The sequence below is a fragment of the Drosophila biarmipes genome, unplaced genomic scaffold, assembly GCF_025231255.1.
Source record: "Drosophila biarmipes strain raj3 unplaced genomic scaffold, RU_DBia_V1.1 ptg000007l, whole genome shotgun sequence".
NCBI classification, from domain to species: Eukaryota; Metazoa; Arthropoda; class Insecta; order Diptera; family Drosophilidae; genus Drosophila; species Drosophila biarmipes.
This window is the reverse complement of record NW_026114528.1, coordinates 2,074,744-2,218,922: the sequence shown is the minus strand read 5'-3', so window position 1 is coordinate 2,218,922 and position 144,179 is coordinate 2,074,744.

The window sequence follows — 144,179 nt, the reverse complement described above, 5'->3', positions numbered from 1 at the left end:
CATATTGCTTTCTTTCATCAGTAACGATTACAGTTTTTTCTATAAGTTCAAGTTGTATATAGATTCGTAATATCTGCCATGGCTTTACATTTAGTTCCTCGCAATCCAAAAAATCTGGTATTGAATTAAGAGGATCCGAAAGTTATTGCTGGGTGGGGAGGGCGATGCGTTGTAGGCGGGATCTGCTGGAAACCCAAGTGCAGCCTCTTGTGACACGGTTAGGGTTCACAGAGAGTTTTTCATTGTAGGACGCCAGTAGGACTGGTTGGCGGAAGCTTTAGAGCTCTGCTTAGTGTCTTTAGTCTTTAACGTTGTTCAGATGACGGCAATCTGATGGTTTGCCAGGCACGTTGCAGGCGTTTCTTTTCTAGGACAAGCCGTTCAATGTTCAGATTAGTTTTAAGGAAGATGGTTTGCATTTCTCTTAGTTGTGTTGTTGAGATCGTGGCTGTTACATACTTTTTATATTATAACCAGTTGGTTCAGTCCGACTTCAGCCTGTGAGGTGATTTATAAGTTTTGGGCATTAAAGAAGAGTCATTAGCATAGACGAACAAAATATCCGAAACCGCTTTGGCGCTTATTATATTGAGTGGAATGTTCTTTGTCACCGCAAAGTCTATTATGTCTAGAACTGCCAGGAAAAACATAGTCTACTTGTTGCGCGGTTTTATGATTGCTTTATATAATTGCCTTCCTTTGGGAGTCACAGTGCGTCTACTTGGCATTATAGTTCCTTGCAGCTATATAGCGATCTACTTGTAAGTTATAAGAAGGCATTAATTGTCCTTCAGAAATTGTTAAGCGAGGCGGACAGCAGAAAGCGTCTTTGGAAAGGTTTTCTTTACCTGACTGTGTTTTAATAGATGTTGACTGCAAGTAATTAGTTGCAAACCTTTAATAAAAGTGGTACTTAATGCGTTCCTTGATGAAGATACCGGGCTTTACCATTTGGATGATCTCTGCGATAGAAAACGTTCCACGTTGTTATTTGTAGATTTGTTATCTATTATTTGGTCACTCTTTAGTTGTTATGTGTATTAGTTTTTTTCTAGCGTCCTCCAGTTATTTGGATACAGCTCGGATATTTTCACAGGAAAAAGGAAACAGAGGATGCCATCAAGATTCGTCGTCCAATTTTCTGTTAGAGTCGGGTATAGAGATAGAGATATGCACTCTAGCCCTTCGAATGTGGTAGTGGACAGCGGAACGAGTATGACGATCGCAAGTCGTTCAAATGGTGCACCTAGGACGCGAGTAGGTCATCTTCCAGCATTGTATTCGGTACAGCACGCACAGCAAATGTCTACGTAAGCAGTTTGTCCGACGCAAAAGTAACAGTGCTTGAGCTTGGTGAGTGTCTTCTTAATTCTGAAACGACTGTCAGTGATAGTTTTGTATAGGTAATACCTCACCTTCGTCCGCTATTTTACCATGATGTATTGCTGGAGACGATTAATCCAGGGAGCGAGTTGTCCTTCGTGTTATCGAAAGCAGCATCAAACGTTGGTAAATTCGCTATAGCGAGGGGGTATCGGGGAACGGTTGGTATTGTGAGCTTGACTTTAAGCATTTTAAAGGCTTCGTGAGCCGATGAGGACCGTGTGAAGCACGTTTAGTTTCAGTTCGTACATAGAGCGAGCAACCGATTGTAATAAAAATCGGCAGGATTTTGTGGTAAAAAGAAGAGAGACGCAAAAAGGATAGTACTTCTTTCTCCGCTTCAGTCCTAGGCTTTGAAATCTATCAAAGTGTTGTTGCACGTCGTCTAGGTGGTCTTGCCCTGTACGAGAGTGCACAATGATGCAGGCATCAAGGCAGTCTCGGCTGCTCCTGTCAGTTGTAAGTCCGCTTCCTTTGATAGTTGGTAATGCTGTTGTACATAACCTTGTTGTTAACCAAACACTTCTTTACCCGGAGCGCGTACTGATTGTGATGTCGCATAGCGGCCGTCAGGGAAATGCATGAGCTGAGACTGGCTTAGTTAAAGCTGCGATTGTTATCACTAACCGAGTCGGTCGTGTCATGTTCGTCTGCATTTCCGTCAGTATGAACGCTGATATCTCGGAAACTATAAAAACAAGCCTGTTGGGGCTTTAATGATTTTATTGTGTAGCTCAGGTTTATTTAAGAAGTCTAGCATCAAAAATATAAATGAAGTTTCTGGTCAGAAGGTTAATCCGTGAGATCCCACAAAATTAAAAAAAGCAAAAATAATTTAGCCTTCCATTTTAAAGAAGAAAATGTTGCTAGATTTGTCGGAAAGTGTGTAACAGGTAGAAGGAAGTGTTTCCGACCTTATTAAGTATATATGTTCTTGAACCAGTCATGACCGTTCCTATGAACGCAGAGGTCTCGGAATCTATAAGAGAAGATTTTTTGGGACTTGTCATACAGATTATTTATCTTACGGAAAAAGCGCCTAAGACGAAAAATATTTTACATGCAATTTTCCTTTAACTGTTAATGTATGCTACTTGCAGTTTCTTGACAACCATATTGCCGTTCCTATATTGCAAGTTGCCAAAATTCTGACTCCATAAATTCGCAAAGTCGGCAGATTTCACTAAAATGTTTAAAAAATAATGTATAAAATCTAAAAAAAAATGCAGTTGATCATAAGGCCTGAGACCCCGCCAGAACATTCCACAAATTTATCAACTTTTATCGTATTTGTCTACGAGCTTGACTCATCGCCCAGCTTACCAGCAGTTGGCTGCAATGTTCCACGAAATGGGCAGATCAATGCCTGGCGCGAGTGCAGAAATGTTATTCGACGATGCACGCACCATGTCACGCTTCTCAAAGAAATTTGCAACATACAACAGATTCAATATATATAGACGTTGATGCACTTCGAACAGTACAGTGGCCCAACGACACCAAGCACGTGCTTGTTGTGTGGAGCCTTTTATCAATTTGGGCAAAAAATGCGACTTCGCGAGGAAGATACATAAAACAAATAGAGACGGGACACAAATGAAAATAAAAGGCACAACTAAGAATGAGTTAAAATATAAGTTTTTAATACCGGGATAGAAGTTAAAATGCAAATTAAATGATAAGTTTATTATAGTTATTACATAGAACGTAAAAGGGATCGTGCAGACAAAAATTTGATGTACATCGTGGCAAATTAAGAGGATAATAATTTCGTGTTAGTCTAACAGGAACATTGAATGTTAGGCGGTTTAAAAGATCTGCAGAATCAATGTCACCTCTTATAAGATTTTGTATAAAAATAGTACCAAGCATTGTTCTACGATTTACAAGTGTCGGTAAATTAAGAAATTGTAATCTACTCTGGTAGGAAGGTAGCCTTACGTTTTGATCCCAGTTCAAATTACGCAGGGCAATTAAAAGACATTTTTTGTACCGACTTAATACGTTCGATGTGCACTTGATATTGTAGACTACAAACCGACGAACAATATTCCAAAATAGGACGGACAAGGGAGGTAAATAATAATTTGGTCGTATAAGTAAACACACACAAAAGTAAACACAGCGGTTCACAAGCGACGCTAAACCTAAAAAATTAAAAATGTCCGCAAAAATTCTAAATTGCCCTAGGGTTTAAACTTGCCACCAAGAGTTAAAAAGCCCGAAACAATTTTACTATGTTTGCCTTTACAACTCTAAAAAGAGGCAGGTTCCATGAGTAACTCTAGTCACACAATTTCCGATAAACAAGCCCTGATTACTAAAGCATATCGATTAACGGCCTTTCCGTTGTGGACCTGGGCCGTGTGAGGATAGTTCTCTCCTGAACATATTTTCATTAGTGATAAAACTCAAACTCAGTGATCTTTCCTCGGCCTTTGCTAAGGGTTTTTGTTACCATTAGTTTGCTATTCATAAAAGAAAGTAAGATTAACTTCGTGAAAAACCCTGGTTTTTATAAAATATTGGTGGTCTCCTTCACGTGGTCACGGCCCAATCAATAAGTCGGCGAAATTTTTGCCCAGATCAGCGTCAGCATTTTCATCAGCTTTTCATACGCTCGTAGGATATCGTCTTTTAAAATATTTGCTCCGCCTGATGTTTTTAATGTTTTATGAAGTTATGGCTAATATCGTCTTTAATACTTATAGGACCGGTGTCCTGATATCCGTTACCTCTAGCCTAACATCTGAAAAAAATTCTCATTCATATTCCCAATGAAATTGAATTTCTAAGTGTGAAAGTTTCTTTGCAATCTTTATCTGTTTTTGTTCTATGTTCTTATACTCAACCTGGCTCTGACCTAATAATTTATGAGCACCATCTGTCTGCAATAAAATCTGTTTTATCCCTTCTTTCTAACAGAGACCTTTTGATTGTTTTAGGTGACTTGATATTTCTTGGTCTCCTCCTACTGACTCATTTGTCCGTTTGCCGTTATCCGCCCATGATTTTGTGGATGGCCTTTTAGAATTATCGTTACAGCAAGTAAGCTTTATGAAAAATTCCTTAAGAAGACAATTAGATCTTGTGTTTGTTTCAGACCCGTCTGAAATCACAGTATGTAGAATTGACGCTCTTGTTGTACCTGAAGACCGATATCGCCCAACTGTGGAACTGACAATTTGCCTCCCCTGCTCCGATACCCTCTCTCCTTTATTTTATCCAACTAAAATGAGATGTTGTTGACTAACATTAATTTAACGATATGATTTCTCATTATAATTGGACAGACTTGTACACTTGTACAGACATTGAACGTGCCACTGAACTATTCTATACAGTCTCAAATACGTTTACCTGAAATACCTGAAATCTAACATTTATAAAAAGTATAAAAAAATCGGTAGGCTAGCCGATTTTTCGAAATATTTGGTGGCTCGAATTTGAATAAATTTGAATTTTCAAACGATCCGAAACAGTTTTATAACTTTTTTAATGCCAAGCGTAAGTCATCGGCATTGCCTTCATCGGGATGTCTAAACTCAATGGAGGCTTCGACGGATTCTGAAATTGCTGATTTATTTGTAGATTTTCTCCAAACTACTTATAGTTCGACAGCTTGGTCAAAGTTTAGCTACCCTAACCCCTTAAATAGGGCAAATCGTATTTTTTCTCCTGTAATCACCGAAAGCTCTCTCTTAAGAGATTTAGCAACAACAACGCCAACTTATTCACCCGGTCCAGGTGAACTTCCTGGATGTGTTTTCTGTGTCAACCATTTTTAAACCGATTCTTAAACATCTTAATTTGTCTATTTTATCATCGGTTTTTGATTGTCGGTCATTCCTAAACAATTTGAACGTATTAACACTTTTTATTTGCAACATTTTTTGTACTTGAATTTGTATCCTTATCTCATTGAGTATTTTCATAATAGCTCTTTTGGCTTCTACCGAATGGGTAGTATGGGTAGTATGGACGGTATGGACGCACAATTTTCACATTTGTCGGCTAAGCATTTTTTTAAATAAATCTTCGCGAAGTTGCATATTCACTTCAGGTCTGTGAGCAAACAATTTTTAAATCGCTAAACTAATGGTTCTTTTGTTTCTGCTTAAATCATAACATCATCCTCATATTGCTTTCTTTCATCAGTAACGATTACAGTTTTTTCTATAAGTTCAAGTTGTATATAGATTCGTAATATCTGCCATGGCTTTACATTTAGTTTTCTTCGCAATCCAAAAAATCTGGTATTGAATTAAGAGGATCCGAAAGTTATTGCTGGGTGGGGAGGGCGATGCGTTGTAGGCGGGATCTGCTGGAAACCCAAGTGCAGCCTCTTGTGACACGGTTAGGGTTCACAGAGAGTTTTTCATTGTAGGACGCCAGTAGGACTGGTTGGCGGAAGCTTTAGAGCTCTGCTTAGTGTCTTTAGTCTTTAACGTTGTTCAGATGACGGCAATCTGATGGTTTGCCAGGCACGTTGCAGGCGTTTCTTTTCTAGGACAAGCCGTTCAATGTGCAGATTAGTTTTAAGGAAGATGGTTTGCATTTCTCTTAGTTGTGTTGTTGAGATCGTGGCTGTTACATACTTTTTATATTATAACCAGTTGGTTCAGTCCGACTTCAGCCTGTGAGGTGATTTATAAGTTTTGGGCATTAAAGAAGAGTCATTAGCATAGACGAACAAAATATCCGAAACCGCTTTGGCGCTTATTATATTGAGTGGAATGTTCTTTGTCACCGCAAAGTCTATTATGTCTAGAACTGCCAGGGAAAACATAGTCTACTTGTTGCGCGGTTTTATGATTGCTTTATATAATTGCCTTCCTTTGGGAGTCACAGTGCGTCTACTTGGCATTATAGTTCCTTGCAGCTATATAGCGATCTACTTGTAAGTTATAAGAAGGCATTAATTGTCCTTCAGAAATTGTTAAGCGAGGCGGACAGCAGAAAGCGTCTTTGGAAAGGTTTTCTTTACCTGACTGTGTTTTAATAGATGTTGACTGCAAGTAATTAGTTGCAAACCTTTAATAAAAGTGGTACTTAATGCGTTCCTTGATGAAGATACCGGGCTTTACCATTTGGATGATCTCTGCGATAGAAAACGTTCCACGTTGTTATTTGTAGATTTGTTATCTATTATTTGGTCACTCTTTAGTTGTTATGTGTATTAGTTTTTTTCTAGCGTCCTCCAGTTATTTGGATACAGCTCGGATATTTTCACAGGAAAAAGGAAACAGAGGATGCCATCAAGATTCGTCGTCCAATTTTCTGTTAGAGTCGGGTATAGAGATAGAGATATGCACTCTAGCCCTTCGAATGTGGTAGTGGACAGCGGAACGAGTATGACGATCGCAAGTCGTTCAAATGGTGCACCTAGGACGCGAGTAGGTCATCTTCCAGCATTGTATTCGGTACAGCACGCACAGCAAATGTCTACGTAAGCAGTTTGTCCGACGCAAAAGTAACAGTGCTTGAGCTTGGTGAGTGTCTTCTTAATTCTGAAACGACTGTCAGTGATAGTTTTGTATAGGTAATACCTCACCTTCGTCCGCTATTTTACCATGATGTATTGCTGGAGACGATTAATCCAGGGAGCGAGTTGTCCTTCGTGTTATCGAAAGCAGCATCAAACGTTGGTAAATTCGCTATAGCGAGGGGGTATCGGGGAACGGTTGGTATTGTGAGCTTGACTTTAAGCATTTTAAAGGCTTCGTGAGCCGATGAGGACCGTGTGAAGCACGTTTAGTTTCAGTTCGTACATAGAGCGAGCAACCGATTGTAATAAAAATCGGCAGGATTTTGTGGTAAAAAGAAGAGAGACGCAAAAAGGATAGTACTTCTTTCTCCGCTTCAGTCCTAGGCTTTGAAATCTATCAAAGTGTTGTTGCACGTCGTCTAGGTGGTCTTGCCCTGTACGAGAGTGCACAATGATGCAGGCATCAAGGCAGTCTCGGCTGCTCCTGTCAGTTGTAAGTCCGCTTCCTTTGATAGTTGGTAATGCTGTTGTACATAACCTTGTTGTTAACCAAACACTTCTTTACCCGGAGCGCGTACTGATTGTGATGTCGCATAGCGGCCGTCAGGGAAATGCATGAGCTGAGACTGGCTTAGTTAAAGCTGCGATTGTTATCACTAACCGAGTCGGTCGTGTCATGTTCGTCTGCATTTCCGTCAGTATGAACGCTGATATCTCGGAAACTATAAAAACAAGCCTGTTGGGGCTTTAATGATTTTATTGTGTAGCTCAGGTTTATTTAAGAAGTCTAGCATCAAAAATATAAATGAAATTTCTGGTCAGAAGGTTAATCCGTGAGATCCCACAAAATTAAAAAAAGCAAAAATAATTTAGACTTCCATTTTAAAGAAGAAAATGTTGCTAGATTTGTCGGAAAGTGTGAAACAGGTAGAAGGAAGTGTTTCCGACCTTATTAAGTATATATGTTCTTGAACCAGTCATGACCGTTCCTATGAACGCAGAGGTCTCGGAATCTATAAGAGAAGATTTTTTGGGACTTGTCATACAGATTATTTATCTTACGGAAAAAGCGCCTAAGACGAAAAATATTTTACATGCAATTTTCCTTTAACTGTTAATGTATGCTACTTGCAGTTTCTTGACAACCATATTGCCGTTCCTATATTGCAAGTTGCCAAAATTCTGACTCCATAAATTCGCAAAGTCGGCAGATTTCACTAAAATGTTTAAAAAATAATGTATAAAATCTAAAAAAAAATGCAGTTGATCATAAGGCCTGAGACCCCGCCAGAACATTCCACAAATTTATCAACTTTTATCGTATTTGTCTACGAGCTTGACTCATCGCCCAGCTTACCAGCAGTTGGCTGCAATGTTCCACGAAATGGGCAGATCAATGCCTGGCGCGAGTGCAGAAATGTTATTCGACGATGCACGCACCATGTCACGCTTCTCAAAGAAATTTGCAACATACAACAGATTCAATATATATAGACGTTGATGCACTTCGAACAGTACAGTGGCCCAACGACACCAAGCACGTGCTTGTTGTGTGGAGCCTTTTATCAATTTGGGCAAAAAATGCGACTTCGCGAGGAAGATACATAAAACAAATAGAGACGGGACACAAATGAAAATAAAAGGCACAACTAAGAATGAGTTAAAATATAAGTTTTTAATACCGGGATAGAAGTTAAAATGCAAATTAAATGATAAGTTTATTATAGTTATTACATAGAACGTAAAAGGGATCGTGCAGACAAAAATTTGATGTACATCGTGGCAAATTAAGAGGATAATAATTTCGTGTTAGTCTAACAGGAACATTGAATGTTAGGCGGTTTAAAAGATCTGCAGAATCAATGTCACCTCTTATAAGATTTTGTATAAAAATAGTACCAAGCATTGTTCTACGATTTACAAGTGTCGGTAAATTAAGAAATTGTAATCTACTCTGGTAGGAAGGTAGCCTTACGTTTTGATCCCAGTTCAAATTACGCAGGGCAATTAAAAGACATTTTTTGTACCGACTTAATACGTTCGATGTGCACTTGATATTGTAGACTACAAACCGACGAACAATATTCCAAAATAGGACGGACAAGGGAGGTAAATAATAATTTGGTCGTATAAGTAAACACACACAAAAGTAAACACAGCGGTTCACAAGCGACGCTAAACCTAAAAAATTAAAAATGTCCGCAAAAATTCAAAATTGCCCTAGGGTTTAAACTTGACACCAAGAGTTAAAAAGCCCGAAACAATTTTACTATGTTTGCCTTTACAACTCTAAAAAGAGGCATTCGATAAAGTTCCATGAGTAACTCTAGTCACACAATTTCCGATAAACAAGCCCTGATTACTAAGGCATATCGATTAACGGCCTTTCCGTTGTGGACCTGGGCCGTGTAAGGATACTTCTCTCCTGAACATATTTTCATTAGTGATAAAACTCAAACTCAGTGATCTTTCCTCGGCCTTTGCTAAGGGTTTTTGTTACCATTAGTTTGCTATTCATAAAAGAAAGTAAGATTAACTTCGTGAAAAACCCTGGTTTTTATAAAATATTGGTGGTCTCCTTCACGTGGTCACGGCCCAATCAATAAGTCGGGGAAATTTTTGCCCAGATCAGCGTCAGCATTTTCATCAGCTTTTCAACAGACACCCAATTGCGTCAATTTACAAACCTAATAAAAAAAATTCATATAAAGCAGTTCAAATGCAATGCAGCAAAGCAATATTGAAAAGCGCCACCTACCCGCTATTTTAGTATATGGTTTGTGGGCGGAAGACAGATTTAAGAGCTTAAGCCGTTTGTGGGCGGTACACATTCATTTAGGTCAATCGATAAGTTTTGACAAATATATTTATTTAAAATTTTTTTTCTATTATAAAAATTGTAGGCGCAATAGATTTTTGCGGATTGTGAGCTAAGCAGTCCGCCGAAACAAAATTGCGATGCGCAGGGAATCTGCATGCCAAGTCCGAGTACTCTAGCTCTTACAGTTTCCGCGATCTCAGCGTTCATAAGGACATGCCTAGATCGACTCGGCTGATCCTGATGAAGAATATATATACTTTCCGACGAATCTAGTATACCCTTTTAACGGGTATATAAACTATTTAACTAATTTAATAAGCTTATCAGCTATATTAATTTAAGTAATTTAAATTAAATTTCTATTCGTTAAATATTTTAACTATAAAATTAAAATAAAAAGTTAAAGTAAACTATCCAAAGCCTAGTGTAAAACCATTGTGCTATAAGTAAATCTCGTCATGCAAGCAAATGTTGTAGTCCCTGGAAATGCTTTCCTCAGTTTTTATCAACCAAAAATCACAGCTAATAATACATCATATTGAAAGCATTTTCAACATTGCATATATTTGGTAAGTGATCGGCTTGTCGTTATGATATATTATGTTATATTATTTTACTGTATACCTTTATTTCAATGACCTTGATATAAAGCAACATCAGTGATATCGGATTATTCTTTTTAATTGTACATCGAATTTACTGTTCTAAATTAATATTACAATTCTAATTTTTTACATTGATTTAAGTATAAAATATGAATTAAGTGTAAACTTTATATTATACCCGAATTTGTAACTTTAACGATTACTTTGGTAAGCATTAATTTTCTTATATACAACTTTCTATAAACATGCATTGTTAAATTTTTTCATGGAAGCCTGTAAAGGAAGATGATTAGTAGTTAGGCGTGTGTCGAAGACATCACCAATCTGTGTCGGACTATGAGGTTTCGATAATTATGGTAGGCTGGGCAATGTCAACGGCAAATAACGTCATTGCTGCTGACACCGATACACATACATCAGCTGCTGCCATTTCATCTAGACAGCTCCCTTATAGTCAAGCATCATCTCCCTCTTTACCTTTATTTTAGTTCAGTCTCCCAACAATCATCCTAAAAGTCAGTTCGTACACGAATTTAAATAGGAATGTGTCTACATAAGCGAACAAGAAGCACTGTAGCACCCACTTCCTTTGCCGACGAAACAAGAGCCGGAACCAACGCGTTGCCCACTTGAAGCTACAACCACCTATTTTCGTTGTTGTGATATGCTACACCCAATATAAACCATGATATTGCTTTCAGAAGAAACGAAAGAAATTTTTCTACAGGCTAGTGTTTCACAAACTTTAAAGGTACGCTTTTGCTGAATAAAAGTATCCTGTCTGGACGGCTTCAGCCCACAAAAATGCATCAAGATTTGCCTAAATAAGCTAACTTAAAGCTATTCCAGTTCTATGATAGTGCGGTTAGTGCCTTCAGCGATACCGTTCTGCTGAGGTTTTTAAGATACTCTCGATTGAGGATTAATTCCGCCAAAAAGAACTAATTTCATTACTGACGTACTCCTCGACATTATCGCTCTTCAGACACACCCACAAAGAGCATCATGATTTCAACAAGCGTGTTATAATGTATGTCTTAGTGCGTATAAATGATAGTCTTTCCTTCTCGGCATTCCACTTTGTTCTTGAACAGCTGAAACTTCTCCAGAACCTCACTTTTCGCCCGCATAAGAATAATATGTATTTTTCTGGAATGAAAAATGTTAGGGGACTAAATAGGAAGCTACGCGGGCTTTATGCTAACCAGAGATATCCGACTCTGATGTTCTGTCTAATAACTTTATTACTTATAAGACTGGTCGCCACTCGAAAGAAATTGAATTTCTAAATATAAAAGTTTCGTTTCAATCTTTATCTGTTTTTCTCACATGTTCTTATATTCCACCTGGCTCTGACCTAGTAATTTATGAGCACCATCTGTCTGCAATAAAATATGTTTTTCTCCCTGATATTTCTTGGTCTCCTCCTACTGACTCATTTGTCCGTATGCCGTTATCCGCCCATGATTTTGTGGATGGCCTTTTAGAATTATCGTTACAGCAACTAAGCTTTATAAAAAATTCTTTAAGAAGACAATTAGATCTTGTGTTTGTTTCAGACCCGTCTGAAATCACAGTATGTAGAATTGACGCTCTTGTTGTACCTGAAGACCGATATCGCCCAACTATGGAACTGACAATTTGCCTCCCCTGCTCCGATACCCTCTCTCCTTTAATTTCTCCAACTAAAATGAGATGTTGTTGACTATAATGAACTTAACGATATGATTTCTCATTATAATTGGACAGACTTGTACACTTGTACAGACATTGAACGTGCCACTAAACTATTCTATACAGTCTCAAATACGTTTTTTAATGAATGCGTACCTGATGGGTTTCTTTTAAACCTAAACAGGCCTCCTTGGTTTACCAAAGCGGTTCAAAGACTTAAAAACCTTAAATCTAACACTTATAAAAAGTATAAAAAATCGGGTAGACTTTCGAAATATGTGGTGGCTTGAACAGATTTTAATGCTCTCAACAGTCATTGCTATTCTATGTATCTAAGTCGATGTAAATTTCAGTTTTCAAACGATCCGAAACAGTTTTACAACTTTGTTAATGCCAAGCGTAAGACATCGGCATTGCCTTCATCGGTACATCTAAACTCAATGGAGGCCTCGACGGATTCTGAAATTGCTGATTTATTTGCAGAGTTTTTCCAAACTACTAACAGTTCGACAGCTTGGTCAAAGTCTAACTACCCTAACCCTCTCTCTCGTGTAACAGATTTAGCAACAACAACGCCAATTTATTCTCACGGTCCAGATGGACTTCCTGGATGTGTGCTTAAGTTTTATGCGTCACCCATTTGTAAACCGATTCTTAAACTTTTTAATTTGTCATCATCAGTTTTTCCTTCTATCTGGAAGGACTCTTTTTATTATTCCACTCCATAAAAAAGGTGCGAAGGCAGATGCCCAAAATTATAGAGGTATTTCTAAATTGTCGGCAATTCCTAAAGCATTTGAACGTATTATCACTTCTCATTTAAAGCACTTATGTTCCTCGCTCATATCACCGTGTCAGCATGGTTTTGTTAAGCGAGGATCGACCACCACCAACCTTCTTGAATTGTCATCTATTGTAATAAATGGGTTTAAGAAAAAAATGCAGATTGACATTGTATATACAGATTTTAGTAAGGCCTTTGACTCCGATAACCACTCACTTCTTTTATTTAAATTAGATCAGCTTGGGTTTCTTGGTAATATGTTATCTTGGATTTCATGTTACTTGAATGGTAGTACTCAGAGGGTTGTATTGAAGAATGCTGTTTTAAAATTGATCTACGTGACAACTGGAGGCCTCAGGGTAGACATTGGGTTCCTTTGCTGTTTACTTTGTTTATTAACGATCTTCACTCAATCATAACACATTCTCGTGTGCGCTGATGATGTTAAGCTTTGTTTATCATTTAATGATATAGCGTCGGGATTTAACTTACAGTCGGATATTGATTGTTTTCCTGAATGGTGTGAGTACAACCTTTTAAATTTGAACTGCCTTAAATGCAACGTTTTGACTTTTTATAGGGGAACTCCAACGTTTATCAGTTACTTTCTTAAAAATACGCCACTTGACCGTATGCATTCAGTTCTCGATTTAGGTGTTCTTCTAAATTTGACTGCCACATTATGTCCACTGTTAACAAAGCCATGAGTGTTCTTGGGTTTATAAAGCGTTGGTCAAAAGAATTTGATGACCCTTACACGACCAAATTATTATTTACCATATTGCTTAGTTTACCTACACTTGTTAATAGTAGAACAATGCTTGTACTATTTTTATACAAAATCTTTTAAGAGGTGACATTGATTCTGCAAATCTTTTAAACCGCCTAACATTCAATGTTCCTGTTAGACTAACACGAAATTATTATCCTCTAAATTTGCCACGATGTACATCAAATTTTTGTCTGCACGAGCCCTTTCGCGTTCCATTTAATAAATAAAATAAACTTTATCATTTAAAAACTTTATCATTTAATTTGCATTTTAACATCTATCCCGGTATTAAAAACTAATATTTTAACTAATTTGCTTAATTCTTAGTTGTGCCTTTTATTTTCATTTGTGTCCTGTCTCTATTTGTTTTATGTATCTTCCTCGCGAAGTCGCATTTTTTGCTCAAATTGATAAAAGGGCCCCGCGCGTAACAAGCACGTGCTTGGTGCATCAACGTCCATATATAAAATGAGATAGATATACTGTTATCTCTTTCTTATCGCACTCTTAAATATTGCAATGGTTGTCGATAAATATTTTTCCAACAATATTTTTTTATATCTCCGCGTACAAAAATTGTATTGTATGTATTTGTATAGGTACCATAATTGTACTGTATTTATTTAGGAGTGTTAGTATTTCTTCTAATACTGTATATGGTTTATCTACCGCTGACCAATCCAATCCTTTTATATTTGTATGTTTAGGTTTTATTGACTAATGGTATCATTATCACCTTCCTTTATGCTAAATGGAGGCATACATGATGGAAGTTCAGTATTACTGTTCCAGACGGTATAAATTCTAGATCTTTAATAAAAATTTGTTTATTATTTCCAAAGAAATATTAAAAATCAACTATAACCGCTTGAGTTTTGATCTACAGTGCTCATTGATAGAGATTTTTTTCACAATTAAATGCTCGATTGAAAATCGTTCTCCTTTATATAGCGGTCCGATACATGCAAATAAGTTTAAAAAAAAGGGTTCAAGCGTCAAGACAATAGAAATTCAAAATCCCAAAACACCAGGATCATGAATTTATTTTTGATTCAACTATTATGTAGTCCATAATTTTAAATTGAAATGTGATCTGTCAACGTCCAGGAAATTCTTACCAATGCTTTGGATGCAGCAAAATAAAAAAACTTCGTGGGATTTGATAAAGATCAGTGGATGCAACTCCTGACATACAAGGAGTATATTCAATTGAATCTGGATCAGTACAACTTTTTGATGTCCGATACAATTATTGATCCTGCCCATAACACCAAATAATTCGATCTTTCGAAATATTTAAAAGATCACGCTTCTCAGTAATTCGATTTTCTAAAAAGGTTTTTTCCGATCCTGATGGTCCGCAAATTAGCATTAAAAAGGGTGCATAAATTGCGTAAACATTTTTTATATATCATTAAAATTTTTTTAATTTAATTATTATAAATTTTAAAATATTTTATAAAACTATTTTCTCATTTAACGTTTCTTAAATTACACTAGTTTTGTTTTATTTTCTCCTGAGCGATTTCTTGGCACAGTTCTTCTCGAAATGAGTATCAGATCCCGATAATTACAACTTGTATCCTTTTCTAATTCGATTTTTATTAAATTGATTTCAAAATTTTTAAAAATATAATAAGTTAACTCCCAATATTATAAGATAATGTTTAAAAAAGCCGTCAATATATAATTTGTTTCATATTAATAATTTATTTCGAAATCCATAACTAATTAAAAAAGGTTATTTTTATGCTTAAAAAGTTATATGTCAAAAAACATCAAATTAATCAATATTATTTTTCCAAAAATTTTCCAATCGTTCTTATGACAGCTATATGATTTAGTCGTCCGATTTTAATAAAATTAAATTCAAAACCAATTAAAAAATGTTATTTCCAAGCGTAGGATGTAATATAATAGTACACACCAACAAAATATTTTGTGTTCATTTTTTCCCCGATAGTTCCTATGGGAGCTCTAAGATATAGTCGTCCTATCCGGAGTTTTAGACCGATAGTCTTACAACTGAGAGACTAGTTTGCGTAGAAACGGACGGACAGACGGAAATGGCTAGATCGACTCTTCTAGTGACGCTGATCAATAATATATACTTAATGGGGTCGGAAACGTATCCTTCACTGCGTTGCAAACTTCTGATTGAAATCTTTATACCCTCTGCAAGGGTATAAAAAACTCTTAAAGGAATGCATAGTAGGAAACCACTGGATTCATCCATTAATTATTTTGACTGAATTTTAAACATATGTTTTACCATTACTGTATTTTTCATAATTTCTGTTTTCTAGGAATACAAATCACTTTAACAAATTATTTAATGAACACCGAAGTGGACGTTTTTTCTTATGTATTCTACAATTGGGTAGTTGTGATAAACTTTTTCCGATATCAATATCGATAATGTTTGTTGATAAATACTTAGTTAAAAATGTTTTTTAATTTCACCACGAACAATCACTGTACGATACATATTAAGTGGTGTTAGTATTTTTTCAAGACTTGTATACGAAATATCTCCAGCTGACCAATCCAATCCGTTTATTTTCTGCTGATTTAGGTGTTGCTGCTTAAGAGCCGCATTATTCAATTCTTTTATGTTAAATGGTGGCTTAAAATGAAAGAAATTTGGTATCACCGTTCCAGCAGGCATGAATGCTAGCTCCTTAACAAAAATTTGATTATTGTTTCCAAATACATATGAAAATCTACTATAATGCTATAATGGAATTACGATCAAGAGTGTTCATGATTGGTAAAGATTTTTAAGTCAACTGAGCGTATGCTTGCGAGGGCTTTCCTAAAAAAACAAAATTCTCGAAAGAAACAACATGAAGTCATTTTCGTATTCGAATATTATGTAGTTAAAGTTGTATTAAAAGTTAAATGATCTGGATGCGGTATAAAAAAAAATTTTATTGGATTTGACAAAGACGAATGGATGCAACTGCTTACATATAGGGAATTTATTTAGTTGAAGCTGGATCAGTATGACTTCTTGATGCCTGATACAATTATTGATCATCAGTGTATGCTTTCCATAAAATGTAATTTTAAATTAAGAAAATCAGATAAGCAATACGTTTTTGTAATTAATCAGTATTTTAACAAAACTCGATTCTGAGTCCTGGAGATCATTACTACGATTAGCCATTTTTTTCACGACGTTTTTATGTTGGAATTCTATAATGCGAAAGCAAGTAATATACCTCTACAATAATCCTATTATTCCTAAGTGTGCATCTTTACAACGATTTGATATTCAATTATCTGATCTAGAGAATTCTTATGATAAATATGTGCAAATAGATTTAACACGATTATGTTTTGAAATTTCAATAAAGATGCGTACAGAAATAAAAAGAGATGTACAATCATATAAGCAAACACTACTACCTATGCCATCATAGTCATCAAATAAAAAGTATCACTAATAATTCATCACCCTGATATGATTAAAGAACAACAAGTTGTTGATGAAACTCGAAAAATCTTTGTTCGCCGAAAGTTCGTTCAGAAAGGCATAAATCACACATGTCAAACTCATTTAGTCGAAATGATACCTTTTAGGAAACAAAATAAGGATTTTATATATTTATTGAACGTTATTGATTCGTTCTCAAAGTATGCCTACGCTGGATGCAGCAGAAGCAATGAAAGCTGTTTTTAAAAAGAGTAAAAGTAAACCCAAGAATATTCAGTTAGATCAAGGAAAATAATTTTTTAATTACACTTTTAAGACATTAATCACCAAATTTCATATTAATCATACGCATCTAAAGGCTTTTATATGTGAACGCTTTAATCGAACATTAAAAAATCACATGTCGAAAATGTGTCATGTCAATACAATAATTCATATCGCCGAACAATTAAAATGAAACCTATATAAGTCTGCTCTAAAAATGAAGTTTATTCTAAAAGCAGTATATAATATATTAAAAATATTTTCAAAACATAAATTTTCAGTAGGTGATTTCGTTCGAATAAGTAAATACAAAGGAGTGTTCAAGAAGAGATATGAACCAAATTGGACTATAGAAGTTTTAAAAATTTTAAAAGTTAAGTCAACCTACGCGGTAACTTAAATTGAAGATTATATGAGTACCCCTTTTAAAGGGTCATTTTATTAAGACCAGCTTCAAAAAGTAAAAGATAAAAATGCTTTCCTAGTAGAGAAAATATTTAAGAGACAAAATAACCAAGTGATTGTAAAATGGAGCGGTTCTGATTCCCGCCACAACTCATGGATTTCTGTAAATGACCTGATAAGGTAATAAAACCTAAAACTAAAAATTGAATTGTTGCTTAATGTTATAATACAAATATTTCTTACTACTATGTTGGGTTACTGCTTAATATATTTTTAATATGATAATGACCATGAGCTAATGTATTACAATTACATGGTAAAATATATCTTCTATCGTCCTTATACTTAAGACTAATTTTATTCATAATTTCTGTATAAGGAATGTGGGATCTACTAGGAATTACTCGCTGAGCTCCATAAAATGTTTTTTTTTTATATTTTATAAATTCGATATAATTTTCATGATTCAGTTTCTTAATAACTGATTTCTTAACTCCTTTTATTTTTTTATACAATCGTTTTCATTTCCTTCCTTATCAACTAAATAAGAGTATGCCCTAGCTTTAAGTCACGCAAAGGATTTTATAACCCTATCGGCATGCTCATCCTTCATTTTTTCTGGCTCTCTATTATTAGCCTAAACAATTAAATTGGTTTTCCAGCCTATAATTTGAGGTATCGAAGCGCTCTGGATTGTTTTTAATTGTTTGATAAAAATCTTCTTCTGAAGATAAAATAAATGAATCTGTATCCATATATATAATTTTCGAAGAAGGACTTTTGAGCAATAAAACATTTTAATTCATACATTAACCATTTTGATCATTTTAAAACAGCAACCCCAATGTATTTTGGTTTATCATACATAATTTGTGATGGTGTTGACTCAATTGCCGCTAGACCAGACCCGAATATTTCAACGCTATGGAAATCATGTCTAGCTATGCGTTGTCTAAAACCTGGAGAATTCTGTCTTGACTTATAGAGTTTTACTAAAACTATATTTCCACGCTTAGCTTTATTTTCCATTGTTTTTCCATATACTGCATTATTCATTAATAAAAAAAAAAAATTTCAAACTCGTTTCCTGCTAATTTTTTGCTGATTAGTATTTAAGTCAATATAAGGTTTTAACCAGCATGATTGTTTAAAGGATAAAACTCTATGTATTTTTTTTACAACTAAACCATGTTCGACACATGACTGAAGCTGTTTTAAATGAATCATGTGTTCGCTTTTATTTGTTAAATCCGCGATCAATTTTTCCTGTTTCCGCCAGGACGAACTTTATTTTCCGGAAAGAAAGGCATGTAGTTATGTGAATCATACCGATCAGAAGGATATTCTAAATCTACTTCTAATATGTATCCCACATTTCGATCAATAGAAATACTTTTATAATCAATTGAATCTTCTTGATTCCTATTTAAAAATTTAAACCCGGAAAAGGGTAATGGCTGACTCATAGCCCATCCATATAAATTATTTGCGTCAATATAACTAAAAAAGTTATTTGGGGACATGTACATGTCTCCATCGCTAATTAATTCTAAATTTACATTGGTATACTTGAGCATAGCATCCCAAGATATTGAAAGTGCTGTTACATAGTTAATAGGGTCTAACTTATAAATTCTCCGACAAATTTCTCTAAAATTTTCAAAGACATCAGTCAAAAATTAAAACGTCACTTTCTAAATAAAGTTTTAAATAATCTCTAACAGTGTTACAATTAAAAGTTTCCCAAACCTTTTAAGCAAAATTGTAATCCTCGGTAATACAATTTTCTTCACTGAGAGAATTATAAAACTTATCAATGTCAGGAAGCTGGATGTCATAAAATTTTTTAGAACCATCAAATAGTCGTATGGAAAGACAGCCTTTCTACGCATTTGCATAAATTTTTCTCCCTGAAATTTCGTGCTTAGAACATTAAAATTTTTGTCCTCAGTGTAACTTGAAAGTTTTTCTAAACTGGAATTTAAAAACTTAATTAAAAATAAAATGAAATTCTTTATTACAATTTATAGAGATTAAGTCGCATTCTAATTCAGTAATAAATAAATGTAAATCATATTTCGATAAATTATGAACAGGACAGGAGGGAGCACTTCATTTATATTTTAGCTTACAATTTTTATGAATAGGCCCCACATAGTATCCAGTAAATTGGTCGAAGTGTTTTTCCAGGTCGTTATCATGTATTTCTTTCTTATAGGCGCAGCAATTATCCTTCTGTACATCGTAATGCAATCAGCGCTTATAATATTAAAAAAATGTATTAGTATTAAATATTATGTATTAAATATATGTTTTTTTTTTATATTTTTTTGAACATACCAGTACAAATTGTTAAAGCCGGATTATATTTATGCGCAATGTAAAATGATAATGAACATGCAGAATGCTTTTGTACTTTTGTAGTCGACGAAGTATTTGCTGCGCTTAGGTTGTAACGAACTGTTTTCTTTGGTTTCTGCTCGCTACGGTATTTGTGCGGCTAGCTCAGTAGATTGTGTGTGTTCGTCCCACCAAATTTATATAAACGTGACCGCCCAGTAGTTCAGTGAAAAAGCACAGAATTCTCGGGTTCGAAGTGGGTTTATTGCGGGTATAACTGCAGTCGGCTTTATAATTTACTTGTCTCGCTGTCTCCGACGGGGATTGTTGGGTTGTCTTGTCGCTCCTCGAAGATCCTTGACCGCTGATTGCTCCTGACGTGGCTGGCTCGGTGACTGCTCGGCCACGATTCAGACTCGCTATGGGGTCAGCCGTGCGGGCTTAGGGAAGCGTCACCGTTCTCAGACTAGGGTGAACAGACTGACCAGCTCTCCAGGATTACTCCTCTCGATACCCGACCTCCTGTCCCTTGCTCTGTCCCGGATGGTCCCACGGGCTTCTGCTCAGATCGTGCGGACAGTCAAGGCGGAACGCCAGGAAGCTGCCTCGCTTTTCACTTCGCTTCTGTGCCTCGTGTAAACGAATGTTCCACCCTAGCCTCACCCTTCCGCGTACTGTCCGTGCCGTTCCTGCGGGCTCGATCCTCCTTGCGTGGCCGTTGCGGTGTGGTGTCCTCCTTGCTGGTAGCGATGTCCTGCGAACTGCTCCTGACAGGTGGCTGTAGGTCTTGACTTCTGTGCTGGGTTCGAGGGCATACGCCGATCCGGGACTTCTCTCCCTTCTGGCTCGCTACTCTAGGGGTTCTGTTGCGCCGTTCCGGGACTTCTCTCCCTTCTGGCTCGCTACTCTAGGGGTTCCGTTGCGCCGCTCCGGGACTTCTCTCCCTTCTGGCTCGCTACTCTAGGGGTTCTGTTACGCCGCTCCGGGACTTCTCTCCCTTCTGGCTTGCTACTCTCGATTTCAAATCTAAATCTAGTAGACCCTCCAGGCGTAACGCCAGGACTTCGTCGGCAGGACAGAACAGAACTTAGCCGTGTGGTGCCTCCTTAGACCTCAGCCACCTGTGTCTCAGTTCGGAGATTCCTAGTAATCCCAATCCCGAACATCTCGACGTGACGATCTTGCTCCTCGTAGGCTCCCACGGCGCTGCTTCCGACGACTCGCCCTGGTGTGGCTCCCTCGTAGCTTGCTTGTTTGGATTTCGTTCGACTCCTTGCTCTCGACTGACTGCTCGCTCTTGACTGACTGATCTCGACTGAATGCTCTCGACTGAATGATTGATCCCGCTGCCAGCGCCCTGCGGGTTTATATAGGGCCTCTGGGAAACGTTATTTCCCTTTTGCACATGGCCCGCCAAAAGTCTCCACATCGGGTCCAAAGTCCATGGTTCCTGTTTGACCCTCTTGTCCCTGACGCAGTGCTTCCCGCCGCCGTCCAGCCTGATGCTGCCGTCTCGCTGATCCCGGAGACGCATGCGACATGTTTGTGTGCCGCACCGCTGCTGAGATGTGGCACCTTCTTTCCAAAGTCCAAAGTCCGGCGGCGTCCCGCTACTCCTTTTTGCACACGGCACTCTCGCTCCGCCCGCCAAGTCTCCGCTCTCTCCTTCTCCATTGTTGGTCTCCAAACTCTCTTGGTCTCCGAACCCTCTTGCTCTCCAAACTTTCTCGCTCTCCAAACTCTTGTCTCCAACCTCTCTTCCTCTCCAAACTCTCTCGATCTCCAAACTCTTGTCTCCAAACTCTCTTCCTCTCCAAACTCTCACGTTCTCCGTCCTCGATCTCCAAACTCTCTCGTTCTCCGTCCTCGATCTCCGCCGCGCCGCCACTACGCGAATTCGCCGCGTACCTGGTGAGCGGCCGGCCATCTGCTGCTGGGATTTGTGGGGAGTTATTCAACTCCTCACAAGGTATGTACTGTAATTTCCAAGATCAGCCTCAATGTCAGCATATATCACCACTGGAAGGGATCATTTTTTGTGAAAGCCCTTAAACGATGTTGTGGTACTTGGCTCTGGGTAGAAGGAGGCAATTTTTCCGCACTCAAGATTATTGTGGATGGTGTTACTTACGGTGAAAAATTGTAAGCAGTTATCACAAAAATATCCACCCGCCTTCGATTTGGAATGTTGCGAGTAACATTATCTTTTTACTCTCGTAATGTAGGTGTAGTGTAGACTTCTTGGCTTATATGTATTGTGGATTCCAAATATATTTATAAAATTAGAACGAATAGATTTTGTTTTAAAGGTTGGCCCGATAATTTTTTCACCATCTGCATCAATTTCATAAATGTGAATGCTAAAGTCTGCATTATTTTTTTCAAATTGAATTATTTCTTTATTTGTGATTGGAAACTATCAATCTTATTCCATCATACACATTATCAATATTTATTTGGTATGTGAAGAGCTTTGTCATTTTTTCTCTCGAAAATTTTTTTTTGCTGTGTTGTTGCAAAGGTAGCACTCGCATGGCTTTTATTAGCTATATATGCTAGCACGCACCACTTGAAACAAAATACATCCGTATTTTGTACATTTATAAGTGCATTCCGTGCTCCTTTTTTTAGGGGCCTGGATGTATCCGCTAGCAGGAATGTTTTCTAGATTTAATATCATAATTTCAAAATATGTAAAATTTCTAATTGCTCAACCAGAATCTTTGTCTTGGAACTCACTGCTCGATATAATTAATCTATATTTTACCGTATTTAACTCATTGTCAGTTTCATTAACTCATTTCAGTTTGGTTTACCGATTTGTAAAATGTTTTTTTGTTTCAATTGTATTTCCTTAATCTGTTTGTTTAATATAGGTACCATAAACTCTCAGGCTGAATTTGATGACACTATATTCAGTCATGCAATGCTTTAAAACTTCTTTTATATTTATTTTGCAAAGCTATTAATAAAATAAATGCAGTTTTGGGTCCTTTACAATTTACAAGTCACATCTTAATGTGGATTAAGCCATTTAAACCTTGAAAGCATTTGGAGCCTTTGGGCACTTTGCATAATGAGCTTCAAACTCACTTATCTCCACATTTCTAGTGCACAAATCACAATCAATTGATGACTCAATTTTTCGGGTTTAGTTTTAGTTTTTTTTTTTAGTTAGTTGGTATAGGTATGGTATATAAATATATAATATATGGAATAAATGTTAATAAATTTAACAGAAATGAAAGTAATCGTTTAAACACAACATCAATTGTTATGAGCAATAACTGGCACCGAAATGGATCGATAATTTAATTAGAATGCAGGCATTTAAATAACTGATCCTGAGCAATTTGAGGGGTGTCATTTTTATAGTCTAGAATGTTCACTTAAGAGGTTGTCATTTACAAGGAGTGCATACAGGCATGCTGTACTCCTAGAACCATTCCGATTGATTCTCGAATATAGAAATCAGAACAAGACCGCAGTCGAATGCTTATTCGGGGGAAAAGGAAGACAAGGATTGCTAACAAATTAACGAGGTGTGAACGTGATGTAGAAAGGTTCAGTATGTAGGTAAATATCGATGGTGTATCGGCTATGGGATAGGTTACGCTTACGAAAGGTAATTTTTGTGTAAGCACGATACAAAATTATTGTCATTTTGGTTCGGGCAAACTTTTACGCAACCATTAGAATTTTCTCAAGCCTTAAGCAGAGAGTAGCTATAATAAGCGGGAGCAGAGGTTTTTTCGACGGTTTTGTTTAAAATCATAATCAAATTGTTTGATTTCCAAGGGAATCCTATCATTTTATTGCATTTCAAAATATTGTGCCCCTCGCTATCTTCTGAGAATGTCCATGAGAAGTATCGAGAAGTGTCACCCCCTACCCTCGAGTCCTTGTGTGTGTGTCTGCTTGTGCGTTAGGTTTAAAATTCAAAATTTTTAATTTTTTTTCAAATTTCGTAATTTTAATTTTAGAATCGTGAGAACTATACTTACTATTGCAAAGGGCTTGTAAAATCCTTTCCAATGACACCAAACTGTTTTGTTTTTTTTAGTAACGGTCAAAATATATTTGGGTCATCGACGGTCGCCGGCATTTTTCACCGGTTTTTGGGTAGTAGTGAAGACTTGGGTAATATTTTATATAATCATTAGCATTTTTCCGTTTACCGTGCAGTTTTATTTTCCACAGTTCAAGAGCTAACAGAAACTTTGTTTGTACCACTTTTCCAGAAACTAGATAATTTGCCGTTAGTTTTGTACACTCACAACTTGTGAAGTACTGAAGCTACACGCTTGTGCTATATGTTCTAATTTCAAAAAACGACACATTTTTGTAAAATTACCCGTGTAATAGTTATTAATCAACGGACGGACAGACGGACATGGCTAGATCAATTCAGCTAGTCATCCTGATCAAGACTTAATATACCTTATGGGGTCGGAAACTCTTCCTTCTGCCTGTTACATATTTTCTGACGAATCTAGTATTCCCTATTAGTCTTCAAGTAACGGGTATAAAAATGGCCACACTTACCAGTTCACCGCAACATTGCCTGAGCAATGACCCTTTTTTTATGTGTATCCAAACTCTATGTGAAGATGCTGGAAAATGAAGAAGCTGTTAAACCCTTAATGAAAGAAACTATGATTTTACCGTTTTTGGAGAAACTAGCTAGTTTGTCGAGAAAAAAGCTTTAACAAGAAAGGAACTTAGCTTCGGCAAGCCGAAGTTTGTATACCCTTGCAGTTATAAGAAAAACCATGTCAAATTTTTAGGGATTGTTGCTGACTTCAGTGATATTAAAAAAAAAATGATTTCATCTGATTTTAGACCTTTTTTTTGACATCTATATGTTAGAGTAGTCCGATATTTATTACATTGAATTCGAAATTCCAAAAAATTTTAAAAATGTTATATCCAAGCTTAGTAAGTTATATGTGAAAAAGCACGAAAGATATAATTTCTTTTTCATATTTTCTGACTAATTTTCCGATCGTTTCAATGGCAGCTGTATGGTGTAGTCGTCCGATTTTGATAAAATTTAATTGAAAATTCAGAACTAATTAAAAAATGTTATTTCTAAACGTGGAAATAGGCCGATTATTCCAATGGGAGCTATAAGATATAGTTGTCCGATCCGGCTGGTTTGATAAAATTTAATTGAAAATTCAGAACTAATTAAAAAATGTTATTTTTAAACGTGGAAATAGGCCGATTATTCCAATGGGAGCTATAAGATATAGTTGTCCGATCCGGCTGGTTCCGACTTAAATACTACCTGCAATAGAAAGAAGTCTTTTGGCAAAGTTTCACACCGATAATTTTAAAGCTGAGAGACTAGTTTGCGTAGAAACTGACGGACAGACGGACATGGCTAACTCGCCTCGTCTAGTGATGATGATGAAGAATATATCTACTTTATGGGATCAGAAACGCCTCCTTCACTGCTTTGCAAAGCCGTGTCGAAGTTATTAATCTATAAAAATGGCCACGTTTACCAGTTCAGAGCATCTTACATTGCATTGACTTTTGTTTTCACATATTCAAACCCTATTTGAAGGTCCTGGAAATTAAAGATGTTGTTAAACAGCTTAATGGAAGAAACTAGTTAGTTTTGCGAGAAAACAGCTACATTTTGTACACCCGTAACTTCTAAACTACTTAAGCTTAAGGCTTGTCCTGTATGTCACTAGAAAGGAATTTCAAAGCCAATGTACGCCTTAATAGTATATAAATCCAGGACAATATTTCTGGACACAAAGTGAAAGGGGGAGGCAATTAATTATGCTAATTAGGGTAATAAATTAGATCAAGGTGAGAAGTGGGTAGGTAATTAAAATTGATGATTGCGTGACGAGTGATCGTTAATTGATTTAGAAAATGGTTCACGCGATGAAGGGTGGAAAACCGATATGCTAATTTGGTGTGATCAGAGTGGCAACAGGTTGTTGATAGCAAGCGACCCATTTACTGGATTAGTGATCATTAAATTTGCATGAGGACTAGTAAATGTCACGGACTGTTTATGTCACGCGCTGTTTATGTCACGCACTGTTTACGTCACGGGCTGTTTGCACGTTCACACGTTGTCAATTAGGTCGGCTAATAAGCATAACCAAGAACATCATTGAAAAAAGGAAATTTGTTTTCACCATTGTTTTGGAAATTTTTTTATCTGAAAAGAAACAACTGAAAACAAACACCCACCCCAATAAGAAAAGAACCCATCCCTAAAAAAAAACAAAGTCTATAAATAATAAATTTAGGTAATGTTTATTTAAAATTTTTTAACAGACTTCTTTATTAATTAAATATGATGACATTAGTTTTATTGCTTCATGTCGATCGTCTCGATACTTTTTGTTTAGAAAAATCATGCTTACGCATCTTGCCGGAATCCATTATTATAAAGCATCATATATCGTTGGGTTTAGATCGTTTTCCCCTTTGTCCATAAACATATTCTTTGTATCAATAAAGTATTTTAAATCTTTTTTTTTTTCAATTATTGATTCGGCTTAGTATTCCACTTTGTCTGTTATGCATTGTAAATGCTCAATGGTGAACAGCCATTTCTACATCTGTTATTTCAAATTCCTTTTCTCCTTCCAGAAATGATTAGCTTAGTATATTTTCTTGTTTGTTTAAAATGGTTTATTCTATAGCTACAACAAATTGTATGATGGTTTTTAGTGAGCCAGAGAGGTTCTGGCACAGTACCATAATCGATAAATTTACTGATTTTAATGTGTTTGGAAGTCATAAAAATGTCACGATCATTTCCATAAAAAGTATACTTGATTGCCCCCATCGCCCCCAATTCCCCATGTGACAATATTGATCATGTATCCTCTTCCTCATTATGAGCAATTAATAATCATGTGAGAAAGGTGCACGTGAAAAAGTATCCGAAGGTCGTTATTACGTACCCTTTTGCCTCGTTATCCCAGGTGTTGCTATGCACTTGAGAAAGGTCGCACACCCAAAGTATCCAAAGGTTGTTATCTCACAGCAACATAACCGATCATGTTTGGTAATAATGTTTTCTATGATGGCAGGAAACGTTTAGAAATCAAAAGACCCCCAATAAAATAAATCTCACAAGTTAAGGATTCTCAGATGTGGAAAATATTATCAAACTCATATTTTCGTTTCCGCCCCAGAACGTTTTCCTGGTAAATTGTCAAAGTTTCTCTCCTTTCATTAAAAGGGGTCATAAAGATATCAGTGAGAGCCAAAGACCCCAACAAGTGCCTTTGTCTATTACCTGACCGCAATAAAAGGGACATATGCCCAAGTCTGAGGGTCATGCTCATTGAGAAAATCACTAGGCCACAATAAAAGGGACACGCGCCAATGTCCACATGCTTGCAAAACTCCGAGGGGCACGCTTATGGGCAAGATCCCTGACAACATATCTCTGACAAGTTCCCAAAAGGATACAACGAACAGGTATTCCTGTAATTTAAACTCGAAATAAAAAGTCTGAAGTTTATTTTGTATACAGGGTTGCCTATATTCGACGGACCCATGTTTTTTTTTTTTTAAATCAAAGAAAAAAATAAAAATTTGGCGGTTGGCAATCTTAATCATTTAATTTGTTCCAAGTAGATTTGTTTACATCAATTTTTGAATATGATATCTTTCAAATGGCCGCCTCTGGCGTTGATGGCGTATTGTGCCCTTTTTGCAGCATTTTCCATCGTTTTCGCCAACATTTCGGCCGGAATAGCGGCTATTTCTTCACGAATGTAGTCCTTGAGCTCTTCTAGGGTCCTTGGCTTGTTAACGTAAACCTTTGACTTCAAATATCCCCACAAGAAGAAGTCAGGCGGCGTCAAATCGGGCGAACGCGGTGGCCAGTCCAAATCACCACTTTTCGACATCAAACGGCCCGGAAACAGTTTCTTTAGAAAATCGATTGTTATGCGACTTGTGTGCGGTGGAGAGCCGTCTTGTTGAAAGCAGAACTGCCTCATACGCTTTCGACGAATAATTGGCATCACAAAATTGGTCATCATGTCGCGATAACGCTCCTGGTTGATGGTAACAGCATGTCCATTTTCATTTTGGAAGAAAAACGGCCCAATGACCGTTTTCGAACTAACGCCGCACCAAACTGTGACTTTTTCGTCGTGAAGAGGCACTTCTTGAATCTTCTCAGGATTTTCAGTGGCGTAAATACGGCAATTTTGCTTATTTTGGAAGAAAAACGGCCCAATGACCGTTTTCGAACTAACGCCGCACCAAACTGTGACTTTTTCGTCGTGAAGAGGCACTTCTTGAATCTTCTCAGGATTTTCAGTGGCGTAAATACGGCAATTTTGCTTATTTCAATGTGAAATGGGCTTCATCGGACATGATAATTTTGTTCCAAAATTGATCGTCATCTTCGGCCATTTCGATGACTCTTTGGGCCCATTCCAATCGAAGAGGCTTGTCCGTAAGCAACAATCTTTGCGTCAATTGAATTTTGTACGGGAACAAATGCAAATCAACGCGAATAATCCGTTGTAAAGTGGACCGAGCCATGCCCAACTGCTGAGAACGGCGTTTTTGGGATGTTCTTGGGGACATCTCAACACTGGCTTGTAGGGCAGCGATATTCTCGTCCGATCGCCTTGGTCGACTTTTATTTGGCCTCTTCGGATTAGAAAGAGCCTCACCAGTCGTAAATTTTTCGTATAAACGCTTAATGGTGTTCTTAGAAGGCGCACTTTTCACATTTTTTAATTTTTTAAAAGCACGTTGAGTTTTCACAATTGACTTGTTCTGTTGAATGTAAATTTTAATTATTTCAGAGCGCTCGCGTGGCGTGTATTGTTCCATGGTAAAAATCTGCTTGGACTGACGCTTAAAACGCGGTATGTCATTAAGCGATCTGGCATCTCTGTCAAAAGTTATGGCGTCGTCAGATGGGTCCGTCGAATATGGGCAACCCTGTACTAATACATTTCTTCAAATATTTTGGTATTGCGAATAGATTTGTTATTTGTTATTTTTCATTCTTTTTTCCAGATTGTATTATATTTTCATAATATTCCGTGCCTCGTTTTTGTAATCCGAAATTCGATGGCATACACAAGTATCGACTCCCTCGATGGCTGGATCATTGCTCCACGAACAGGTGTCTATATGATTTCCATGAATATATGTTTTCATATTATCTCCATTACATTCAAAGAGTTTCGATTGCATAAACTGAATTCGTTCAGAAAGTTATTCATCTTAAGTGACTGCATAATATTTGTCTAACTCAACAACCTCATCTTGCCCTTCAAATTATTCTTACACAACTTTTAAAAAAAAATTTTAAATAGGCATTCGTCTTCTTCTTTTACCTCAAGCTGTGCATACTTCAACAAATTAAAATATTTGATTTTTCCCAAATTCGGAATGATTTTCTCCAAACTGTTCCCTATTGGCTTCCGAAGTATGTGTGTGTATGAAAAAACAGATTCTTCCTTTCCCACCTTCAAACAAAGTATGTGCAACCTCCTCTAACCAGCCTTTTATTTTGTTCTATTATTTTGTGTTCTCTTTATCTCGTTGATCGATTGATAGTGTCACAAAACTTAAAAAAAAAATGTTAAATAGGCCTTCGTCTTCTTCTTTTACCTCAAAGTGTGCATACTTCAACAAATTAAAATCTTTGATTTTTCCCAAATTCGGAATGATTTTCTCCAAACTGCCGCCTACACTAGCATCAAATATTTTGCAACTACTATATTGTTTTCAAATTTACAAAATCTCAATCGAACCTTCTCTTTTATTTTATGTTTCTCTGTTTCCTTCATCGATTTGAGGGTGTCCTATTGGTTACACTTGTGTCAAACATTTTTCAAAATCACTACTTCTTATCTCTTCTAACCAATGAATAGTCTATAAATACAAAATCTTAAATATGCCCCTCTAATTTTTAATATTATCGTACACGCCCACTTCAAACACCATAAATGATCGAGAGCAATAGTTAGTATTCCAAAAATAAAATAATTTTTTGAGTGAAGCTGGACTGTCGTTGCTACCGCATCTCAGTAACAGATTGATATGAAAAACTTTTAAAGTAAAATTTCGATCATGAATAAAGATTCTGATTTATAATGTATCTTTCATGAACATACTATGGAAACAATTTCAAAAACTCAAGAATTTTAAGAGAGAGTTAGTGGATGGTCTCTTATAAAATTAATACGCTCATCATTATACACCGATGGCTAGTTCATCTTTCTTACCACTACCTTGTTTCCTTTTAACGAAAAAGGCAATAGTCAACGAATGTAAGGAAAATTATCAATATTGTTTTAAATAGGCCTAGATTTCTGCCTTACAAATTATAAGAAATCCACAAAGATGTTCGGCGTATAATATTGACATATCGCTGGAAATAATTCGATTAGGAGATGAAATAAAATTAGATTTCACAGGGTTGATATCCCCCCTTAAAATAAAATGTTTAAAACATTTTCTAAAAGAAAGAATACTCAAATGAGCTTTAACGTTTTCGAATACAATGAAGATACAAAGAAAATAATTCGACCAGTTTTTCTATCGGAAGTGGACAAAAATCTTCACGTCAATATATTGTTTTTGGATGACGGCAGAAATGGACATTATATTTACATTAAAAATATTTCAAGGTGAATTCCCTTTATCATTTTTTTATCTATTTTAAACAAATAAATAATTTATTCATATTTCGTTTCAAAGACTTGTTTTGCAATGAAAATGCACTGAAACACAGGACGCTATGCAGTAGGAAGGACTCGAAGATGCCGTAGCCTCAGAATATTACTCTGGAATTTACCCAAGTTCAGCATCAGCTTCAAGTTCCATTCGTTGTCTACGCGGATTTTGAATGAATTTTGGAACCAAAGAGTCTTGAAGTGAACCCCAAATTATTTAATATTAATGAACATATTTCAATATAATAGGTATATTATATAAAGTGTACTTTTGATTCTAGACTAGATAAATTTGTTTTAGAAACGGGAATAAATTTAGGAACTAGTTTTGTTAATTCATTAATAAACAAGAAATTTCAAAAATGCCCAAAGCTTTAATTTTTTTCATATTATTTTCCCACCAATTTTCCGATCGTTCCTATAACAGCAATAGTCGCCAGATTTTGATAAAATTAAATTCGAAATTCAGAACTGAGTTAAAAATATTATTTCCAAGCTTAATAGAGTATATGTTAAAAAACAGAAAGGATAAATTTTTTTTTATTGTCCTACTAAATTTCCGATTGTTTCTATGGCAGCTATTTGATATAGTCGTCCGATTTTGATAAAATTTAATTCGGAATTTAGAACTAATTAAAAATTTTATTTCCAAGCTTCGAAGGTTATATGTCAAAAAGCAACAAAGCTATAATTTGTTTCATGTTATTTTCCCACCAATTTTCCGATAATTTTTATGACAGCTATATAATATAGTCGTCTGATTTGTTATTGTTATTCAAAATTCAAAACTAATTAAAAAGTATTATTTCCAAGTTTAGAAAATTATATGTTAAAAAGCAACGAAGATCAAATTTTTTCATAATTTCCGACTAATTTTCCGATTGTTTCTATGGCAGCTATATAATATAGTCGTATGATTTTAATAAAATTTAATTCGAATTTTTTAACTAATTAAAAAATTTTATTTCCAAGCGCAGGAGGTCCTATATAAAAAAATATCGAAGATATAATAAATTCTAATATTATTTTAACACTAATTAGCGATCGTTCCTATAGCAGCTATATGATATAGTCGTCCGATTTTTATAAAATTTAATTCGAAATTCAGAAGTAATTATGAAATATTTTTTCCAAACTTAGAAAGTTATGTAAAAAAAAACACCAAAGATATAATTTTTTTAAATATTTTTTCGATAGTTCCTATGGGAGCTATAAGATATATTTTTCCGATCCGGCTGTTGGGTGAACAATTTCATCCCGATAGCTTTTAAGCTGAGAGACTAGTTTGCGTAGAAACGGACAGACGGACGGACAGACGGACGGACAGACGGACGGACAGACGGACATGGCTAGATCGACTCGTCTAGTGACGCTGATCAAGAATATATATACTTTATGGGGCCGGAAACGCCTCCTTTACTGCGTTGCAAACTTCTGACAGACATCATTATACCATCTGCAAGGGTATAAAAATCCGACAGAATTGAGTAAGGAATACTTACATAAAACAGTTCCTATTAGAATGAATTTTAATGACCAAAAGTTATTTGATAATTCGTTAAATTGTTATATTTGCCAGAAAAATGTAGGGACTGATAGGGTTAGAGATCACTGTCATTTCACAGGTAGGCTTAGGGGTGCTGCTCACTCTAAATGTAATTTGGATTATGAAATAAACAAATTCATACCAGTTTTTTTTTTTATAACTTTTCGAAATACGACTGTTATTTATTTATTCTAGAATTAAGAAAGATTCCCGATGAAACTTCCGTAATACCAATTAATAGGGAAAACTATATTTCTGTTTCGAAAAAAATAACAGGTTTTGGTGAAAATAGTTTTGAAATTCGTTTTCTCGGTACATACAGGTTCATGTCCTCGAGATTTTATGCCCTAGCATCTAATTAAATTGACGATCAAATGAATACTGTGAAGTCATTTTTCAGTAATGACAAAGAATTTCGACAAATGCGTAAGAAGGGTATATTTCCCTATGAATAGTTAGATTCCGTTTATAGACTCGAAGAAACTTTCCTTCCCCCAAGGAAAGCATTCTGTAGTAATTTAACAGAAAGGGAATGCTCTTAGGAAGATTATGATCATTCTATTAAAGTTTGATCACATTTCCTATGTTCAACTCTAAAACACTATTTACATTTATGAAAATTTCCTAAAAATTCTTATGCAAATTTATTTACTTGACCCAGCTCAGTATTTTACGACACCAGGTCTTTCTTGGGAGGCAATGTTAAAATCCACAAATATTCAACTTAAATTCCTGGCAGATATAAATATGTATAGACTTATTCAAAAAAGCATTCGAGGTGGTTAAGTTGTCATAGATACACAAAAGCAAATAATAAATATTTGCCAGATTATGATTCCTCGAAGGAGTCTTCATTTCTAATGTATGCGAATAACTTGTATGGTTGGAGAATGTCACAACCTTTACCATAAAAAGGCTTTAAATGGATATCTACCACTATCACCACATTTGCAACAATGTATACAGAATGGGTTAGTACTGAACAAAGAAGAATTATATTGATCTAAATACTTTATTTAGACAAAATGCAAAAAATAAATTGAAAAAGATTTTTTTAAGTTGAAGTATAATTCTTTTTCCGGAAAAACAATGGAGGACCCCGAGCGCAGAGTCGATATTAAGCTTTATAGTACATGGATAGCAACAAGACTGGAGCACATTGTGCAAAAACTTTAATTTCAAAATCCAATTTTCATAGTGCAACTTATATTAATGAAAATTTCTATGCAATTCAAATAAAAAGATTTACTGAGGATTTTTATAATGATATTCGTAATGATCTTGAAGCAAAATTTGATACATCGGACTAATCATACCAAAGAATTAATCTGTATAACTTCAAGCTTGAGCTTAACGGTAAGCTTATAATTTGTAGGTCTATGCTTAAAGGCTTATTTTTATAGAATAGATCAAGTTGAATCTTCACACAATAAAGCAAAGAGAGTGAGTTCACGAAATCCTACAATTGAACACTATAAAAACGTTTTATTAACTAGCACCCCACTTTATGGCAATAGAACAATATTTTGACCAAAAGCATACAAAATAACTACAGTTAAAGTAATTAAAAAGTTCTTTGTGGCAAAGATATAAAAATAAAACGTATTTTTAAAGAAGCACAATTTTTAGAGTTAAGTAATGAAAATCATGGTACGACATCAGTAAAATATCAGAGACTAATTAAAAAAGATATTTTAGAATTCTTTTGCTTAGTTTTGATAATACATAACAATTATGTTAACGGTGGAGAATCATAAGATAACCTTAAGTTGCAAAAATAACACTTTGAAAGAGAACTTTTTATAAATTAGTTGAATTGGAGATGTTTTATTATGATCGAGACTTTGGAAAATATTTGTAAAAAATATTTTTAGTTTGTAAGAAGAATGTTTATTATTTTGATTTTTTATTAAAGTAAAAAAATATTCTTATTAAACTAAGTATAAGATAAGCTGAATGTATATCAATTAATTAAACAATTTGTTATACTACAAAATGTCTTTCTTCTTTTTATTTACCCAGCTCGTCATTGAAAATCCTTTTCGTATTACAATTTTTTCAGCTCGGTATGTGTGGGTGAATGTTTTTTTGAGTTACTCTTTATAGAATCCTCCCTGAACCGGACTACCATCTAAATCTTCAAGTAAGTATGTTTTTGGGTATGTATTGTTCACTTTTCTCATTTTAAAGATTTTAAAGATTTTTAAATTAATTGCATATACACCTATATTTCACTTATATTCTCCATTAAAACTAAATTCTCGCCACATTAGTTTTTTAAGAGTTCTATTAAAACGTTCAACTATATATGCCTTTAGAGTACTGAAGGTTGAATAATGATTTATCTTATAACTTTTCATTAATAATTTAAATTTTGAATTAAAGAATTCAGTACCATCATTAGTTTGCACGTTTTTAGTGTTCCATGACCCGATTTAAATATTCTTTCCATGGCTTGAGAAACATCGTTAGCACTTTTTGACTTTAATGCCTCATCCCAACCAAATTTCAAAAATGTGTCTATAGCATTCAACAAGTATCTGTACCCATCATTATATTTTGAATAGGCTCCCATTTCAACCAAATCAGCTTGCCACAGATCATTTATACTCCTTGTAGTATCTCGCCTTCGTTGAAAGTTTTTTCGAGGTGGTACATTTGCATTTCATTTATAATTCAAATCATATTCTACTAATAGGCTGAAAAGCGACACCTTCTAACTCAATTGTGGTTTTGTTATATATTTAAAAATGTAATCCCCAATGCTTTTCATATTTTCTAGAATTTTGTCAACAATTTGGTCAGCGCTGTCTGCCCTTTAATACAATTTAATTTTATTTTCTAAGCTTGAAATTTTCGTCAGTCAACGATTAATATTTTGAGTTATTATTATTCTTTAATCTTCTCCCAACTTTCTGTTCTTCACATCAGTATTTATTTCATTGCTAGATCATCGTTATCTAAAGGTTTTGTTCCATTTTCGATACGTTTATTTTGAGCATTTAGGTTACCGTCCTCACCGATGAATAATCCCTCAGTGGACTTAACACGTTTTTCAAATTTTCTGATCTTTCCTTATCAATAGAAAAATGTCCAAACTTGTCGACAGATACGATGTTTATAATTGTAAATTAATTGTATGATGTTTATAAATGTAATTCATTAAAATATAATCCCTATGGAAAAAAGTTCATTATTGTGACTAGTGTTACCCGCTGCTTTTGATGCCACCAAAATTTCCAATCGTTCCTCTAACACATTAACATCATTCCAGTATACATAATTAGGATTTGACTTCTGAAGGGTCATGTAACCGAAACCTCTTTTTGAGCGAAGTGGAGTAGACGTTGTAGGATTGAAAGTATTGTCTATCAACTTCCCAATAATATGGCTATACTTGTATGCTTGTGTAGCCTTGATTCGTTTATTAGGATTAAAGCCTACTTTATGTATATTCCTTTCTAATATAATTTTTTTTATACATCCTTAAATCTTGATCATCATAGTTTTAGGGTTTACTAAGAAAAATTAGAGAGTACAGACCAGGAGTCAGATCACAACTCATTCCAGAATCAAATTTTATTTTATTTTTCATTTTAAGTTCTTTATTCCCCAATGTTAATGTATTGTTTGCATTTTTTTAGGTCCATAACCTTTGTCCAACACATTTCCTCTTGTCAAATTACTGATATTAAAATCATAATGATGCCTAGTATTTTTATCTTCTATCTCTGCGTCCAGACACATATCGACCTCTTCTGTATATATTGGTGAAGGTGTCGCTCCTTCTTCTTCACTCTTTTCCGTCTCCTTTTTCTCTTTTTCTACATCGCTCTCTACATTCGTCTTTGATAAGAATTTGTTATAGGAATTACTTTGATCGAAAGACCTTTGTGAATTTAATTTCGATTAGAATGGAGGTCTTTCTCATTGGTTATAAAGTATAAATCGTCCAATCATCGTCCATAATCATCATCATATTTTGTTGCTTTATTCAATTTGTTTAATTTACTTTTATACTGTCTTTTACATTAGATGCCTTTTGTTTTTTATTTTTGGTGATGGGCTTAAAAGTTTTCTCCAATTGTAAATTCGTCTGATTTCTGACTTGTTTGAGATGATCGAATTTTCGCTTCAATGTGAACCTAGCTTTGGTTAACTGAGACAAAATATTCATAGGGAAATAATTTACATTTCGCGAAATTCATGTTATCCCTCCTCAGTTACTAAATAATTACTGTTTAGGGAAAACTATGTGGGATGCGGTACTGGAGAGACAAGGACCACCAGAAGCGTTCTCACCTACTGATCTAATATCTTTCCATTTCTGTACTCGATATTACTAAATTGTAGTCGATACCCAGTTGCAACGTGAGTGAAAAGTGGCAACGCACCGCCGTACTGACTCGCTGCCAGAATCTCGCAAAGGACAGTTCTATAGTACACTTGTATTTTGCAAAACCTAAGTTTACAAGTCGAATGTAAATAAAGCATATCATCATACTATTTAAGTCGGCGTTATCTTTTCTAAAAAGAGGACCCTGCAATTTTTGGGGGCTCAACCGAGATATAGCCTACCATTCGTGGAGTGCGTAAGCAGAGAGCAAATCGGCTAGATATCTTCAAATTGTCATAAGCAATTTGGCTGGAATGTGACAAAGAAATCTGGGGCAGGAAGCAGACAAAGTTGGTGGCTTTTGCAAAGGCAAGAACTTGGAGAACTAGTGGACGAAGTGCTGGAAGGAGTAGGAGGCATCGGATCGTGGCTGGAGACATAGGAGAAGCAGCAGACACGGGCTGGAAGCAGTGGAGATATAGCGATCAAGGCATTGGATCTGGTGTGGTTATCGGAGCGTGCGTGCAGGATTGTGCAAGCTGAAGGCTGGTGCACAGATCTTGGCTAAATAACGATGTTGAGTCGGAAACGGAGGATTATGGTGAGTATGGTCGATCAATAACGTCCGAAGAAACCACTGTAAATCGGCCAAACGCAGCAGGTTGGCATCTAGGACTAGGAAATGAAAGGCAGGGTAGATTATGGTTCACATTGAAAGAAGGCCGAAGGCAGTGTTTCGCAGTTTTCTGGATCGAGTTCCCCAGATATAAGCCAATGGATAGGAGAGTTGGAAGATTGTGCAGCTACAGTTGAGTGGAACCCTTTACAGTTGTTTGTGTATGCAAAACAGTTGCTTAGTGGAGCAGCAAAGATGTTTGTGCGTAGCCAGAGGAATATCAAAGACTGGGCAAGCTTGAAATCGGTTTTGGTGGAGGAGTTCGGAATCATCAGCATAAGGGTGAATCCTTACACGAGTTCCTTTATGCACTTATGGAAATTGCAAAGCCCATTTGTTTGGAGGAAAAAAGTTTGATCGAGTATTTCGTTGAGGGTATCCCAGATGCTGGATCAAATAAGGCAATGCTTTACCAGGCCAGAAATCTCAAGGATCTTAAGTTACAAATCGACGCGAATCAAAAATCACGTGGATCATCCAAACCAGTAAACAAGTATGGTTCGCAGGGTAGCAAGGCTGTGCACGACACAAAACAAGATGCGGTAGCTGGATCAGTTAGGAAATGTTTTCGGTGCGGAGATTCGTCGCACATGAAGAAAGACTGTCCCGTGAAGGAGAAATGTTTCAAATGGGATCAGCCAGGGCGATAAAGTCGTTTCACAACCATCGCGCGAGTCCTTTTCTTCGAGCTTGGAGTTGGAGTTGGAGTAGGCAGTCTGATGGGTCGTCAGAGAGTTTTGACAGGTATCGGTGAAAGTCAGGTGCTAACATTCGGAAGCTTCATTACAAACGTCGTGATCGATGGAATCGACATGTCGGTCGAGTTTCATGTCATACCAGATGACGATATGAAGTTTGACGCAATCTTAGGCACAACAATCTTAAACAGCGTTGACATGATGGTAACCAAGACTGGCACTATATTTTCGCCAACAGTTCGAAACGTTCGGCAAAGACAAACGACAGGATCAGAAGATAACCAGGCAGGGCAAAGTACTTGTATGCAGCTAATTAGTGAATTCGAAAGTTTGTGCATGATCAGCATGAAAGACTCTAAGACAGTCTCGGCAGTAGATTTGGAGCATTTGAGTCAGGAAGTAGCTTCTCAAGTGGAGTCATTGATCGATAATTACAAGCCAGAAAGAAATCTCACTTCCCCAGTCGAGATGAAGATCTTGTTGACAGACGAGTTGCCTGTTTTCCAACATCCGAGACAATTAGCTTATTGCGATAACAAAATTGTCGATGACCAGGTTCAAGAATGGCTAGAAGAAGGGATAATCAAGCCTAGTACATCCGAGTTCGCTTCGCCAGTGGTGTTTGTAGATAAAAGAACGGGAAGAAGCGCTTGTGTTGCGATTATAGAAAATTAAATGAAAAGATTGTCCGAGATAACTTCCCAACAGCTCAAATGGACTGTGTGATCGAAAAGCTACAGGGTGGACAAGTTTTTACAACTCTAGATTTGACTAATGGCTTCTTTCACGTGCCTGTTTCGCCAGAATCCCAAAAGTACACATCGTGTTGAAGCGCAAAGTTAACTTCTTAGGCTATGTCGTTGAAAACGGTACCATCAAGCCAGGTAATAAGAAAACTCAAGCAGTTGCTGATTTTCCGATTCCGCGCGACAAGAAAGGAGTCCAAAGATTTCTAGATTTAACGTCGTATTTCCGTAGGTTTGTGGAGGGATACGTAATTGCCAAGCCGCTTTCCGACATTTTACGCAAGGAGGTGAGGTCCGAGTTTCAAGACCAGCAATTAGCAGCATTTAAAAAGCTAAAAGAAGCGTTGATCAGTGGACCAGTTCTGAAGCTCTATAATCACTCGCTTGACACAGAATTTCATACCGATGCATCCAAGTTCGGATTTGGAGCCGTTTTGCTTCAACGAGATAACTTGTGGCATCCAGTTTTCTACATGAGCCGTAAAACCAAGTCATGTGAGGAAAAGTATCATTCCTATGAACTGAAAGTACTTGCAGTTATTGGAGCCTTGGTAAAGTGGCGGGTGTACGTTTTAGGGAAGAAGTTTAAAATTATTACAGATTGTAATGCTTTTGCCATGACCATGAAGAAGAAGGAGATTCCGCTCAGAGTGTCTAGATGGGCGATGTACCTACAAGATTTCGACTACGAAATAGAACACAGGTCAGGTGCTAAGGTGAGACATGTCGATGCGTTGAGTAGGGTGTCATGTTATACGTTGACTGACAGTTTGTTTCATCGTTTGCGGGAAGCACAGCTTTTGGATGATTGGACGAAGGTGCTCAAAAGTGTCGTTGAGACCAAAGGCTATGAAGACTTCTACGTAGTGAACGAAGTTCTGTTCAAGGATCCTAACAAAGAGTTGCTAGTAGTTCCTTCACTCACGGAAACTAAAATCATCCAGAACAGTCACAGGCAAGGACATTTCTCATCCAAGAAAACTCAGGATTTGATTGAGAAGTCGTACTATATTCCGAAGCTTAAAGATAAAGTAGCGCGAGTGGTCGATAGCTGCGTAGAGTGCATCCTTGTGAATGCGAAGGCTGGTAGGCAAGAAGGGTTCCTTACACCAATAGACAAAGTAGACAAGCCGCTTGTCACATACCATGTAGATCATGTTAGTCCGATGGAGTTAACCAAAAAACGATATAATCACATTTTCGTGATTGTAGACGCTTTTTCCAAGTACGTATGGTTGTATCCTACACGAAGTACAGGGGTTGAAGAAGTAGTGACTTGCTTGGAGCTCCAGGGTGTTTGCTTTGGAAATCCGTGTAGGATAGTGTCAGATCGTGGAGCTGCATTCACATCCCACCTGTTCAAGGAGTACTGCGATAGGGAGAAGATCCAACATTTGTTGATAGAAACAGGCGTACCAAGGGGAAACGGACAAGTAGAACGCATGCATAAAATAGTTGTTCCGATGCTCTCAAAACTAAGCCTTGAAAGCCCAGGGTGCTGCTATAAGCATGTAGGCAAGGTACAGCAGATCATAAACAACACTGAGCCAAGGAGTACGAAAGTTTCAACATTCAAACTGCTAACAGGATTAGATATGCGTATCTCAGGAGATGTCCTGCGCAGGTCATTGATACAGGATTGTTTGATTGCAGAATTAGATGAGGAACGCGGCAAACTGAGGATGGAAGCAAGGGAGAACATTAAGAGTATCCAAGCTGAAAACAAGAAAGCTTCTGATGCAAAAAGAAAGGTAGAAAAGAAGTTTCAGTTAAACGATTTGGTGGCTATTAAACGCACCCAGTATGGTACTGGTTTGAAATTGAAAGGAAAGTACCTAGGGCCGTATAAAGTAGTCAAAGTAGGAAACTATGGAAGATACGAAGTTGAAAGGGTAGGAGAAGGTGATGGGCCGTATAAGACATCAACCGTCGCAGAGTACATGAAGGCATTCGGGACGAATCCTGCGTCAGGAGGGCCGATTGTGGGATGCGGTACTGGAGAGACAAGGACCACTAGAAGCGGTCTCACCTACTGATCTAATATCTTTTCCTTTCTGTACTCGATATTACTAAGTTGTATTCGATACCCAGTTGCAGCGTGTGTGAAAAGTGGCAATGCACCGCCGTACTGACTCGCTGCCAGAATCTCGCAAAGGACAGTTCTATAGCACACTTGTATTTTGCAAAACCTAAGTTAACAAGTCGAATGTGAATAAAGCATATCATCATACTATTTAAGTCGGCGTTATCTTCTCTAAAAAGAGGACCCTGCAATTTTTGGGGGCTCAACCGAGATATAGCCTACCATTCGTGGAGTGCGTAAGCAGAGAGCAAATCGGCTAGATATCTTTAAATTGTCATAAGCAATTTGGCTGGAATGTGACAAAGAAAGCTGGGGCAGGAAGCAGACACAGTTGGTGGCTTTTGCAAAGGCAAGAACTTGGAGAACTAGTGGACGAAGTGCTGGAAGGATTAGGAGGCAGCGGATCGTGGCTGGAGACATAGGAGAAGCAGCAGACACGGGCTGGAAGCAGTGGAGATACAGCGATCAAGGCATTGGATCTGGTGTGGTTATCGGAGCGTGCGTGCAGGATTGTGCAAGCTGAAGGCTGGTGCACAGATCTTGGCTAAATAACGATGTTCAGTCGGAAACAGAGGATAATGGTGAGTATGGTCGATCAATAACGTCCGAAGAAACCACTGTAAATCGGCCAAACGCAGCAGGTTGGCATCTAGGACTAGGAAATGAAAGGCAGGGTAGATTATGGTTCACATTGAAAGATGCAGAAGGCAGTGTTTCGCAGTTTTCTGGATCGAGTTCCCCAGATATAAGCCAATGGATAGGAGAGTTGGAAGATTGTGCAGCTACAGTTGAGTGGAACCCTTTACAGTTGTTTGTGTATGCAAAACAGTTGCTTAGTGGAGCAGCAAAGATGTTTGTGCGTAGCCAGAGGAATATCAAAGACTGGGCAAGCTTGAAATCGGTTTTGGTGGAGGAGTTCGGAATCATCAGCATAAGGGTGAATCCTTACACGAGTTCCTTTATGCACTTAAATTGCAAAGCCCATTTGTTTGGAGGAAAAAAGTTTGATCGAGTATTTCGTTGAGGGTATCCCAGATGCTGGATCAAATAAGGCAATGCTTTACCAGGCCAGAAATCTCAAGGATCTTAAGTTACAAATCGACGCGAATCAAAAATCACGTGGATCATCCAAACCAGTAAACAAGTATGGTTCGCAGGGTAGCAAGGCTGTGCACGACACAAAACAAGATTCGGTAGCTGGATCAGTTAGGAAATGCTTTCGGTGCGGAGATTCGTCGCACATGAAGAAAGACTGTCCCGTGAAGGAGAAATGTTTCAAATGTGATCAGCCAGGACGATAAAGTCGTTTCACAACCATCGCGCGAGTCCTTTTCTTAGAGCTTGGAGTTGGAGTTGGAGTAGGCAGTCTGATGGGTCGTCAGAGAGTTTTGACAGGTATCGGTGAAAGTCAGGTGCTAACATTCGGAAGCTTCATTACAAACGTCGTGATCGATGGAATCGACATGTCGGTCGAGTTTCATGTCATACCAGATGACGATATGAAGTTTGACGCAATCTTAGGCACAACAATCTTAAACAGCGTTGACATGATGGTAACCAAGACTGGCACTATATTTTCGCCAACAGTTCGAAACGTTCGGCAAAGACAAACGACAGGATCAGAAGATAACCAGGCAGGGCAAAGTACTTGTATGCAGCTAATTAGTGAATTCGAAAGTTTGTGCATGATCAGCATGAAAGACTCTAAGACAGTCTCGGCAGTAGATTTGGAGCATTTGAGTCAGGAAGTAGCTTCTCAAGTGGAGTCATTGATCGATAATTACAAGCCAGAAAGAAATCTCACTTCCCCAGTCGAGATGAAGATCTTGTTGACAGACGAGTTGCCTGTTTTCCAACATCCGAGACAATTAGCTTATTGCGATAACAAAATTGTCGATGACCAGGTTCAAGAATGGCTAGAAGAAGGGATAATCAAGCCTAGTACATCCGAGTTTGCTTCGCCAGTGGTGCTTGTAGATAAAAAGAACGGGAAGAAGCGCTTGTGTTGCGATTATAGAAAATTAAATGTGATCGAAAAGCTACAGGGTGGACAAGTTTTTACAACTCTAGATTTGATTAATGGCTTCTTTCACGTGCCTGTTTCGCCAGAATCCCAAAAGTACACATCGTGTTGAAGCGCAAAGTTAACTTCTTAGGCTATGTCGTTGAAAACGGTACCATTAAGCCAGGTAATAAGAAAACTCAAGCAGTTGCTGATTTTCCGATTCCGCGCGACAAGAAAGGAGTCCAAAGATTTCTAAATTTAACGTCGTATTTCCGTAGGTTTGTGGAGGGATACGTAATTGCCAAGCCGCTTTCCGACATTTTACGCAAGGAGGTGAGGTCCGAGTTTCAAGACCAGCAATTAGCAGCATTTAAAAAGCTAAAAGAAGCGTTGATCAGTGGACCAGTTCTGAAGCTCTATAATCATTCGCTTGACACAGAATTTCATACCGATGCATCCAAGTTCGGATTTGGAGCCGTTTTGCTTCAACGAGATCCCTGTGATAACTTGTGGCATCCAGTTTTCTACATGAGCCGTAAAACCAAGTCATGTGAGGAAAAGTATCATTCCTATGAACTGAAAGTACTTGCAGTTATTGGAGCCTTGGTAAAGTGGCGGGTGTACGTTTTAGGGAAGAAGTTTAAAATTATTACAGATTGTAATGCTTTTGCCATGACCATGAAGAAGAAGGTGATTCCGCTCAGAGTGTCTAGATGGGCGATGTACCTACAAGATTTCGACTACGAAATAGAACACAGGTCAGGTGCTAAGGTGAGACATGTCGATGCGTTGAGTAGGGTGTCATGTTATACGTTGACTGACAGTTTGTTTCATCGTTTGCGGGAAGCACAGCTTTTGGATGATTGGACGAAGGTGCTCAAAAGTGTCGTTGAGACCAAAGGCTATGAAGACTTCTACGTAGTGAACGAAGTTCTGTTCAAGGATCCTAACAAAGAGTTGCTAGTAGTTCCTTCACTCACGGAAACTAAAATCATCCAGAACAGTCACAGGCAAGGACATTTCTCATCCAAGAAAACTCAGGATTTGATTGAGAAGTCGTACTATATTCCGAAGCTTAAAGATAAAGTAGCGCGAGTGGTCGATAGCTGCGTAGAGTGCATCCTTGTGAATGCGAAGGCTGGTAGGCAAGAAGGGTTCCTTACACCAATAGACAAAGGAGACAAGCCGCTTGTCACATACCATGTAGATCATGTTAGTCCGATGGAGTTAACCAAAAAACGATATAATCACATTTTCGTGATTGTAGACGCCTTTTCCAAGTACGTATGGTTGTATACTACACGAAGTACAGGGGTTGAAGAAGTAGTGACTTGCTTGGAGCGCCAGGGTGTTTGCTTTGGAAATCCGTGTAGGATAGAACGCATGCATAAAATAGTTGTTCCGATGCTCTCAAAACTAAGCCTTGAAAGCCCAGGGTGCTGCTATAAGCATGTAGGCAAGGTACAGCAGATCATAAACAACACTGAGCCAAGGAGTACGAAAGTTTCAACATTCAAACTGCTAACAGGATTAGATATGCGTATCTCAGGAGATGTCCTGCTCAGGTCATTGATACAGGATTGTTTGATTACAGAATTAGATGAGGAACGCGGCAAACTGAGGATGGAAGCAAGGGAGAACATTTAGAGTATCCAAGCTGAAAACAAGAAAGCTTCTGATGCAAAAAGAAAGGTAGAAAAGAAGTTTCAGTTAAACGATTTGGTGGCTATTAAACGCACCCAGTATGGTACTGGTTTGAAATTGAAAGGAAAGTACCTAGGGCCGTATAAAGTAGTCAAAGTAGGAAACTATGGAAGATACGAAGTTGAAAGGGTAGGAGAAGGTGATGGGCCGTATAAGACATCAACCGTCGCAGAGTACATGAAGGCATTCGGGACGAATCCTGCGTCAGGAGGGCCGATTGTGGGATGCGGTACTGGAGAGACAAGGACCACTAGAAGCGGTCTCACCTACTGATCTAATATCTTTTCCTTTCTGTACTCGATATTACTAAGTTGTATTCGATACCCAGTTGCAGCGTGTGTGAAAAGTGGCAACGCACCGCCGTACTGACTCGCTGCCAGAATCTCGCAAAGGACAGTTCTATAGCACACTTGTATTTTGTAAAACCTAAGTTAACAAGTCGAATTTGAATAAAGCATATCATCATACTATTTAAGTCAGCGTAATCTTTTCTAAAAAGAGGACCCTGCAACTATTATGTGTAATATTTATGTACCATTTCCCAATAAAAGAAATTCGATATATATTATTATTATATTTAAAAAAAGTGCACTTATTGTTTTATTCCTAAAATCTCAAATTTTTAGAAAAATTTTAAATTTTCCATCAACCATCTGATTGATGATATCATCCTGCAGAGGGTTGTACCTTTCCGGCATCTAAATGATGCGTTCCTCGAACTAGAAAGTTTGTTGTTTTGCGCTCCGCCTTGAGGATCGGGAATCTTACATTTTCAGGCATCCTTGCCTTCGATACCAGCGTCTTTTTATTAAATTGATTGAATTCTTTGATTACAATATTCATCTGGTTTTCCAGGTTCATGTTGGTGATTGAGTTTTTTTTTACGTGGTATGGTTGTGACCCGTTGGTACCTTGATGGCTTAGTACTGTTTCTGTACTGTAGCTGTACTGTTTAGTTGGTTACTAACTGTTACCAGATGTTCTAGTATACAAGGTGAGTTCCAAAGTAAACAGGACTTTTTTAATCTAGCTCCATCTAGTGGCACCATCTATATGTCACTGGTGCATAAGAATCTGCTATCGTTTATCGAATTCCAGTAAAAATGACATTTCATCTATTGGAAGTGAGGTTATTGCATTTTAAGTGTCAGCATGTTTTTGACATCGGTTCAAAAAAGAGGTTCGAACAAAGAGCCAACAATAAATGCGCCGTCTCATCGATCGACGCCTGTGTCCGACTATTTGACCAAAAATCATTTGAATAAAGTAAATTGATTTTGCCAAAAAAAACTATTTGTTCTGTCTTTTTTTTAAAAGTCCTGTTTACTTTGGAATAAACCCTGTATTGTTAAGACTGATCAAAGTTCCTGTTCGATGTGAAGTAAAAACTTAGACCGCGAATTTCAACGAGTGCGGTCCACTTTTTATACCATATAAAGCTAAACCAATTAAATATACCTGTTATGACTCCACATCTTCTACGAAAGAATGTAGAAAAGCGAGGCAGTTGTACGTTTTAAAGTCTTAGACTCTATCGTAATTGTATTAATATGTATACCCCAAGTATTTCACAACGACTCTAGGTGGCTGTAGATTTCCAAAGGTATCATAATAATGTATGTTATTTTTATTTGTATTATTTGCAACCCAATGTGTACCACTTGATTGTGATTTATGTTGGTTTACTATACCACAATCCTGACTCTTTGGATTTTCTGGGAGTAGATCTCACATAATTGCACCTCTAAAATGAAGGATATGTTTCTTAGAAAAACATATAATGTGCATATTTGATAGTGGTCTATTGGGTAGCAGAGAAATTAGTTTTTTCGCTTCTTGCTTCTTGCTTTCCCCTTACTTAAGGGCTTGAGAAAAAACCCGGAACCCTTTCTATAGGGTTTGAGATATAATCCTTCTCCTACAGCAACAGCTTTAAATTTCCTGCTGTGACGTTTCTTCTTCTCCATATCTTCTTTAGCCATTCTTGCATTATTGTCTTTGCAATTGATGCACTACCACTTGCTTAACAATCAGGAGCGCTGAGGGCCGTCAAGATCAGCTCGATTGGTAGAAAACCTCCAATTTTGGGTAGCATTTAAAATTTTTCTTAGAACCCATTTATTGATGAATTGATTTACGTGCAACCTTAACTCCACTCATAGTATCTACTGATTTTTCTTTTTTGAAGCCTTAGTTGCAGCAATAGTAACAGTCGAAAGGTTTGCATTCTTAATTGTATTCTTCTTTATCTTTTCCGTTTTATTTAAGAATTTCTCTCGTCCTATCGAAATTTTTCCTATCGTTTGCCAGTTAACTATTATTTCACAGCAATATGGGCGCGCGTTGTATTTCGTATCTCCGGAAACGGGAATTGGAAGGGATTCTGAAGGAGTTTTCCTTGGAAGCAACCGGAACAGTTGAGGAAATGAGGAGCCGGCTGGCTGCTTTATTCGTATTACAATTTTTTCAGCTAGGTATGTATGGGGGAATGTTTTTTGAGTTACTCTTTATAGAATCCTCCCTGAATCGGACTACCATCTAGATCTTCAATTAAGTATGTTTTTGGGTACGTATTGTTCACTTTTCTCATTTTAAAGATTTTAGTTGTATAGTTTTCACAAAAACATGTTTATATTTACTAATACGAACGTGGTGCCCCTAACGGAATTTACTTAGAAGAAATATTTTCAGGTGATTATAGGACGTTTGTAATGTTTGTTTTTCATTGGAAGAATTGACATTGACATGGACTCATTTTGATTGTTCTATGCACTTTATTATAATATTTTTAAATTAATTGCATATACACTTATATTTCACTTATATTCTCCATTAAAACTAAATTCTCGCCACATTAGTTCTTTAAGAGTTCTATTAAAATGTTCAACTATATATGCCTTTAGAGTTCTGAAGGTTGAATAATGATTATCCTAACTTTTCATTAAAAATTTAAATTAAAGAATTCTGTACCATCATTAGTTTGCACGTTTTTAGTGTTCCATGACCCGATTTAAATATTCTTTCCATGGCTTGAGAAACATCGTTAGCACTTTTTGACTTTAATGCCTCATCCCAACCAAATTTCAAAAATGTGTCTATAACAGTCAACAAGTATCTGTACCCATCATTATATTTTGAAAAGGCTCCCATTTCAACCAAATCAGCTTGCCACAGATCATTTATACTCCTTGTAGTATCTCGCCTTCGTTGAAAGTTTTTTCGAGGTGGTACATTTGCATTTCATTTATAATTCAAATCATATTCTACTAATAGGCTGAAAAGCGACACCTTCTAACTCAATTGTGGTTTTGTTATATATTTAAAAATGTAATCCCCAATGCTTTTCATATTTTCTAGAATTTTGTCAACAATTTGGTCAGCGCTGTCTGCCCTTTAATACAATTTAATTTTATTTTCTAAGCTTGAAATTTTCGTCAGTCAACGATTAATATTTTGAGTTATTATTATTCTTTAATCTTCTCCCAACTTTCTGTTCTTCACATCAGTATTTATTTCATTGCTAGATCATCGTTATCTAAAGGTTTTGTTCCATTTTCGATACGTTTATTTTGAGCATTTAGGTTACCGTCCTCACCGATGAATAATCCCTCAGTGGACTTAACACGTTTTTCAAATTTTCTGATCTTTCCTTATCAATAGAAAAATGTCCAAACTTGTCGACAGATACGATGTTTATAATTGTAAATTAATTATATGATGCTTATAAATGTAATTCATTAAAATATAATCCCTTTTTCACGTAACTCCTCTTATATGGAAAAAAGTTCATTATTGTGACTAGTGTTACCCGCTGCTTTTGATGCCACCAAAATTTCCAATCGTTCCTCTAACACATTAACATCATTCCAGTATACATAATTAGGATTTGACTTCTGAAGGGTCATGTAACCGAAACCTCTTTTTGAGCGAAGTGGAGTAGACGTTGTAGGATTGAAAGTATTGTCTATCAACTTCCCAATAATATGGCTATACTTGTATGCTTGTGTAGCCTTGATTCGTTTATTAGGATTAAAGCCTACTTTATGTATATTCCTTTCTAATATAATTTTTTTTATACATCCTTAAATCTTGATCATCATAGTTTTAGGGTTTACTAAGAAAAATTAGAGAGTACAGACCAGGAGTCAGATCACAACTCATTCCAGAATCAAATTTTATTTTATTTTTCATTTTAAGTTCTTTATTCCCCAATGTTAATGTATTGTTTCCATTTTTTTAGGTCCATAACCTTTGTCCAACACATTTCCTCTTGTCAAATTACTGATATTAAAATCATAATTATGCCTAGTATTTTTATCTTCTATCTCTGCGTCCAGACACATATCGACCTCTTCTGTATATATTGGTGAAGGTGTCGCTCCTTCTTCTTCACTCTTTTCCGTCTCCTTTTTCTTTTTTTCTACATCGCTCTCTACATTCGTCTTTGATAAGAATTTGTTATAGGAATTACTTTGATCGAAAGACTTTTGTGAATTTAATTTCGATTAGAATGGAGGTCTTTCTCATTGGTTATAAAGTATAAATCGTCCAATCATCGTCCAATCATCGTCCATAATCATCATCATATTTTGTTGCTTTATTCAATTTGTTTAATTTACTTTTATACTGTCTTTTACATTAGATGCCTTTTGTTTTTTATTTTCGGTAATGAGCTTAAAAGTTTTCTCCAGTTGTAAATTCGTCTGATTTCTGACTTGTTTGAGATGATCGAATTTTCGCTTCAATGTGAACCTAGCTTTGGTTAACTGAGACAAAATATTCATAGGGAAATAATTTACATTTCGCGAAATTCATGTTATCCCTCCTCAGTTACTAAATAATTACTGTTTAGGGAAAACTATGTGGGATGCGGTACTGGAGAGACAAGGACCACCAGAAGCGTTCTCACCTACTGATCTAATATCTTTCCATTTCTGTACTCGATATTACTAAATTGTAGTCGATACCCAGTTGCAACGTGAGTGAAAAGTGGCAACGCACCGCCGTACTGACTCGCTGCCAGAATCTCGCAAAGGACAGTTCTATAGTACACTTGTATTTTGCAAAACCTAAGTTTACAAGTCGAATGTAAATAAAGCATATCATCATACTATTTAAGTCGGCGTTATCTTTTCTAAAAAGAGGACCCTGCAATTTTTGGGGGCTCAACCGAGATATAGCCTACCATTCGTGGAGTGCGTAAGCAGAGAGCAAATCGGCTAGATATCTTCAAATTGTCATAAGCAATTTGGCTGGAATGTGACAAAGAAAGCTGGGGCAGGAAGCAGACACAGTTGGTGGCTTTTGCAAAGGCAAGAACTTGGAGAACTAGTGGACGAAGTGCTGGAAGGATTAGGAGGCAGCGGATCGTGGCTGGAGACATAGGAGAAGCAGCAGACACGGGCTGGAAGCAGTGGAGATACAGCGATCAAGGCATTGGATCTGGTGTGGTTATCGGAGCGTGCGTGCAGGATTGTGCAAGCTGAAGGCTGGTGCACAGATCTTGGCTAAATAACGATGTTGAGTCGGAAACGGAGGATAATGGTGAGCATGGTCGATCAATAACGTCCGAAGAAACCACTGTAAATCGGCCAAACGCAGCAGGTTGGCATCTAGGACTAGGAAATGAAAGGCAGGGTAGATTATGGTTCACATTGAAAGATGCAGAAGGCAGTGTTTCGCAGTTTTCTGGATCGAGTTCCCCAGATATAAGCCAATGGATAGGAGAGTTGGAAGATTGTGCAGCTACAGTTGAGTTTACAGTTGTTTGTGTATGCAAAACAGTTGCTTAGTGGAGCAGCAAAGATGTTTGTGCGTAGCCAGAGGAATATCAAAGACTGGGCAAGCTTGAAATCGGTTTTGGTGGAGGAGTTCGGAATCATCAGCATAAGGGTGAATCCTTACACGAGTTCCTTTATGCACTTATGGAAATTGCAAAGCCCATTTGTTTGGAGGAAAAAAGTTTGATCGAGTATTTCGTTGAGGGTATCCCAGATGCTGGATCAAATAAGGCAATGCTTTACCAGGCCAGAAATCTCAAGGATCTTAAGTTACAAATCGACGCGAATCAAAAATCACGTGGATCATCCAAACCAGTAAACAAGTATGGTTCGCAGGGTAGCAAGGCTGTGCACGACACAAAACAAGATGCGGTAGCTGGATCAGTTAGGAAATGTTTTCGGTGCGGAGATTCGTCGCACATGAAGAAAGACTGTCCCGTGAAGGAGAAATGTTTCAAATGGGATCAGCCAGGGCGATAAAGTCGTTTCACAACCATCGCGCGAGTCCTTTTCTTCGAGCTTGGAGTTGGAGTTGGAGTAGGCAGTCTGATGGGTCGTCAGAGAGTTTTGACAGGTATCGGTGAAAGTCAGGTGCTAACATTCGGAAGCTTCATTACAAACGTCGTGATCGATGGAATCGACATGTCGGTCGAGTTTCATGTCATATTAGATGACGATATGAAGTTTGACGCAATCTTAGGCACAACAATCTTAAACAGCGTTGACATGATGGTAACCAAGACTGGCACTATATTTTCGCCAACAGTTCGAAACGTTCGGCAAAGACAAACGACAGGATCAGAAGATAACCAGGCAGGGCAAAGTACTTGTATGCAGCTAATTAGTGAATTCGAAAGTTTGTGCATGATCAGCATGAAAGACTCTAAGACAGTCTCGGCAGTAGATTTGGAGCATTTGAGTCAGGAAGTAGCTTCTCAAGTGGAGTCATTGATCGATAATTACAAGCCAGAAAGAAATCTCACTTCCCCAGTCGAGATGAAGATCTTGTTGACAGACGAGTTGCCTGTTTTCTAACATCCGAGACAATTAGCTTATTGCGATCACAAAATTGTCGATGACCAGGTTCAAGAATGGCTAGAAGAAGGGATAATCAAGCCTAGTACATCCGAGTTTGCTTCGCCAGTGGTGCTTGTAGATAAGAAGAACGGGAAGAAGCGCTTGTGTTGCGATTATAGAAAATTAAATGAAAAGATTGTCCGAGATAACTTCCCAACAGCTCAAATGGACTGTGTGATCGAAAAGCTACAGGGTGGACAAGTTTTTACAACTCTAGATTTGACTAATGGCTTCTTTCACGTGCCTGTTTCGCCAGAATCCCAAAAGTACACATCGTGTTGAAGCGCAAAGTTAACTTCTTAGGCTATGTCGTTGAAAACGGTACCATCAAGCCAGGTAATAAGAAAACTCAAGCAGTTGCTGATTTTCCGATTCCGCGCGACAAGAAAGGAGTCCAAAGATTTCTAGATTTAACGTCGTATTTCCGTAGGTTTGTGGAGGGATACGTAATTGCCAAGCCGCTTTCCGACATTTTACGCAAGGAGGTGAGGTCCGAGTTTCAAGACCAGCAATTAGCAGCATTTAAAAAGCTAAAAGAAGCGTTGATCAGTGGACCAGTTCTGAAGCTCTATAATCATTCGCTTGACACAGAATTTCATACCGATGCATCCAAGTTCGGATTTGGAGCCGTTTTGCTTCAACGAGATCCCTGTGATAACTTGTGGCATCCAGTTTTCTACATGAGCCGTAAAACCAAGTCATGTGAGGAAAAGTATCATTCCTATGAACTGAAAGTACTTGCAGTTATTGGAGCCTTGGTAAAGTGGCGGGTGTACGTTTTAGGGAAGAAGTTTAAAATTATTACAGATTGTAATGCTTTTGCCATGACCATGAAGAAGAAGGAGATTCCGCTCAGAGTGTCTAGATGGGCGATGTACCTACAAGATTTCGACTACGAAATAGAACACAGGTCAGGTGCTAAGGTGAGACATGTCGATGCGTTGAGTAGGGTGTCATGTTATACGTTGACTGACAGTTTGTTTCATCGTTTGCGGGAAGCACAGCTTTTGGATGATTGGACGAAGGTGCTCAAAAGTGTCGTTGAGACCAAAGGCTATGAAGACTTCTACGTAGTGAACGAAGTTCTGTTCAAGGATCCTAACAAAGAGTTGCTAGTAGTTCCTTCACTCACGGAAACTAAAATCATCCAGAACAGTCACAGGCAAGGACATTTCTCATCCAAGAAAACTCAGGATTTGATTGAGAAGTCGTATTATGTTCCGAAGCTTAAAGATAAAGTAGCGCGAGTGGTCGATAGCTGCGTAGAGTGCATCCTTGTGAATGCGAAGGCTGGTAGGCAAGAAGGGTTCCTTACACCAATAGACAAAGGAGACAAGCCGCTTGTCACATACCATGTAGATCATGTTAGTCCGATGGAGTTAACCAAAAAACGATATAATCACATTTTCGTGATTGTAGACGCCTTTTCCAAGTACGTATGGTTGTATCCTACACGAAGTACAGGGGTTGAAGAAGTAGTGACTTGCTTGGAGCCCCAGGCTGTTTGCTTTGGAAATCCGTGTAGGATAGTGTCAGATCGTGGAGCTGCATTCACATCCCACCTGTTCAAGGAGTACTGCGATAGGTAGAAGATCCAACATTTGTTGATAGCAACAGGCGTACCAAGGGGAAACGGACAAGTAGAACGCATGCATAAAATAGTTGTTCCGATGCTCTCAAAACTAAGCCTTGAAAGCCCAGGGTGCTGCTATAAGCATGTAGGCAAGGTACAGCAGATCATAAACAACACTGAGCCAAGGAGTACGAAAGTTTCAACATTCAAACTGCTAACAGGATTAGATATGCGTATCTCAGGAGATGTCCTGCGCAGGTCATTGATACAGGATTGTTTGATTGCAGAATTAGATGAGGAACGCGGCAAACTGAGGATGGAAGCAAGGGAGAACATTAAGAGTATCCAAGCTGAAAACAAGAAAGCTTCTGATGCAAAAAGAAAGGTAGAAAAGAAGTTTCAGTTAAACGATTTGGTGGCTATTAAACGCACCCAGTATGGTACTGGTTTGAAATTGAAAGGAAAGTACCTAGGGCCGTATAAAGCAGTCAAAGTAGGAAACTATGGAAGATACGAAGTTGAAAGGGTAGGAGAAGGTGATGGGCCGTATAAGACATCAACCGTCGCAGAGTACATGAAGGCATTCGGGACGAATCCTGCGTCAGGAGGGCCGATTGTGGGATGCGGTACTGGAGAGACAAGGACCACTAGAAGCGGTCTCACCTACTGATCTAATATCTTTTCCTTTCTGTACTCGATATTACTAAGTTGTATTCGATACCCAGTTGCAACGTGTGTGAAAAGTGGCAACGCACCGCCGTACTGACTCGCTGCCAGAATCTCGCAAAGGACAGTTCTATAGCACACTTGTATTTTGCAAAACCTAAGTTAACAATTTGAATGTGAATAAAGCATATCATCATACTATTTAAGTCGGCGTTATCTTTTCTAAAAAGAGGACCCTGCAATTTTTGGGGGCTCAACCGAGATATAGCCTACCATTCGTGGAGTGCGTAAGCAGAGAGCAAATCGGCTAGATATCTTCAAATTGTCATAAGCAATTTGGCTGGAATGTGACAAAGAAAGCTGGGGCAGGAAGCAGACACAGTTGGTGGCTTTTGCAAAGGCAAGAACTTGGAGAACTAGTGGACGAAGTGCTGGAAGGATTAGGAGGCAGCGGATCGTGGCTGGAGACATAGGAGAAGCAGCAGACACGGGCTGGAAGCAGTGGAGATACAGCGATCAAGGCATTGGATCTGGTGTGGTTATCGGAGCGTGCGTGCAGGATTGTGCAAGCTGAAGGCTGGTGCACAGATCTTGGCTAAATAACGATGTTGAGTCGGAAACGGAGGATAATGGTGAATATGGTCGATCAATAACGTCCGAAGAAACCACTGTAAATCGGCCAAACGCAGCAGGTTGGCATCTAGGACTAGGAAATGAAAGGCAGGGTAGATTATGGTTCACATTGAAAGAAGGCAGAAGGCAGTGTTTCGCAGTTTTCTGGATCGAGTTCCCCAGATATAAGCCAATGGATAGGAGAGTTGGAAGATTGTGCAGCTACAGTTGAGTGGAACCCTTTACAGTTGTTTGTGTATGCAAAACAGTTGCTTAGTGGAGCAGCAAAGATGTTTGTGCGTAGCCAGAGGAATATCAAAGACTGGGCAAGCTTGAAATCGGTTTTGGTGGAGGAGTTCGTAATCAAGTTATCCTCAGCAGAAGTTCATCGCAGGTTGGGAAAACCTTACACGAGTTCCTTTATGCACTTATGGAAATTGCAAAGCCCATTTGTTTGGAGGAAAAAAGTTTGATCGAGTATTTCGTTGAGGGTATCCCAGATGCTAGATCAAATAAGGCAATGCTTTACCAGGCCAGAAATCTCAAGGATCTTAAGTTACAAATCGACGCGAATCAAAAATCACGTGGATCATCCAAACCAGTAAACAAGTATGGTTCGCAGGGTAGCAAGGCTGTGCACGACACAAAACAAGATGCGGTAGCTGAATCAGTTAGGAAATGCTTTCGGTGCGGAGATTCGTCGCACATGAAGAAAGACTGTCCCGTGAAGGAGAAATGTTTCAAATGTGATCAGCCAGGACGATAAAGTCGTTTCACAACCATCGCGCGAGTCCTTTTCTTCGAGCTTGGAGTTGGAGTTGGAGTAGGCAGTCTGATGGGTCGTCAGAGAGTTTTGACAGGTATCGGTGAAAGTCAGGTGCTAACATTCGGAAGCTTCATTACAAACGTCGTGATCGATGGAATCGACATGTCGGTCGAGTTTCATGTCATACCAGATGACGATATGAAGTTTGACGCAATCTTAGGCACAACAATCTTAAACAGCGTTGACATGATGGTAACTAAGACTGGCACTATATTTTCGCCAACAGTTCGAAACGTTCGGCAAAGACCAACGACAGGATCAGAAGATAACCAGGCAGGGCAAAGTACTTGTATGCAGCTAATTAGTGAATTCGAAAGTTTGTGCATGATCAGCATGAAAGACTCTAAGACAGTCTCGGCAGTAGATTTGGAGCATTTGAGTCAGGAAGTAGCTTCTCAAGTGGAGTCATTGATCGATAATTACAAGCCAGAAAGAAATCTCACTTCCCCAGTCGAGATGAAGATCTTGTTGACAGACGAGTTGCCTGTTTTCTAACATCCGAGACAATTAGCTTATTGCGATCACAAAATTGTCGATGACCAGGTTCAAGAATGGCTAGAAGAAGGGATAATCAAGCCTAGTACATCCGAGTTTGCTTCGCCAGTGGTGCTTGTAGATAAGAAGAACGGGAAGAAGCGCTTGTGTTGCGATTATAGAAAATTAAATGAAAAGATTGTCCGAGATAACTTCCCACCAGCTCAAATAGACTGTGTGATCGAAAAGCTACAGGGTGGACAAGTTTTTACAACTCTAGATTTGACTAATGGCTTCTTTCACGTGCCTGTTTCGCCAGAATCCCAAAAGTACACATCGTGTTGAAGCGCAAAGTTAACTTCTTAGGCTATGTCGTTGAAAACGGTACCATTAAGCCAGGTAATAAGAAAACTCAAGCAGTTGCTGATTTTCCGATTCCGCGCGACAAGAAAGGAGTCCAAAGATTTCTAGATTTAACGTCGTATTTCCGTAGGTTTGTGGAGGGATACGTAATTGCCAAGCCGCTTTCCGACATTTTACGCAAGGAGGTGAGGTCCGAGTTTCAAGACCAGCAATTAGCAGCATTTAAAAAGCTAAAAGAAGCGTTGATCAGTGGACCAGTTCTGAAGCTCTATAATCATTCGCTTGACACAGAATTTCATACCGATGCATCCAAGTTCGGATTTGGAGCCGTTTTGCTTCAACGAGATCCCTGTGATAACTTGTGGCATCCAGTTTTCTACATGAGCCGTAAAACCAAGTCATGTGAGGAAAAGTATCATTCCTATGAACTGAAAGTACTTGCAGTTATTGGAGCCTTGGTAAAGTGGCGGGTGTACGTTTTAGGGAAGAAGTTTAAAATTATTACAGATTGTAATGCTTTTGCCATGACCATGAAGAAGAAGGAGATTCCGCTCAGAGTGTCTAGATGGGCGATGTACCTACAAGATTTCGACTACGAAATAGAACACAGGTCAGGTGCTAAGGTGAGACATGTCGATGCGTTGAGTAGGGTGTCATGTTATACGTTGACTGACAGTTTGTTTCATCGTTTGCGGGAAGCACAGCTTTTGGATGATTGGACGAAGGTGCTCAAAAGTGTCGTTGAGACCAAAGGCTATGAAGACTTCTACGTAGTGAACGAAGTTCTGTTCAAGGATCCTAACAAAGAGTTGCTAGTAGTTCCTTCACTCACGGAAACTAAAATCATCCAGAACAGTCACAGGCAAGGACATTTCTCATCCAAGAAAACTCAGGATTTGATTGAGAAGTCGTATTATGTTCCGAAGCTTAAAGATAAAGTAGCGCGAGTGGTCGATAGCTGCGTAGAGTGCATCCTTGTGAATGCGAAGGCTGGTAGGCAAGAAGGGTTCCTTACACCAATAGACAAAGGAGACAAGCCGCTTGTCACATACCATGTAGATCATGTTAGTCCGATGGAGTTAACCAAAAAACGATATAATCACATTTTCGTGATTGTAGACGCCTTTTCCAAGTACGTATGGTTGTATCCTACACGAAGTACAGGGGTTGAAGAAGTAGTGACTTGCTTGGAGCCCCAGGCTGTTTGCTTTGGAAATCCGTGTAGGATAGTGTCAGATCGTGGAGCTGCATTCACATCCCACCTGTTCAAGGAGTACTGCGATAGGTAGAAGATCCAACATTTGTTGATAGCAACAGGCGTACGAAGGGGAAACGGACAAGTAGAACGCATGCATAAAATAGTTGTTCCGATGCTCTCAAAACTAAGCCTTGAAAGCCCAGGGTGCTGCTATAAGCATGTAGGCAAGGTACAGCAGATCATAAACAACACTGAGCCAAGGAGTACGAAAGTTTCAACATTCAAACTGCTAACAGGATTAGATATGCGTATCTCAGGAGATGTCCTGCTCAGGTCATTGATACAGGATTGTTTGATTGCAGAATTAGATGAGGAACGCGGCAAACTGAGGATGGAAGCAAGGGAGAACATTAAGAGTATCCAAGCTGAAAACAAGAAAGCTTCTGATGCAAAAAGAAAGGTAGAAAAGAAGTTTCAGTTAAACGATTTGGTGGCTATTAAACGCACCCAGTATGGTACTGGTTTGAAATTGAAAGGAAAGTACCTAGGGCCGTATAAAGCAGTCAAAGTAGGAAACTATGGAAGATACGAAGTTGAAAGGGTAGGAGAAGGTGATGGGCCGTATAAGACATCAACCGTCGCAGAGTACATGAAGGCATTCGGGACGAATCCTGCGTCAGGAGGGCCGATTGTGGGATGCGGTACTGGAGAGACAAGGACCACTAGAAGCGGTCTCACCTACTGATCTAATATCTTTTCCTTTCTGTACTCGATATTACTAAGTTGTATTCGATACCCAGTTGCAACGTGTGTGAAAAGTGGCAACGCACCGCCGTACTGACTCGCTGCCAGAATCTCGCAAAGGACAGTTCTATAGCACACTTGTATTTTGCTAAACCTAAGTTAACAATTTGAATGTGAATAAAGCATATCATCATACTATTTAAGTCGGCGTTATCTTTTCTAAAAAGAGGACCCTGCAATTTTTGGGGGCTCAACCGAGATATAGCCTACCATTCGTGGAGTGCGTAAGCAGAGAGCAAATCGGCTAGATATCTTCAAATTGTCATAAGCAATTTGGCTGGAATGTGACAAAGAAAGCTGGGGCAGGAAGCAGACACAGTTGGTGGCTTTTGCAAAGGCAAGAACTTGGAGAACTAGTGGACGAAGTGCTGGAAGGATTAGGAGGCAGCGGATCGTGGCTGGAGACATAGGAGAAGCAGCAGACACGGGCTGGAAGCAGTGGAGATACAGCGATCAAGGCATTGGATCTGGTGTGGTTATCGGAGCGTGCGTGCAGGATTGTGCAAGCTGAAGGCTGGTGCACAGATCTTGGCTAAATAACGATGTTGAGTCGGAAACGGAGGATAATGGTGAATATGGTCGATCAATAACGTCCGAAGAAACCACTGTAAATCGGCCAAACGCAGCAGGTTGGCATCTAGGACTAGGAAATGAAAGGCAGGGTAGATTATGGTTCACATTGAAAGAAGGCAGAAGGCAGTGTTTCGCAGTTTTCTGGATCGAGTTCCCCAGATATAAGCCAATGGATAGGAGAGTTGGAAGATTGTGCAGCTACAGTTGAGTTTACAGTTGTTTGTGTATGCAAAACAGTTGCTTAGTGGAGCAGCAAAGATGTTTGTGCGTAGCCAGAGGAATATCAAAGACTGGGCAAGCTTGAAATCGGTTTTGGTGGAGGAGTTCGTAATCAAGTTATCCTCAGCAGAAGTTCATCGCAGGTTGGGAAAACCTTACACGAGTTCCTTTATGCACTTATGGAAATTGCAAAGCCCATTTGTTTGGAGGAAAAAAGTTTGATCGAGTATTTCGTTGAGGGTATCCCAGATGCTAGATCAAATAAGGCAATGCTTTACCAGGCCAGAAATCTCAAGGATCTTAAGTTACAAATCGACGCGAATCAAAAATCACGTGGATCATCCAAACCAGTAAACAAGTATGGTTCGCAGGGTAGCAAGGCTGTGCACGACACAAAACAAGATGCGGTAGCTGAATCAGTTAGGAAATGCTTTCGGTGCGGAGATTCGTCGCACATGAAGAAAAACTGTCCCGTGAAGGAGAAATGTTTCAAATATGATCAGCCAGGACGATAAAGTCGTTTCACAACCATCGCGCGAGTCCTTTTCTTCGAGCTTGGAGTTGGAGTTGGAGTAGGCAGTCTGATGGGTCGTCAGAGAGTTTTGACAGGTATCGGTGAAAGTCAGGTGCTAACATTCGGAAGCTTCATTACAAACGTCGTGATCGATGGAATCGACATGTCGGTCGAGTTTCATGTCATACCAGATGACGATATGAAGTTTGACGCAATCTTAGGCACAACAATCTTAAACAGCGTTGACATGATGGTAACTAAGACTGGCACTATATTTTCGCCAACAGTTCGAAACGTTCGGCAAAGACCAACGACAGGATCAGAAGATAACCAGGCAGGGCAAAGTACTTGTATGCAGCTAATTAGTGAATTCGAAAGTTTGTGCATGATCAGCATGAAAGACTCTAAGACAGTCTCGGCAGTAGATTTGGAGCATTTGAGTCAGGAAGTAGCTTCTCAAGTGGAGTCATTGATCGATAATTACAAGCCAGAAAGAAATCTCACTTCCCCAGTCGAGATGAAGATTTTGTTGACAGACGAGTTGCCTGTTTTCTAACATCCGAGACAATTAGCTTATTGCGATCACAAAATTGTCGATGACCAGGTTCAAGAATGGCTAGAAGAAGGGATAATCAAGCCTAGTACATCCGAGTTTGCTTCGCCAGTGGTGCTTGTAGATAAGAAGAACGGGAAGAAGCGCTTGTGTTGCGATTATAGAAAATTAAATGAAAAGATTGTCCGACATAACTTCCCACCAGCTCAAATAGACTGTGTGATCGAAAAGCTACAGGGTGGACAAGTTTTTACAACTCTAGATTTGACTAATGGCTTCTTTCACGTGCCTGTTTCGCCAGAATCCCAAAAGTACACATCGTGTTGAAGCGCAAAGTTAACTTCTTAGGCTATGTCGTTGAAAACGGTACCATCAAGCCAGGTAATAAGAAAACTCAAGCAGTTGCTGATTTTCCGATTCCGCGCGACAAGAAAGGAGTCCAAAGATTTCTAGATTTAACGTCGTATTTCCGTAGGTTTGTGGAGGGAGGCAATTAGCAGCATTTAAAAAGCTAAAAGAAGCGTTGATCAGTGGACCAGTTCTGAAGCTCTATAATCATTCGCTTGACACAGAATTTCATACCGATGCATCCAAGTTCGGATTTGGAGCCGTTTTGCTTCAACGAGATCCCTGTGATAACTTGTGGCATCCAGTTTTCTACATGAGCCGTAAAACCAAGTCATGTGAGGAAAAGTATCATTCCTATGAACTGAAAGTACTTGCAGTTATTGGAGCCTTGGTAAAGTGGCGGGTGTACGTTTTAGGGAAGAAGTTTAAAATTATTACAGATTGTAATGCTTTTGCCATGACCATGAAGAAGAAGGAGATTCCGCTCAGAGTGTCTAGATGGGCGATGTACCTACAAGATTTCGACTACGAAATAGAACACAGGTCAGGTGCTAAGGTGAGACATGTCGATGCGTTGAGTAGGGTGTCATGTTATACGTTGACTGACAGTTTGTTTCATCGTTTGCGGGAAGCACAGCTTTTGGATGATTGGACGAAGGTGCTCAAAAGTGTCGTTGAGACCAAAGGCTATGAAGACTTCTAAGTAGTGAACGAAGTTCTGTTCAAGGATCCTAACAAAGAGTTGCTAGTAGTTCCTTCACTCACGGAAACTAAAATCATCCAGAACAGTCACAGGCAAGGACATTTCTCATCCAAGAAAACTCAGGATTTGATTGAGAAGTCGTATTATATTCCGAAGCTTAAAGATAAAGTAGCGCGAGTGGTCGATAGCTGCGTAGAGTGCATCCTTGTGAATGCGAAGGCTGGTAGGCAAGAAGGGTTCCTTACACCAATAGACAAAGGAGACAAGCCGCTTGTCACATACCATGTAGATCATGTTAGTCCGATGGAGTTAACCAAAAAACGATATAATCACATTTTCGTGATTGTAGACGCCTTTTCCAAGTACGTATGGTTGTAACCTACACGAAGTACAGGGGTTGAAGAAGTAGTGACTTGCTTGGAGCCCCAGGCTGTTTGCTTTGGAAATCCGTGTAGGATAGTGTCAGATCGTGGAGCTGCATTCACATCCCACCTGTTCAAGGAGTACTGCGATAGGTAGAAGATCCAACATTTGTTGATAGCAACAGGCGTACCAAGGGGAAACGGACAAGTAGAACGCATGCATAAAATAGTTGTTCCGATGCTCTCAAAACTAAGCCTTGAAAGCCCAGGGTGCTGCCATAAGCATGTAGGCAAGGTACAGCAGATCATAAACAACACTGAGCCAAGGAGTACGAAAGTTTCAACATTCAAACTGCTAACAGGATTAGATATGCGTATCTCAGGAGATGTCCTGCTCAGGTCATTGATACAGGATTGTTTGATTGCAGAATTAGATGAGGAACGCGGCAAACTGAGGATGGAAGCAAGGGAGAACATTAAGAGTATCCAAGCTGAAAACAAGAAAGCTTCTGATGCAAAAAGAAAGGTAGAAAAGAAGTTAAGTTAAGTTATTTATGGGCTCGCGTTGTATTTCGTATCTCCGGAAGCGGGAAATGGAAGGGATTCTGAAGGAGTTTTCCTTGGAAGCAACCGGAACAGTTGAGGAAATGAGGAGCCGGCTGGCTGCTTTTAATAATCGGGACGGCCACGTGCTGGAGATAGCCGAGCGACTACAGGAATGCGAGGCGGAAATTGCAGCCGCACTAACAGATAGGAAACAGCGTTCACCGACTCCGAACCCACACCCACCGGGTCCAACGCAGCTTCAGGCGCAAGCACTGGAAGGCAGGGGTGCAGCCGATGTAGTCGGAGACACGGAGATCCATCCGGTCAAGCGGGATATTTTTCCCAAGAAAGCAGAGATGTCCGCAGCCACGCTAGCGGAGAAGTTGAAGAATTGGGGAATCACTTTTGACGGAACTACGGACCCCATCACCTTCATGCAACACCTCGAGGAACGGCCACCGCATACGAAGTTGACGTGGAGAAGATGCCGCAGGCCATCCCTGGTCTTTTGAAGGATACAGCTGAGCACTGGACGTGCTATTGGGCAAGACCTTCTTCTGTGGCTTGTCTATCACTCTCCAATGCGGCCGCGCTTTGTTGCAGCTAAACAATCTCCTCCAATCTCCACAAACGACTTAGCTATGCCTTCTCTCTTGACGAACGCGTTCACTCCAGCAAGCAACGATCCAGATAAAGAGATGCAAGCCACCCCGACCAGGAGTATTTTACAACGCCATGCGAAATAATCCGTTTCGACGGAATCATGCTACAGTTTCAGCGGAACCAGTAGCGGAAGTGCGAGCGCCTTCCCCAGCCAGACCAGGGTACACACTTGACGCTGGAGGAGCACTAGCCGTAATCACAGCAAACACTGAGCAAGAAGAATTAGAACCCTGGGTAAACAAATTCCTACAGGAGGAATTGGCCAAATTCGAAAGATTGACGGGAGTTTCAAATATCGCTGAGCATACGATCACGATGCGGGATGATAAGCCCATCAAACAGCGGTATTTTTCTAAGAATCCTGCGATGCAGAGGATTATTGATGAGCAGATCGACAAACTGCTACACAACGAATGTATAGAGCCTTCAAGGAGCCCCCACAGCGCCCCTATTGTACTCGTGGGCAAGAAATCTGGAGAGATGCGGCTATGTGTAGATTTTCGACAACTAAATGCCCATTCTATTCCAGATGCATACCCGCTGCCAAGGATAACGCACATCTTGGAGGGTCTACGCCATGCCAAGTACATATCGACGCTCGATTTGAGGAGCGGATATTGGCAAATTCCTGTAGCCGAGTCCAGCCGCGAGTGCACAGCATTTACAGTCCCCGGGAGGGCCTTCTACCACTGGAAAGTGATGACGTTTGGCCTCCACTCAGCACCAGCCACATTTCAGCGGGCGCTCGACAGCGTCATAGGACCGGACGTGGAGCCCAAAGCGTTTGCGTATTTGGATGATATCATCATCATCGGCCGCACCTTGGAGGATGGCTTCGAAAGGCGAACCTTCGTCTCAACGCGAAGAAATGCAGTTTCTTTAAGCGTATTTAAGCCTGGTGATCTGGGGACACGTCATCAGTGAGGAGGGAATTCACACGGATCCCGACAAGATTTCAGCAGTACGGCAACTGAGGCCGCCCACCACATGCAAGGAGTTGAGGAGATGTCTAGGGATCGCGTCATTGTACAGGATATTTGTACCCAACTTTGCCAGCGTAGTGCAGACCATATCTTTGCTACTCAAGAAAGGAAAGAAATGACAATGGGAGCTGGAGCAGCAAGATGCGTTCGAGGAACTCAAAAGAAAACTCACGGAGGCGCCGGTTTTCGCCTGCCCCGACATCAACGAAAAGATCGTGTTGCAAACAGACGCCAGCGACATCGGCCTAGGAGCAGTTTTAACGCAGAAAATCCATGGAGAAGAACGAGTCATCGCATTCGCCAGCAAGGTAGGTAATAACGGACCACCTCGCCTTGAAATGGCTCAATTCAATTGATAATCCCACCGGCCGCATAGCGCGCTGGGCGTTGGAACTGCAGCTGTACCAGTTTGACGTCACCTATCGGCGCGGGAGCCAGAACATTGTTGCAGATGCACTTTCTCGACAGCCTTTGAAAGTACTTCAGATGATCCAGGAGGGTAAGCCGGGATGCACATGGTACCAGCGGATGCTGAAACTTGTTCAGGACAGGAAGATTAGCCGGACTACGCGTACGAGAACCAACAGCAATATCGGCATATCGGATCCCGACCTGACAACGAAGACTTCGTGCCCTGGAAACTGTGCGTGGCCAAAGAACACCGACAGCGAATACTGTCGGAATGCCATGACCAGCCCACGGCAGGACATCTCGGAATCAGGAATCACCCGGATCGCCCAGAGATATGACTGGGTCTGATCCTCAATATTGCCAGATTTGTCCGTAAGTGTGACACTTGCCAACGATTCAAAGTCAGCCAAAACAAACCTGTGGGTAAAATGTTCACCAGACAGATTAACGAGCCGTTCGATACTGTCTGCGCCGATTTTATTGGGCCCTTTCCGCGATCCAAGAGTGGGAATACGATGCTGCTCGTATTCTTCGACGCCTTTTCGAAATGGGTTGAGTTGGTCCCCTTGAGAAAAGCTACTTCGGCGCATCTCGAAAAATACTTTCTGGAGAGGATTTTGAATCACATTGGTATTCCCCGAACATTTGTCTGCGATAATGGGACACAATTTACGAGTCGTTCATTTAAAGCTTTCTGCAAGCAGGCGGGAATGGAGATCCAACATAGAGCACCTTATACTCCGCAGCAGAACCTGACAGAAAGGGCCAATCGTACCATTAAAACAATGGTCGCCCAGTATATCGAGGACAAGCAGACGACGTGGGTCAAACTTCTGCCCGAACTGAATCTGGCAATTAATAGCAGCATCTCAGACTCAACCGGATTCAGTCCAGCGTTCAGCGTCCAAGGCAGAGAGCCACGATTCCCAGGGGCCTTGTATGATGAAGTGGTACCAGGATCAAGCCAAGCGCCACGTTCACCCCAAGCGAAAGCGGAATTGCTACGCGACATTTTCAAGGTAGTACAGGAGAACAATCAGAGAGCTTCGTTGGAGCAGCGGAAGCATTACGATCTCAGGCGACGTGCGTGGAGGCCGACCATAGGATCGCTGGTCTTCGTAAAGCAGCATCATTTGGGCAGCGGATAACTTTGCCGCTAAGCTAGCACCCAAGTAAGAAGGCCCGTACAAAGTAATTAAGTTCTTTTCTCCCACCATACCCAACTCATTGCAACATACCCAGAGCAGGCAACGCAGAACGGCATCCCTTAGAGATTTGAAGGAAGCAGTCAACGAGCCAGAAACCCAGAGTTTGATACCCAGACGTCTGGACGACAATGAAGACATTCAGATGGCGGAGCAAGTTTAGCGATCGTTTGACGCTTAAAGCCCGTAGCAGAGCAACAGCAATAGCAGAAATACAGAAATCAAGGATACCCGCATCAAGGCGGAAGCAACGGAAAAGACAGCACGAAAAAATGTACACATCAAGACGAGAACAGCAGAGATACAGAAACCAAGGATACCCGCATCAAGGCGGAAGCATCGGAGAAATGTACACATCAAGCATACCCGCAGACGGCGGGAGCATACACGAAGATAGTAGCGCAGCAGCAGCTCCAGAAGTCCGTACGGCACAATAGCAACGAACTTGCCACAAACAAGCCGGCGAGTGACGCTCGATCTGGCCGAGGCGAGAGCCAACCAGGAAGCCAACCACTGCGACAGGAGCCAATGTTTGAGTCAGTGGGGCCCACTTGCTGGAGGGTGCGCCTTCCCAACGATCCACTTCCCTAGTGGGAACTCAACGCTCCCAGTTCCACTGTAGAGAACCTTTTTTTCCCATGATTACTAACTAAACAATTAAAACCCAGTTAGTAATCGTTAAAACAAAGCATTAATACCCTTTCGTTCTCCCCTACAGACATGGCGTCGGACAACCCGTCCCAGCTGTGACGCATGGCGACGCAAGCCACGGCCACCTTAGAAGACGCGGGCCCGAACCGTGTCGTCATGGACTATCCGGCAGAGAAGGACGACGAACCGGCGGGTAAATCCCAAATGGAATGGAAATTGCTGGAGCAGAGGAATTCCGGGTAGAAATCACAAAAACCGACCGGATTACCATTTCTAAACGCCTCCCGAAGTAGGAGGCAGATGTGAGGAGTCGTTTGACCCCTCACAAATAGCGCCAACAACAACGCTAGTTAGCGCCAACATCATCGGCAGCCAGCGCCAAGAACAACGCCAGTTAAGCCAACAACATCGGCAGCCAGTAACTACGCGCGAATAACTTTGTTAAACTTTAAACAGTTCACTTAATATGTAAGCTTAGCCATTAATTGTAAGATTTGTTGTTATATTGGTACACAATAGTTATCTTAGCTAAGCCCATGTTTATCTTTCCCCCTCCGCTCTCGCATCAGCAGTAGCCACACACACACACACACACCAGGAGAGCAACGAAATATTCATCACGAAAAGCGCTCGCGTGAGCAGCGCCGCACAGGAGCAAGCGCGAGAGGACATGCGATCGAGGAGGAAAACAAAACGAGGCGCACCGGACCAAAAGTGCGAGCAGGTCACTCTTACACACGCGGTGCACGGGATCACGAGAAGCTGGTCTCTTGCGAAGGCGGCGCACGGGATCAGAAGTGCGAGCAGAGCAAATTCATGTGAACAACAGGAGTCTTTTGCCTTCGGAGTGCTAAAAGTGGTGCAGTCGAGTGACTGGTGCCAAGTGGCCCAGGAAGAAGTTTACCTTGCCGGCCCAGGACCAGCGGCGGAGCACCCGCAGTCACGCGTGTGTGTGTGCGTGAGAGCGAGACGGGTGAGTGAGTGGAGTGAACCGCATTTTGGCCAGCGAGAGTCCCGTGCAATGAGAAATTTCTCGAAGGCCTCGATGCAACTTCGCCCAGAGTAGGCTAGAATTTATATACCATGACCTAACCTAACCCATTAACCTGCGAGCACTGAGTAAAACATGAACCAAGAAATAAAAATGCTCTAACAAATGTATTTATCGCCTGATTTTAATACAATTCGTAGGAGAAGAATATAATCAAGCTGACCACGCATAAATATAAATATTTCAAGACAAGTGCCTAGATTTTAGGGCATAAATTCTGCTCTAGGGAAAAGTTGTCTCCATAATCAATCCTCTCTCTCTCGGCCTTCTCGTTGCGAATGCTATGAGCCAGGCCCAAATGCGCGTTACTGCTGACCCTTTTTGCTCTGCTGCAGACACCGAATAAACTATTTCTCTCACTCCGTATCCCGGTGGCTGGCACTCTACATCTCCCGCCAGCCAACCGATTTTCGTCCTAGACCTTCTTGTCCCATATTTTTACAAATGATTTCGGTAAAAAGACCCTGGCGAGACTTCTTTACACACTTCAACTTTTCTTTACCATTAAAAAATTTGTTGGGATTTGCTGAAGACTATAACAAAGTTTTCTTAAATTGTGAACACGAACTAGTGTTGATGCTGACTAAGAATCTTGCCGATGTGTTTAAACAAACCAGAAATGAACAAACTTTTAAACTGGTAATGACGAATATAACCTGGAAAATCCCCCATGTAACTCCGAGTGATTTTGCAAAAGTGGTGTTAACCTACCAATCGCATTTCGGAGCTGGGATTCATATGTTAACCCCAAATTGGGGCATGGCAGCAAACACAGCTGGGATGTAAAATTGTGGACTAATCGCAAAAAATCACGATTTGCCATATTTGGATTTACCATAAATATGGAACTTATCACAAATAATTTATCAAACTTGAAAGTTCACTTGAATTCTGACTTATATCCATATGATTATCTGAATGTCGATTTTAGTAAGAATCAGTATGCCCACCTTTATGAAATGTATACAAGATTTCAATCTAGTTACTATAATCGAGAATCACAACCATTTTTACCACAAATTAATTTAAATTGAAGGCCCCCATTATTGTGGTGGATCTTTCAAATCAAAATGAATCAATGAAAACTGGTCCCATTGATGTGAGGATTTTAATAGAAGTCAGGCATGCAAATACCCAAGCTTATTGGCTTTTTATACATGATGTTTAGTTGGTTAAAGTTAAAAAATTAAGAATGAAACTGTTTTAATAATGTTTTAATATTTTAATTAATAATAATACATTTTTTCTGAAGGAAATTAGAATTGTATTCGAAAAAGATCCAAGCCTCAATAACAGTTTTTTAATAGAACCATGATATGATCTTACTGTGCTAAATACAAAATCTAGAAAGACTGCACTTAGTTCACCAATAAACATCACACAATTTTTTGGAACAATGGAGAAAATAATTTTCTACAAACTCGAAAGTTTTGGAGATAAATTACAAACAAAAAACTGATTATATGTAAGGGGGCTCAAAAGAAACGATTTCTAGATGTTTTTTTTTGGAATCGTCAGCTCATCACTATCCATTTGTCCGTCATTAAACAGGTTTAAAGGAAACTTATTTCCATATTGTCAAACATCTTTTATACATCATTTTAAAGTTGAGGCTAGATGTGTAAATAGCTACAAGAAAACAAGATAAATAAAATGAAATTTCATGAGGAAATTGACAAATTCATCGGTCAGCACTTTCAATACTTACTGAAAGCAAACATTATATATATGAATCAAGGTGGACATGGTCTGAAAGCTGCAATCTATGCCTTACATTTTTTAATCCTCACTTCTACGGAGCCAGAAAATTAATTTCAATATATAAAAAATCATGTTAGCAATACCAAAATATTCAAAATAAACTCTTTTTATTTCAAGTTTACCTTAGAGGTATACTTGTGCGGTGTACACTTTTGGGAACGTGTCCGAGATTGGTATATGGACGCATAAGGTCATTGGCGAGCGGTGATCTTCTCAGTGAGATTTATTGTAATCAGGTAATAGGCAAGGGCCCAAGCAGAGAGTCTTTGACAATTTACCACTAAAAAGTTCTGGGGCGGAAACGAAAATTTGGCTTTCAAAATATTTCCCACATCTGAAAATCATCAACTAGTTAGATTTGTTTTATTGGTGTTCTTTTGATTTCGAAACTTGTCTTATTCCCAAACATGATCGGTCATGTTTCTGTGAGATAAAAACCTTTGGATACTTTGGGTGTGCGACCTTTCACAGGTGCATAGCAACAACTGGGAAAACGAGGCAAAAGGGTACGTAATAACGACCTTCGGATACTTCTTCAGGTGCACCTTTCTCACGTGACTATTAATTGCTCATAATGAGGAGAAGGATACATGATCAATATTGTCACATGGAGATTTTGGGGGCGATGGGGGCAATCAAGTATACTCTTTATGTTCATGATCGTGACATATTTATGACCTGGAAACCCACCAAAATCAGTCAATTTTTCGATTATGGTAATTGTGCCAGAAGCCGTATATGCTAATGAGTGGGGGCGGGGGACGGGGCCATTAATATGCGAGCAGTTTTTCATGACATGTTATTTAGATGGATGAAGTCAAATAAGGGTTGTATACCGAAATTATTGTTGAAATTATTTTCTTTGTTTCACTCAACTTTTCACTGTTATCAACTATATCTTTCTCTATTGTAAGCGGTTGTTATGTTGTTAACCAATTCTAACTAACCCACTTTAAGGACTATACTCAACTTAACGATCCTAAATTAGGAGACAATATGCTTGAGTGTTTTCATGGTTTGATTTATTTTAAAAATCAATTGAACTTAACGATATTAAATTAAGAGGCAATATGCTTGAGTGTTTTCATGGTTTGATTTATTTTAAAAATCAATTGAAATTCTTACGTCGATTTAACTGATTCATTCTGATATCAATTTTGATGATCAATAATAGGTGTGGGAACCAGCGACGAAGAGCGAGGCCGATAACGGCGAAGACAGCGCCGACGTCAAAGATTAATTTTAAACGCATAACCTTTTGTATAGATAGTGGAATACGAGCGATTGATGGACAAGCATTGTAGGTCCGCAAATAAGGTGTAAAACCACAAGAGAAGTGAATAATATTTCTTTTGTGGTGGGATGTGATCTATGGGTTAATATAATAGGTTTACTTCTAAATTCTATCGGTAATAAATATGGTTCTGCTGATTTAATAACTCTTTTGAAACCTTGCATACATATCGAAAAAGTGTGCAAACTTGTCTTTTTCAAATTTACATTTACTTTTAAGCCATCATATGTATACGTTATATATATATATATATATATATATATATGAATACTAGTTTAGGCTTATATATGTATCCCAACTTCAGATAACTATCGGTAAATTTTCACCACTCTTTATTATATGATATATTATAATTTTTGCAGCATCAGTCGGTGTTACATGACGAATTTTCCAACTAATATTAGTCATTTTTGAAACATATGTATAGATTGCATCCAGATTTTTTGTCAACAAAAGCACAAGTTGGTTACAATTCAATAAAACTATTCTATAATCATCAGGAAACCCCAATACATTTTTTAAGGGTAGCGAGACAATAAAATGTTACTAGTAAAATCACTTCCACCAGAGTAAAAGATTACGACTATCCTGAGTTACCGATAGAAATTTTTAAGGTATGGTACTCATGCCAACAAGCCGGTTTCTATCGATCCGTATCAATTTATTTCCTATTTTATTTAGTCAATAAAATTTTTCATACAATTCAGTGGTGCTTGTACCGTCGCCGTCTACTCTCCTAACAAATCCCGGAAAATTAAGATAACTTTTGTGAGGCAGTACATACAAGTCGTGATTTTGAATACATATACGTATTTCATCGTTTGGTTTAAATGTTTGATGATATGAGGAATATTTGTGACTGTCTCCCACAAACAATTATAATTTTTTTATTATTATTAAATTTGATTTTGGCAGACCATTGATTGTAGAATCAATTTGTTTTTTAATGTAAGCCCCTTACGAATTAATCTTTCTTTCTTTAGACTTACAACTGCTAGCGCGGTTGGTGAAGTATACCGATTCTTTAATTGTATATTATCATTCTATTGTGCAAATGTTAAATTAATCTCCGTTCGGATCAATGATGTGTATTTAAAGAGTACTTATCAGCAGTTAATAGGAAAAAGATGAGACTTGTGACAGTCAGTTTATAGCCCGGTGGAACGGAAATTGCAAACTTATATAATACGTGATTTGGTGTAAGTAAGGGCCACTGCCAATATTACATTCCAAACGAATCTTATTAATTTTTAAAATGTTGACAGCATTATCGGATAAGTGATATTGGCTTGCACTTAAAACACTTTGCTTGAAACTAACCGATTGATCTATTGACCTTTCCTTATCAAAATATACATTTTATTTTCAGCTAAATATTTCCACTTAAAGTGCGTTATTATTGATTATTCTTTTTACATTATTTTTCAAATTATAATTTTGAATTTGTTGTAAATAAATTAAATAAAAATTGAATATGAAAGAGATTGTTATTTACTTCAACATTGGGAATGAAGTGGAACATCATCATTTAAATAAAATAGCCTGGGACTTACATTAATATTTTAACGACGAAGTATGCACTCGAAATCTGCATACACTGCGAACAGAACTTTTAGTTGATGACGCAGTGCCGTATACTTTAAAGTCGATTTATAAGGGTTTAGGAGAGTGGCAACCATTCTACTGAAAGCTCTTTTTGACGAGCTGCCTGACTTGCACTTGACAAAAAATGTTTAGAAATATTTCAAAACCATTCCCGTCCTTTGTGAAGTCACTAGTCTATCAAATAAAATAAAAGTAAAACAAATTATGTAACATAATAAGTTAAAGTAGGTGTTTAACAAGTAAAGTTCGTACCTTGAAATATATACCGAATCCGTTTCCTTCCAGGAAGAGTAAACTTATGTGCGTCGGCTACTAAACACCAGATTGATAAAGAGGGCCAATTATATTTTCACTCTCTTCTGCTTAGTGCTCAATGTAACGTTCTTTTGCATGAAAATGTTTATGTCTTTTATTTTAGGGGGAATATCAACCCACTGAAATCCAAATTTATTCCAAACTTATATCAAACTTATTATATATATGCGCAGCATACACTGACGTTACTAGTTATATTTGTAAGTGACGTTATTTTGGAAATTTTAAGAGTCTGTATTGTAATTAATTTATAGATCATTTCCATGATTTAATATTTTTACAAAAAGACTTCAACAGATTTTTGTTTTTATTATTATAATAGTTTGTAATGTAGTTAATTTGTAATTGTAATTTAATTGTTTTCACAAAGATGAAGCGGGTGAAAGTGATCACTACCTAGGAAGCAACTTCAGTTCGATTTAAAAGTCAGTACCCTGCAAGCAAAAGGGCGATAATTCTATCCCCTATCGTCCAGAAGTCACTGCTGGATGAAAGAAAGACGATAGTACACATTTTACTAAAAAAAAAATATACACTGATAAAAAAATGGAATAGTACATTTAGATATCCTCATATTGAGTAAAAAATTTCATATTTCATATTTCAATTTAATACAAACAAAAATGGAAGTTAACTTTGGCAAGCCGAAGTTTTTATACCCTTGCAGTTATAAAAAATAATCAATAATTTTATTAAATTGAATTCGAAATTGTTAAAAATATAAAAATTTATATTCCCAATATTATAAGATAATATGTCAAAAAGTCACATTATTTCCCACCAATTATCCGATCGTTCCTATGACAGTTATATGATATAGTCGTCCGACTTTGATAAAATTTAATTCGAAATTCATAACCAATTCAAAAATGTTATTTCCAAGCTTAGAAAGTTATATGTTAAAAAACACCGAAGATATAATTTTTATTTCATGTTTTCCTATTAATTTTCCGATTGTTCCTATTTCAGCTATATGATATAGTCGTCCGATTTTGCTAAAATTCGAAATTCAAAACCATATAAAAAATGTTATTTTCAAGCGTAGGAGGTTTTTAGGTTAAAAATCACCGAAGAAATAATTTTTCAATATTATTTTACCATTAATTTTCCGATTGTTCCTTTGGGATCTATATGGTATAGTCGTCCGATTTTGATAAATATTAATTTGAAATTCAGAAATAATTTGAAATGTTATTTCCAAGCTTAAAAGGTTATATGTTAAAAAAACCGAAGATATAATTTTTTTTAAAATTTTTTCCCTGATAGTTCTTATGGCAGCTATAAGATATAGTTGTCCGATCCGACTGGTTCCGACTTATATACTACCTGCAATAGAAAGAAGACTTTTGGGAAAGCTTCAGCCCGATAGCTTCATAACTGAGACTCTAGGTTGCGTAGAAACGGACAGACAGACGGACATGGCTAGAACGACTCGTCTAGTGAGCTGATCAAGAATATACGAGTATATACTTTATGGGGTCGGAAACGTCTCCTTTACTGCGTTGCAAACTTCTGACTGAAATTATTATACCCTCTGCATGGGTATAAAAATGTGTGTAATAATTATATTAAAAGTGTCAATTTGGCAGGGTTTTTCAATGTTTATATCAAATAAAAACACCTCAAGAAAATATTTTCTTTATCTAAACGTAAAAATTTATTAAATAAAATGTATTTTAGTTTTATTATCACTTTTAAATATGTTTCATATTTAATTATAAGTTTCTGCTCTGTCCGTTTTTAAGTACTGGAATATTTAAAATAAATATTTTAATTTTAAGCTGCCTTCTTTTACAATAAGATTTGTTTCATAAACTGTATACTCATTGCACATTTTTAAAATCAAATTGATATACTATTAAAGTAAATTTACATATATATGTAAATAAGAATGTAAATGGGCAGAAAACAAACGAAGGCGTTAAGACAATTTTTCGCTGTTTTCTTTTGTTCTATGCTATACGAGTACACATTCATTCTTTCGCGTTTGCTTTGATTAATGACCCTTCTTCTTTGCGGCTTCACTACGCGTGCCATTGAAAAGTTTCAGGGGGTGTCTTTTTAGAGGTATATTTATATACATATGACGCCACGGATGACTTTTCCCAACATTTGCGGCCGTATATCGGCAATAACACGGCGAATGTTGTCTTCCAAATGGTCAAGCGTTTGTGGCTTATCCGCATAGACCAATGACTTTACATAGCCTCACAGAAAGTAGTCTAGCGGCATTAAATCACAAGATCTTGGAGGCCAATTTAAAATCTTTCTTTCCTAAAAAGTTAAGTTTTAAATGACGTAAATGCTAAAAATATTTTGTATACAGAAATCTGTAAAATAAATATAAGTGTAACTGTATTATATGTATCTTCCAGCAAACCGTTATGAAAATTAAAGGTTTAAAAAAAAATCAAAAAATTAAAAATAAAATTTGTTTACTCATTTTTTTTAGTATACCAAAAATATTTGAATAATTATCATATTTAATATTACAATTGGCATATTAAAAATAATTATGTCTAGGATTAAATCTTAATATGACTTATATTGAATTTTAACATTTCGGTTATTCATTTCACTATTAAAATGTTAGAATTTAATATGGTTTCTGTTTATATTAAACACGTGTACTATTTATTTCAAATTTTTAAAATTTGAAATCAAATTGTCATTGTATTGAATAAAAATATGCATTGTATTTAATTTAAATATGTCTTATATTTAACTTAAATATTTAAAGTACTGAAATCTATTCTGAAAATTTTTAAATTTAATATGAAAAAAAGTTAATATGGGCATATATAAAGTTAATAAAAACCGCAAGGGATCAAAATTAAAGCGAAAAATATTTGAGTTGAAAATTAAATATTTGGATTTACTACGCTTTTTTAATCAGTGTACATATATTGCGTAGAAGTAACTTCTAAGTCACTTCTAAACGATAGAAAGGCGATAGCACACATTTTGATTGCGAAAAAGTAACTTTTGAGAACGATAGATACACGATAGCGCACATTTTACAAAAACAAAAACGGTCGCGATCGCGAAAAAGTAACTTCTGAGACAATCAAAGACGATAGTTAGACGAAAGGACACATTTTACAAAAACAAAAAGGGTCGCGATCTCGAAGAAGTATCTTCTGAAACCCTTCTGGACGATAGACATTGCTTCTGTTTATTTTAGAAATGGTTATTAATTAATTTCTCATGTGAATGGAACTGAACATAATTAAAATTTTAAGCAGCATTTCCGACATGCCAAGGACCGTGTCTACAAGCGCTCAAAGACGTTATAGAAAAAAAAATTCAAAATATTGCCAAACATGTAAAAACAAGTTTTTTATTCAAGATTTCTAAAGGGGAAAGGCCCTTCTGGTATCTTCTACAAGCATCAGTTAAGTCACTTCTAAGTAACTTACAGAAGTCACTTCGGCGATATCGCATTCGGATCGCGGAAGCCGGAAAGAAATGTGCCAGTTCGGCGGTACTTCTCGGAGTTACTTCGGCGACACTTCCAGAAGTTACTTCGGAGACACTTCCAAGAATTAATTCGGCGAAATCGCATTCGGATCTCGGAAGTCACTACCGTCGGGAAGAAATGTGCCACTTCGACGACACTTCTCCTGGAAGTGGAAGAAACTTTGATTCTACCATTTTTGGAGAAACTAGCTAGTTTGCCAAGAAAATAGCTATTAATAGGTAAATTTTGTTCGAAGCTACAGGCTTGTACCCGTGTAAAAGTTATTAATACAAAAAAAAATTCCCATATTTACCAGTTCAAATCATCGTACACTGCCTGAGCATTGACCTTTTTTTTGTGCGTATCCAAACATTAATGATGTTAAACAGTTTAATGGAAGAAACTTTGGTTATACCACTTTTGGAGAAACTAGCTAGTTTGGCGAGAAATCAGCTATAATTAGCTAAATTTTGAGTAAATACCATTGTGTAAAAATTATGGTCAAAAGTTGTTAGTGTTGACGAGTAGGTTTACGGGATCGATCGTGATAGAAGTAAATGGGGTGTGACGGGTGACCGGTATTAAGATTTAAAAAATGGGGTGAAACGAGGGAAGGGCACCTATTTAAGCGGTTGATCAAACGGGGTAGAGTTACTGGGATGTGTCGGGTGTCCGAGAAGGTTCACGGCATCAAACGAGGGGAAACCGATATGCTAATTTGGTTTGAACAGAGTGGCAACAGGTTGTTAATAGCAAGCGACCCTTTTAGTGGATCAGTGACCATTGAATTTGCATGAGCACTAGTAAATTTTACGGACTTTTTATGTCACGCGCTCTTCACGTAACGGGCTGTTTGGACGTTCGGACGTTGTTGATTAGGTCGCTTAATTAGTATAACCAAGAACATCCTTGAAAAGGAGGTCTCCTTGCCCAACACATATTTGGAATTCTTTTGATATGAAAAGGAAAAGCTGAAATTTGTTTTCAACTTTGTTTTGGAAATTTTTTATTTGAAAAGAAACAACACCCACCCCAATAACAAAAGAACTCATTCCTAAAAAACAAAAACAAAGTCTATAAATAATAATTTTAGGTCATGTTTATATAACATTTTTTTAAAAGACTTTTGTATTAAATAAATATGATGACATTAGTTTTATTGCTTCATGTCGATCATCTCGATGCTTTTTTTTTAGAAAAATCATGCTTACGCATCTTGCCGGAATCCATTATTATAAAGCATCATATATCGTTGGGCTAAGATCGTTTTCTCCTTTGTCCATAAACATATTCTTTGTATCAATGATTTTTGTAAAATATTCGTTTTTTTTTTTTCAATTATTGATTCGGCTTAGTATTCCACTTTGTCTGTTATGCATTGTAAATGCTCAATGGTGAACAGTCTAATTCTTCTACATCTATTATTTCAATTTCCTTTTCTCCTTCCAGAAGTGATTTGTTTAGTACATTTTCTTGTTTGCTTAAAATGGTTTATTCTATAGCTACAACAAATTGTATGATGGTTTTTAGTGAGCGAGAGAAGTAGTTTGAAAGCGCGGACTCTGGCACAAAGTTATGCATCTTAAGTAACTGCATGATATCTGTCTAGTTTAGGTTGTGAGGAGTCGTTTGACCCCCACAAATAGCGCCAGCAACAACACCAGCCAGCGCCAACAACAACGGCAACCAGCTCCAGCAACAACACCAGCCAGCGCCCACAACATCGGCAACCAGCGCCAAAAACAACGCCGCCAGCGGCAATAGCAACAGCAGCGGCAACAACAACACCAGCTAACAACAAAACCAAAACCCTCGTGAATAACTTTGTAAAAACTTTGTACAGTTCACTTAATATGTAAGCTTAACCAATAATTGTAAGATTTGTACTTATGTTTGTACACAATAGTTACCTTAGCTAAGCCCAAGCGATATGTTCTGTTTATCTTTCCCCTTCCGCTCCAGGTGAGCAACGATATATTCCCCACGAAAAGTGCTCGCGTAAGCAGCGCCGCACAGGAGCAAGCGGGAGAGGACATGCGATCGAACAGGAAAATAACCCCCGACCCAGAGCAGCCGAAAACTTGAACAAAACGCGGCGGCAAAGCTTGACTCTGGCACTCTGGCATACGCGGAGCACGGGATCAGAAGTGCGGAGAGTGGACTCTTGTAAGGGCGGCGGACGGGATCAGAAGTGCGAGCAGAGCAGATTCAGATTCATAACGAGAGCCTTTCGCGTTCTGAGTGCGAAAAGTTGTGGGGAAAAAAACCCCAAAGGCAGTCGAGTGACTGGTGCCAAGTGACCCAGAAAGGAGTTTACCTAGACGACCTCGAGGAGAGTGTGCCGGCCCAGGACCAGCGGCGGAGCACCCGTACTCACGCGTGTGTGCGTGTGCATTTTGGCCAGCGAGAGTCCCGTGCAATGAAAAATTTCTCGAAGGCCTCGATGCAACTTCGCCCAGAGGAGGCTACAATTTATATACCATGATCTAACCTAACCCGTTAACCTGCGAGCACTAAGAAAAACATGAACCAAGAAATAAAAATGCTCTAACAAATGAATTTCTCGGCTGATTTTAATACAACTCGTAGGAAAATAATCCAATCAAGCTGGCCACGCATAAATATAAATATTTCAAGACAAATGCCTAGATTTTAGGGCATAAATTCTGCCATAGGGAAAAGTTGTCTCCATAACCGATCCTCTCTCTCTCGGCCTTCTCGTAGCGAATGCTATGAGCCAGGCCCAAATGAGCGTTACCCTTTTCACTCTGCTGCAGACACCGAATAAACTATTTCTCTCACTCCGTATCCCGGTGGCTGGTGCTCTACATCTCACGCCAGCCAACCGATTTTCATCCTAGACCTTTTTGTCCCATATCTTTATAAATATTTTCGGTAAACAGAACCTGGCGGCACTGAGTATATCCCAGCCGACGAGACTTATTTACAGAATGGCGCCCGAAGAGGGACATGGGGTTTACGAAATTTTAGACGACCTTAATGTGTCCTAAAGACTCATCTGGGTACAGCGAGTTTGAAAATTTTCGGTTCAGAAATGTAAGGAGAGTCATAAATCGAGGGACACAAAAAAATTCTAGGGCAGAAAACAGGGAAATATATATATATTTATATATTTAAAATATACCAGCGCATCGAACCTAACCTCAAATGAAAAACTTAGAAATTTCTAACGCACGCAGACACACATACATTTATTTCTAAGCTAAGCAAAGCACATAACCTAAATTCAGAGATTATTTGTTCCAAGATCACGTGACCAGCAATTCACTTGAGCAAGAAACACATACAGGCAGATAATCGGAGAAGGAGAGAGACGAGAGCCCTATAGGTTAGCCAACTCAGGTCACGAGAGTTTCGAAAGCACGAGGTAGGGAAAAGCTAACGTATACTGCCCATAGTGCAGCCATTTTGACTTTCGTTTCACTCTCATCGTCGTCTCTCTCACACGAGCAGGAGTCGATCAAGTACGGGCAACGGGATCACATCGGTTGGGGGGCTTCTAATATAACCGTCGCCGAGTCAACACGTGCATCGGCAGCTCTCTAAAACATCGTCGTGGAAAAAAATTTAAAAACTATCTCGTCGTCAAACAAAATTTAATCACCGTTGAGAAAATTTAGGAATTAAAATCGTCGTTTGATTGTGGTCACCATCGTTGCACGTGGGAATTTAGTAAATTCTTGGTGAGAAATATAATAAAATTTTTCGATGAAGGTTTTAACCAGTTCGAACCTCGTTTGATCCTCGTTCAAGAATTTCGCTTGTCCTATCGAAATTTTTCCTATCGTTTGCCAGTTAACTATTATTTCACAGCAATATGGGAGCGCATTGAATTTCGTATCTCCGGATGTGGGAATTGGAGGCGATTCTGAAAAAGCTTTCCCTGGAAGAAACCGGAACAGTTGAGGAAATGAGGAGCCGGCTGGCTGCTTTTAATAATCGGGACGACCACGTGCTGGAGATAGCCGAGCGACTACAGGAATGCGAGGCGGAAATTGCAGCCGCACTAACAGATAGGAAACAGCGTTCACCGACTCCGAACCCACACCCACCGGGTCCAACGCAGCTTCAGGCGCAAGCACTGGAAGGCAGGGGTGCAGCCGATGTAGTCGGAGACACGGAGATCCATCCGGTCAAGCGGGATATTTTTCCCAAGAAAGCAGAGATGTCCGCAGCCACGCTAGCGGAGAAGTTGAAGAATTGGGGAATCACTTTTGACGGAACTACGGACCCCATCACCTTCATGCAACACCTCGAGGAACGGCCACCGCATACGAAGTTGACGTGGAGAAGATGCCGCAGGCCATCCCTGGTCTTTTGAAGGATACAGCTGAGCACTGGACGTGCTATTGGGCAAGACCTTCTTCTGTGGCTTGTCTGTCACTCTCCAATGCGGCCGCGCTTTGCTGCAGCTGAACAATCTCCTAATAAGCAGCCCCACAAACGACTTAGCTATGCCTTCTCTCTTGACGAACGCGTTCACTCCAGCAAGCAACGATCCAGATAAAGAGATGCAAGCCACCCCGACCAGGAGTATTTTACAACGCCATGCGAAATAATCCGTTTCGACGGAATCATGCTACAGTTTCAGCGGAACCAGTAGCGGAAGTGCGAGCGCCTTCCCCAGCCAGACCAGAGTACACACTTGACGCTGGAGGAGCACTAGCCGTAATCACAGCAAACACTGAGCAAGAAGAATTAGAACCCTGGGTAAACAAATTCCTACAGGAGGAATTGGCCAAATTCGAAAGATTGACGGGAGTTTCAAACATCGCTGAGCATACGATCACGATGCGGGATGATAAGCCCATCAAACAGCGGTATTTTTCTAAGAATCCCGCGATGCAGAGGATTATTGATGAGCAGATCGACAAAATGCTACACAACGAATGTATAGAGCCTTCAAGGAGCCCCCACAGCGCCCCTATTGTACTCGTGGGCAAGAAATCTGGAGAGATGCGGCTATGTGTAGATTTTCGACAACTAAATGCCCATTCTATTCCAGATGCATACCCGCAGCCAAGGATAACGCATATCTTGGAGCGTCTACGACATGCCAAGTACATATCGACGCTCGATTTGAAGAGCGGATATTGGCAAATTCCTGTAGCCGAGTCCAGCCGCGAGTGCACAGCATTTACAGTCCCCGGGAGGGGCTTGTACCACTGGAAAGTGATGCCGTTTGGCCTCCACTCAGCACCAGCCACATTCCAGCGGGCGCTCGACAGCGTCATAGGACCGGACATGGAGCCCAACGCGTTTGCGTATTTGGATGATATCATCATCATCGGCCGCACTCTGGAGGAGCATGTGCAGCATCTACAAGAAGTATTCCGACGGCTACGAAAGGCGAACCTTCGTCTCAACGCGAAGAAATAATCGCAGCCTGGTGTACTAGGGACACGTCATCAGTGAGAAGGGAATTCAAACGGATACGGACAAGATTTTAACAGCACGGCAACTGGCGCCGGTTCTCGCCTGCCCCGACTTCAACGAGAAGTTCGTGTTGCAAACAGACGCCAGCGACATCGGCCTAGGAGCAGTTTTAACGCAGAAAATACAGGGAAAAGAACGAGTCATCGCATTCGCCAGCAGACGCTTCACTACTCCACCACAGAAAAGGAGTGTCTGGCTATCATATGGGCCATCAGGAAACTCAGATGCTACTTGGACGGTTATCGATTCGAGGTGATAACGGACCACCTCGCCTTGAAGTGGCTCAACTCGATTGATAATCCCACCGGCCGTATAGCGCACTGGGCGTTGGAACTGCAGCAGTACCAGTTTGACGTCACCTATCGACGCGGGAGCCAGAAAATTGTTGCAGATGCACTTTTTCGACAGCCTTTGGAAGTACTTCATCTTATCCAGGAGGATAAGTCGGGATGCACATGGTATCAGCGGATGCTGAAACTTGTTGAGGACAGGACTTAAGATTACCCGGACTACACGTACGAGAACCAACAGCTATATCGGCATATCGGATCCCGACCCGACAACGAAGACTCCGTGCCCTGGAAACTGTGCGTGGCCAAAGAACACCGACAGCGAATACTGTCGGAATGCCATGACCAGCCCACTGCAGGACATCTCGGAATCAGGAAGACCACAACCCGGATCGCCAGATATTACTGGAAGGGTCTTTTCCACGATATTGCCAGGAATGTCCGCATGTGTGACACTTGTCAACGGTTCAAAGTCAGCCCTTCCCTGGAAGAAAACGGAACAGTTGAGGAAATGAGGAGCCGGCTGGCTGCTTTTAATAATCGAGACGACCACGTGCTGGAGATAGCCGAGCGACTACAGGAATGCGAGGCGGAAATTGCAGCCGCACTAACAGATAGGAAACAGCGTTCACCGACTCCGAACCCACACCCACCGGGTCCAACGCAGCTTCAGGCGCAAGCACTGGAAGGCAGGGGTGCAGCCGATGTAGTCAGAGACACGGAGATCCATCCGGTCAAGCGGGATATTTTTCCCAAGAAAGCAGAGATGTCCGCAGCCACGCTAGCGGAGAAGTTGAAGAATTGGGGAATCACTTTTGACGGAACTACGGACCCCATCACCTTCATGCAACACCTCGAGGAACGGCCACCGCATACGAAGTTGACGTGGAGAAGATGCCGCAGGCCATCCCTGGTCTTTTGAAGGATACAGCTGAGCACTGGACGTGCTATTGGGCAAGACCTTCTTCTGTGGCTTGTCTGTCACTCTCCAATGCGGCCGCGCTTTGCTGCAGCTAAACAATCTCCTCCAATCTCCACAAACGACTTAGCTATGCCTTCTCTCTTGACGAACGCGTTCACTCCAGCAAGCAACGATCCAGATAAAGAGATGCAAGCCACCCCGACCAGCAGTATTTTAGGGCCTCGAGACGACAACGCCATGCGAAATAATCCGTTTCGACGGAATCATGCTACAGTTTCAGCGGAACCAGTAGCGGAAGTGCGAGCGCCTTCCCCAGCCAGACCAGGGTACACACTTGACGCTGGAGGAGCACTAGCCGTAATCACAGCAAACACTGAGCAAGAAGAATTAGAACCCTGGGTAAACAAATTCCTACAGGAGGAATTGGCCAAATTCGAAAGATTGACGGGAGTTTCAAATATCGCTGAGCATACGATCACGATGCGGGATGATAAGCCCATCAAACAGCGGTATTTTTCTAAGAATCCCGCGATGCAGAGGATTATTGATCAGCAGATCGACAAACTGCTACACAACGAATGTATAGAGCCTTCAAGGAGCCCCCACAGCGCCCCTATTGTACTCGTGGGCAAGAAATCTGGAGAGATGCGGCTATGTGTAGATTTTCGACAACTAAATGACTTCGCCTGCCCCGACTTCAACGAGAAGTTCGTGTTGCAAACAGACGCCAGCGACATCGGCCTAGGAGCAGTTTTAACGCAGAAAATACAGGGAGAAGAACGAGTCATCGCATTCGCCAGCAGACGCTTCACTACTCCACCACAGAAAAGGAGTGTCTGGCTATCATATGGGCCATCAGGAAACTCAGATGCTACTTGGACGGTTATCGATTCGAGGTGATAGCGGACCACCTCGCCTTGAAGTGGCTCAACTCGATTGATAATCCCACCGGCCGTATAGCGCGCTGGGCGTTGGAACTGCAGCAGTACCAGTTTGACGTCACCTATCGACGCGGGAGCCAGAAAATTGTTGCAGATGCACTTTTTCGACAGCCTTTGGAAGTACTTCATCTTATCCAGGAGGATAAGTCGGGATGCACATGGTATCAGCGGATGCTGAAACTTGTTGAGGACAGGACTTAAGATTACCCGGACTACACGTACGAGAACCAACAGCTATATCGGCATATCGGATCCCGACCCGACAACGAAGACTCCGTGCCCTGGAAACTGTGCGTGGCCAAAGAACACCGACAGCGAATACTGTCGGAATGCCATGACCAGCCCACTGCAGGACATCTCGGAATCAGGAAGACCACAACCTGGATCGCCAGATATTACTGGAAGGGTCTTTTCCACGATATTGCCAGGAATGTCCGCATGTGTGACACTTGTCAACGGTTCAAAGTCAGCCAAACCAAACCGGCGGGTAAAATGTTCACCAGACAGATTAACGAGCCGTTCGATACTGTCTGCGTCTATTTTATTGGGCCCTTTCCGCGATCCAAGAGTGGGAATACGATGCTGCTCGTATTCTTCGACGCCTTTTCGAAATGGGTTGAGTTGGTCCCCTTGAGAAAAGCTACTTCGGCGCATCTCGAAAAATACTTTCTGGAGAGGATTTTGAATCACATTGGTATTCCCCGAACATTTGTCTGCGATAATGGGACACAAATTACGAGTCGTTATTCAAGCAGGCGGGAATGGAGTTCCAACATAGAGCACCTTATACTCCGCAGCAGAACCCGACAGAAAGGGCCAATCGCACCATTAAAACAATGGTCGCCCAGTATATCGAGGACAAGCAGACGACGTGGGACAAACTTCTGCCCGAACTGAATCTGGCAATTAATAGCAGCATCTCAGACTCAACCGGATTCAGTCCAGCGTTCATCGTCCTAGGCCGAGAGCCACGATTCCCAGGGGCCTTGTATGATGAAGTGGTACCAGGATCAAGCCAAGCGCCACGTTCACCCCAAGCGAAAGCGGAATTGCTACGCGACATTTTCAAGGTAGTACAGGAGAACACTCACAGAGCTTCGTTGTAGCAGCGGAAGCATTACGATCTCAGGCGACGTGCGTGGAGGCCGACCATAGGATCGCTGGTCTTCGTAAAGCAGCATTATTTGTCCAGGGCGGCGGATAACTTTGCCGCTAAGCTAGCACCCAAGTAAGAAGGCCCTTACAAAGTAATTAAGTTCTTTTCTCCCACCATACCCAACTCATTGCAACATACCCAGAGCAGGCAACGCAGAACGGCATCCCTTAGGAAGCAGTCAACGAGCCAGAAACCCAGAGTTTGATACCCAGACGTCTGGACGAAAATGAAGACATTCAGATGGCGGAGCAAGTTTAGCGATCGTTTGACGCTTAAAGCCCGTAGCAGAGCAACAGCAATAGCAGAAATACAGAAATCAAGGATACCCGCATCAAGGCGGAAGCAACGGAAAAGACAGCACGAAAAAATGTACACATCAAGACGAGAACAGCAGAGATACAGAAACCAAGGATACCCGCATCAAGGCGGAAGCAACGGAGAAATGTACACATCAAGCATACCCGCAGACGGCGGGAGCATACACGAAGATAGTAGCGCAGCAGCAGCTCCAGAAGTCCGTACGGCACAATAGCAACGAACTTGCCACAAACAAGCCGGCGAGTGACGCTCGATCTGGCCGAGGCGAGAGCCAACCAGGAAGCCAACCACTGCGACAGGAGCCAATGTTTGAGTCAGTGGGGCCCACTTGCTGGAGGGTGCGCCTTCCCAACGTTCCACTTCCCTAGTGGGAACTCAACGCTCCCAGTTCCACTGTAGAGAACCTTTTTTCCCCATGATTACTAACTAAACAATTAAAACTCAGTTAGTAATCGTTAAAACAAAGCATTAATACCCTTTCGTTCTCCCCCACAGACATGGCGTCGGACAACCCGTCCCACCTGTGGCGCATGGCGACGCAAGCCACGGCCACCTTAGAAGACAATGGCCCGAACGGAGTCGTCAATTACTATCCGGCAGAGAAGGACGACGAACCGGCGGGTAAATCGCAAATGGTCCATGCTGGAGCAGACGAATTCCGGGTACACATCACAAAAACCTACCGGATCACCATTTCTAAACGCCCCCCGAAGTAGGAGGAGGATGTGAGGATGCGTTTGACCCCTCACAAATAGCGCCAGCAACAACACCAGCCAGCGCTAACAACAACGGCAACCAGCGCCAGCAACAACACCAGCCAGCGCCAACAACATCGGCAACCAGCACAAACAACAACGCCAGTTAGCAGTTACAACATCGCCAGCCGCAACGCCCAAAGGCCTCGCCAACAACAACAGCCGCCAGCGGCAATAGCAACAGCAGCCAGCGGCAAAAACAACAGCAGCTAACAACAAAACAAAACCCTCGTGAATAACCTTGTAAAACCTGTGTACAATTCACTTAATATGTAAGCTTAGCCAATAATTGTAAGATTTGTAATTATATTGGTACAGAATAGTTATCTTAGCTAAGCCCAAGCGATAGGTTCTGTTTATCTTTCCCCCTCCGTTCTCGCATCAGCAGTATCCACGCACACACACACCAGGAGAGCAACGAAATATTCACCACGAAAAGTGCTCGCGTGAGCAGCGCCGCACAGGAGCAAGCGGGAGAGGACATGCGATCGAACAGGAAAACAACCCCTGAAAATTGGCACGCGCCAAGTTTACCCAACAAGTCATTCGTTGTACACCCTTTTTATGAAGGAGAAGATTACACCACGAGCTTCATTATTTAATACCATGTTTCCGACATAAAAGCTTTTCCATTAAATTGAAAGTCGTATTTGACTTCTCACTTTAAACCACTTTCCAAACCTCGTTGAATAATATTCTCTTGGTACGGCCAACTGTTCATACCCAAGGGTGATCAACATGACCAGCTCTACTGAGCTACTCTATTATATATCTCACTTCACTAAACCTTTATCTTCCAAGATGTATATAAGCATGTTTCAATTTAAGAATAAATCAGTTATCGACGCAACTCATAGCGCCATCGTTTTACTTAAAGTATACGGCGCTCACTACACACTCTTATCACACGGCGTGACCGTAAAGTGTCTATTTCGGTTAGGCACAAACATTGGTGACCCCGTCGTGATACTTTACCAACAATCAATCAATCTTTTGCAACCTCTTCCAATCAAAGGCAGAACTGGTGAGTACTCAGCTTGACCCAGCTTTACAGGATACGCTGCTTCATTTGGCTTTACAGGATACGCAGCTTACATCAGCTTGACAGATACTCAGCTTGATCTAGCTTTACCAGATGCTCAGCTTACTCCAGCTTCAAAGGATAAGGAGCTTAATGGAGCCTCACAGGTTCTTCAGCTTCTTCTAGATTTACAGTATACTCAGCTTGAAACAGCTTCACAAGATATGTAGCTTCACCCATATTTACAGTATACCGAGCAACGTCCAGCGTCCATAACAAGAGATCAAGTCAAGACAGACTCCGCTCTTGACGCAGTTATCCGACAGTTGCAGAGAAGATGCAGCGAACTGATATCATCATTTACATTATCTTCTAATAGTCCAGCGAGCACACCACAAGTACAAAATCACCTTGACCTCCTTTTGGCGCTACTGTGGCAAGCTAACGGAGGACTGGATTCCACACCAGGGGCAGAAGCTTTTGTAGAAGCAGAGTTGAACCACTTTCTACAAGAAAAACGACGCTTCAATGAGCCTAAACGTTGCCATTCCGCGAATTAAAATTCCTGAGCTCAACGGCGAGTATCTAGACTGACCACGGTTCCTTGATCTATTTATGGAATTGGTACATAATAAATCATATTCGACCAGTCAAAAACTACATATTCTACAAAGTTTGCTTCGTGGTTTATCAAGGAATGTTTTGACTGACACAGCCTTCTCACATGGTAGCTGTGACGGTTGGTTGCAATTAAAGGACAGGTACAAAACAGGGGAAAATGTCGTTGTTGTCAGTGGTCAGTAAACTAAAGTTTTCAAGCCGTGCCTCGCATCCCCGCGCCGCCTTAGTGTGCGCGCACTTTAACAGTATGCACTGCTCGCGACTTCCCAGCTATCAGTAGAAGGGCCTACCGGTCAACAAGAAACATGTCGCGCTGTTTGGATCAGAGGTAAAATGGAATTATCGTCCCCAATTGAAATATAGAAGGAGAAATAACAGCAGCAACCACGTCAATGCTAAAGCTCTCGTAATATATATCAGATATTGAAACGACAAGACAGTTTCTTATTATTTATACTGTCATTAAAAAACAGCCATTATATCCAAACGATTTTAATATTCTTTAGGGGCTGCCGTTAGCAGATCCTGACCTTCGGCAACCTGGATCCAATGACCTAACCGTAGTGTCTGGTCTATATTCCCCTTTTAATGACTGGACAACTTTTAAAACTAGCACCTAATAAACATCTGACGCAAGCCACTAGGCTTGGCTATGTAATGACAAGCTCAGGGTACAGAATGACCAGCACCCAACAAATCAAGCAGTAGCCAAGTTTGGAATAGCACCAGGCGCTCACTATCAACCACTGTTTGTGGAAATTGCTGACCACCATATTATATTCATTGTCAACGGTTGACCCAAGGGCTCACTAATTCGACGGCACACTAACTCACCAAAGCGGTCCGCATATATTCAGTGTCAGCCGAGCCAACTACAACAGCTCCTGCCATCATCAAAAATCACCCATTCTACTGACCTTTAATACATCTTTCTTCTCTACAGGTACGTTTTCCAAGTAGTAAATAAGTATGTACCAATTTAAAAATAATTCAGTTTTCAACGTACCTATAATTCCCTGGGTTTACTTCCCACCTCGTAATACACTATTCAATCTACCTCAGCGCATCACCTATCCCTTTATTGTCGCGACACGATCATCCTGGCATCAAAGCCAGCGGCAAAGCGGTTACTACACTAGAAGTGTCTTCTTCGGTTAGGCACAAAAACTAACTTAGGCTTGTCTGTAAGCCACGTTGCTAAACATTCAAATTCTATAAATTTGCGAAGTCGCCAGACATCACTAAAAAGCCAGACCATTTTCTAACGTATTGTCTGAATATCGTCGCCTTATTATTGCCGCTGTTTTAAATCATCCATACATACAAAAGGTCGAAAACCGTTCGTCCTAGGTAAATGTCGTGAAAAAAAGATTTATCCTTCATTTTGTTAACAGCAGGAACTGGAAACGGTGAATCGAGCTCGTTCTATTAACTGCAGATCTTAGGTTATGTAACGCGCCGGCTCTGCAGCATGAATCGCTTACAGTCGAATTCAACAAACTAAATTAAAAGTTTCCATTACCCAGTTCTTACGAATAACGTACTTTCGCAGAGGGGGCGGTCGGCTGGCGGTCGAGAATCTATAAGAACTCAAGTCAAACCATTATAAGCCACGGTTACTGTCCCAAGTAATGGGAAACCTGATGCTTGTCTCTGTCAAAAGCCCACCATCTAGGATTTAAAAATAAGAAAAGTTTTTCGAAACACCCGGCTCAACATAGATTTCACTCCGGCAGCCGCCGATATCAATTAATTAATCAATATTTGCCGGCTGAGTCACCAGGCCAGCGTCAAGGTAGCGGAGTGAAATCGGCGTAGGAATCTCTCTTAATCACCCACATCGTCAAACTATTTAATTGGCGCCCAACCAAGAGTAACCTACACCCAAACGGAAGTGGAAAGCAGAGAACAGAGAATGTAGCGTGCAACGAATGATTTTTTTGGTGAGTTCTAGGATCTGTCCTTGCGGGTGCACACTATAGGGTTCGGCTCTCGCTCGTCTGCTTTGGGGGTGGAGGTCTTGCTTAGACAAATAATTAAGACCAAAATTGAGTGTGCTGACGAAAAAGAAATAATACGAGATATCAAAACCAGAAGAAAAAATAGTAAACTCAAACAAAAAAAAAAGAGATAAAAAATATCGAGATAAGTTAAAGACAGCGATGCCACGTTTGTTGTTGTGGTCGCAAAATGCCCACCCTTTCTATGATCGCCATCCTTCAGAGCTAGACTGCGGTGACCCCCAATATTCTACGGTTGTGAAAATGTCAGCAGAATTAAAAGAGTGAACTACTCAAGGTTTATTTTAAAATACATTTTAATTAAAAGGGATAAAAGAATTCATACATGGTTTTGGTTATCCTACACCAACTATGCCCATAATTAATTTTCACTAGATCTGGTAAATAATACAATTTTAGATAAATATAATAAGTGATTTAAAGGCAATATAAAATAATATCTAGTTACTTAATATTTTAAATGATATTGCTCTTATAAAAGTAAAGAGGTTAGGATGTACATAAATATTTAAAAAGGAGAAGAAATAATAAAAAAATAATTAACCAGGCATTGTAATTAATCAATAGAACATGTCACTTTATATAAATTACTTTAGTGATTAGATAAAAATGGAACAACACTTATAAAAAAACAAAAACTCACAGCTTATGCGTTGGTTCCAGCGGCGAAAGATCGATCTCCCGGGCAGGTAGCTGTAAGGGCGACCAAACTATTCTGTATAATTTTTTACTTGGAACCCTTTTAGGCATATAGGCATAAATGTTTATTTACTGAGAACCGATTGCGATACCTTCACTTAACCACAACTTTAATTTTTATATTCACTATTATTTCTCTTATTAGTTTGCATATTTCTGATTGTAATTAAGTTTACAAAAAAAAAAATATATATATATATATATATATATATATATATATATATATAAATACTCACATAATAAATGTAAGACTTTTGCATTTGGACGGTAGATAAGAATTATGCGAATGCTTTTCTAGAATTTTGACTTCTTCGACGTACCTACATTTATACCTTTGCAGAGGGTATAATGATTTCAGTTAGAAGTTTGCAACGCAGTGAAGGAGTCGTTTCCGACCCCATAAAGTATATATAGTAGTAGGATATTATTTGAATGTAACGGCTAGCTATTCAATAGTCCTTAGCATTTACAAGTATCTTCTGTGGTAAAGCGACCAATCTGGCAACTCTGGTAAAATATTAAGTATCGTTATTGATCGCAGCCAACTTCAAGTAATCGTATGTTAAAACCAACACTATGTAAAACTAGGCAATTGCGAATAAGAAGTGAAAGAGAATGGTCAAGTCTAATAAAGTTATTTAATTCGTGTAACAGTTTATACTGCTATAAACTTCAGAAGTGGTCCTGACCCATAAAATGGATCTATTTGATGCACAACAATTTACGGTCGTCCAGCTCAAACGGTGGTTGGCGGCACTGAACTTGCCGACAATCGGCAATAAGGCCGAACACGCGGCCCGACTAAACGGCGTGGACCCGTTAGTTCGTGGAACTCGCCCGGAGTCCCCAGTACCGGTGGACGCTGAAAACGAAAAGTTGGCTGATCACGTTCAGGAGTTTGATCTAAAGGATGACTTGGGGGAGCATTTCACTGCGGAGGGTGCCGACCTTAGGTCGGATCAGATGCCTGCAGCGGCTTCAAGGCCCAAGGGAGACGAGTAGCTTGCCGTGGCCGAAGGAGTATCGTCGCTACAACAAATAGGCGCTGAAATCGAAGGTGGAAGAAAGGAGCTCCCGGAACATTCTTGTGCAAGTAAGAACCGCGTCGCAAGCAGTTGCCAATGACGTCATTAGCAAGCACAAAAACTGCAATTAAGCTGTGAGCATCGACGGAGGTAAGCAAGCAGTTCAATGCGAAAACTTCCAGGAAGCTGTATGCGCAAAAATAACAAACAACGGAAGTGCTCATATCGATAGCGGCACCGATATCGATGTAGGCAACGGTGTTGAGCAACGACGAATGGCAGTGGTAAACAATGAATTAGAATCGCCAAGTTTGTCACTTTCGTTTGCCAAAAAAACGATCATGGATTACACTGGATCATCTTTCGCACAGTTATGGGACAGAATAGTTACAAGCAAAAAAACGAAAATATTGATGGAACAGTTATGAGATTTAACGGTGAAACAACTGAATTTAAAAATTCAAAGCAAGACAGTCGAAATATACAGAAAACAATCATTTAAAAACCAACGACTACAGGGACAAAAGGGCAACTGAAAATTGTAAATTTTGAATCCGAAATACTTTAAATCGACTTTACAAACAGCGAAACAATACATTTTAACTGGGACAAAAGCACTATACCACTGTATCAAACATAATGTCGTTTCTTAAAAATACTTGAAAACAGTTTTGTGAAAGCTACTAGTCCTGAAAAGCCAATTATTAGAGCAGAAATGAAATTATGTCTAGATTATGCAAAACCTTTCAGTTCCAGTCCTCGACGATTATCATATACAGAAAAGGACAAGCTTAAAAAATTACTAGACGAATATTTGAAAAGGGAGAAAATAAAACCAAGCGAATCAGAATTTGCATCTCCGGTAGTATTAGTCAAGAAGAACTCAGGTGAGATTAGATTATGCATTGATTATAGGAAACTGAACAGAACACAGCTAAAAGACAATTACGCTTAGATGATTTATTAAATAAATTAGTTGACAAAAAAGTATTCTCAAAGTTAGATCTTAAAAATGGATATTTTCATGTTTTTGTTGATGAGGAATCTGTAAAATATACTTCATTCATAACACCACTAGGAGAATTCGAGTTTTTAAGAATGCCAATGGGTATTACAAATGCACCAGCTGTTTTTCAAGGCTTTGTTAATAAAATCTTCGATGATATGATTAAAGAAAGCAAAGTAGTAGTGTATATGGATGATATAATGGTCGCCAGCAAAGATATTAATGAACATTTAGAAACATTAAATGAAATTTTTAAAAGGCTTACACAGAACACATTAGAACTTAGAATGGATAAATGTGAGTTTTTGAAAGCAAATATAAAGTATTTCTCTGCCGGATAGTAATTGATGACTCCGTTCGGGCCCGCGTCTTCTAAGGTGGCCGTGGCTTGCGTCGCCATGCGCCACAGGTGGGACGGGTTGTCCGACGCCATGTCTGTAGGGGAGAACGAAAGGGTATTAATGCTTTGTTTTAACGATTACTAACTGAGTTTTAATTGTTTAGTTAGTAATCATGGGGAAAAAAGGTTCTCTACAGTGGAACTGGGAGCGTTGAGTTCCCACTAGGGAAGTGGAACGTTGGGAAGGCGCACCCTCCAGCAAGTGGGCCCCACTGACTCAAACATTGGCTCCTGTCGCAGTGGTTGGCTTCCTGGTTGGCTCTCGCCTCGGCCAGATCGAGCGTCACTCGCCGGCTTGTTTGTGGCAAGTTCGTTGCTATTGTGCCGTACGGACTTCTGGAGCTGCTGCTGCGCTACTATCTTCGTGTATGCTCCCGCCGTCTGCGGGTATGCTTGATGTGTACATTTCTCCGTTGCTTCCGCCTTGATGCGGGTATCCTTGGTTTCTGTATCTCTGCTGTTCTCGTCTTGATGTGTACATTTTTTCGTGCTGTCTTTTCCGTTGCTTCCGCCTTGATGCGGGTATCCTTGATTTCTGTATTTCTGCTATTGCTGTTGCTCTGCTACGGGCTTTAAGCGTCAAACGATCGCTAAACTTGCTCCGCCATCTGAATGTCTTCATTTTCGTCCAGACGTCTGGGTATCAAACTCTGGGTTTCTGGCTCGTTGACTGCTTCCTTCAAATCTCTAAGGGATGCCGTTCTGCGTTGCCTGCTCTGGGTATGTTGCAATGAGTTGGGTATGGTGGGAGAAAAGAACTTAATTACTTTGTAAGGGCCTTCTTACTTGGGTGCTAGCTTAGCGGCAAAGTTATCCGCCGCCCTGGACAAATAATGCTGCTTTACGAAGACCAGCGATCCTATGGTCGGCCTCCACGCACGTCGCCTGAGATCGTAATGCTTCCGCTGCTACAACGAAGCTCTGTGAGTGTTCTCCTGTACTACCTTGAAAATGTCGCGTAGCAATTCCGCTTTCGCTTGGGGTGAACGTGGCGCTTGGCTTGATCCTGGTACCACTTCATCATACAAGGCCCCTGGGAATCGTGGCTCTCGGCCTAGGACGATGAACGCTGGACTGAATCCGGTTGAGTCTGAGATGCTGCTATTAATTGCCAGATTCAGTTCGGGCAGAAGTTTGTCCCACGTCGTCTGCTTGTCCTCGATATACTGGGCGACCATTGTTTTAATGGTGCGATTGGCCCTTTCTGTCGGGTTCTGCTGCGGAGTATAAGGTGCTCTATGTTGGAACTCCATTCCCGCCTGCTTGAATAACGACTCGTAATTTGTGTCCCATTATCGCAGACAAATGTTCGGGGAATACCAATGTGATTCAAAATCCTCTCCAGAAAGTATTTTTCGAGATGCGCCGAAGTAGCTTTTCTCAAGGGGACCAACTCAACCCATTTCGAAAAGGCGTCGAAGAATACGAGCAGCATCGTATTCCCACTCTTGGATCGCGGAAAGGGCCCAATAAAATAGACGCAGACAGTATCGAACGGCTCGTCAATCTGTCTGGTGAACATTTTACCCGCCGGTTTGGTTTGGCTGACTTTGAACCGTTGACAAGTGTCACACATGCGGACATTCCTGGCAATATCGTGGAAAAGACCCTTCCAGTAATATCTGGCGATCCGGGTTGTGGTCTTCCTGATTCCGAGATGTCCTGCAGTGGGCTGGTCATGGCATTCCGACAGTATTCGCTGTCGGTGTTCTTTGGCCACGCACAGTTTCCAGGGCACGGAGTCTTCGTTGTCGGGTCGGGATCCGATATGCCGATATAGCTGTTGGTTCTCGTACGTGTAGTCCGGGTAATCTTAAGTCCTGTCCTCAACAAGTTTCAGCATCCGCTGATACCATGTGCATCCCGACTTATCCTCCTGGATAAGATGAAGTACTTCCAAAGGCTGTCGAAAAAGTGCATCTGCAACAATTTTCTGGCTCCCGCGTCGATAGGTGACGTCAAACTGGTACTGCTGCAGTTCCAACGCCCAGCGCGCTATACGGCCGGTGGGATTATCAATCGAGTTGAGCCACTTCAAGGCGAGGTGGTCCGCTATCACCTCGAATCGATAACCGTCCAAGTAGCATCTGAGTTTCCTGATGGCCCATATGATAGCCAGACACTCCTTTTCTGTGGTGGAGTAGTGAAGCGTCTGCTGGCGAATGCGATGACTCGTTCTTCTCCCTGTATTTTCTGCGTTAAAACTGCTCCTAGGCCGATGTCGCTGGCGTCTGTTTGCAACACGAACTTCTCGTTGAAGTCGGGGCAGGCGAAGTCATTTAGTTGTCGAAAATCTACACATAGCCGCATCTCTCCAGATTTCTTGCCCACGAGTACAATAGGGGCGCTGTGGGGGCTCCTTGAAGGCTCTATACATTCGTTGTGTAGCAGTTTGTCGATCTGCTGATCAATAATCCTCTGCATCGCGGGATTCTTAGAAAAATACCGCTGTTTGATGGGCTTATCATCCCGCATCGTGATCGTATGCTCAGCGATATTTGAAACTCCCGTCAATCTTTCGAATTTGGCCAATTCCTCCTGTAGGAATTTGTTTACCCAGGGTTCTAATTCTTCTTGCTCAGTGTTTGCTGTGATTACGGCTAGTGCTCCTCCAGCGTCAAGTGTGTACCCTGGTCTGGCTGGGGAAGGCGCTCGCACTTCCGCTACTGGTTCCGCTGAAACTGTAGCATGATTCCGTCGAAACGGATTATTTCGCATGGCGTTGTCGTCTCGAGGCCCTAAAATACTGCTGGTCGGGGTGGCTTGCATCTCTTTATCTGGATCGTTGCTTGCTGGAGTGAACGCGTTCGTCAAGAGAGAAGGCATAGCTAAGTCGTTTGTGGAGATTGGAGGAGATTGTTTAGCTGCAGCAAAGCGCGGCCGCATTGGAGAGTGACAGACAAGCCACAGAAGAAGGTCTTGCCCAATAGCACGTCCAGTGCTCAGCTGTATCCTTCAAAAGACCAGGGATGGCCTGCGGCATCTTCTCCACGTCAACTTCGTATGCGGTGGCCGTTCCTCGAGGTGTTGCATGAAGGTGATGGGGTCCGTAGTTCCGTCAAAAGTGATTCCCCAATTCTTCAACTTCTCCGCTAGCGTGGCTGCGGACATCTCTGCTTTCTTGGGAAAAATATCCCGCTTGACCGGATGGATCTCCGTGTCTCTGACTACATCGGCTGCACCCCTGCCTTCCAGTGCTTGCGCCTGAAGCTGCGTTGGACCCGGTGGGTGTGGGTTCGGAGTCGGTGAACGCTGTTTCCTATCTGTTAGTGCGGCTGCAATTTCCGCCTCGCATTCCTGTAGTCGCTCGGCTATCTCCAGCACGTGGTCGTCTCGATTATTAAAAGCAGCCAGCCGGCTCCTCATTTCCTCAACTGTTCCGTTTTCTTCCAGGGAAGGGCTGACTTTGAACCGTTGACAAGTGTCACACATGCGGACATTCCTGGCAATATCGTGGAAAAGACCCTTCCAGTAATATCTGGCGATCCGGGTTGTGGTCTTCCTGATTCCGAGATGTCCTGCAGTGGGCTGGTCATGGCATTCCGACAGTATTCGCTGTCGGTGTTCTTTGGCCACGCACAGTTTCCAGGGCACGGAGTCTTCGTTGTCGGGTCGGGATCCGATATGCCGATATAGCTGTTGGTTCTCGTACGTGTAGTCCGGGTAATCTTAAGTCCTGTCCTCAACAAGTTTCAGCATCCGCTGATACCATGTGCATCCCGACTTATCCTCCTGGATAAGATGAAGTACTTCCAAAGGCTGTCGAAAAAGTGCATCTGCAACAATTTTCTGGCTCCCGCGTCGATAGGTGACGTCAAACTGGTACTGCTGCAGTTCCAACGCCCAGCGCGCTATACGGCCGGTGGGATTATCAATCGAGTTGAGCCACTTCAAGGCGAGGTGGTCCGCTATCACCTCGAATCGATAACCGTCCAAGTAGCATCTGAGTTTCCTGATGGCCCATATGATAGCCAGACACTCCTTTTCTGTGGTGGAGTAGTGAAGCGTCTGCTGGCGAATGCGATGACTCGTTCTTCTCCCTGTATTTTCTGCGTTAAAACTGCTCCTAGGCCGATGTCGCTGGCGTCTGTTTGCAACACGAACTTCTCGTTGAAGTCGGGGCAGGCGAGAACCGGCGCCAGTTGCCGTGCTGTTAAAATCTTGTCCGTATCCGTTTGAATTCCCTTCTCACTGATGACGTGTCCCTAGTACACCAGGCTGCGATTATTTCTTCGCGTTGAGACGAAGGTTCGCCTTTCGTAGCCGTCGGAATACTTCTTGTAGATGCTGCACATGCTCCTCCAGAGTGCGGCCGATGATGATGATATGATCCAAATACGCAAACGCGTTGGGCTCCATGTCCGGTCCTATGACGCTGTCGAGCACCCGCTGGAATGTGGCTGGTGCTGAGTGGAGGCCAAACGGCATCACTTTCCAGTGGTACAAGCCCCTCCCGGGGACTGTAAATGCTGTGCACTCGCGGCTGGACTCGGCTACAGGAATTTGCCAATATCCGCTCTTCAAATCGAGCGTCGATATGTACTTGGCATGTCGTAGACGCTCCAAGATATGCGTTATCCTTGGCTGCGGGTATGCATCTGGAATAGAATGGGCATTTAGTTGTCGAAAATCTACACATAGCCGCATCTCTCCAGATTTCTTGCCCACGAGTACAATAGGGGCGCTGTGGGGGCTCCTTGAAGGCTCTATACATTCGTTGTGTAGCATTTTGTCGATCTGCTCATCAATAATCCTCTGCATCGCGGGATTCTTAGAAAAATACCGCTGTTTGATGGGCTTATCATCCCGCATCGTGATCGTATGCTCAGCGATATTTGAAACTCCCGTCAATCTTTCGAATTTGGCCAATTCCTCCTGTAGGAATTTGTTTACCCAGGGTTCTAATTCTTCTTGCTCAGTGTTTGCTGTGATTACGGCTAGTGCTCCTCCAGCGTCAAGTGTGTACCCTGGTCTGGCTGGGGAAGGCGCTCGCACTTCCGCTACTGGTTCCGCTGAAACTGTAGCATGATTCCGTCGAAACGGATTATTTCGCATGGCGTTGTCGTCTCGAGGCCCTAAAATACTGCTGGTCGGGGTGGCTTGCATCTCTTTAGCTGGATCGTTGCTTGCTGGAGTGAACGCGTTCGTCAAGAGAGAAGGCATAGCTAAGTCGTTTGTGGAGATTGGAGGAGATTGTTCAGCTGCAGCAAAGCGCGGCCGCATTGGAGAGTGACAGACAAGCCACAGAAGAAGGTCTTGCCCAATAGCACGTCCAGTGCTCAGCTGTATCCTTCAAAAGACCAGGGATGGCCTGCGGCATCTTCTCCACGTCAACTTCGTATGCGGTGGCCGTTCCTCGAGGTGTTGCATGAAGGTGATGGGGTCCGTAGTTCCGTCAAAAGTGATTCCCCAATTCTTCAACTTCTCCGCTAGCGTGGCTGCGGACATCTCTGCTTTCTTGGGAAAAATATCCCGCTTGACCGGATGGATCTCCGTGTCTCTGACTACATCGGCTGCACCCCTGCCTTCCAGTGCTTGCGCCTGAAGCTGCGTTGGACCCGGTGGGTGTGGGTTCGGAGTCGGTGAACGCTGTTTCCTATCTGTTAGTGCGGCTGCAATTTCCGCCTCGCATTCCTGTAGTCGCTCGGCTATCTCCAGCACGTGGTCGTCCCGATTATTAAAAGCAGCCAGCCGGCTCCTCATTTCCTCAACTGTTCCGGTTTCTTCCAGGGAAAGCTTTTTCAGAATCGCCTCCAATTCCCACATCCGGAGATACGAAATTCAATGCGCTCCCATATTGCTGTGAAATAATAGTTAACTGGCAAACGATAGGAAAAATTTCGATAGGACAAGCGAAATTCTTGAACGAGGATCAAACGAGGTTCGAACTGGTTAAAACCTTCATCGAAAAATGTTATTATATTTCTCACCAAGAATTTACTTAATTCCCACGTGCAACGATGGTGACCACAATCAAACGACGATTTTAATTCCTAAATTTTCTCAACGGTGATTAAATTTTGTTTGACGACGAGATAGTTTTTAAATTTTTTTCCACGACGATGTTTTAGAGAGCTGCCGATGCACGTGTTGACTCGGCGACGGTTATATTAGAAGCCCCCCAACCGATGTGATCCCGTTGCCCGTACTTGATCGACTCCTGCTCGTGTGAGAGAGACGACGATGAGAGTGAAACGAAAGTCAAAATGGCTGCACTATGGGCAGTATACGTTAGCTTTTCCCTACCTCGTGCTTTCGAAACTCTCGTGACCTGAGTTGGCTAACCTATAGGGCTCTCGTCTCTCTCCTTCTCCGATTATCTGCCTGTATGTGTTTCTTGCTCAAGTGAATTGCTGGTCACGTGATCTTGGAACAAATAATCTCTGAATTTAGGTTATGTGCTTTGCTTAGCTTAGAAATAAATGTATGTGTGTCTGCGTGCGTTAGAAATTTCTAAGTTTTTCATTTGAGGTTAGGTTCGATGCGCTGGTATATTTTAAATATATAAATATATATATATTTCCCTGTTTTCTGCCCTAGAATTTTTTTGTGTCCCTCGATTTATGACTCTCCTTACATTTCTGAACCGAAAATTTTCAAACTCGCTGTACCCAGATGAGTCTTTAGGACACATTAAGGTCGTCTAAAATTTCGTAAACCCCATGTCCCTCTTCGGGCGCCATTCTGTAAATAAGTCTCGTCGGCTGGGATATACTCAGTGCCGCCAGGTTCTGTTTACCGAAAATATTAATAAAGATATGGGACAAAAAGGTCTAGGATAAAAATCGGTTGGCTGGCGTGAGATGTAGAGCGCCAGCCACCGGGATACGGAGTGAGAGAAATAGTTTATTCGGTGTCTGCAGCAGAGTAAAAAGGGTCAGCGGTAACGCGCATTTGGGCCTGGCTCATAGTATTCGCTACGAGAAGGCCGAGAGAGAGAGGATCGGTTATGGGGACAACTTTTCCCTATGGCAGAATTTATGCCCTAAAATCTAGGCATTTGTCTTGAAATATGTATTTATGCGTGGCCAGCTTGATTGGATTATTTTCCTACGAGTTGTATTAAAATCAGCCGAGAAATACGTTTGTTAGAGCATTTTTATTTCTTGGTTCATGTTTTTCTCAATGCTCGCAGGCTAACGGGTTAGGTTAGGTCATGGTATATAAATTCTAGCCTCCTCTGGGCGAAGTTGCATCGAGGCCTTCGAGAAATTTTTCATTGCACGGGACTCTCGCTGGCCAAAATGCACACGCACACACGCGTGAGTACGGGTGCTCCGCCGCTGGTCCTGGGCCGGCACACTCTCCTCGAGGTTGTCTAGGTAAACTCCTTCCTGGGTCACTTGGCACCAGTCACTCGACTGCCTTTGGGGGTTTTTTTCCCCACAACTTTTCGCACTCTGAACGCGAAAGGCTCTCGTTGTCCACGTCTACGTCTTGAAAAATTGTTGAATGATGGTCGATGTAGCTTATTTACAATATCTCGTTTACTTATAACTTTATTTATTTGGTACAAATGGTTTCTTCTCTAAAGATTCAGTTTCACTTTTTAAAACTGCGGTCGGTGCAATGAAATAATTGTAAATGTTTCTTTCTATTTCATTACTATGTTATTAATAGTTTTCAAGACAAATTCTAATATTTAGGAAATTTTACTCACTTTTCCCCCAATATTATTGATTCCAGGTCTTAATCTAAAGATAGTTTAGAAATTTCATTAGATGTATCTGTACTAGTTTACATATTTCATCATCAACATAAAATTTTGTTGCAATATCATTTTCATGAATGGAGGGAAGGGAATTTTAAAATCGTTTCCTCTGAATATTTAAATGTCCATCATAATCATTGAGTATACTTTTTCTACACTTTTTGGTTATATCTCTTGAGTACTCTTTCTCATTTAAAAAACAACCAAACTTATCAACTGACATTTTAATTATGAAATAAATAATGAAAGAAAGGTATATTTATGTATGATCCACATTGATTGTTAAGACCTCTTCTTCGTCTTTACGACGTCGAAATGGACTACTTCGAAGTATAGTTCCATGTATTTGTATCTGATCAGGACGAATGATTGGTGCGTGTTTTTTTAAATTTTGTTTTATGAAATTGTTAAGATTTTCCAATTTATCAAGAAGCTCATTCAATGTACGAGTATATTGCGTAATCGTTTTCAATTGACGAACGGTTAGGCGGCAACAAAAGAATGGGGGTTTTGGTAAATGCACAGGACGAGTTAGGTCGGAAGCCCACCGGCGAGGGTCAGTACCATATCCCCAGGTCCAGAGCTATGAAAGGTGAAAAAGAGAATTTGATTTTGGTAGTGAGGAATATTTCTTTCAGTGTTATTTATTTTTGCTATTATTGATTGTCGTATTTATTTTTTATTTTGTTATTTATTATATTATTTATTTTCTTATTTATTGGGTTTCTTCATTATTTATTTATTTATCGTCGTATTTATATTATTTATTAGTTAGTTAAGTAATTATTGGAAAATTCGAGGGTACGGACGGAAAGGATAGGAACGGCCATCAGCTACGGTCGTTGGGTCCTCCTGGTGATGAAAAGGACGAGATCTGGTCGGCGGATGTAGAGGGTGCTGCGGAGTTGCGGCGAATATTGTTGGCTGGGTTTTGACCCACATCGCCGGTAGGCGGTAGTGCGGTGGAACGATTTAGGGATCAACCGGCGGATCTAGTTCACCATCGATCGCCCTGGGTCCTTGATTTCAAGACGATCGCCGTGGCGCAAGAGCAACTTCGGGATCCGGAGCAGGAGAGCTCTCAAAAGATGAACTTGAAACGGGATACAGCGGCGGAGTTGGCGATGAATGCAGCTTTGGCACAAGCGGCCCAAACTTATCGCGCCTCTCAGGAGTTGGGAACTAGCCAGGCGCTGAAGGATGAGATCAAGAACGGCTTAATGGTCATGATGAAGTTTCTCAACGACGTCCTTAGGCCAGCCGAGAGCAGACCGCCGCCACTCCAGGAGGGTGCGAGTAGCAAAGCGATGGTGCCCACTCCGTCGGGTCCAGCAGGAGGCGCAAATGACCCAGCGGGAACTCGTGTGCGGAAGGAGACGGAGAGATTGTGTCGAAGACCTCCGAAATTACCGCCCAGAAAACGACCTTGACCGCCAGTGGATGATTCGCCGGGTCTCGATCCAGGAACCGGAGTACCATCCGGCAAGCAGGAGTGACCGTCAAGCACGGCAGTGGCGCATCGATGACCGAAGGACAGTGATGAGCCGCGGTTGTACGTCAACGCAGGAGCCAACTCGCCTCGCGTCTGAAAAAACCTATGCCAGAGCGACAGTTGGAAAAGGTGGTCAAGAGGGGCTTGAGGGACGGCATCGCTAGATACGTTTACGCAGTGGATGTACTCACTGTGGACTCCGGGAGGAGTACGTCGAAGTAGAAAGGAGTTTTGGTTGTCAAGGGTGCGATACTTATTTGCAGCAGAGCAAGTTGCAGGTCAGCGAGGCTTTTATTCCGGTCGAGGTCCGAGGAAGTTTTGTTTCCAGTGCGGCAGACTTGGCGTAATTACGCAGAAATGTACAAATTGCGCGGGAAACGGTCTGACTGGGCAGTCCGAAAGCGGGAGGGACTCGCCTAGAATGGAATCCCGCCAAGAAGGTCCAAAGGGAAAAGAATTATCTTATAGATGTAAGTATTTGCTAAGATACCTACCGGATGATAAAAGGCTTCGTTGCTATATACATACGGCTAGTCTCACGGAGAGTACAGAAAGTAAGGGAGCGCTTCAGGATAAGGAGAAGCTGTGAAGCGTATAGATTCCGCCGATCCTAGACCCTTCGCCTACGTGGATGCCGATAAGGCCTTGGGAAAGCAGTTCACGGGCTTGTTGGACAACCGTAGTTTTCCGTAGTCCGGACGGCTTCTGGCGAGGACCGACTCATTATCGGACACGTGGAGCTGCCTGCGATGTGCAAAGGCGAAAGTAAGCCGGTCACGTTCTACCTTTTTCCATACTTGGAGCAAAGGGCGCACTTCGGAGTCGACTTCTGGCAGGCGCTCGGACTAGCTCCAACCGTTGTAGGGAAGCCAGTGGCGAGAGGCGTCACGAAAGCTAAAGAAATACATGCCAGTTACAATGAGCACTACGCCGATCAGGAAGATGGGGATGAGGTAAAGGAGGAACCCGAATCCTGGATCCTTTCTGCGAAGGAAAAGCTGGCATTAGATAAGGTCAAAGAGGAGTTCTTTATGTTGAAAGGGATGGCCTCGGTGTCACCAGTGTGGAGAGTCACTCCATTGAGTTGATGGAAGGAGCTCGGGTCTTCAAGGATCGTCCGTATCCCAAATCGCCGGTGAAGTAAAAGGTGGTCGAGGAGGAAATCGATAGATGCTGGAGTTGGCTATCATTGAGGAGAGCAAAAGCCCATGGAGCAATCGTACAACAGTGGTGTCAAAGCCGGGAAAATTCAGGTTCTGTCTGGATGCCCAAAAATTGGACGCACTGACCGCTTTGTTAACAGTGGTCATAATGTGGCAGTCAAATTTAAGTTTAGGGTCAAGAAGAGCACCTAAATCGTTAACTGCATAAATACGGTCAACTGGCGTATTTTTGAGAAAGTAACTGATAAACATAGGAGTACCCCTATAAAAAGTCATAACGTTGCATTTTAGGCAGTTCAAATTTAAAAGGTTGTACTCACACCATCCATGAAAACAATCAATATCCGACTCTAAGTTAAATCCCGACGCTATATCATTATATGATAAACAAAGCTTAACATCATCAGCATACATTAGTACACGAGAATGTGTTATGATTGAGGGAAGATCGTTAATAAACAAAGTAAACAAATACAACCCTCTGAGTCCTACCATTCAAGTAACATGAAATCCAAGATAACATATTACCAAGAAACCCAAGCTGATCTAATTTAAATAAAAGAAGTGAGTGGTTAACGGAGTCAAAGGCCTTACTAAAATCTGTATATACAATGTCAGTCTGCATTTTTTTCTTAAACCTATTTATTACAATAGATGACAATTCAAGAAGGTTGGTGGTGGTCGATCCTTGCTTAACAAAACCATGCTGACACGGTGATATGAGCGAGGAACATAAGTGTTTCAAATGAGAAGTGATAATACGTTCAAATGCTTTAGGAATTGCCGACAATTTAGAAATACCTCTATAATTTTGGGCATCTGCCTTCTCACCTTTTTAATGGAGTGGAATAATAAAAAGAGTCCTTCCAAATAGAAGGAAAAACTAATGATGACAAATTAAAAAGTTTAAGAATCGGTTTACAAATGGGTGACGCATAAAACTTAAGCACACATCCAGGAAGTCCATCTGGACCGTGAGAATAAGTTGGCGTTGTTGTTGCTAAATCTGTTAGGAGAAAAAATAGAATTTCCCCTATTTATGGGGTTAGGGTAGTTAGACTTTGACCAAGCTGTCAAACTGTTAGTAGTTTGGAAAAACTCTGCAAATAAATCAGCAATTTCAGAATCCGTCGAATCCTCCATTGAGTTTAGATGTACCGATGAAGGCAATGCCGATGTCTTACGCTTGGCATTAACAAAGTTGTAAAACTGTTTCGGATCGTTTGAAAACTGAAATTTACATCGACTTAGATACATAGAATAGCAATGACTGTTGAGAACATTAAAATCTGTTCAAGCCACCACATATTTCGAAAGTCTATCCGATTTTTTATACTTTTTATAAGTGTTAGATTTAAGGTTTTTAAGTCTTTGAACCGCTTTGGTAAACCAAGGAGGCCTGTTTAGGTTTGAAAGAAACCCATCAGGTACGCATTCATTAAAGAACGTATTTGAGACTGTATAGAATAGTTTAGTGGCACGTTCAATGTCCATCCACAAAATCATGGGCGAATAAAGGCATAGCGACAAATGAATCAGTAGGAGGAGAGCAAGAAATATCAGGTATATTTAAGTCACACAAAAAGTTAAAAAAAAGATAGAGCAGATTTTATTGTAGACAGATGGTGCTCATAAATTAATTGATCAGATCCATGTGGAATATAAGCCGCCTAAATGGCGATTGGTCCTATAAGTATTATTGTTATTAGACAGAACTTCAGAGTCAAACTTCAAACTCTGGTTTCAGCCAAGTTTCCGTAGATGATAAAATATCTTTAGAAAGTGCTGAGGAGTCAGCATAAATTTTGGGTAGCTTCATAATTAGTCCCCTTTAGCTGCCTTTTTGCAAAACTAGCGAGCTTTTCCAACCGTAGTAGAATCTAAGTTTCTTTTATTAAGCTGTTTAGCATCATATAAAATAAGAGTCAAATAGAGTTTGGATACGCACAATAAATTCTATTTATTTATTTATAGAATGTGAATTACTTAATCTACAGGCTTTTGCTATTTGATGTTTTAAAGGTATTTTAAAATACTTGGTTCAATTTCCTAACAAGATTCGTCGAAATACTATCGTTTAATGATTATGACAAAAAGTTTTTTGTTCCGGTATTTTTTAAACTTTCATTAAACTTCAATTTCTTAAAAGCGGCTTTAAAGATTTCGGGCTAAGCCTTAAAGTGTACCATTGACATTTCCCCACATTTTAAATGCAAAAAATTGTTATAAAAGTCCCAAGTATTAATCCTGAGCATTAAACTATTTTTACGTATCCTTACAGTTTAGAGTGTATGTTCCAGCAAATCTAGGGACGAAAGGTCTGATATGAAATTTTATTATTATAGGTGTGCAAACAACTGATTTTCTGGAAGCATATCTTTATCCTCTCTCGCACTCCTTTTAGCTGGCTAATCAAACTTAAATTTTTGGCTAGGGTGAAAAATTATGCTTATTTGTTTCTGTTAATGGTAAGGCATTCTGGTCTTGTTTTTTTTTTATAATTTTCGAAGGCAAGTTAAAGTCATTTTTTTTATGGTAACCCATACTCTTTTCAAAATTGGATTGCTTTCCTGAACTTTTCTTGTAATATTCCTTGTGAATTTTATGTGTACAAAAGTTGAGTAACGATAAGACGATAGCTATTTAGAACTATCGTACGATACCTTTAGGTTTCTCTAATGACTCTAGCAACATAATAGTTTAATTAAAAAAAAAAGGTTAGTTTTAAACGCAAAAAAGAACATATTTTTGGAAAAAGAACGAATTGACAGCACTGCAACTAAGTTCACATTAAAAAATTAAGTTCGTGATAATATATAAGTATACCGAAAATATCTAAATGGTTTTACCAATATTTTTGATATTTCGTAAATATAAAACACTGCAAAGCTGTGAAAAATAAAATTTAAATTCCTATTCCACGTTACCGTTATAATGATGGGAAAAGTCTTGCCAAAAGCGTATTTTAATGGTTAATATATGCCGCTAGTTAAGATCGTAAGGCCATGCTGCACAAGGGATCTGCTGAGACATACAATAAAAGTTAGATGTGAGGTTCTCCACCATTTTTAGGATTGTTATGGGCTTTGCTATACGATACTCTAGGTGCTCTGTCAAAAGTTATGTCCTTATTTTTGATTTAGTCTACTTCTCGCGTTAATCGTTTATAGTATATAAAATATACTTCACGAAAATGTATAAATTAAATAGTTTGACGACGGTGGTGTCGAAGGGGGTGTCCTACGCCGACTTCACTCTACTTCCTTGACGAATTGTGAAGATTACGTTGCGGAGTTTACTGACTCCGTTCCCGATGGCCTAGTTACTCAGCCGGCGGCAGTATTTAAAATTTAAAAAAAGTGACTGTTTTGAAATGTGTTAAAGTAAAGAAAATGTAATGAAATGAAAAATATAGGTACGTTGTTGAAGTCAAAATTCTAGTAAAATACTTAACTTTCGCATAGTTCTTATCTAACTTCCAAATGCAAATGTCTTACAATTATTATATTCTGCGCGTGAGTATTTACATATATATATATATATTTTTTTTTTAAACTTAATTACAGCCAGAAATATGCACACTAATCAGAGAAATAATAGTGAATATAAAAATTACAGTTGTGGTTAAGTGAGGGTATCGCAATCGGTTCTCAGTTAAGAAACATGTATGCCTAAAAGGGTTCCAAGAAAAAGATTATATAGAATAGTTTTGTCGCCCTGCGCGTGAGTATTTACATATATATATATATTTTTTTTTTTTTAACTTAATTACAGTCAGAAATTTGCACACTAATCAGAGAAATAATAGTGAATATAAAAATTACAGTTGTGGTTAAGTGAGGGTATCGCAATCGGATCTCAGTTAAGAAACATGTATGCCTAAAAGGGTTCCAAGTAAAAGATTATATAGAATAGTTTTGTCGCCCTGGCGGGCCCAAATTTCGCCTTTACAGCGACCTGCCCGGGAGATCGATCTTTCGCCGCTGGAACCAACCTATAAGCTGTGAGTTTATTTTTTTTATAGGCGTTGAACTTATATCTCTTCTATTTATATCTAATTACTAAATACCCTATGAAGTGAATTAAATAATCCATATGAAAGAAAAAGGGAATTTCAAAGAAAATACTGATAGCCTCACTAAACTTGAAACATTTTTAATACTAATACAGAGCTGATGAAGATGATTGATTGCTAGTAATGTCCAAAACTAAATTTAAAGCAATGGAATTTAAATACCTATTAGCACATAAAAGTAGCATTTTCTATTGAAGAATTTTAAAAATATATGAACATCCTAACCTCTTTACTTTTATAAGGACATCGTCATTTTTATTTTAATTATATTTTATTATTATTATTATATATGGTATTAGATGTACATCGTGGCAAATTTAGAGGATAATAATTTCGTGTTAGTCTAACAGGAACAATCAATGTTAGGCGGTTTAAATATTTACTGCCTTTAAATCACTTATTATATTTATCTAAAATTGTATTATTTGCCAGATCTAGTGGAAACTAATTATAGTGTGCACCCCCAAGGACAGATCCTATAACTCACCAAAGAAATCATTTGTTACACGCAACAGTTATTAATTTTATAATATTATTAAGAAAGATGGCGCGCAACGTAACGCCTTAATGAGTACAGTATTATCTCATTAAGACTCACCGATAGATAAATTTAAACTCTTTTCTTTCCTTCATTTATTTCAACTTTGATTTCTGATCAAAATCTCTTACGTTAGCTTTTTTCTGTTATAGATAACAGAGCAAGTGAACATTTGTTTCCATCTGGCCTTAATTAAAGACCGTGTAAAAAATTTCCTTTGTTTTATATGCGATGATAAGGAAAACTTAATTTGTTGAAAATACATTAGTATCAAACTGCGGTTAATCTTCTGGCCCTTACTGATTTACTAAATCCCTGCAATAATCACACTTATTTTATGTTTTCTTTAAGCTTAAGCGTCTTAGGGAAGTGCAATATCCACGTTTGACTTTTGGGAAGGATTATTTATAATTTATGTAAGCGGAATTAGACTTATGTGAGTTTAGGCTGGAATATAAAAATAAATTTTTTTCCGAAGAATACCTTATCCGTTTCATATTTGTTAAAACCTTATTACTTCTTTTATTGAATTCACTTAATCTGAATTCTTTTCTCTTTTCCTGAAAATTGTTAGTAGTAAACAAAAAAATAAAAATTTATTAGGTGTTCTGGACATCAAGCTAGAGTTAAAGCCGTATCTTTATTATTTTTTTGTGGATATATCATGAGAGTTAACGATTGTTGTTGAAATCATTTGATATAAATGATATAACTTTTTTCTTTGAGCTGTTGTTGAAATATTTTGTTATTAAGAATACAACATTTTAGGTTTTTGCTTTTGTTAAATTGTAATCAAATTTCAAAATGTGATAGACCGTTCTCCAGGAAAAGCATTGCAAGGAGTTGCCAAGCCAGTCTGTCCGATATGTAAGGCAACAACCGACCTATTCGAAACCTTTATGCCATCACGAATTTCACAAGAAATGCATTGAGACATTTTAAAGAAAAGTGAAAGCTGTCCAGTATGCAAAATTTCTTGCAGGCCAGGTCCACAAACGCGATCCCAATCTAAACGTCGTACAGAAATTATTGATGATAGAAATGCATCTGAAGATGTCCCTGGTATATCAAGAGGCGCTCGTAGTAGTAGCAGTAGGAATGTAGATCAAGCCAGTGTTGCAAATGCTGCATTTCTCTCAATGGAGCGAAGACTGCTTACAATTTTGTCAGAGAAATGGTTGAGTTAATACAAGCTTCAGTAAGTGACAGTATTCAGAGATTAATCACCACTCCATCTAGCTCAAATGCGAATGACGGAGATAAGTCAGCTACTCCACCACCCTTAATCGACCAATTTCAGGCAATGAATATATCCAAAACTCAAATTTTGTCACGCCTAACATAGTTTCTCCAATTTTTTAAAGAAGTATCCCGTCTGATCTCTTAAATATAACCGCAGAAATGCTAGTGTCTTATTCGAGGGTAAGGCCAACGAATTTGATTGGTGTTACCATAAATCGGTGACTGAAGTATGTTGGGATAGATTGTGTTCTGCTTTGCGATTGCAATTTCGTCAAAAAAGGAATGATATTGATGTAGAAGAGTTTATTAGAATGATATTACGATAGTGTAAACGTGTCTATCAGCTAGAAATGACATGGTTGACGAGAAAACTTTTCCGAATTCTGAAAAATTCTTCTTCTTCCTTGATATGCTAGAATTGCAACAACATTGACAAGATGATTCGGTTTGTGCGCTCTGCGTGACCATTAGCTCTGGGTGTTCTTATGGCATTTAAGATGTGTTTCACATTATTTGATTTGCAGTACTTCTCGAAGTCTTTATATGTAAAAGCTGTTCCACGATCAGTGACAATGCGGTCTGGCATTCCCAGGTAGCTGGTAACTTCTTGCAGAACATCCAGGACATGTTTGGTTGCTGTACTTTTCACCGCTCGAACGATGTTTAACTTGGTAAATGCATCGACTATTACGAGAATATGTTCGTTTCTCTTGAAACTCTTCGGAAATGGCCCCAGGTGGTCCATGTGTATCCGCTTGATGTTATCGTAGTGGTATTGACCTTCCTGACGTCCACCTGGTGTTTTATAAAACGCACAGCCTTGATGTAGCTTTTGACATAGTTTCGCTTTCGAAGAAACCAAAACAGATTTAGATTTCGTGCCATTGTCTTATCTGTGCTCTTATGTCTGGCTTTATCGTGACATTCATGCAGAATATGAAATCTCAACTGCTTCGGCACAACCCATAACAAATTGTTGTTATGCTTTCGAAACAAACGATCTTGCTCGATCACATACTCATCGGTTTCGGCTTTCTTTTTCATCTTCATGTCTGCAACAATTTTCAGAATCTTCTCGTCCTGCAGCTGTATAGAAAATAGCCAATCCTCTTCGTCGATTAATGTCTTTGCTATGTTCAGACATTCGGTATCAATCTCTCGAGCGTCCTCAAATGGAGCTCGACTGAGTGCTTCTACGTGGTTCATCTGCGTTCCTGCTCGATGAACGATGTCTATGTCGAATTCCTGAATACGCAAACACCATCTTGCGATCCGGGGTATCAGTTCTCTCTTCTCCATCGATGTCCTCAGGGCATTACAGTCGGTGATAACTTTTATCTTTTTGTCATAAATGTAGTATTTAAATCGCTCCAAGGACTCAACGACGGCTAGAGCCTCAAGTTCGCATTTTTCACACATTTCTCACATTTTTCCAGGTTTAACGTTAGTCCGCACTCCTTTAGAACTTTCAGGATCCTCTCAAGCTTCTCGTACATCTCATCAAATGTTTGGCTGCCAATAAGGATGTCGTCCATGTAGTGAATCATGTCGCCTTTCTGCACTCTCTTTTGTAACTCTGCCATGAGTCGATTGAAAACCGCAGGTGCATTCTTCAATCCGAACGGAAGTCGCTTGAACTCGTACAATCCATCTGTGGTGATGAATGCTGTAAATTTTCGGCTCTCTGGTGCTAACTTTATCTGATAGTATCCACTATTCAGGTCCAGGGATGAAAAGTATTTAAATCTTTTCGCCTCCTGCAGGCGCTCTTCGATGTTCGGCACGGGGAAATTCTCCTTCTTGATCAGCTTATTCAGACGGCGGTAATCGACGCACATTCGATCGCTACCATTCGGCTTCTTGATGAGCACCACCGGGCTGGCGTACTCTGACGTTGACAACGTGATGATATCCTGCTTTAGCAGCTCGTCGACCATGCTGCTAACAATTTCCTTCTTTGGCTCGAAAACTCGGTAAGGGGCTTGTGCTTCTACCTGACTGCTTTCGACTGTGATGTGTGCTTTGACCACGCTTGTCTTACCTATGCCTTCCAATCCTGTCGAAAAAACATCTCCAGTAAGCTGCGCATTCGCTCACTTTCATTGGCGTTCTGAAAATTGTCTAGAAGCTTTTCGATCTTGGTATCACTTACAGGGGTTGTCGGCTGATGGACTGCTCATTTGACTATTGAATCGCCTGACTCAACGTTGAGCTCGAGGTGAGCTGAGATGATGACGACCTGTCCCAAAAGAAAGTCCTCCTGCAAGATATCGTCGTTTGCTACATATACCTTCGTTGTGATCGTCATCCCATCGATTCCCATATCCACAGTCATCGCTTCAGTGAGGATAAGCAAACCTCCGAAAATGCCTCTAATCTTCATAGATCACTTGCGAAGCTTGGCATTAATTTGCTCGGCAACTCTTTGTCGGATAAGACTGGCTTGACTACCTGTGTCGATAAAAGCGCTGTATTCGTGTGAGTGTACGTAAATTATCCTGGTGAATAGATTGTCCTGATTTGCGGCTTCTAAACGCATGACATTCTGGCCTTGGTAACTTCCATTTGGCTCGTGGAACTTGTTGCATTTGGTACAGCATGACTTTTTCTTCTCCTTTGGACACGAATTAGCAAAGTGTTCCATTTCTCCGCAATTGTAACCCTTCAAGGATTTCTTTGACCTTGGCGGCGTAACATCGGTGTCCTGCTTCTGCTCGAATTTGCTGGCTTTCGTTGAATATTCTTTCTTACTCGTACTCGATCGACCTCTGTTGACAAAATAAGACTCGGCTGCATCACGAAGTTGCTTCATTGTAGAGAAATGAATTGTTTCAATACTGTTTTGCAATTCTCGATGCTGTAGACCTGAGCGAACATATCTAATAATCGCTGCCCTGCTGACATCGCATGCATGGTGTGCCTCACTGATGCTGGCAGCTTGACGTTCTCCGATTGTTCAAACTCTATGAGTCACTGAATCAATTCGGCTCTGGTGCCCGAAACTGACACGTTTCTCGATCTTAGCAGGAATCTTAGCTCATCGCCCTTAAGATCTGCTTTTTTCGGCATTTCGGCAATCCCTGGGATTTTCTGACACTAGGTTGGCAGTCCTTTTTGCGAGCGAGACAACTATATGTACCTCACAAAGTTCTGCATCTGCTTGTTCCCTCTACGAATACACACAAACTCCTTGTAAGTATGTATGTTCTCCGGCTTCTAGAGAATTCTTATTTGCATCGACTTGTGAAATTCAGCAATACTCACAACTGCTTTGTGCGCATGTGCTTGGCTTCTCTAGAGACTTCTGCTGCTCTTGAGACTTCTGCGGCCACAGACTCACTAAGAATCCTGATCTTGCTCCTTCGCTTGAGTCCACGGGTTCACTAAGATTCCCGATCTGTTTTGCTTGAATCCGCCTGCCATGTAGAACTGGAACACATCCGTAATCTGCAATTTCCTTTGTCAGACCTTTGGGAACACATCCCATTGCAAACTTTCCACGCCGATGGTTCTCGCTGCTTTTCTTAGAGTTCTTGGCACAACTCCTCCGCTTCACACCTATCCAACCACACTTATCCCACTTGTTAACTGAGAAGGGCTTGCTTTATCTAGTGGTATAGGTTTATTATGGATAATGAGGTTGGATATAATATTACATTTTTCAATTATAACTTAAAGCGCTTTGTCCACGTTCTGCTCTTGAGTACGACTCTTTCTCGACTATTCGGACCTAACAACACTATTCTGGGTAGATAAATATATTCTAAATTAGGCATTGTTTACAATTGTTTATCAGAGAAGCGTGTCCTTTGTTATGGTTGCGGAATCGCTAGCACCTACAAGCCAAATTACGTTAAGTGTTAAAAAAACTTAAAGCCTGGCATTTCGAATTCGCAGTACAAACCGGTCAGAAAAGACCGATTATATGGGAATGCACCATTAGTCGCATCACGAACTTCCCTGGACGGATAAAAGAGTAATGTCAGCTCCTTACTGCATTGTTAATTTAAAAAGTTACCTGAGATTTTAACTCCCTTAAAAGGTTTTGGCAGATTGAAATATATTTGTTAAGATTTATTGGAGGAGAAATAGCTAAAAAAGTTTGTCAAATAATACCGTTTACAAGCCAATAAACGCTAAAGCCATATCGGCAGATGGACGACCTCAGCAAGTAGTAGGAAAAATGAAAATTGTCGTAGAATAATTGAAAAGGAAAGTCTTTGGAAAACTAGTTTAATAACTCATTTAATAGATGTGGGTAGAGCGAAAGCAGTTCAGCAGCGCCATTTTCCAGTGTCACCAGCTTTTGTGAAGAGTATGTACGCCGAAATTGACAGAATGTTGCAGTTTGGCGTAATTGAAGAATTTGATTAAAATTGCCAAAAATGTACTAGTTTTACAGAGAAAGATGCATATTAGCTTTCCCAAATCAGCGGAATTTCAAGTCGTTTGCCCAAGGCAAAGTATATTTCGCGCTGAAATTAATTCTCAAAACAAAACTGCTTTTACAGTACCTGGAAGGCCTCCTTACCAATTTTGGACCAAGCAACGCCACTGGCACTTGTGGCTCGCCTAATAGACAAAGTCGTTCCAGCGCATCTAAGAAACGATGTATTCGTTTATTTGGATGATCGCCTTGTATATTCCTTCAACTTTAACAGTCATCTTGACGTTCTCAGAGAGATCTCATTTCATGCATGATGTGCAAGATTGATAATCAATATTGGCAAAAGTCATTTCTCTAAAAGACGGGTCTCTTGGCCATATTATTGGCGGGGGCGGAATCCGAACAGATCCTAAGAAGGTTAGAGCAATTACCGAATTTCCTGTTCCTAAAACTTTATGAGGCTTGAGAAGTTTTATGGGCTAGTGCAGCTGGTATCGCATATTTGTTTATAATTTTGCCTCCCTTGCTTCTCCTTTAACTGATTAATTGAACGTCCTACAGCCTTTATTTCGAAGAAACTAAATCGTGCGCAGAGATACATACCATGACCGAACAGGATTGCTTAGCTGCTATAGTAGCCCTGAAGAATTTTCCTTATGTGAAAGGACATGAATTTACCATCATCGCCGATCACGCATCGCTCAAAGGGCTTATGTATATTCATGACCTTAGTTCTCGTTTAGCTTGGTCGGCATTATCTCTTCAAAGATTTCGATTTAAGATTGAGTATCGAAAAGGTTCTTTAAACATCGTTCCGGATTCTTTTTCTCGCGTTAACGAAGATAAAGTAGCAGCACTATGCGTGAAGGTTTGCTGGTTGATTTGATTTCAGAGCACTTTAAACGGACGGCTATATTTACAGGATTTCAGAACATTTAACAGGTGAAAAGATTCACAATGAATATGGCTGGAAGTTATGGTTAGAATGAATACTTGAAGTCCTCTTCCAAGCCCATAATAGTCCATTGACCTCTCATGGTGGCATCCATAAGACAATCGAACGTGTTAGAAGATATTATTTTTGGCTTCGTCTTTTGCCTGATATCAAAGAATATATCAATGCTTGTGAGACATATAAAACAACCAAATCACCAAATAAAATGCTCAGACCTCCTTTGGGTAAAGCACCAACAAGTTTTAGTTGATTGATTTTCTGGGTCCTTACCCTCGATCGAAAAGTGGTAACATAGGCATTTTCATTGACCTCGATTTTTTCTTAAAGTTTGTATTTTTAAAACCTGTTAAAAAGATAAATGCTGATGTCGTATTAAAGTGCCTTGAGGGTGAACTATTTATGAGATTCGGTGTTCCAGAAACTGTTATATCGGATACTAGATATTAGATACTAATGAAGCATTATGAAATCAGCATATGGTATCTAGAATAAAATGTCGTAGTCTGATTGTGGCAGGGGGGTTTTGCAGCGGCGCCTGTGACGACCAAATTATTTTGTTCGGCCTAGAGAAATGCTTTAAAAAAATTTTAAGGTCGGCTTGTTGTTTTAGCTAAATACACATCTGTTTGCTAAAACTGTACCAGATGTTCCAGAGATGCAGTGGAAAGCTTGATTTACACATCTGTTAAAGTAAAGAAATTTTTATGTAATGAAAACAAGAAAGGAAGTTAAATTCGGCAAGCGAAGTTTGTATACCCTTGCAGTAATAAGAAATAATAAACTTTAGTAACACCATGTGAAATTTTTAAGGATTGTTTTTGACATCTGTATGTTGAGTGGTCCGATTTTTATTAAATTGAATTTGAAATTTTTAAAAATATAAGAAATTATATTCTCAATAAGATAATATGTCAAAAAGCACCAAAGCTGTAATTTGTTATATATTATTTTCCTACCAATTTTCCGATCGTTCCTATGATAGCTCTATAATATAGTAGTCCGATTTTGATAAAATGTAATTCGAAATTCAGAACTAATTAAAAAATGTTATTTCCTAGTTTAGAAGGTTATATGTTAAAAACATCGAAGATATAATTTTTTTTCAAATTTTTTCACCAATAGTTCCTATGGGAGCTCAGTTTTTTTCCTTATTTTTGTTGAACTATCTAATTTATTATTTTTATTTATGTCCTCTAGCTTTTCTTTAAGTTCATTCACAATCTTTCCTTTTTGTTCTACTCTAAACAGCATTTGACTCGGAAGTTGTCTTATACATCTGTGCAACGTATTATTTAGAGCATGTTCTATTTTATCTATAACATGTTCCCAGTATACACCTTTACTTTGATCAACTAATTTGGCTATCATTGGTCCAAGACTTCTGTTAATCCTTTCAACTTGACCATTGGCTTGTGGTGAACCTGTGGCTATCTTGATGTGCTTCACATAATATTCTTCCATGAATTCTTCGAAGTCTTTAGACGTAAAACAAAAACTCCGGTCTCAAATTAAGCATTTTGGCCTACTATAGGCCCTAAAGTAATCTTTCAATGCCGTTATAGACTCCCTAGAGCTTGTACAAACTTTGTAAATCCGTCAACTACCACAAAAATGTGTTTTTTTGCTCTTGACGAGTCTATTAGACCATAATGATCAATTTGTATTAACTCGAATGGTTTGTTTCCCTTGGGAATACTGTACAAAAAACCTTCTCCTTTACCTGATTTTGGTGAAAACGTTACACACTTTAAACATTTTTCTATATGTGCAACGCACTTTTCTTTAAATTTGGAAACCAATAAGTTTTTGAAATTATGTCCATCATTTTATCTCTTCCTATATGTCCTATTTCGTTGTGGTACTTATATAGTACCTGATCTTCCATTTCTTCTGACACATAAAATAGTATCCTATCGGTTTTTGCTTTTCTGTACACTACACCATTTCTCATTTCACATAATTTAAGTTCTGCCTTCTCTAAAAACGTTTTAAGCTTCTTAATTTTTAAATCCTGCTGAGAGCATCCACATGCTGCATTTTGTTTCCCGATTTGTGACATATCGCAAGATCATAGTTTTCCATCTCCACTGCCCATCTTGATATATTCGGGTTAAGTTCTGCTTTATGAAGTGTTAACTTAAGTGCAACACAGTCGGTTACCAATTTTACATGTTTCCCTAACAAATATATCCTAAATCTACGAAGAGCATAGATAACCGCCAAAGTCTCGACCTCAAAACTATGTAACTTAGCCTCATCTGCTGTAGTACGTTTAGAGAAATAGTACACAGGGTGTAACTTGCCATCATCTTTCCTCTGCAACAGTACAGCACCAAATCCTAGAGCGCTTGCATCACAATGTAATTCCGTATCGTCCTTGTGATTATATAACGCTAGTACTGTTGACTCAATAAGTTTTTCCTTTAACGTGAGAAAACAACTCTCTTCTTCACCAAATTGAAATGGTTTATCCTTCATACAAAGGTTTTGCTATCGTAGAGAAATCTTTAATAAGCCTTCGAAAATATGAATAAAGTCCCAAAAAACTTTGTACTGCCTGAACCTTCGTGGGAACTGGAAAATTTTTTACGGCTTCAATGACCTTATCATCTGCCCAAATGCCATTCTCAGAAATCAAAAATCCCAAATACTTTATATTTGCTTTCAAAAACTCACATTTATCCATTCTAAGTTCTAATCTGTTCTGTGTAAGCCTTTTAAAAATTTCATTTAATGTTTCTAAATGTTCATTAATATCTTTGCTGGCGACCATTATATCATCCATATACACTACTACTTTGCTTTCTTTAATCATATCATCGAAGATTTTATTAACAAAGCCTTGAAAAACAGCTGGTGCATTTGTAATACCCATTGGCATTCTTAAAAACTCGAATTCTCCTAGTGGTGTTATGAATGAAGTATATTTTACAGATTCCTCATCAACAAAAACATGAAAATATCCTTTTTTAAGATCTAACTTTGAGAATACTTTTTTGTCAACTAATTTATCTAATAAATCATCTATGTGTAATTGTCTTTTAGCTGTATTTGGTTCAGTTTCCTATAATCAATGCATAATCTAATCTCACCTGATTTCTTCTTGACTAATACTACCGGAGATGCAAATTCTGATTCGCTTGGTTTTATTTTCTCCCTTTTCAAATATTCGTCTAGTAATTTTTGAAGCTTGTCCTTTTCTGTATATGATAATCGTCGAGGACTGGAACTGAAAGGTTTTGCATAATCTAGACATAATTTCATTTCTGCTCTAATAATTGGCTTTTCAGGACTAGTAGCTTTCACATAACTGTTTTCAAGTATTTTTAAGAAACGACATTATATTTGATAGGTACAATAGTAGCTATTAAAAGCGGTTGCGGAGGTTTTTTAGGCGGTTTTAAATGTGTTTTGTATGAGTTGTTTTTAATTGCAAGCGTATACTCATCCCAGAATCAGTGTGTTTGGTATTCCACGGAACCCTCCCTTTGTATTGCATTTCAAATATTGTGACCCCTCGTTATCTTCTGAGAATGAGCAGGAGAAAGTGAACGTGCGTACCCACGAACCCGAATCTCACCCCTACCCTCGAGTCCTTGCTCATGACTGCTTGTGCGCGTAGGTGTGAAATTTTAATTTTGTGAGTTTTTTTCAAAATGTGCAGTTTTTATTTTAGAACAGAGAAAATTATACCATTGGAAAGGGCTTGAAAAATGCTTTCCAATGACACCAAATTTTTTTTTTTTTTTTTTAGTGAGGGGGTATACTATTTACGGTAGCGGAGGTCATCGTCGTTTTTTGCCTTTTTCAGTCGAGTAGTGGGAATATACGGGAGCGGAGGTTTGGTCGCTGCCGAGACTGCCGCTGCGATGACCGCCGCTGCGGTCTTATACTCTAGTTTTTCTTATATGTTATACAATTCCTTTTGAGGAGTGTGTCTAGGAAAAATGAGCTGAAGAATCACTTTAATGTTAAAGTTGTATAAGACTTATAGGATCACTTTTTAGGGCTGAGGATATCGAAATTGTTTTTGTCTACGATAAAGTTAGACGGGTGTGTATAGAAAAGTCAGCTAGTGGAATCACTTTAAGGTTTATGTTTTAAATTTCTTATTGGGAACACTTTTCAGGGTTTATATCTAAAGGCCACCCAATAAAATTTATGTGTAGGATAAGAAGTTTAGTTTTAAGAATTTCTTAAAACGGTGCACTGAAGCGGAAAATTGTACCGAATTTCAAATTCTGCCTCCTCCCGTATATTCCCACTACTCGACTGAAAAAGGCAAAAAACGACGATGACCTCCGCTACCGTAAATAGTATACCCCCTCACTAAAAAAAAAAAAAAAAAAAAATTTGGTGTCATTGGAAAGCATTTTTCAAGCCCTTTCCAATGGTATAATTTTCTCTGTTCTAAAATAAAAACTGCACATTTTGAAAAAAACTCACAAAATTAAAATTTCACACCTTCGCGCACAAGCAGTCATGAGCAAGGACTCGAGGGTAGGGGTGAGATTCGGGTTCGTGGGTACGCACGTTCACTTTCTCCTGCTCATTCTCAGAAGATAACGAGGGGTCACAATATTTGAAATGCAATACAAAGGGAGGGTTCCGTGGAATACCAAACACACTGATTCTGGGATGAGTATACGCTTGCAATTAAAAACAACTCATACAAAACACATTTAAAACCGCCTAAAAAACCTCCGCAACCGCTTTTAATAGCTACTCTTAGCTTAAGGCTTAGGAAATTCGAATGGCTGCATCGCGACATCTTATGCCAATGCTGGCCCGACTTTAACTGACCATTTATTCATATCTTGCTTACACAGAGATTGCCTTTCCTTAACCTATGTCGAAGTTGCACACCTTCGATATTTACCTACATCCAGACCCCTCCTACACCACGTTCACCCCCGGTAACTTGTTATCAATCCTTGTGTTCGTTTTCCTTCTAATAACCATTCTACTGGGGTATTGGGCTGCTCCTTTTGTTCGAGAACCAATCGGATTGGTTCTAGGAGTACAACATACCTGTATGCACTCCCTGTAGATGTCAACCTGTTAAGTGAACATTCTGGACTATAAAAATGACACCACTCAAATTGCTCAGGATCAGTTCTTCAAATGCCTCAGTACTGTATTCTAAAATAATTAGATCCACATCGGTCCTTGCAATCGCGCCTAACAATTCTAATCGTGCTTTTTACCTTTTAAACGAGTGGGTGAAAATTGGTAACAACATTATCGTGGTTTTTACCTTTATAACGCGTGGGTGAAAATTGTTAACAACATTACAACATATAACAATATATTTTTTGAATAAAAATATTAAAACCAAAACCCTAAAAATGGAGTCATTCGTTGCTTGTGATTTGTGCACCAAAAATGTGGAGATGAGTGAGTTTGAAACTCATTATGCTCAGTGCTCAAAGCCTCGGAATGCCTTCGAGGTTTTAATGTGTAAATCAAAAATAAGGTGTGACTTATGCTCTACCTTAGTTCATAATTATGAATTTGACGAGCACTATCAAAATTGTAATGGACCTATAAATGCCTTCAATGTTTTAATGAATGCTGAAAAACGGCAACCACAAAACAGAAGGCAAAATAATTTGGACGATCATCCCACAACATCATCAAATGCTCTCAAACGGATGAGAATGGATGAGGGTAAGGAAGTACTCAAACAAGGAAAAAAAGCTAAGATTAGCGAAAATACAAATGATTTAAAATTAGAACTTTTATGTCCTACTTGTGGTGATAAATATCTTGCATCAAGGGAACGTCAACATATATTGACCGATAAGCATAAAAATGCATCAGCCAGAGAAGTAAAAAATAATGAAAACATAATTCTTCTTAACTCTCAAACTGTTTTTCCTGTTAAATCATATCGAATCAATAGTACAGTCCAAAACACTATTGATTTAAAAGATTTTTATCAGCTTTGCCAAAAAAATATAATTGAAATTATAAAGCATTGCATGATAGAATATAGAGCCATTAAATTCAACCTAAGAGTTTATGGTACCTATATTAAACAAAGAGACGAAGGAGTTACTGTTGAAACAACAAAACATTTTGGGACATCTTATAAATCTGTATACCAAAATGAAAGCATTATCGATGAACTTAATATGGCAGTAGATAGCTTACTAGCATCGAGCAGTGAGTTTCAAGAAAAAGACTCTGGTTGGGCAATAAAAAATTTTAATTATTTTGAAATTACTATAATAAAGCTAGAAAACATTCCTGCTAGCGGATACATTCAGGCCCCGAAGAATATAAGAGCCCGAAATGCACTTATAAACGTACAGAATACTGACGTATTTTGTTTCAAATGGTGCATACTGGCATTCATAGCTAACAAAACTCATGAGAGTGCTACCTTTATAACAGCAAAGCAAAAAAAGTATTCACGAGAGAAAATGACAAAGCCCACAACTTACCACATTAATATTAATAATGAAATAATTGTATATGACGGAATAAGATTGGATTTTTCAGGAATCGAGTTTCCAATAACGAATAAAGGGATTATCCATTTCGAGAAAAATAATAAAGACTTCAGTATAAATGTTTATGAGATCGACGCTGATGGTGATAAAATTATCGGCCCAACGTTTAGAACCAAATGTATTCAAACCAACCACATCAATATATTGGGAATAAATAACGTAAACCAGGACAGTATGCATTACGCTTACATTACAAGTGTAAAAAGATTATGCTACTCACAGCATTCCAAGGCAAAATCAGGAGGATATTTTTGTGATAACTGTCTACAGTTTTTCACAGTTAATAATACTACCCACAACAAACTTGAATGCGGAAAAGTGGCCTCGTTTTACCCTGAACCAAACACTACAACTTCATTCAAGGGCTTTCATAAAAAATTATCTCCTCCGGTGGTGATATATGCCGATATTGAGGCTATTCTTGAAAACTATAGAACATGCCTAAATTCGTCTTCAACATCGTCAACAACAAAAGTGCAGAAGCATACTGCATGTGCCGTATCATTTTATATAGCACATAAATATAATCCGGATCTTAACGAATTGTGGACATATGAAGGTATGTAAAAACAATAAATAATTAATTTCTTAGTATTTTAAAAACTAATTCAAATTTTGTATAATTTTATAGGCGCTGACTGCATACAAAAATTCTGCAAATCACTAAGGGAAAAAACTTCGAGCTTGTTTTACATGTACTGGTCGACCCCCAAAAACCCGATTGCTAGCACAATCCATGAACAGGAAGGAAATTGCTGTGCCTGTGAAAAGGAAATAAACGCTGACGATCTGGACAAATATTTTGATCAATTTTCTGGAAAATACATGGGTCCCATTCATAAAAATTGTAAGCCAAAGTACAAATTAAGTGATCCCTTCTTTCCTGTAGTATTTCATAACTTATCTAAATATGACATACATTTACTCATTACTGAATTAGAAGGAGACTTAAGCCCTATACCCTGTAATAAAGAGCTTTATATAGCGCTAACGCAGACAATTAAAATAAATGCATCAAATAGATATAAAGTAAGATATATCGATTCGATTAGATTTTTAAATTCTAGTTTAGAAAAACTATCAAGCTACATGGAGGACAAAGATTTTAAAATTCTAAGTACTAAATTTCAGGGAGAAAAATTTAAGCAAATGCGTAGGAAGGGTGTCTTCCCTTACGACTATTTAGATTGTTTTGAAAAATTTGAGGATACCCAGCTTCCTGACATTGATAGTTTTTACAATTCTCTCAGCGAAGAAAATTGTAGTATAGATGATTACAATTTTGCACAAAAGGTTTGGAAAACTTTTAACTGTAATACTATAAAAGATTATATAAAACTTTATTTAGAAAGTGATGTTTTAATTTTGACCGATGTTTTCGAAAATTTTAGAAAAATTTGTCAGAAAATTTATAAGCTTGACCCTATTAACTATGTTACAGCACCGTCAATATCTTGGGATGCTATGCTCAAGTATACTAATGTAAATTTAGAACTTATTAGTGACGGAGACATGTACAACTTTTTAAAAAGAGCGATAAGGGGTGGGTTAACTCAATGTACCCAAAGAATTTCTATAGCTAATAATAAATATATAACTAACTTCGATTCAAGTAAACCAAATAACTACCTCAGCTATATTGATGCAAATAATTTATATGGTTGGGCAATGAGTCAACCCTTACCGCTTTCAGGATTTAAATTTTTAAGTAATGATCAATTAGAATCTTTCGATTTCAAAAATATTTCTGCTGATGAAAATGTAGGATATATATTAGAAGTGGATTTAGAATATCCTACTGATCGGCATGACTCGCATAACTACTTGCCTTTCTGTCCAGAAAACAAAGTTCCTCCAGGAGGTAAGCAGCAAAAACTTATAGCTGATTTATCGAATAAAAGCGAATACATTATCCACTTAAAACAGCTTCAACTTTGTATACAGCATGGTTTAATTGTAAAAAAAATACATAGGGTTTTGTCTTTTACACAATCATGCTGGTTAAAGCCCTATATTGATTTAAACACTGATCAAAGAAAACTAGCCGAAAATGATTTTGAAAAAAATTTTTTTAAGTTAATGAATAATGCAGTATACGGCAAAACAATGGAAATGTGGCCAATCAAGACAAAATTCGCCAGGCTTCAGGCAACGCATAGCTAGACATGACTTCCATAGCGTTGAGATATTTGGGACAGATCTTGCAGCGATTGAATCAACACCATCAAAAATTATGTATGATAAGCCAATATACATAGGAGTTGCTGTTTTAGAATTATCTAAATGGTTAATGTATGAATTTTATTATAATTTTCTATTACTTAAAAGTCCTTCTTCGAAAATAATTTATATGGATACAGATTCATTTATTTTGTCTTCAGAGGAAGACTTTTACGAAACTATAAAAGAAAATCCTGAACGATTTGATACCTCAAATTATAAACTAGAAAACCAATTTAATATAGTTAAAGCTAATAATAGGGAACCTGGCAAAATGAAGGATGAACATGCAGGTAGGGTTATGACTTCTTTTGCTGGACTGAAGGCTAAGGCATACTCTTGTTTAGTTGATAAGGAAGGAAACGAAAACGAATGTATAAAAAAAATTAAAGGAGTTAAGAAATCGGTTATTAAAAACCTGAATCATGAAGATTATATAGAATGTATAAAATATAAAAAAACATTTTATGGATCCCAGCGAGTTATTCGAAGTAGGTCGCACATCCTCTATACTGAAATTATGAATAAAATAAGTCTTAATTATAAGGATGATAAGAGATATATTTTACCAGATAATTGTAATACATTGGCTCATGGTCATTATAATATTGAACATATATTAAGTAGTCAAAATTAAACCCATTATTAAGTAAATGTTTATATTATAAGAATAAAAATTTGTAAATAAATAGATAAAAAATTAAACTTGTTATTGTTGCGTTTTATTACTTTAGCAGGTCATTTACAGATATCCATGAGTTGTGGCTGGAATCGAAACCGCTCCATTTTACAAGCACTTGATTATTTTTTCTTTTTAGTATTTTCTCTACTAGGAAAGCATTTTTGTCTTTCACTTTTTGAAGTTCCTCTTCATAAAATGACCCATTAATAGGGGTACCCATATAATCTTGTATTTCATATGTTACGGGGTATGTAGACTTGACTTTTAAAACTTTAAAAACTTCTGTGGTCCAATTAGGCTCGTATCCCTTCATAAATGCTCCCTTGTATTTACTTATTCTAACAAAATCACCTACTAAAAATTTATGTTTTGGAAATATTTTTGGTATATTATATACCGATTTTAAAATGAACTCTTCATTTTTCGTGCAGACATCTATAGGCTTCATTTTAATTGTTCGGTGATATGAATTATTGTATTGATTTACGAGATAATTGATGTTATGAATCCACTTATATTTACCCTGCATACTAAACATTTTCCACACACGATTTTTTAATGTTCTATTAAAGCGTTCACATATAGAAGCCTTGAGATGCGTATAAGTATGATAATGATTTATATCAAATTTATCCATTAATTTCCTAAAAGTGGAATTAAAAAATTCTTTCCCTTGATCTGACTGAATATTCTTGGGTGTACTTTTACTCTTTTTAAAAACAGATTTCATTGCCTCTGCTACATCCAGGGCAGACTTTGACTTAACTGCCTCGGCGTATGCATACTTTGAGAACGTGTCAATAACGGTCAGTAAATATCTAAAACCCTTATTTTCTTTCGAAAATGGTATCATTTCAACTAAATCAATTTGCCATGTGTCATTTATCCCTTTTTGAACGAACTTTCGCCGTATGAAGTTTTTTCGCGCTGCCTTATGAATTTCATCGACAACTTGTTGTTTGCTCATCTTAAGGTGTTGATTTATTAGTATTATTTTTTATTTGATGACGATGGTTGCTTAGTCAATAATGCTTGCTTATATACAAGAACATCCCTTTTTATTTCTGAACGCATCTTTTTTGATATTTCAAAACATAATCGTGTTAAATCTATTTGCACATCCTTATCATAGGTACCTTCTAAATCAGATAGTTGAATATCAAATTTTTGTAAAGATACACACTTAGGAATAATATGATTATTGTAAAGATATATTACTTGCTGTCTTAATATGGAGTTCCAACATAAAAATGTAGTAAAAAATATGCCTAATCTTAGTAATGATCTCCAGGACTCAGAATCAAACTCAATTTTGTTACCATACTGATTAATCACAAAAACGTACTGATTATCTGATTTCCTAAATCTAAAGTTACATTTTATGGAGTGCAAGCACGGATGATCAATAATTGTATCAGGCATCAAGAAGTCATACTGGTCCAGCTTCAACTGAATAAATTCCTTATACGTAAGAAGTTGCATCCATTCGTCTTTGTCAAATCCAATGAAATTATTTTTACTTTGCTGCATCCAAACCATCGGCAAAAATTTTCGAGTAGTTGACAGACCACATTTCAATTTTAAGTTATGAACAACATAATACTCGAATCCAAAAATGACTTCGTGGTCCTGTTTCTTTCGAGAAGTTTTATTTCTTTTAGTTACACACATGTCCATCAGGTAAGACTACTTTAAATAAACTGTAAATATGTTCTAGTCTTACCGGTATATAAAGGAGAAAGCCCTAGCAAGCACACCCTCAGTTGATTAAAAAATCTCAACCAATGATGAACACAGTCGATCGTAATTCAAGCATTATAGTAGATTTTCAATATGTACTTGGTAACAACAAACAAGTTTTCGTTAAGGAGCTGGCGTTTATGCCTGCTGGAACTGTTATACCTAATTTTTTCCATTTCAAACCGCCATATAACATAAAAGAATTGGATAATGGAGCTCTTAAGCAGCAGCACCTTAACCAGCAGAACATAAACGGATTGGATTGGTCAGCTGGAGATATTCCATACACAAGTCTTGAAGAAATACTCACACCACTCAATAAGTATCACACAGTTCTTGTTCGTGGTGAAATTAAAAAGAATTTTTTAATCAAGTATTTATCAACAAACATTATCGATATAGATATCGGAAGAAGTTTAACTCAACTACCCAATTTTTTTACGAATTGTAGAATACACAAGAAAAAACTTCCACTTCGATGTTCATTAAATAATTTATTTAAGCTGTTTGTATTCTTAGAAAACACCAATTATGAAATATATAGTAATGGTGACACATGTGTTTAAAATTTAGTAAAAAGAAATTCATGGTCCTATCAGGTTGTCTCTTATTATGGATTCTTTTAGGAGATTTTTTGGAAATGATCCCCGTAAAAATGGATACACGCAACTTATTTATTGTAATTATTGCGGATCTGATACTCATTTCGAGAAGAACTGCTCCAAGAAACGCGATCAAGTGAATATTAATAAAACCTAATATAACTTAAAAACATTATATAAGCAATTAGTAATAATATAATATATTAAAATTCATTCCGAATAAAAAAAATTTTTTAATAAAAAATGTTTACACAATTTATACATCCTTTTACAATGCTTATTTGTGGACCCTCAGGATCGGGAAAAACAACCTTTTTAGAAAATCTAATCACCAAAAAGAATGATCTTTTTAATATTTCAATAGATCGAATTATTTGGTGTTATGCAGAGGAGAGTGCCAAGCCCAATTTCGAAAAGATTGAATATTTTAAAGGAGTCCCTGAAACAGTTGAAAATGAAACGAATGAACCAATTCTTTTAATATTGGATGACTTGATGATGGGAGCCTTTAATAAAAATGTGTGTGAGCTGTTTACAAAAGGATCACACCATAGGAATTTATCAGTAATAGTGGTAACTCAGAACATATTTCATAAATCTTCGCACACCAGAGATATTTCACTAAATACCAAATACATTGTTGCTTTCAAAAATCCTCGTGATAAGCTTCAATTTCAATGTTTAGCAAGACAAATTTACCCAGAAAACCCCACGGAGCTATTTAGAATATATAAAGAAGTAACGGAGCAACCTCACGGATATTTACTTATTGATCTCACTCAGGGCATTAACGATCTCTTAAGATTTAGATCTGACATTTTTAATTCAGAATATTCTGTGTGCTATTCAAATGAAAATGGTTTACAAAAAGAGCCTAAATCGCTTGAAAACGAACAAACATTTATTGTATGTGCTCAAAAAGGCCGACAATAGACTACGTAAGGCAATTATAAGCAATAGTAATAGTGACCTGGTAAAAACAATAGTAGAGATTGTATTGAACACATTACAGGGAAACCATAAAGTTACTAAATCCCATCTTAATGCTCTAAAAAAGTATAAAAATGCATTGCGCTACCTTTCGTGCCCAAAACGTACATTAAACTCTAAGAGAAAAGTCCTTATTCAAAAAGGGGGATTTCTACCGATTCTAATAACTTCATTACTTTCTGGAATTTTTGGAAAACTATTAAAAAATGATTAAGAATAAACATAATTTAAGCAAAGTAATTTTAATGCATCCTAACAGCTATCAGAAATTGATAAACAATGATAGAGGAAATGAATTAATAAATATAAAATTTTTACCAATATTAAATAATAACAAAATAAGTGATTTCGATAAATGGATCAAAATTCGTCAAGAATTAAGTTACTATCAAAACAAAAAACGTAATAAATCATGGAATTTTCAAAATGAACAAAAAGCGAATCCTATTACAACCAAAACAATTGAATCCCAAACCACTGATTGGATTGATATAAAACCCAGCACATCAAAATCAACATCAAAGTACGATCACTCACGTCCGGAAAAATTTGAGTTTCCCGATTTACCACCTGAAAGTGATAATGAGGATTTTAGTTCAAATACAAAAGAAAATGTTGTTTCAGATAAGCGAAAAGTGAGTGATACCTCTTTTTTAGATAGTGAAACAGATAAAAAGAAAATAGGATTAGAGAAACCAGTGCTCAAAGCGAAGCTTAATGAACGACAACGCAAATTCAAAGCAAAACTACAAAAATTGAAAACGGAAACTTTACCTTATCAAAATTTTAAATATGTAACAGGACGTGAAAGGTTAATGCGATCGGTTAGAACAAAAAATCCAGTACAAACTGGTAAAAATAAATTAAATTGGATTTCGTATCATTAACTTCCATAAATATCAAATATGGGTTATTTAAATGAGATTTTTATCACATTGTTAAGTAACGACTCAATGAATGTATTTCCTGACAACGTAAAGTGTGCATTTACAAACATTGTTAACATTCCAGAAGACATGAACGATGACTGGGAAGTCGGTATTTCAGACATATATTTGAATAATTACATTAAATATACACCTAACCAAGATAAAAATGTCGTTGAAGAAACCGAGTTTGTTAGTCTTGTAAATGCTGAAACATTTAGGTATAAAAATGTATCCGTTAAAATGAATATTCCTGAAAATGGATTGATTTTTATTTACACTGACATAATAAAACCAAGGTCAGTAGGCAGTAAAAGACCGCGATGTCTTCGTGTAATGCATTATAATGGAAAGGAAAGAAATATTCAATTTAAAAATATTGAATATTACCCTTTGGACATATGGTCGCCAAATGAAATCTCAATACTCATTACTGATTCCAATGGATATAAGGTACCATTTGAAACTTCAGCTGTTCCCATTTTCGTTACTCTTCACTTTAGAAGAAGAAGAAGGTCAGGACTATAAATAATGCATACCCAAATGTTATTTATTTAGAACCAAAATAGTCATCATGGTGAAATCTTATCAGGATTATTATGTAAATCAGTGTGGTGGGGGCTTAAGCAACATCGGAAGTCTTTACATATCTCCGCATATAGTGCAACAAGGACGAGGAATAGGAAATTTTTTTAGCGGTCTTTTTAATTACATAAAACCACTTTTTCTTTCGGGCATAACTGCTATAAAAAATCAGGCTGCTGAGACTGGTAAGGCTGTAATCAATGAATTTGGGAGAAAGCCTTTAAGAAATATAATTCAAGAACAAAGTAAAATTGCTTTACAAAATCTTTCAAATAAAGCAATTGATAAAATTACCCGTTTTCAAAGTGGAAGTGGAAAAAGAAATAAAAGGCTAGGTAATAAGAAAAAACGACTTCATTATACATCTAAACGACCACGTAAACATACCCAAACGCAACATAAAAAAAAAAAATCAATAAGAAAATTAAATATTAAAGATATTTTTTCTAAAGCAAAATGAGTACGCATATCGAATGTATGAAAAGTGAATTAGATTTGTTTGCGGCACACCCCACGCAAAGTTCTATTCTAAGAACTGAAGAAGTCTCATACAACCCAATTGCTTCTTTGGACGGTGCCTCTTCAATCGAATTTGTTTGCTTGGGAAATGGTGAAACGTATCGAGATTTATCCAGTGTTTATTTACGACTTGTTGTGCAACTTAAAAAAAAAATGATAACAACAGCATTGAAGGAAATGCTGTTGGTGTTGTAAACAATATTCTACATTCAATATTTAGAAGTTCGTCCGTTTATTTAAATAATATACTGGTATCGCAAAGTGATAATAATTATCACTATAGAGCGTATTTGCAAACAATTTTAAACTATGGGAGTGACGCCTCTGAAAGTCACTTGGCCTCCCAAGGTTATTTTCCCAATTTTGGAAGAATAACAGCAGGGAAATATGTTTATCCGGACTCGAATGAAACCCTTAAAAATATGTTTCAAAATAGTAACAAGGTTGAGTTATTCGGAAAAGTTCATGGAGATATTTTCAATCAAACCAAACTGCTTGTTAACAATGTTGATTTAAGAATCAATTTCAATATTGAAAAAACAGCGTTTTATTTAATGGAAACTGGTACTGAATCAAATTTAAAGATACTTGAAGCACAACTTTTCATGAACCACATAACAGTTAACCCAAGCATTTTATTGGCTCATCATCATGTTTTACAAACAAAAAATGCTCTGTACCCATTCAGCAAGGTTGAAGTCAAATCATTTACAATATATCCGGGCAACAACACACTGTCGATAGACAACGCAGTTATTGGTCAAATACCAAATTTTCTGGCCTTTTGTATGGTTAAGAACCGCTCATACTCAGGAAACCGAGGCTTAGACCCATTTCAATTTGAACATTTTAAAATTCAACGCTTTAACCTATTGGTTAACGGAGTTCAAGTTCCTTCCCAGGCTCTGGAGTTCGATTACTCGAACGCTGAAAAGGTTCAGAGCTCAAGAGGTTATAATATGCTTTTTAGATCATGTGGAATTAAACATTACGATCGTGGACTACAAATTACCAAGGAAATGTTTGATTCAAACAGTTTTATATTAGCCTTTGACTTAACTGCTGATCAATCAAATTCAACTATATGTTCAAATTTAATCTCTCAAGGTACTATAAGAATCGAAGGAAGATTTTCGGAACCACTTGCTGAAGCAGTTACTTGCTTGGTATACTGTGAATACGATTCAATGATTGATATTGATAAGCATAGAAATATTCGTACGCTCTTTTAAAATGAATACTTTACAAATTGAACATTTTCTTTCTAAGCATTCAAAGACAAAATCTATTTTTAAAGGAGTTTTTCCTTCTGATAGGTTACCAAAAACTATTTTAAAGTATCCCGCACTAATAATTGCAAATACCGACACTTCAGATCAACCTGGAACTCATTGGATTGCATTTTATTTTGAAAGTCGTAGGTCAGCAGAATTTTTCGATTCATATGGTCAATATCCCCAGAAAGAAGAATTTTTAATATTTTTAAAATCTAACGCTTATAAATTTTGTTTTAATAAGCAACAACTGCAGGGATACTTTTCTAACACTTGCGGACATTATTGTATGCTGTTCGGTCTTTTTAAAAGTAAAAAGAAAACACTAAATTCTTTTTTAAGAAAATTCAAGAAAAACGACTATTCATTTAATGATAAATTAATAATAAAAATGTTTAAGAACCATTTTAAAAAATAAAAAACATAAAAACATATATATATTTAGGTAAAATTAAATCGTTTTATTTATGGTTTTGGAGCAATACGTTTGTTTAACTTATAATATTTAATCATTAGACTAAGGGCTTCCTCTTTCAGTGCAGGCAGCATATGACACTGACATGTGTCTGGTCCAGATGAAGCATCATCGTCGCTCCAGGGACAAAGTTTATAATGGAATCCAAACTTCGAATGGATCAACTCTTTTTCCTCTAAATCCTCCAAAGTAGCTTTTAGGAACTCCATCCTTTGTAGGTGTTGCTCGAAAAGCATGCCTTCAAATTGCATCAAGAATAGTTCTATCTGTTGAGCGTACATTTTTAAGGACAACTATTTCTTTTTGAGACTGATTTAAGACTGTTGTTGGATTTAAAAACTCAGCTCTTTATATTGAAGAATCTTATTTACTTTACTTATTTACTGATAAAAATTCAATTTGAGCACAACTAAATCTGTTCAGATCTTTTCCTTTATATACCATATGAGTTATTCTATTCTCATTTAATTTCCTAAATGGTGTCTTTGTAGAAAATTTGTTCACATAACTTTTAGGTAGAAATATCCAAACATCTTTATCGTCCTTATCAGTTAAATATAGAGCTATTTTAGTTCCATATGGTGTCTTTTTCAGCTTACATCCAGTGATCTTATACTTAAATCCAATACATAGATTTTCAATTTTTGTGTAGCCAATCACAGGCTTCACGTCATTTAAGAAGAAGTCCTATAAAATTCAACAAAATTAGGTGATAAAGTATTTACTTTTAATTTATATGCATACCATTTTTGATCAGCGTAAGTTTGGATTCGTCGTGCACTAGTACCTAACTGTTGTATACTAATTCTTTAACCAGAAATTACATGGTCTTTTATACTTGTCAAAAACTATACACTTCTATCAATTCATGTGGAGTAAATGAGATAACAATATGTCTTCATTATATGCACCAAAATACTTATTCAAACTATGTAATACTTGAGAATAAAGTTAGAAATACATATCAGTATGTCTATCTCTTTTTATATTTATATAAATCTTTCAATAGCGTTAAAATAAAGTTAGTATATATATAACGTAAGAATTGTCCCTCAAATGCTATATAAGATAAATTTTTTATAGAAAAGTCAGTTTATTTTTAAAAACATCGAAATGGTGAAGTACCATTGCGAGTTGTGTTCAGAAACAAAATCCTTTACTACTCGCAGCGGTCTAAAAGGGCATACATTAAAAATACACAACTTCGCCTATCAGAAATCTAAATCCTCCTTTTATTATTGTTATTTCTGTCCTAAAGTACGGAAAATTTGGTTGCGATACGACTTTAATATGCATCGTCTATTGGTTCACAACGCAGAGCTAAAAAGTATTTGTAAGGCAAAGAAAAATTGTTCAATAAATAAAAAACAATTATAAGCCCTCAATTTTAAAATAGTTTTTACTTTATTTTTCTTTATGCATGATGTATTTATAATTAAAAAGTTAAGAATCTAGGTCAAATAAAACATCTAGTAATGCGTCGTCATCTCCATCATCCAGCAAAGTTAAATAATGGTTAGTCGGTGGCGGTTGAGGTCCCATAAGTTCTTCAAAGATGTGGTCGTCGTTAGGAAAAACCTCATCTTCTGTCCTGGATAGGTCGTCGTCCAATTGAAATTCCTGTGCGCACTGAAATACATCTTCACCTTCTTCGTGTGTGATAAGGGATTCCAAGAAAGCCTGCGTAGTAGTCCCCAATGGAAACTGGCTCCACTCAAGAGACTCCAATCCTGGGTCCCTATTTTGGGTCGACGATGCAGCCGGTTGAAATACGCTTTGTAGAAGGCGATCAACCGAATCTTCTGCTTCGGAAACCTGTACAAGTTCCAGATCCGAGTTTTCGATTATTTCGAGATCAGAATCTTGCGTGGGTGGTAATTCCGGGTTGTCAATCTCAACCTCGTTTTCCGAATCGATAAATTCTACGGTTAGATCCATAGGTATGCAGTACTGAGGCATTTGAAGAACTGATCCTGAGCAATTTGAGTGGTGTCATTTTTATAGTCCAGAATGTTCACTTAACAGGTTGACATCTACAGGGAGTGCATACAGGTATGTTGTACTCCTAGAACCAATCCGATTGGTTCTCGAACAAAAGGAGCAGCCCAATACCCCAGTAGAATGGTTATTAGAAGGAAAACGAACACAAGGATTGATAACAAGTTACCGGGGGTGAACGTGGTGTAGGAGGGGTCTGGATGTAGGTAAATATCGAAGGTGTGCAACTTCGACATAGGTTAAGGAAAGGCAATCTCTGTGTAAGCAAGATATGAATAAATGGTCAGTTAAAGTCGGGCCAGCATTGGCATAAGATGTCGCGATGCAGCCATTCGAATTTCCTAAGCCTTAAGCTAAGAGTAGCTATTAAAAGCGGTTGCGGAGGTTTTTTAGGCGGTTTTAAATGTGTTTTGTATGAGTTGTTTTTAATTGCAAGCGTATACTCATCCCAGAATCAGTGTGTTTGGTATTCCACGGAACCCTCCCTTTGTATTGCATTTCAAATATTGTGTGTGTGTATTTTTTAGTGAGGGGGTATACTATTTACGGTAGCGGAGGTCATCGTCGTTTTTTGCCTTTTTCAGTCGAGTAGTGGGAATATACGGGAGGAGGCAGAATTTGAAATTCGGTACAATTTTCCGCTTCAGTGCACCGTTTTAAGAAATTCTTAAAACTAAACTTCTTATCCTACACATAAATTTTATTGGGTGGCCTTTAGATATAAACCCTGAAAAATGTTCCCAATAAGAAATTTAAAACATAAACCTTAAAGTGATTCCACTAGCTGACTTTTCTATACACACCCGTCTAACTTTATCGTAGACAAAAACAATTTCGATATCCTCAGCCCTAAAAAGTGATCCTATAAGTCTTATACAACTTAACATTAAAGTGATTCTTCAGCTCATTTTTCCTAGACACACTCCTCAAAAGGAATTGTATAACATATAAGAAAAACTAGAGTATAAGACCGCAGCGGCGGTCATCGCAGCGGCAGTCTCGGCAGCGACCAAACCTCCGCTGCGAAAACCGCCGCTCCCGTATATTCCCACTACTCGACTGAAAAAGGCAAAAAACGACGATGACCTCCGCTACCGTAAATAGTATACCCCCTCACTAAAAAAAAAAAAAAAAAAAAATTGGTGTCATTGGAAAGCATTTTTCAAGCCCTTTCCAATGGTATAATTTTCTCTGTTCTAAAATAAAAACTGCACATTTTGAAAAAAACTCACAAAATTAAAATTTCACACCTTCGCGCACAAGCAGTCATGAGCAAGGACTCGAGGGTAGGGGTGAGATTCGGGTTCGTGGGTACGCACGTTCACTTTCTCCTGCTCATTCTCAGAAGATAACGAGGGGTCACAATATTTGAAATGCAATACAAAGGGAGGGTTCCGTGGAATACCAAACACACTGATTCTGGGATGAGTATACGCTTGCAATTAAAAACAACTCATACAAAACACATTTAAAACCGCCTAAAAAACCTCCGCAACCGCTTTTAATAGCTACTTACAATGCTTTTGTCCCAGTTAAAATGTATTGTTTCGCTGTTTGTAAAGTCGATTTGAAGTATTTCGGTTTCAAAATTTACAATTTCCAGTTGCCCTTTTGTCCCTGTAGTCGTTGGTTTTTAAATGATTGTTTTCTGTATATTTCGACTGTCTTGCTTTGAATTTTTAAATTCAGTTGTTTCACCGTTAAATCTCATAACTGTTCCATCGATATTTTCGTTTTTTTGCTTGTAACTATTCTGTCCCATAACTGTGCGAAAGATGATCCAGTGTAATCCATGATCGTTTTTTTGGCAAACGAAAGTGACAAACTTGGCGATTCTAATTCATTGTTTACCACTGCCATTCGTCGTTGCTCAACACCGTTGCCTACATCGATATCGGTGCCGCTATCGATATGAGCACTTCCGTTGTTTGTTATTTTTGCGCATACAGCTTCCTGGAAGTTTTCGCATTGAACTGCTTGCTTACCTCCGTCGATGCTCACAGCTTAATTGCAGTTTTTGTGCTTGCTAATGACGTCATTGGCAACTGCTTGCGACGCGGTTCTTACTTGCACAAGAATGTTCCGGGAGCTCCTTTCTTCCACCTTCGATTTCAGCGCCTATTTGTTGTAGCGACGATACTCCTTCGGCCACGGCAAGCTACTCGTCTCCCTTGGGCCTTGAAGCCGCTGCAGGCATCTGATCCGACCTAAGGTCGGCACCCTCCGCAGTGAAATGCTCCCCCAAGTCATCCTTTAGATCAAACTCCTGAACGTGATCAGCCAACTTTTCGTTTTCAGCGTCCACCGGTACTGGGGACTCCGGGCGAGTTCCACGAACTAACGGGTCCACGCCGTTTAGTCGGGCCGCGTGTTCGGCCTTATTGCCGATTGTCGGCAAGTTCAGTGCCGCCAACCACCGTTTGAGCTGGACGACCGTAAATTGTTGTGCATCAAATAGATCCATTTTATTGGTCAGGACCACTTCTGAAGTTTAAAGCAGTATAAACTGTTACACGCATTAAATAACTTTATTAGACTTGACCATTCTCTTTTACTTCTTATTCGCAATTGCCTAGTTTTACATAGCGTTGGTTTTAACATACGATTACTTGAAGTTGGCTGCGATCAATAACGATACTTAATATTTTACCAGAGTTGCCAGATTGGTCGCTTTACCACAGAAGATACTTGTAAATGCTAAGGACTATTGAATAGCTAGCCGTTACATTCAAATAATATCCTACTACAATATATACTTTATGGGGTCGGAAACGACTCCTTCACTGCGTTGCAAACTTCTAACTGAAATCATTATACCCTCTGCAAAGGTATAAATGTAGGTACGTCGAAGAAGTCAAAATTCTAGAAAAATGCCTAGCATTCAAATAATTCTTATCTACCGTCCAAATGTGCAAACTAATAAGAGAAATAATAGTGAATATAAAAATTAAAATTGTGCTTAAGTGAAGGTATCGCAATCGGTTCTCAGTAAATAAATATTTATGCCTATATGCCTAAAAGGGTTCCAAGTAAAAGATTATACAGAATAGTTTGGTCGCCCTTACAGCTACCTGCCCGGGAGATCGATCTTTCGCCGCTGGAACCAACGCATAAGCTGTGAGTTTATTTTTTTTTTATAAGTGTTCCATTTTTATCTAATCACTAAAGTAATATATATAAAGTGACATGTTCTATTGATTAATCACAATGCCTGGTTAATTATTTTTTTATTATTTCTTCTCCGTTTTAAATATTTATGTACATCCTAACCTCTTTACTTTTATAAGAGCAACATCATTTAAAATATTAAGTAACTAGATTTTATTTTATATTGCCTTTAAAGCACTTATTATATTTATCTAAAATTGTATTATTTGCCAGATCTAGTGAAAATTAATTAGCAGCTACAACATCGCCAGCCGCAACGCCCAAAGGCCTCGCCAACAACAACAGCCGCCAGCGGCAATAGCAACAGCAGCCAGCGGCAACAACAACACCAGCTAACAACAAAACCAAAACCCTCGTGAATAACTTTGTAAAAACTTTGTACAGTTCACTTAATATGTAAGCTTAACCAATAATTGTAAGATTTGTAGTTATATTGGTACACAATAGTTATCTTAGCTAAGCCCAAGCTATAGGTTCTGTTTATCTTTCCCCCTCCGTTCTCGCATCAGCAGTATCCACGCACACACACACCAGGAGAGCAACGAAATATTCACCACGAAAAGTGCTCGCGTGAGCAGCGCCGCACAGGAGCAAGCGGGAGAGGACATGCGATCGAGCAGGAAAACAACCCCTGAAAATTGGCAATAATATATAATATAATATAATATATCTCACTTCACTAAACCTTTAATTTAAGAATAAATCAGTTATCAACGCAACTCATTGCGCCATCGTTTTACTTAAAGTATACGGCGCTCACTACACACTCTTATCACACGGCGTGACCGTAAAGTGTCTAATTCGGTTAGGCACAAACATTGGTGACCCCGTCGTGATACTTTACCAACAAAGGATCAATCTTTTGCAACCTCTTCCAATCAAAGGTAGAACTGGTGAGTACTCAGCTTGACCCAGCTTTACAGGATACGCTGCTTCATTTGGCTTTACAGGATACGCAGCTTACATCAGCTTGACAGATACTCAGCTTGATCTAGCTTTACCAGATGCTCAGCTTACTCCAGCTTCAAAGGATAAGGAGCTTAATGGAGCCTCACAGGTTCTTCAGCTTCTTCTAGATTTACAGTATACTCAGCTTGAAACAGCTTCACAAGATATGTAGCTTCACCCATATTCACAGTATACCGAGCAACGTCCAGCGTCCATAACAAGAGATCAAGTCAAGAGAGACTCCGCTCTTGACGCAGTTATCCGACAGTTGCAGAGAAGATGCAGCGAATTGATATCATCATTTACATTATCTTCTAATAGTCCAGCGAGCACACCACAAGTACAAAATCACCTTGACCTCCTTTTGGCGCTACTGTGGCAAGCTAACGGAGGACTGGATTCCACACCAGGGGCAGAAGCTTTTGTAGAAGCAGAGTTGAACCACTTTCTACAAGAAAAACGACGCTTCAATGAGCCTAAACGTTGCCATTCCGCGAATTAAAATTCCTGAGCTCAACGGCGAGTATCTAGACTGACCACGGTTCCTTGATCTATTTATGGAATTGGTACATAATAAATCATATTCGACCAGTCAAAAACTACATATTCTACAAACAAACAAAACAACATTTGCTTCGTGGTTAACAGTATGCACTGCTCGCGACTTCCCAGCTATCAGTAGAAGGGCCTACCGGTCAACAAGAAACATGTCGCGCTGTTTGGATCAGAGGTAAAATGGAATTATCGTCCCCAATTGAAATATAGAAGGAGAAATATAGAAGGAGAAATAACAGCAGCAACCACGTCAATGCTAAAGCTCTCGTAATGTATATCAGATATTGAAACGACTGGACAGTTTCTTATTATTTATACTGTCATTAAAAAACAGCCATTATAACCAAACGATTTTAATATTTTTTAGGGGCTGCCGTTAGCAGATCCTGACCTTCGGAAACCTGGATCCAATGACCTAACCGTAGTGTCTGGTCTATATTCCCCTTTTAATGACTGGACAACTTTTAAAACTAGCACCTAATAAACATCTGACGCAAGCCACTAGGCTTGGCTATCTAATGACAGGCTCAGGGTACAGAATGACCAGCACCCAACAAATCAAGCAGTAGCCAAGTTTGGAATAGCACCAGGCGCTCACTATCAACCACTGTTTGTGGAAATTGCTGACCACCATATTATATTCATTTTCAACGGTTGACCCAAGGGCTCACTAATTCGACGGCACACTAACTCACCAAAGCGGTCCGCATATATTCAGTGACAGCCGAGCCAACTACAACAGCTCCTGCCATCATCAAAAATCACCCATTCTACTGACCTTTAATACATCTTTCTTCTCTACAGGTACGTTTTCCAAGTAGTAAATAAGTATGTACCAATTTAAAAATAATTCAGTTTTCAACGTACCTATAATTCCCTGGGTTTACTTCCCACCTCGTAATACACTATTCAATCTACCTCAGCGCATCACCTATCCCTCTATTGTCGCGACACGATCATCCTGGCATCAAAGCCAGCGGCAAAGCGGTTACTACACTCTTTTTCGGTTAGGCACAAAAACTAACTTGAGCCTTGTCTGTAAGCCACGTTGCTAAACATTCAAATTCTATACATTTGCGAAGTCGCCAGACATCACTAAAAAGCCAGACCATTTTCTAACGTATTGTCTGAATATCGTCGCCTTATTATTGCCGCTGTTTTAAATCATCCATACATACAAAAGGTCGAAAACCGTTCGTCCTAGGTAAATGTTGTGAAAAAAAAATTTATCCTTCATTTTGTTAACAGCAGGAACTGGAAACTGTGAATCCAGCTCGTTCTATCAACTGCAGATCTTAGGTTATGTAACCGCCGGCTCTTCAGCATGAGTCGCTTGCAGTCGAATTCAACGAACTAAATTAAAAGTTTCCATTACCCAGTTCTTACGAATAACGTACTTTCGCAGAGGGGGCGGTCGGCTGGCGGTCGAGAATCTATAAGAACTCAAGTCAAACCATTATAAGCCACGGTTACTGTCCCAAGTAATGGGAAATCTGATGCTTGTCTCTGTCAAAAGCCCACCATCTAGGATTTAAAAATAAGAAAAGTTTTTCGAAACACGATTCTGTTTTTATAATCATACATATAAGTTAACAATAGTTAATAAACCTAATAATAAAAAAAATTAAAGCACTTATAATTAGCTTAATAAAATAGTCGACACCTTAAAACACCAAGTTCGGTCGTATGCTGAATCAGCATAGCCGCTCATAGGGGACGGGCCTCAAGCCGATTGGTGGGGTGAATTATTCACAAAGTACATGATCAGCACATCCCAGTTATGCGCGGTCGGGCCACGGACCATAGCGTAGCTTTTGAACACAATTCAGTTTAATTCTGTATTCCAATAGAATAGGAGCACTCGGCTCAACATAGATTTCACTCCGGCAGCCGCCGATATCAATTAATTAATCAATATTTTCCGGTTGAGTCACCAGGCCAGCGTCAAGGTAGCATAGTGAAGTCGGCGTAGGAATCTCTTTTAATCACCCACATCGTCAAACTATTTAATTGGCGCCCAACCAACAGTAACCTACACCCAAACGGAAGTGGAAAGCAGAGAACAGAGAATGTAGCGTGCAACGAATAATTTTTTTGGTGAGTTCTAGGATCTGTCCTTGCGGGTGCACACTATAGGGTTCGGCTCTCGCTCGTCTGCTTTGGGGGTGGAGGTCTTGCTTAGACAAATAATTAAGACCAAAATTGAGTGTGCTGACGAAAAAGAAATAATACGAGATATCAAAACCAGAAGAAAAAATAGTAAACTCAAACAAAAAAAAAAGAGATAAAAAATATCGAGATAAGTTAAAGACAGCGATGCCACGTTTGTTGTTGTGGTCGCAAAATGCCCACCCTTTCTATGATCGCCATCCTTCAGAGCTAGACTGCGGTGACCCCCAATATTCTACGGTTGTGAAAATGTCAGCAGAATTAAAAGAGTGAACTACTCAAGGTTTATTTTAAAATACATTTTAATTAAAAGGGATAAAAGAATTCATACATGGTTTTGGTTATCCTACACCAACTATGCCCATAATTAATTTTCACTAGATCTGGTAAATAATACAATTTTAGATAAATATAATAAGTGATTTAAAGGCAATATAAAATAATATCTAGTTACTTAATATTTTAAATGATATTGCTCTTATAAAAGTAAAGAGGTTAGGATGTACATAAATATTTAAAAAGGAGAAGAAATAATAAAAAAATAATTAACCAGGCATTGTAATTAATCAATAGAACATGTCACTTTATATAAATTACTTTAGTGATTAGATAAAAATGGAACAACACTTATAAAAAAACAAAAACTCACAGCTTATGCGTTGGTTCCAGCGGCGAAAGATCGATCTCCCGGGCAGGTAGCTGTAAGGGCGACCAAACTATTCTGTATAATTTTTTACTTGGAACCCTTTTAGGCATATAGGCATAAATGTTTATTTACTGAGAACCGATTGCGATACCTTCACTTAACCACAACTTTAATTTTTATATTCACTATTATTTCTCTTATTAGTTTGCATATTTCTGATTGTAATTAAGTTTACAAAAAAAAAAAAATATATATATATATATATATATATATATATATATATATAAATACTCACATAATAAATGTAAGACTTTTGCATTTGGACGGTAGATAAGAATTATGCGAATGCTTTTCTAGAATTTTGACTTCTTCGACGTACCTACATTTATACCTTTGCAGAGGGTATAATGATTTCAGTTAGAAGTTTGCAACGCAGTGAAGGAGTCGTTTCCGACCCCATAAAGTATATATAGTAGTAGGATATTATTTGAATGTAACGGCTAGCTATTCAATAGTCCTTAGCATTTACAAGTATCTTCTGTGGTAAAGCGACCAATCTGGCAACTCTGGTAAAATATTAAGTATCGTTATTGATCGCAGCCAACTTCAAGTAATCGTATGTTAAAACCAACGCTATGTAAAACTAGGCAATTGCGAATAAGAAGTGAAAGAGAATGGTCAAGTCTAATAAAGTTATTTAATTCGTGTAACAGTTTCTACTGCTATAAACTTCAGAAGTGGTCCTGACCCATAAAATGGATCTATTTGATGCACAACAATTTACGGTCGTCCAGCTCAAACGGTGGTTGGCGGCACTGAACTTGCCGACAATCGGCAATAAGGCCGAACACGCGGCCCAACTAAACGGCGTGGACCCGTTAGTTCGTGGAACTCGCCCGGAGTCCCCAGTACCGATGAACGCTGAAAATGAAGAGTTGGCTGATCACGTTCAGGAGTTTGATCTAAAGGATGACTTGGGGGAGCATTTCACTGCGGAGGGTGCCGACCTTAGGTCGGATCAGATGCCTGCAGCAGCTTCAAGGCCCAAGGGAGACGAGTAGCTTGCCGTGGCCGAAGGAGTATCGTCGCTACAACAAATAGGCGCTGAAATCGAAGGTGGAAGAAAGGAGCTCCCGGAACATTCTTGTGCAAGTAAGAACCGCGTCGCAAGCAGTTGCCAATGACGTCATTAGCAAGCACAAAAACTGCAATTAAGCTGTGAGCATCGACGGAGGTAAGCAAGCAGTTCAATGCGAAAACTTCCAGGAAGCTGTATGCGCAAAAATAACAAACAACGGAAGTGCTCATATCGATAGCGGCACCGATATCGATGTAGGCAACGGTGTTGAGCAACGACGAATGGCAGTGGTAAACAATGAATTAGAATCGCCAAGTTTGTCATTTTCGTTTGCCAAAAAAACGATCATGGATTACACTGGATCATCTTTCGCACAGTTATGGGACAGAATAGTTACAAGCAAAAAAACGAAAATATCGATGGAACAGTTATGAGATTTAACGGTGAAACAACTGAATTTAAAAATTCAAAGCAAGACAGTCGAAATATACAGAAAACAATCATTTAAAAACCAACGACTACAGGGACAAAAGGGCAACTGGAAATTGTAAATTTTGAAACCGAAATACTTCAAATCGACTTTACAAACAGCGAAACAATACATTTTAACTGGGACAAAACCACTATACCTATCAAATATAATGTCGTTTCTTAAAAATACTTGAAAACTGTTATGTGAAAGCTACTAGTCCTGAAAAGCCAATTATTAGAGCAGAAATGAAATTATGTCTAGATTATGCAAAACCTTTCAGTTCCAGTCCTCGTCGATTATCATATACAGAAAAGGACAAGCTTCAAAAATTACTAGACGAATATTTGAAAAGGGAGAAAATAAAACCAAGCGAATCAGAATTTGCATCTCCGGTAGTATTAGTCAAGAAGAACTCAGGTGAGATTAGATTATGCATTGATTATAGGAAACTGAACAAAACACAGCTAAAAGACAATTACGCTTAGATGATTTATTAAATAAATTAGTTGACAAAAAAGTATTCTCAAAGTTAGATCTTAAAAATGGATATTTTCATGTTTTTGTTGATGAGGAATCTGTAAAATATACTTCATTCATAACACCACTAGGAGAATTCGAGTTTTTAAGAATGCCAATGGGTATTACAAATGCACCAGCTGTTTTTCAAGGCTTTGTTAATAAAATCTTCGATGATATGATTAAAGAAAGCAAAGTAGTAGTGTATATGGATGATATAATGGTCGCCAGCAAAGATATTAATGAACATTTAGAAACATTAAATGAAATTTTTAAAAGGCTTACACAGAACAGATTAGAACTTAGAATTGATAAATGTGAGTTTCTGAAAGCAAATATAAAGTATTTGGGATTTTTGATTTCTGAGAATGGCATTTGGGCAGATGATAAGGTCATTGAAGCCGTAAAAAATTTTCCAGTTCCCACGAAGGTTCAGGTAGTACAAAGTTTTTTGGGACTTTATTCATATTTTCGAAGGCTTATTAAAGATTTCTCTACGATAGCAAAACCTTTGTATAAAGGATAAACCATTTCAATTTGGTGAAGAAGAGAGTTGTTTTCTCACGTTAAAGGAAAAACTTATTGAGTCAACAGTACTAGCGTTATATAATCACAAGGACGATACGGAATTACATTGTGATGCAAGCGCTCTAGGATTTGGTGCTGTACTGTTGCAGAGGAAAGATGATGGCAAGTTACACCCTGTGTACTATTTCTCTAAACGTACTACAGCAGATGAGGCTAAGTTACATAGTTTTGAGGTCGAGACTTTGGCGGTTATCTATGCTCTTCGTAGATTTAGGATATATTTGTTAGGGAAACATGTAAAATTGGTAACCGACTGTGTTGCACTTAAGTTAACACTTCATAAAGCAGAACTTAACCCGAATATATCAAGATGGGCAGTGGAGATGGAAAACTATGATCTTGCGATATGTCACAAACCGGGAAACAAAATGCAGCATGTGGATGCTCTCAGCAGGATTTAAAAATTAAGAAGCTTAAAACGTTTTTAGAGAAGGCAGAACTTAAATTATGTGAAATGAGAAATGGTGTAGTGTACAGAAAAGCAAAAACCGATAGGATACTATTTTATGTGTCAGAAGAAATGGAAGATCAGGTACTATATAAGTACCACAACGAAATAGGACATATAGGAAGAGATAAAATGATGGACATAATTTCAAAAACTTATTGGTTTCCAAATTTAAAGAAAAGTGCGTTGCACATATAGAAAAATGTTTAAAGTGTGTAACGTTTTCACCAAAATCAGGTAAAGGAGAAGGTTTTTTGTACAGTATTCCCAAGGGAAACAAACCATTCGAGTTAATACAAATTGATCATTATGGTCTAATAGACTCGTCAAGAGCAAAAAAACACATTTTTGTGGTAGTTGACGGATTTACAAAGTTTGTACAAGCTCTAGGGAGTCTATAACGGCATTGAAAGATTACTTTAGGGCCTATAGTAGGCCAAAATGCTTAATTTGAGACCGGAGTTGTTGTTTTACGTCTAAAGACTTCGAAGAATTCATGGAAGAATATTATGTGAAGCACATCAAGATAGCCACAGGTTCACCACAAGCCAATGGTCAAGTTGAAAGGATTAACAGAAGTCTTGGACCAATGATAGCCAAATTAGTTGATCAAAGTAAAGGTGTATACTGGGAACATGTTATAGATAAAATAGAACATGCTCTAAATAATACGTTGCACAGATGTATAAGACAACTTCCGAGTCAAATGCTGTTTAGAGTAGAACAAAAAGGAAAGATTGTGAATGAACTTAAAGAAAAGCTAGAGGACATAAATAAAAATAATAAATTAGATAGTTCAACAAAAATAAGGAAAAAAACTGAGCTCCCATAGGAACTATTGGTGAAAAAATTTGAAAAAAAATTATATCTTCGATGTTTTTAACATATAACCTTCTAAACTAGGAAATAACATTTTTTAATTAGTTCTGAATTTCGAATTACATTTTATCAAAATCGGACTACTATATTATAGAGCTATCATAGGAACGATCGGAAAATTGGTAGGAAAATAATATATAACAAATTACAGCTTTGGTGCTTTTTGACATATTATCTTATTGAGAATATAATTTCTTATATTTTTAAAAATTTCAAATTCAATTTAATAAAAATCGGACCACTCAACATACAGATGTCAAAAACAATCCTTAAAAATTTCACATGGTGTTACTAAAGTTTATTATTTCTTATTACTGCAAGGGTATACAAACTTCGCTTGCCGAATTTAACTTCCTTTCTTGTTTTCATTACATAAAAATTTCTTTACTTTAACAGAGTGTAAATCAAGCTTTCCACTGCATCTCTGGAACATCTGGTACAGTTTTAGCAAACAGATGTGTATTTAGCTAAAACAACAAGCCGACCTTAAAATTTTTTTAAAGCATTTCTCTAGGCCGAACAAAATAATTTGGTCGTCACAGGTGCCGCTGCAAAACCCCCCTGCCACAATCAGACTACGACATTTTATTCTAGATACCATATGCTGATTTCATAACGCTTCATTAGTATCTAATATCTAGTATCCGATATAACAGTTTCTGGAACACCGAATCTCATAAATAGTTCACCCTCAAGGCACTTTAATACGACATCAGCATTTATCTTTTTAACAGGTTTTAAAAATACAAACTTTAAGAAAAAATCGAGGTCAATGAAAATGCCTATGTTACCACTTTTCGATCGAGGGTAAGGACCCAGAAAATCAATCAACTAAAACTTGTTGGTGCTTTACCCAAAGGAGGTCTGAGCATTTGATTTGGTGATTTGGTTGTTTTATATGTCTCACAAGCATTGATATATTCTTTGATATC